At 43.4% G+C, this 144179-nt stretch overlaps 1 long non-coding RNA gene across 1 annotated transcript; it reads right to left on the bottom strand.

Moving 5' to 3' along the window:
• Window positions 1-57912: 57912 nt before the first annotated feature.
• LOC308597901 lies at window positions 57913-129956 on the bottom strand. The gene is made up of 4 exons (XR_014013269.1): window positions 129808-129956; window positions 67110-67879; window positions 64892-65088; window positions 57913-58135 (listed from the first exon to the last, which is right to left on the bottom strand). It is a non-coding gene; the product is annotated as an uncharacterized lncRNA (long non-coding RNA).
• Window positions 129957-144179: the final 14223 nt, after the last annotated feature.

The raw sequence follows: 144179 nt of genomic DNA, 5'->3' as shown, positions 1-144179 counted from the left end.
CAATGTGGTCTGACAGGCTTTTTTCAGAAGAGAGCAGAGTTGGCGAGCCAACCAAAGTTGGTAAATTTGACATACACAAGTGCTGATTTGGGGTGAGTGGGTGCATACTTAAAATATTCACCAGAATTATGAAAATGAACATTCAAAATCACTCCATGATAAATGATGGTTTCATTTACTGCCCATATAATAGAGGCTGTACAGATGTTGATGGATAGCTTATCCAAAGCAAATATCGATCCCATCCCTAATTAAAACTCGAATGCGTAATAGGAGCATTTTAAAACAAACTTCTTTCACATGCAGGGAAATTTACTGCTATCCGGAGGGCTCACACAAGGCTTATAAACCACTTGATTCCCACTTAAGCTCTCAAAATAAGACATAAAACACTGTGCCAAAGTACTGAATTGCTCACATAATGCATACATATTAACAAATTACTAGCAGGATGCACACAAAATGGGATCGGAGGTTGTAAGATGTTGGGCTCATTTGCAAAGTAGCCAGTTCCTAAGAAATTCCAGGCTGGTTTTTTTTACCTTTTTTGGGGGGTGGGGAGAGGGATACAAGAAGGTTAGTCGCTCTCAAGAACATTCAGCCGTTGGTTAGAAAGAGACCAAATCTTTGTATTTCTTGCTCTTTAGATTTTGTAAATATATGCAGAAACACCCTGCTGAGTCAATTTACACAGCCATAACTTACTCATTTTTAAAAGAGCTTTTTTACTGGGCCAACACATTGCCCTTTAAAAAAATAATAATAATAAGCAAGCCTAAAGCTTTTCAAGAAAGCATTAACACCTTTGTCAATCAAGCAAACCAAACATGTATTAAAATATTTCATTTTCTCAAATGAGACCATTGTTTTCATTCTGTGTTGGTGACAAAATATCAGAAAGCAGGACAATCAACTCCTACTATTTTACTTGATCGTTATCAGTTTAAACGTGATGATTATCCGTCACTGACTGCTTGCAATTGCTCCATATGTCAGCTGCCTCTATACTGTCTGCAAGGACAATTTTTTATGTGCAGCATCTCACTGTGGTTAAATTGGGAAATTTCCTCTACGATTGACCATTGCCCTGGACAGTGGGATGAACATATGCGTTTCCATCTGTTTCTGTCTTAATACACCTGAGAGAGCACATTCTAATATATTTTGTCTGGAGCCACTGTGTGAACCTAGGAAGCTGCTTTCCTAGTGAGTCAGAACTTTCATTCAGCTAACTCATCACTGTTTCACGGTAGCTACCAAGCGTTTCAATTTTTTTATTTATACTTTTCAGGTTTATACATTTCACTGATTTTACAATCATTTTGACATTTCAAAACTTGTCTTCCTTCCCCCTCTCTCTGCGGTTCCTTAAATTTATTTTTAATATCTTCTGCATATCCAATTTAACTTAATTCGCTCATTTATTCATCTTCTTTAAATATATACTCTTTTGAAACTGCAGGTTATTACAATAATCCTGCCAATGTTCTTAGATGTTTACAATTTATCTGTAAATATCCAATAAACCATTTCCATTCTTTTACAAAAAGTTTGCTATCTTGATTTCTTATTTCTCCATTAAGTTTCACCATTTTTGCATATTCCATAAGTTTTTGTATCCATTCTTCCTTTGCTGGGAGATTTCTGCTTCTTTCCACTTTGGAGCAAGTAACATTCTTGCCCTTCACGAATTTGTGTGTCAACCTTGCACTAATATTTTCTGTATCGTTCCAATTTTTTAGTATATGTGCTGCCGAAGCGAGCACAGCTGCCTGGCATTTCAGACCCAGGACTCCGCTACATTAGCAAAGAAACAGTGATGTGAAGGCACTATAAACAGGCAACACCATATGGAACCAGAGAGCATGACATTTTAAAATGTGATTTTCCATAGGGATTTTCTTTTCTTTTGTAATAACCATCTAATTTCTTTTGAAATAAAATCTGTGCTGAAGTCTTCTTCTTCTTCTTTGGTGATGACTCGTAGCCAAGTAAGATTGTCATCCATGAACACAGTCTTAATGGTGTGACTGTAAGCGACTGTGGAGGACAATTCTGGATCCACACATCCTTCCACAGTGGGGACATATGTTTCCGGGCGGGAGTTTATCACGGTGAAGGTTTCCCAAATGTGCCTTCCTCTTAGCACGTTTCTCCATTTCATCCTGAGTTTGAGCGTCTTCAAAGCCCATGAAACCTTTGGTAAAGGCTGTTCTCCAATTGGAGTGCTCGCAGGCCAGTGTTTCCCAATTGTCGGTGTTTATACTACATTTTTGGGGATTTGCCTTGAGAGAGTCTTTAGAACTCTTTTGTTGACCACCAGCATTACGCTTTCCATTTTTAAGTTTGGAATAGAGTAGTTGCCCTGGAAGACAATAATCAGGCATCCACACAACATGACCAGTCCTATGAAGTTGATGTTGAAGAATCATTGCTATGACATTGGTGATCTTTGCTTCTTTCAGTACACAGGCATTTGTTTGCCTGTCTTCCCAAGTGATGTGTAAACATTTTCAGAGACACTGTTCATGGAGTCTTTTGAGGAGTTAGAGATGGCGTTTATAAGTGCTCCATGTTTCACAAGCATACAGTAAGGTTGGTAGTACAATAGCTTTGTACACAAGCATTTTGGTTTCCCAGTCCTCAAACCAGGGAATACACTTCAATTGTGTTATGTACTGAGTTGAATAGGATCCAAAAGGCAGCAGTCTGATTGGTCCTAGAACAATAGGATTCTGAATGCAGCAGTCTGATTGGTCCTAGAACAATAGGATTCAGAATGCAGCAGTCTGATTGGTCCTAGAACAATAGGGTCCAGAATGCAGCAGTCTGATTCTGATTCTGATTCACAGGAGCCACCCAATCCAGCTTCAGGTGGAAGTGAATCCGCAACGTGATTGGCCTACAGGTGAATCCCGGAATTAGCCAATCACGTGGGGCCCATTTTGTAACTAATGTATATAAAGCAGACATTCTGGGGGAACTTCCATTCCTCCTCACCACTATGAGCTGAATAAAGAGCATGAAATCCACTCTCGACTCCGAGTATATTTCAAATTGGGAGAGAGCTGCACGTGCAAAGCTTAGTCAACACTGGATTTTGGCATCAGTGTCGGCTCTTGTGCAAATATAACTGCCCAGGTAGTTTTAATTTTAGAGTTTTGAAATAAAATCTGTGCCGAAGTACTAAAGGAAGCTAATATTTAGCCACAAGAGCTATTCCATAAAGAATTAATGTATGCCTGAGCTGCAGATGCGGTGTGGTATCAGTGTTCAGTGCCATAATAAGAGAACAGAAGAGAAGAAAGGGTTGGGACCTCCAGTGACAGACAACAATGGCAATGGCTTCTGGAGTGTCAAGTGTTCAGTGGACTTTCCCAAACATCTCCAGCACAGCAACCATAGGGGACACCTATGCAGGACAATTCATGGTCATTGACTGGGTGGTGGACCTGTCCTGAAATAAAAAAAAAAAATCTGGGACATGGTCTATGAAGAACTAAAGAAAATGCTCAGAGAAACATTTGCTAAAAGACCAGAGGCTTTTCTACTGGGCATTATGACAATAAACATTCCTAAAATAAGCAAAAGTGTATTTCTTTATGCAAAAACTGCGGCTAGAGTATTAATAGCCAAGTATTGGAAAGGAAACCAGATCCCAACTACGGTAGAGTGCAAAAGAAATTTTGTGAATATGTTGAATTAGCCAAAATGACCGAAGCAATAAGAAACCACCTGAGCTCAAGGGTGAAAATTGAATGGGATTGTTTTAAAAATTACATGAGTAAACATGGTTCCCAAATCCCAAACTTGGGTGTACCTGGGGAAAATTTTCACAAAATAAAAGTTAATTGGAGGAGATATCCTATATAAAGAAAAGGTTGAAGGTATACTGGAACACAGTACAAAGAAAAGGAAATTAAGAGAGACAAGATGAAACTGTTAAGAGGTAGAGGGAAATTAAGCATGATAGAGAAATAGATTATTATGAATATGTATAGAAAGAGAAAATAGATTATGTATGTAATTGTAAAGGAAAAAGACGCTGTAAGATCTGTAAATTTTTAAATTGCAATAAAAATTAATAATAATTTTTAAAAATTCATGGTCATTGACTTCAACCCATACCTTGTTATTGTGCTCCAGCTCCTAGCTTTGAGCCCAAACCAGTGATGAGGGAAAACTTACCTCCAGTTGCTCAGAAGCTTGGACCAGATGAGGACAGAGACTTGGAAGTCCCACATGAACAGTCCCAGATTGTGACACCAACAATGAACTTACATAAGCACATTACAAACAAAAAATGTTCCTAATGTCATGAACTGTTCTGAAATAGGACAAGCACATAATGTGGAGTTTGGGAAGATCTTCTAAGAGTACTATTGCATTTCTGATTTGCTCTATGATCTTGGAAAGAATATGAATCTGTGCATTTCTTTTTAACTAGCTGCCAAAGCTGCCTCAGGCAATGTGCTGTCAAAGCTAGATCATATTGTTAAACTGCTACATTCAAGCAGAATTTCTTCAAAAGCAATGAATAGCACAGGTGAGATTTGCACCGTAGTTGTTCATTCTTATTTGATATTCATCATATCACACACTGTGTAGATATGACTTCTGCCTAAGAGAGATAGTGTTTTGAAAGCTTCAGGTTGTATCCACCATTAGTCCTACTCAGAGAAGGCCCACTGAAATATATGTGGCTAACTTAGGCCAATTAAATTCAATGGGTCTACTCTAAATGAACTTTAGTGGGTTACATTTTTTCCTACTTTTTCAGAGCCTAGGCCAGTTTAGATACATTTGATGTTTGACAATATCAGAACTGTAAAATGGTAAAGTACTCCAACTAAGGCAATTCCATAATTTCATTCACAGAGCAAGTTCTCGCAAAATTCATAGACTTTTAAAAATGTGTGCTAGAACTAGCTTATACTTAAAAGCCTTCAGCCATTGTTGATCACTGGATATGGTCATGGATCTTAATGAAGTTGACAATAAAATACGGGGAATTTATTGCACATAAACACATCATCAAGCATGACGTGAATCAATACTTTCAAGACAGCAATATAATATGAATGCTTGAGTATGCTCCCAGCTTAAGTCCTTACACGGTCAAGTTCTTGACATAATGTGACAATAGGACACATGACAGATTAAAAACAAGAGAATTAAGTACACATCAGATTACGCTATCATAACCAGTACATCAGGCAGGACATTCTGAAACGGATCTCAGCTGCCACATTTCGGTATCTTTACCATTACATTGTGAAGTTGCAGAGTTGCGTGTCAAGGTCCCCAATACACCCCCCAAATAAAAACACAAATGACACTTGATTTTAGTTTAAGGTTTTTGGCATAATTTTGGCCACAACTTTATTAAAATACAAAAAATGTGAGTGGTTGCGACTATCTGCCCCTGCCCATTCGCACGTCTGTGAAAGTCAGAAAGGGAAAACATTTTGGGGAGAAAGATGGAGCTGGTTACTATGCCCACACCTCTCCCCAAATGCTCCCAGGAGTTCTTGCGCGGCCCTAGCCCCTTGACAGGGGTTTGGACAAAAGCATGGCGAGCCCCTGGATTCCTTTAATGGAATTCCCTTTCCGCAGCAACCATGGAGGGGCGGGCACAGCCAATCCATGCCCTACCACCAACCAATTAATAAAACCAATGCCTAACCGCAACCTTAAAAGTTGTGACGATTTGCTACGCATGGAGGGGCAGGCACCAGCCAATCAGCCAAATGGACAAAATTCCTACCAGGCCCCTGCCCCAAAAGGAGACAACCCCATGACAGGCATAGCAAGGTCAAGCGAGCAAACCTGAAAATAGGGAGGGTGGGCGGGGGATCCGATCACAAAATGGCAACATATAAATCTCCCCAGCAACAAATAGAGCTCAGTGATAATGGTGGCCAAACTCTTTCCCGCCCAGCAACAGTGGGGTGTCTTGTTAGCCCCCACAGCAACACGTGCTCTCCATGAAGGAGAACACGCTTTGGGACTTATTAGCAAATCTGGCATGTGACACTTAGGCTCAGTTGAGAGTAGAAGGGACCAGCTCATTCTACAAAGCTGTTGTTTTTCTTTAGGTGCTGCTTTATCCTATTAATTTTGCTATGCTTTTCATCTTCTTCACCTAGTTCCATAGGGCAGAGAATGAATGAAGGCACTAATTTTGTCTTTGCCATTTGGAAGATGGTCTGGCCAACGCAGGAGAAGGCCAATGCTCTGCAGGTTCCAGGTTCAATTTCCTGCATCTGCAGGAAAAGATGGGGGGAAAGTAGTGTCTGAAATCTTGGAAGATCCTGGAATGGAAGTTTCCCAACAGCTTTCTAGTGATATGGGTGGTGAGAAAGATACAAGAAACTTTCCTTCCATGAACTTCAGTACGTTGACTTAGGATCCAAGCCAGCATCTTTTGTGAGGAAGCCTGTTGACGTCTATATCATGTACTAGAGGAAGTATGAAGCATAAGTCCTCCTATCTGAGACATCTCCCTCTTCCAAAAAGAAAACATATCAAAATGTGTGGGCGGTTTTTTGTTTTTCAAGGAGGAGTAACTTGAGGTTTACAAGAAATGCATCTGCACAAAGAACCATGGAGGGAAGTCTTGTATTCAACTTTTTCCTTCTATATTACTTCCAAATCTCACCTGTGATGATAACAAGCACAGAGAATTTTAGCCCCCACTACACTACATGTGTTACAGAAAATCCAAGCAATATAAAAGCAGTGTTACTAAAGAAGCCACATTTCAGCTCTAACTATATCACACAGCACTGTGCTCACTATCGTAAATGTTTGATTTTTTTCCTTTTACCTCTAAACCTTAGGATATCTGAATTTACGTTGCATTGTTACATACTCTTCTTTTCATTCTCTGAGCTCAGTGGCAACATCCCATGGCTAAGTGAATTTGACTGCAGGTTTGATCTAGGAAACTTTAGACTCAGAAACCCCATGAAATTCACAAGAGAAGGATAGTGATGGATGAAAGATGTGTATTGTGAATACGTTCTTTTGACATTGATTTTTTTTTTAAAAAAGGTTTGTAGTCCTGTAGTAGTAGCCTGAGGGTTGAAGCATGTTTAATGTGACTAATTTGACTCAAAACACATCACTTTAGAAAATGAACATTTCAGAAGCTGGAAGTGCTACATGTAATAACTTAATACACAACATCTTAGCCTTTGTGTTCAATGTATAAGCTTTGCTAACTTCATGTGCACAGTTCAGGGCCTTCTTTCATTACAGTTCTCAAAAATGTTCAGTGGTCTGAGGTCATTTTAAAACCCTAGTTCTTGTCTTATATGGGCTGCAACATGCAGAAGATGGTCATAAAATAGGTCAAAAATACAGGATAGTTATTTCCCTGTGCAATTCTGCTGCTGTACCCGGCAATGTTGGGGGACTGCAAAAAATCTGGGTTTGGACATGTGGGATTCTGATTTATCAGCAAGCCTTTGTGAGCATTCCAGGCAAGTGCAAAGGGTTGAGGCTTGGCAAGCATTCATTGAAAACCTTTGCAATGTGCCCAGCTCCACCTCTGCTGCCTCCCCCTTTCATCTACCAGCCCTCAGAAGAACATATTATCTTTCTGGAAGCTGAAGAGGACTGGGTAATAAAAGACATAAAGGTAAAGGTAAAGGGACCCCTGACCATTAGGTCCAGTCGCGGCCGACTCTAGGGTTGCGGCGCTCATCTCACTTTATTGGCCGAGGGAGCCGGCGAACAGCTAGTCATGTGCCTAGCATGACCAAGCCGCTTCTGGTGAACCAGAGCAGCGCACAGAAATGCTGTTTACCTTACCGCCAGAGCGGTACCTATTTATCTACTTGTGCTTTGACGTGCTTTCAAACTGCTAGGTTGGCAGGAGCAGGGACAGAGCAACTGGAGCTCACCCTGTCGCGGGGATTCGAATCGCCAACCTTCTGATCAGCAAGTCCTAGGCTCAGTGGTTTAACCCACAACGCCACCCACGTCCCTTAATAAAAGACATACAGTGCACTAAATACTATATAGGGCTGATATCTCATTTGCCTAGCCTTGGATTAGACCTATGTGCAAATATATCCTTTCCCTCCCAGGGCATTCCATCATGCGCACATGGAAGGTAGGTAACCAGGCAGATAGCGTACTCTGCGATGATACCACAGTGGTCTGGGCCAGGATTCTGGACTGGCAAGAGCGAGTGTAAGCTATAGCACCCCGGAGAGTCCCTACCGGTGTAGAATGGCTCTGGCAGTACACTTCTAATCATTCATTATAGTAAGGCACCTATGGGCCCCACGCTTTTCAGGGGTCTCGCGACATCAAATCAAATTACTGTATTTTTCCATGTATAAGACTAGGTTTTTTAACAAAAAAAATAAGTTTAAAATTGGGGCTCATCTTATACACGGGTAGTGCTGTGGGGTGTTTTCTTAATTTGGAGTCACCAAAAATAGGGGGCGTCTTATGCATGGGGGTGTCTTATACACAGGAAAATATGTTAATACTGATTTGATTGAAAGGAAATTACAATCAAGCTTTCTTTTTTTAAATAATATTTTTTATTAATTTTCAACTACATCCAATAATAGCCTCATTATAACAATTCCAAATTATAATACAATTACTAATACCAATCATTCTAATACCGTATTATATAATTTAGGTGGCCCCTCACATGCTAAATTTGATAGTTTGATGATTTTTTTTATTTCAGCGTTCCAAAATCCTATTAATTTCAATTACATTCAGGTCAGAAAAACAATCCCTTATACAACAACTGCAATATTAATACAGTGGTGCCCCGCAAGACGAATGCCTCGCAAGACGAAAAACTCGCTAGACGAAAGGGTTTTTCGGTTTTGCGTTGCTTCGCAAGACGAATTTCCCTATGGGCTTGCTTCGCAAGACGAAAACGTCTTGCGCTTTTTTTTAAAAGCCGCTTGAAGAGGCGCAGTTGCGGCGGACCGTGCTTCGCAAGACGAAAAACATCGCAAGACGAAAAGACTCGCGGAACGAATTCCATGTAGCTTCCATTTGTGTTGACACATTAAATGATTTACAGGAACTACAAGTGAAGCACTCAAACTAGACCCTTGTTCTTCCTGTGTGTGGCAATTATTCTGTCCATGGTTTTTCTTCCTGTCCTTGTAAAATGTTATGTCCATCTTTTCCCGGTTGTTGCTGTTCTCCATCAAGCCTTGGGCGGAGTGCAATCAAGCTTTCTCGGTTCAATGTTATCCCACTAGAGTACACACACAAAGGGGCTCCCGAGGTTTCGACTATCTAGGGGCATCCATAGAGTTCAATACAGCAGTGCTCAGAAACTAACAATGCTTACTGTGGGGAAAGAAGTCGACTTTATTGGAAGCCTGACCATGAAAACCACAGACCCATTCTCTTTCTCTCCCTTGGAATATTGAGTAAAACAGAAGGCACAACATGTTGTTGTTGTGCTCTGTTTCCTCCCCACTTTGTAGGGTGCAGTTTCTAGGGGAAAAGAAAACTTGAATACAATGGGATCACGTCAAGCGCTTAGTTTTAGGCATTGGCTATAGCGAGCTTCAAGGTGCCTGTGTCAGGTGGCAACCACTTATGACTCGCAAATGTGTTTTTCCAGCATAAGATGCTTTCGAGAAGCACAATTGCGGCTGAATGCAAAGGCACACAAATGTTTTAAAGCTCAATGCCCTTTTTGACTTTGAGTTCTCCTTCCCTCGCTCCTCGTGTAGCAATATCCGGCTCAATAAATGTGTGTGTCAATGAACATTACCTGAATTTCGTTATGGTGAAATATTGTTATAATGCACTGCTATGGACTTTTTTTTTTAAAAGGAAATGGATGAAAAGACAAAATCAGTTTCCGCTATCCCATCTGACAATTTTGGCATGATAATATCTGTGCAGCAGCTAGAATCCAAAGGTGAATATGAAATGCTGCTGTGAATATTGGTTCAGATACTGGCCTAGGGAGCAATATGTATCCTGTTGTGATATGCATAATGGCTGGTGTGGTAGGAAAAGTGACAGTCCATTGCCACGCCTTCTCCCCACCTCCCATCCCCATAAACACATCACCACATAAGAACACAAGAAGACCCCTGGTCGAACAGGCAAAACATCTGTTTCAGCTTTCTGGTGTTAAGGTGGCCAACCAGTTGCCTATGGGGAGTCTGCAAGGAGTGCCTGAACGCAACAGTGCTGTCCTCACTGCTGAGAGTAGGTGGGTAATAATAATAATAATAATAATAATAATAATAATAATAATAATAATATTTATACCCCGCCCATCTGGCTGGGTCCCCCCAGCCACTCTGGGCGGCTTCCAACAAAACACTAAAATACAATAACCTATTAAACATTAAAAGCTTCCCTAAACAGGGCTGCCTTTAGATGTCTTCTAAAAGTTTGGTAGTTATTTTTCTCTTTGACATCTGGTGGGAGGGCGTTCCACAGGGCGATCATCACACAGTCCCCTTTGCCACTTATCATCACCTTCAAAACCAGGGGTCAGCAAACATTTTCAGCAGGGGGCCGGTCCACTGTCCCTCAGACCTTGTGGGGGGCCCGTCTATATTTTGGAAAAATAAAATAAAAATGAACAAATTCCTATACCCCACAAATAACCCAGAGATGCATTTTAAATACAGTGGTACCTCAGGTTACAGACGCTTCCGGTTATAGACGCTTCAGGTTACAGACTCCTCTAACCCAGAAATAGTACCTCGGGCTAAGAACTTTGCTTCAGGATGAGAACAGAAATTGCATGGCGGTGGCAGGAGGCCTCATTAGCTAAAGTGGTCCAGGTTCCCAGCTTGATAACACAGTAAGTGTAGGTAATGAAAAAGGAGGATTTATTGCAAAGACAAACGGATAGCTCTAACAAAGCCTCTGGCATCATTACTCAAGATGACCCTTCTGAAGACTGCTTCCAGCGTTGATAGAAGATACTGAACTCATGACCCTTACGTCTCTTGTTTTGCTTCCTGTCTAGCAGCCCTCCCATTTGCCAGCTCTTTGGACTCAGAGGATCAGCTCCCACGTCTTCCTGTTCTGAGAGGCTGTCTCTGAGTTTGTTTGCTCCGTTTTGTGCTTCCTGCGAGCTCTGGCTGAGTTCTAACCTGCTCTCAGCTACTGCCTTATCAGTCTCTCCATCAAGGTCAGGAAGAGCTGAAGTCTTCAGCTGCCAGCTCTCCCCTGTGTAACATCTAAGCCTCTCTGTTCCTGGCTGCTTTCTGCTGTTGGCTGCAAACCTTCGCTTGGAGCTGGCTCATTCCTGACACACTGTTACCCGCACATCCAACATGAAGAAGCGGGGACTCCACACCAGTGGGGTGGTGCTGGTGTGGATTTCTTTCTCTCCAGAGCATTTTGCTCTGGTAAAAACCTACCCTCCTTCTCTATCCATCTCTGTCTCCAGTGTGGTGTAGTGGTTAAGAGCAGTAGTCTCGTAATCTGGCGAACTGGGTTCGCGTCTCCACTCCTCCACATGCAGCTGCTGGGTGACCTTGGGCCAGTCACACTTCTTTGAAGTCTCTCAGCCCCACTCACCTCACAGAGTGTTTGTTGTGGGGGAGGAAGGGAAAGGAGAATGTTAGCCGCTTTGATACTCCTGAAGGGGAGTGAAAGGCGGGATATCAAATCCAAACTCTTCTTCTAAGGCAAAAATAGGAAGAACTTTCAAAGAGAGGAATTTCTGGATAAATATAGGGAAGATGTAATAACATGGCACATGGCATTATTTTTAGTTTAAGAAACTACTTGCAATGCAGAGGATCTTGTGTGATTTGAATTTCGCTCATTAGCTTTCTGTACTTTGAAGGCTCATTTCTCCGGCACATTTCATCCCACCATCTTTAGTGAAGAATGTTAGTACTTTGCTGCTAGCTAAATCTGAACTCACATGCTGGACCTATCACTGAAATCAGATGGATGTTTCTCTTTCATATTATTTGTTTTTTAGGGGGTAAAAGAGGAGTCTTAAGAAGAGGAGGTATTAATTCATGCAATGAAAGTATTCATTCATGCAGCACACAGTTAAACTATGGAACTGGCTCCCAACCTGGATGTCTTTAAAAGGGGATTGTACAAATTCATGGAAGAAGGGGCTATTGAAATTACTAGTCACGGTGGCAATGCTCTGCCTCCCCAGATGGAGGCAGTAATCTTCAACTAAACCAATTATTTCTGAAGGGGTTTTAAAGTTTTTGCCGTATTTATGTTTTGCAGGGGCACTGGAGCCTTCATGTGGTATGAAAGATAAAAAAATAATAGCCAATAGCAGCTTTCCAATGAAGCAGTTTTTAAAGGGCTTTTTGATGTTATGGTTGAGGATGCATAAGAGTGCGCTGGAGGTCTCTTGCGGGATGAAATGAGTAATTAAAAAATACCCTTTTTTTATCTAGCTGAAGCAGTTATTCTCTTTTTTCAGGTGTTCAATTTTAACTTTCTTCTGCATTGCGCAGGAGTCTTTGTGAGCTTCTGTAGAAACACAGCCCAGTATGTTTTGGAAGCTGATCTTTTATTTGTTCTAGATTTATAAAAGTCAAAGAAATGAAAGACTTTTTTCTTGCGCAAAACCCATTATCAGCATTCCGGAATTCTCTTTCTTGTCAGGAGATAAGCAGAAGTTGAGCCGCAACAGAAACACAGAATAACAACAGAGTGGAACTGCAGGAATCTGAGTGTGCCTAGATCTGATTTTCAAACAAATAGCAAAAGATACATATGGGTCCAGATTCCAGATACGACAAGTGTTTTGTTAAATCACAGAGGCCCCTTAGTGCAGCTACTTTGAAACTGAATGAAATGGAGTGGTGTAAATCATGTCTGTTGGATTTTCCAGACCTAATGAGGTTGAAACCCATGGACAGCAATTCCATGGGGTTATGGAGAGAACAGACAGGCTGTTTTCCATCATATGTTGAACATCGAGAAAACAAAAGGAATGAGATACAGGCCTTTCAGAGTGCTAGAAGCAGACAATTTGCTCTGCTCCCGAAGAATGGAGAGCCTTTAAGGCGGAGGTGGCCAATCTCAGGCTCAGGTGGCAGATCAAGAGGGCTTGACTTGCACTCAGTGTTAAGGTCTAGATCAAGCTTCCTCAACCTCGGCCCTCCAGATGTTTTTGGCCTACAACTCCCATGATCCCTAGCTAGCAGGACCAGTGGTGAGGAATGATGGGAATTGTAGTCTCAAAATATCTGGAGGGTTGAGGTTGAGGAAGCCTGGTCTAGATCCACTGTCTTCACAGACTGAACCAATGGCTCTTGTGGAATATTTGCACTCTTCCCATGGTGCAAGTACGCTTAGAATAGTTCTGGTTAACTGGAAAAAGCTCCTGGAAAGGGCAACCAAAGTGGGGTGGAGCAACTCATCTACAAGAAAAGGCTACCACACTCGAGACTTTTTAGTCCCGAGAAATGTCTAGTAAAAACGGACATGAACAAGGTGTAAAAAGTTATTGGAGAAAGCGGGTAGCAGTAAGTTTTTCTGCCACTCTCGTAATGCTAGAATTTAGGGACATCTGATGATGTTGGAAGCTTGAGGACAGACAAAAGAAAGTATTATTTCCTTACTAAACATCTTCCAATATAATAATGCCCACTCACATCATAAAGAGCTCATAACACCATATAACATATAACACCGGTCTTGAAAGACCTACACTGGCTCCCAGTACATTTCTGAGCACAATTCAAAGTGTTGGTGCTGACCTTTAAAGCCCTAAACTGCCTCGGTCCAGTATATCTGAAGGAGCGTCTCCACCTCCATCGTTCTGCCTGGACACTGAGGTCCAGCGCCGAGGGCCTTCTGGGAGTTCCCTCGCTGTGAGAAGCCAAGTTACAGGGAACCAGGCAGAGGGCCTTCTCGGTAGTGGCGCCTGCCCTGTGGAATTCCCTCCCACCAGATGTCAAAGAGAGAAACAACTACCAAACTTTTAGAAGACATCTAAAGGCAGCCCTATTTAGGGAAGCTTTTAATGTTTAATAGACTACTGCATTTTAATATTCTGTTGGAAGCCGCCCAGAGTGGCTGGGGAAACCCAGCCAGATGGGCGGGGTATTAATAATAATAATAATAATAATAATAATAATAATAATAATAATAATAATAATAATTTGAGCTCTCCAACAGAGTTCTGCAGAACATCCTCTGCTGGCTCCAGTCATTCTTTGATCTCTTCAGAGCTACCCCCCAAATGTCAACTATATCAGCCCAAAGCTTTCCTGCATTGTGCCTTCCGCTTTCTACTCTTGAGGATTTTATTGTGTGTGCACGAACTTCTGTTTGATTCCAGAGCAATAAAGTGGAGAGATTCCTGTGTGAAATGGATATACAAGATTATGGTGTGATTTACTATGTAGCAGCAGGCTTTCCTTATCCAAAGCAGCAGGCTCTATCCTGAGTCTACTGTGGTGTGTTTTCAAGGAAAGGGAAAGACGAAAATCACTATGGTAAAGATAAATAAAGCCTGTCTCCGCTCTCCTCCCCTTTGGTCTGCCCCACTGTCAATATTCACATTCCCCGTAGTACATTTTCAGTGCTGTCCAGTTCATTTGTAATGGGCTGCTAACTCTGAGGCCTTGTTTAATTCGCTGTTTAAATGCTCACATTGTTAACAAATTTAACTGCTGATCCTTGTAGCAGAAACAACCAATTAATGTACTCCATCCATGGTATCTATGCATGTCTTATTTACTCTGTGATTTTATCCATTTGTTACTTTTTATGCACAAAGGGAAAGCTGAACCAAATTGTCCATCAATTGTACTTTAAGGACGGGCAATTTAAATTAGGGGACACAATTTGAGTGCGGACAAAACAGTAGGTACCCTGTTGAGCCCTTCATCATATTTTACTACTGGTTGCTTTTTAAACTATTGCTTGACATCCATGCATGGTTTGCATTCCCCGCCTCCCCATTGTTTGCAGTCTCATCTTTTTCCACTTTGTTGGACAAATTTGCCCCAGGGATCTTCCCCAGAGGGAGTCAATTGCTCCGTGAGAAGAATGAGTCTGACACCGAGATCAGGCAAAACCAAATGTTGTTTATTCTCAAGACAGCAACAAGACGGGCAACTCCCCAGCCCATGCTGTAAAGAGGGAGCGCCCCATCCTATTTACATCAAAGGTACTTTATACCCCAAATCAGTCCGAATTTCCTTTCTACATTCTCCTATTGGCTAGGAGACTGCAGTTTACAGACTTCTCGGTCTGCCTGTTTAATATTTTCCCCTTGATATGTATCCCCTCCATTACATACATTCCATGATCATGCTGATTAGCTTTAGCTCCACCAGGGACGGTTTGACTAATATTCGTATCCCTTTTAAGCAAGCACAATACAGTGGTACCTCAGGTTAAGTACTTAATTCGTTCCGGAGCTCCGTTCTTAACCTGAAGCACCACTTTAGCTAATGGGGCCTCCCGCTGCCGCTGCGCCACCGGAGCACGATTTCTATTCTCATCCTGAAGCAAAGTTCTTAACCTGAGGTACTATTTCTGGGTTAGCGGAGTCTGTAACCTGAAGCGTATGTATCCTGAAGCATATGTAACCCGAGGTACCACTGTAGTTTTCTAACTGTTCTCCTACATTTTCCCTTGTGGTTCTGAGTCACCCACAAACCTTCCTAATACAGTGGTACCTTGGGTTAAGAACATAATTTGTTCTGGAGGTCCGTTCTTAACCTGAAACTGTTCTTAAACCTGAGGTACCACTTTAGCTAATGGGCCTCCCGCTGCTGCCGCACCACCGCCGTGTGATTTCTGTTCTCATCCTGAACAAAGTTCTTAACCTGAGGTACTATTTCTGGGTTAGCGGAGTCTATAACCTGAGGCGTCTGTAACCTGAGGTACCACTATAAGGCATTATCTTTTGACTATTCTCAGCGATTTCTTAGCTTGACTTATTACCATGAGTTTCCTCTTTCTTTGCAATGCAAGCAGTTACATCAAGGCTTTTGAACTGCTAGGTTGGCAGGAGCTGGGGCAGAGCAACAGGAGCTCACCCCATCATGGGGATTCGAACCACCGACTTTCTGATCGGCAAGCCCAAGAGGCTCAGTGGTTTAGATTCCCCACCCCACAACCTATCCTGCTACAGTAGGTTGCTCTGTTTATTTCACCCCATGAAATCAAATATTCCCAATGTTTAAGAGTTCCAAAGCAGTCCTCAACTTCTCACATTGGACTGTTAGCTACAGTGCACAAGCCCCGAAGCCAGCTTCCCTTCTCAAAACATCTCTAAAAGGCAACATTTTCAGTGGGCATACAATAGCCCACAAGGAATCTGCATTGTGTTGCAAATTACCCCAGTTCTTTTCATGTCCAGCATTTTGCCAGATGTTCATTGTGCAAGGGTTATAAAAGTTAAATGCCTGTCTGAGAAACAGACTGCAGAGCCTGCCTCAGCTAAATACCAATCTCTCCTATATATACAATATTCTTTGCTTACAGCTAATATAGCCTGCCCTGCTACAGTCATTTCTCGTACCCCACCCTGCCCCAGATTTTTAAAGCATGACAAATAATTTCATTCCTTAGAATATTTTAATGCAGTTCCAGGGGTTTCAACAAAGGGCATTATTATGCTAAGTGTAACTATACTGACCGTTATTCTTTAAATGAATCTGTCTAGGATGTTTAATTTTCCATAAAAACCAACTGGTGCCCCCCCCCAACCTTGACTAAATAATTGTCAACAGATTACTCTTTTCATTGTTGTAAGGTTTCCGAGAGTACTTTAGTTAGCAAAGTTGAGATGAAATATGCCCCTCACTGGGAGGAGGTCACTAGAGGTTTATTGGCGTTGTGTATTATTTGCATGTATTTACAGAAATAAAGATTTATCATGGGTAGACGCAAGTTAAGCACTTCAACAGACAGCCAAAGCCACCTACTTCCACATCAGGTCTCTGTGGTGACAGACAACACCCAAGGCTGCTTTCAGAACACAAAGTCATCTTTCTGTGTCTCTTGTCAGTCCCTCTCCTTTTGTTTTCTTCTTACACAGAGATACCTAGATCATATCATCCTCACCAGGCATGTTGACAGGGCATGAGGAAGTATTTCCTGTAGTGTGGTGGTAAATTTTGAAGCGAAGGAGCTCCCAAAGCCTCACTTCCAAAAATAGTGCTCAAATGCAAGCAGCTGCATTGATCCATTGTTACACACCTCTTCTTCTTCTTTGATGATAACTCATAGCCGAGTAAGATTGTCTTCCATGAACACAGTCTTAACAGTGAGTCCGTAAGTGACTGTGGAGGCCAATTCTGGATCCACACGTCCTTCCACAGTGGGGACATAGGTTTCCGGGCGGGAGTTGATCACGGTGAGGGTTTGCCAAACTTGCCTTCCTCTTAGCAGGTTTTTCCCTTTTGTCCTGAGTTTGAGCATCTTCAAAGTCCATAACACTTTTGGTAAAGGCTGTTCTCCAATTGAAGCACTTGCAGGTCAATGTTTCCCAATTGTCGGTGTTTATGCTACATTTTTTGGGATTTGCCTTGAGAGAGTCTTTACACACACACACACAGAGAGAGAGAGAGATGCTACCCAGGATCAAGCGAAAGCACAGAAACCAATGCCTGGGGCATCCATTTGAAAAAATAAAGTCTTATTAATTATAATATTCAATCACACAGGCTCCTTGGGGATGCAATTGTCACAGATGGATGCTCTGTCAAACTAGATGGCCAGTCTAGTAGCACAGAGAGATGGATGGAGCCAGGAGATGGGGGAAGCTTCCTACTGCTCCTTGGGTGCTGCAGATGTCTCTGTCCCCAAAGTACTTATTCTTTTTCTGCCTCCCATTCAATTCTTGCCCCTTGGTCTTCAGTCCCCTCCAAGACACCAAACCCATAAAAACACTGAATATTGGTAACACGTCAAACATTGTTTAATGTGATGACACATTCAGAAAGTCTTGAAGTTCTTCCTAGAGCATCTACCAAGTTGTTTTGGTACCAAGTTGAAAAAGTATAATCTTCTTTAAGAGATGCAAGGCAAGGCTCATTTAGTAACCAAATCTGTATCTCAAATAACTAAATTGTCTCCAATGGATCCAAACCACCAACATTGTTTAGTGTGCAACCATACAGATTCCATACACTGGCAAACACATTGTATAATTGTCTATCCTAAATTGGCTCATGCCACAGAAAACATTAAGCAGAATAGAAGTTCTCTCTAGTTCATTCCGGTCAATTTGCAGCAAAAAGCTTTCAGAGTCTGCAGACCTTGATCACCACATTTAAGGGAAAAATTGGAAACCTGATGAATAGAAATAGAAGAAAATACTTGGGCAACCAACTGGACAGTGAGTCATTGTGCTCTCAAATGCCTTCTTTCCCACCCGAAGAAAGGAGTTTGATTTTGTACAACTCTTAGATTGGATCAGAAAATAAATATTTATAAGAAGAAAAGTACTTCATTTAAGCCGCATGGCCTAGATGAATTCTTTTCCTCTTATGTTCCTGACAAGTTATATTAGTTTGCTGACAATCTAAATTATGGAACATCTAACATGTGGACAACTATCAAAAGGAGTCTACATTAGAATCATATTAAATATCCGGGACACACAACTTTCTGTGCATGGGAAACCTGACACTTTGCATCAATGTGGAATACCATGCCTTCCTTGCTAGAGAGAAAGGAAAATAAACACCAAATAAACAGCTACGGATTCATTTTAACTCTCTTTATTCAAACACAGAACCAAATGTGTCTTTTGATTTGAAAGCAGATGTGTAACATTTGTTAGAAATAATTCAGAATGAGCAAACAGACCCATTATTAGAATTTAATTTAATATGGAGACCATCCATTGAGCACAGGGAATAGGTAATCTAGCCAATATTAGGCACATTAGAAGAGTGTGAAGTGTGATTATTACCCAAGGCCATTTTGTATCAAAATAAGTAAGTATGTAAACAAACACAACTGTTTAATCACATTTGCTTCATCTTTCATATGCATATGATGTTTTTCACATGTTTTCGATCAGAAACCTGCTTTAATCGAAAAAATACATTTCTGAAGTTCAGTGGGTGTGTGCAATGTTTGATTTATCTTGTAATCTGCAATCAAGGAGAATACTAAGTCAAGTGTAACATGAACTTTGGGAATCCCAGGGTTTGGGTCTGCAAATCACAATTTGCTAAATTTTATACTACAAAGAGGGACGCGGGTGGTGCTGTGGTCTAAACCACTGAGCCTCTTGGGCTTGCTGATCAGAAGGTCAGTGGTTCGAATCCCAGTGACGGGGTGAGCTAGGTCCCACCTCCTGCCTACCTAGCAGTTTGAAAGCACGTCAAAGTGCAAGTAGATAAATAGATACCACACCAGTGGGAAGGTAAAAACAAAAACAAATCCGTGTTTCCGCGTGCTGCTCTGGTTCGCCAGAAGCGGCTTAGTCATGTTGGCCACATGACCCAGAAGCTGTGTGCGGACAAACGTCTGCTCCCTCGGCCTATAGAGCAAGATGAGCGTGCAACCCCAGAGTTGTCCGTGACTGGACCTAACGGTCAGGGGTCCCTTTACCTTTACCTTTATAGTACAGAGAATCTATAAGTTATGCACATTGGAATCAGATGATGTTCATTCTGCACATGTAAGAAATTAACTCACTGCCTTTTGACATCAGACAGTACTGTATTCTCATTGGGAACTTCTAAAAGCATTTTTGTTTGGTCAGTCTGTGCACACATGTGTTTTAATCTACTTTTAGCCTGATGGTTTTAATTATGTTTTGGGGTTTTTTCAGTTTAACATTGTCTATTTATTAATATTAATATTATTAACAATTGTATACTTCCCACAGACCTGCAGGTCTCAGGGCAGTTGACAAGATAAAAGCACAATATATAAAAAAAAACAAAATGCATAAGAAAAACAAAAACAAAAACAACCCAATAATCCCCCCAATACATTTTAAAAGGGCATTGGATGTCAATCAGAAAGTATTCCACAGATGCGGGGGCCACTGCAGAAAAGGCCCGTTCTCTGGACCTCTTGAGGAGGAGGCACACGAAGAAGGACCTCTGAAGATGATCTCAGGGTCTGGATAGGTTCATATGGAAAGAGGCGGTCCTTGAGGCATTGCGGTCCTGAGCCATTTAAGGCTTCATATGTCAAAACCAGCACTTTGCATTGGGCCCATAAATTGGTAGCCAGTGCAATTTGACCAGGATTGGTGTAATATGCTCAAACTGTCCGGTGAGCAACCTGGCCGCAGAATTCCACACTAGCTGAAGTTTCCGAACCGTCTTCAGATGCAGTCCTACGTATAACGTATTGTAATCATCTAACTTCAAGGTTACCAGAGCACAGACAACAGTAGTTTTGCATAGTTCTGCATAGTATCTTAACCAAAATAAAAATAAAAAAATTCTTCCAATAGCACCTTAGAGACCAACTAAGTTTGTTATTGGTATGAGCTTTCGTGTGGATGCACGCTTCTTCATCTTACTTACCCATTCTTATTTGGTAAGGGTTGCAGTCTTATTCTCTCAGTTGCCTAAATCCAGCACAGTCATCCGGGGCGGGACTACCTTTTCCCCCCAGAAGGAAAATGGATCCTCTAACTGCTTTTCAGGGTAAAACACATCATCCATTACCCATAGTAGAAACACAGCTTCTTTTTTCCTTAAGGATGGCACGCATACAAAGAGCAGCAACTGTATGAACAAACCGACCATCATTTTGCAACCTTCAGAATACAGTGGTGCCCCGCAAGACGAATGCCTCGCAAGACGAAAAACTCGCTAGACGAAAGGGTTTTTCGGTTTTTGCGTTGCTTCGCTAGACGAATTTCCCTATGGGCTTGCTTCGCAAGACGAAAACGTCTTGTGCTTTTTTTTTAAAGCCGCTTGAAGAGGCGCAGTTGCGACGGACCGTGCCTTGCAAGACGAAAAACATCGCAAGATGAAAAGACTCGCGGAACGAATTATTTTCGTCTTGCGAGGCACCACTGTATGAGAAGGCCTCTCCTCTTCCCGGAGGGGAGGGGTTGTGAGTGGCAACAGCTTCCCACAGCGGTGGTGTATTTGGCTCCCTGCTTCTGTTTTGCCTCACTGCCGTGACCAAGCTCTTCAGCCGGCCAATAGGGCTGGCTGGTGGGCAGGGTTAGCTGCATTTAAGCAGCTGTGGCAGCGCTCTGTCCCCAGTCTGTCCCTGCTTGCATTGGATCTCCCACCCTCCCTCCCTTTAGGTCAGTTTCCTCTGCGGATTGACCTTGCTATGGACTTCGGTTGGTTGCCTTGGTTGCCCAAGGGACCTGGTAGGGCTTTTTTATCCATTTGGTAGATTGGCACCAGCCTCTTGATTTTTTCACCTACCTCGTAGCAACTCATCACAGCTTTCTGGTATTGGCGCTTAGGCACTGGAATATGTGTACTGTGCTGTATGCCCATCATCTACCCTCCTCTTGTGGGTATTCCGTTAAAGGAATCTGGCGGTGGTGGGTCCTGTCCGATGCCCTGCTGGTGGCTAAGGCCATGGCACAATCCCCAGTGACGTTATGGGGAAGCTTCCAGTTGTATTTGCATCAACAAGCTCCTCCCACTGGTTGTTAACCCTGAAATGACTCCCTGCTGAGAGGGGTGGAGTCATGTATTGCTGTTTTATCCAATGCCTAAGCCAATACTACTCACATGCTGTAACCAATAAAGTTGTGGCCTTATTTTGCCCATTAACCAAAAATAATGTATCTTTGTTTCTTATTATAATCCTATGCGGGTGGCGGGTGCTCGACTCACAACAAGTACTGTGGAGTACTCAGTGGCGTAGCGTGGGTTGTCAGCACCCAGGGCAAGGCAAGTAATTTGCGCCCCCTAACCCGTGGATTTGCGCCCCCTAACCCTAACCCCCAGATGTTGCGCCCGGTGCGGCCGGCCCCCACTGCACCCCCCACGCTACGCCACTGGGAGTACTGTGAAAAAACATTGTGTCCTGTCCCCACACAAGAGAGAGAGAGAGACAGACAGACAGACAGACAGACAGAGAGAGACTGCCTTTTTCTTTTTAACATAATTTTTATTGAATTTTCTGCTTTACAATTTCTGCTTTACAGTTTAGAATATTCATTTAAACAACCTTAAAATATCAATGACTTCCCTTCTTCTCTTTCCATGGTTCATTTTGCATAACATAAATCCCTGTATATTTTACATAAATTAAACCATTCGGGATTCCATTATCACATCCATCAAAACTTACTTACACTGTTGAATGTATCTTAATGCTGCCAACGTTTTTGAGTGTACACAATTCCCCCCCATACATTCAATAAACGTTTTCCAATTTTCTCTAAACGTATGTTCTTCTTGTTCTCTTATTCTATATGTTAGGTCCGCAAGCTGCACATATTCCATCAATTTAAGTTGACATTCTTTAGTTGGGACCTCACTCGTTTCCTATTTTTCAGCTAAAAAAACACGGGCCACAGTAGTACCATACATAAATAACCTTTTTTGACACCTGGGAATTTCTGTCTGAATTATTCCCAACAAAAAGGACTCTGTTTTTTGTTTTTTTAAAGGGCCTTTAAACATTTTTAAAAATTCATTATGAATTATTATTATTACTAATGAGACTATATAATAATTACTAATTATTACTAATGAGACTGCCTTTTTCTAGATGAAAGAGAAAAAGTGAAATCACAGAAATTTTCTCCAAATTTTTCTTTCCCTGAGAAATTTTGGCTCACTTCCAAATTGAGGTTTAGCTATGGCAAGTCCAATGCTTTAGTTTGTAAGACTTTTCCTGCATACCCATGTGTAACCTCAGTTAATTTTCTTGAGCCATTTTAGTACTTCTGTATAGACCTAGTAAAATACTTCATTAATGTTTAGCAGGAAATTAAACACTTCATGAAAGGTCAGATCGCAATTCAATATTTAAAAAAACCTTCTGTGTACATAAAAAACCCTAGATTATAATGTGATAGTTATGCTTCAGTTATTCTTTCTGCTCCCATCAGTGCAGAAAGATTAAAAACTAGAAAATACCAGATGAAGAACTAGCAAAGACCAGAAGGAGTAATATTGGACTTTTATGCCGTTAATAAAGAATCTTCCAACTCTTCAGTAAATTTAATGTTCATAGATTACTAACAGAACTGAGACATTAGATCAGTTGTAGACCACATACCACATAATAAAATACATAACACCGTTACAACTTTCATTCTGTATAATGATAATGCGGGTGGAAAACGTTCATAAATATATATTTTAGATGTCCACGTAATAGGCATCCATAATGCTCAGTACTCTGTTTAGTTTTGGCAATTCAAGGCAAAAATCTATTTTAGAATGCGGCACTAGGCTAATAAGTAAAAGGAGAATATCTTCAGCATTTCTATGCCCAGCCATCTTTATTAAAGCAAAAGCAAGCATAAGTCTCATAGCTTTCATAATGTGCGTATGCCAACCAAGCACATATTAAAGCTGACCCACAATGACATCACCAATATTTCCTGTACTGTTTTCACCATTCTGCTATGCATGGACTGAATAATAAGTGTTTCTAAATGCCTGCAAGATACGCAAGGCATTCATTTAAGCAACTTTTCTGCACACAAGAATCAGGTTTGTCACATTGTGGGGATATTTCCTTCAGGAGGACTCTCTTCACCCTCCTCCCATGTGAGGAGAAGATATGGACCTCTATGAAATTTACGGACTAGATTGTTGAAAGAGAATTACATGAAAATGATGTGTACGTGGTACATTAGACCTGCAAAACTGGCAAAAATGTATAAAACAGAACAAAAGAACTGTTGGAGGTGCAAAGAAAGGAAAGGTACATTTTATCACATGTGGTGGGATTGTAAGATTATTTTTTTAAAAATTGGGAAATGATATACAATGAACTGGTAAAAAATTGTTTAAAATAACATTTGTCAAAAAACCAGAAGCGTTTTTGTTAGGTATTTTTGTTAGGTTGGATAGGAGTTGCCGGGGGGAAAAAACAGACACTATTTACCGTATATATGCTAAAACAGCGGCAAGAATTTTAATAGCTCAAATTTGGAAGACTGGAGAAGTACCATCAAAAGAACAATGGCAGGAAAAGTTGATGAACTATGCAGAGTTAGCAAAGTTAATAGACAAACTGCATGAAAAGGACAATGGTGATTTTGAAAAAGAATGGGAACCCTTTACAGTATACTTCCAGAAACAAACAAAAAACAAAAAATGGACTCGTTGGCAGGATTTAAATAAACATTTACAATTTTATTTACAGAGAACAAGAAGTATAACATAGTATTATATAGAAACAGCAAAAGGTATCATTTGATGTAACAAACCAGAAATGGAAGCCGAGGGAAGTCAACAGGGAGGGGGGAAATTGGAAAATGAATGTTTAGTAAGGATGTTGGATATGTATCATGAGAAAAGAAAATAAATAAAAATTATTATTATTTTGAAAAAGAGAAGAGATGGACCTCACATGGGATAAACCAAGGTGTCTCCTCCTCCTCTGGGCTGCCACCATCAGGCAACACTGCCTCTGACACAGGGGTGGCCCATCTCATTTCGCTGCCTGAGGAACAATGGGAAAGTGCCACCTTGCATGTGTGCTGCTCACCATGACCCACCCCTTTGCGAAAGCCACGCTTATCGGGGTCGCTTGGCTGTGGCTTCTGTGAGATTCCAGCGAGATCTTGGGAGACCCCTGTGAGATTTCATGGAGGCCTCCCTCTGTGAGATTCCACAAGGGCCTTGCAAGATCTCACCGGAATCTACCACAACCACTTCAGTGGGGAAGGAGATAGGATCTGCCCATGTGATGCTCACCTGGTGGAAACTCTGCTCAAATGGCCCTTAAATGTAAAATGTATGATGATCTTTGCCAACAATTTTTAGACCATCTATGTATTCCAACATGGAAACCAGAGACTGAGGTTATACGCTTCTTATTATGGGGAGAGACCAGGAGCTCACCAAGACAGTAGCTAAGTTCCTCTATTTGATGTTTCGTCGCTGAAGTACGCTACAGGATCCTGCCCTTGCTGGAGACCCACAGAGATGAAATAGATTGCTCGCCTCTTCTTCCTTCTGGCAAATGACTGTACTGTTGAAATGGCAACGAGATCACACTGGTCTATTTATTTTGAATGTTTGTAAGTGATACCAATAAAGGTTTGATGATGATGACTTCAGTGGGTGAGGTGTGCCCATGGAGGAGACTCTTGGCATCTGCCATCTGAGACACCTGCCTCAGTTTGCCTCATGGAAGTGCTGGCCCTGATCTGTTATGTCCCCAGACCAGGGATTGTCAGAACCACCCTTTCTCAAATGCTAGCTTCTATAAAAATGGTTGGAGCATAGCATGGAAAAGAAGTTACAGAATGAAATGCTGCTTCACTTCTAAGTAGAGCTGAACCAAAATGGATCCTGCCATTTTCATTTCACTTCAGTTCTGCTTGTGGTATTTGGATTTGTGGCAGAAATGAAAAATTTGCCCGAGAGGAAAACTATCAGGATGGAGGAGTTTGGGGAAGATGGAGAATTAGTTCAGTTCCATCCATGCATATGTTGTCTCTCCCAGACACCATCTTATATTCTTGCTAATGTCTGTGACACAGTGCATTCTCCTCCAATTAATGATTTGGCAAAGCAGCCTTGGAACCTAATTCACAGCCCAGTCAATTGATAAAAAACACTGGCAAATGGAAATGATGTTGGTATGGATATGAGGAGGGATACAAGATTTGTTTGATGGAAGTTGTGCAACTCCTGGAGGAAAGTGATAACATATGATAACTCTGTGGTAAGCTTTCAGGATGGCTTACTCTGTAACTGGATGACTTGTTCCATAACTAGGTTGGCACCATTGACATAACCTCTGGATTTGGACTATGATTTGTTAATTTTTCTCAGGCAGTGTCATAACGTAACTTTCCACAACATAAATCTGTCACTCTTTCATTGCTGATTATTTCAGTCTCCGCTCACCAGCCTGTGGATTGATTTATGGGCAAATCGTCCAAGCCCATTCATATAGGTTTTGTTGCCTTTTATCTCACGTAGCTGGCAACGGCTCCTGCTTTTGTCAATTGCTTGTTATTGTTCCAAAAGAAGGTTAATCGTGATCCGCTCATTTCTCTCTGCAATGACAGAAGCATCCTTGGGAAAGGATCCAAGACTTTCATTTTCTTGGTTCAAGGATCCCTGTTAATTCTTCTCGAGCTCTCAGCAGCTTTCAATACCATCGGCCATGGTATCATTCTGAAACGACTGTCCGAACTAGGGGTGGGTGGCTTAGATGGTTGTTCCCTGAGGGTGTTGCTTGGGGAATGCTTTTCAGCACTGTGGAACCTTCAATATGGGGTTCTGCAGGGCTCTATCAATCTCCTACACTGTTTAACATCTACAGGAAACTGCTGGGTAGGGTTATCCAGAGGTTTGGAGTACATTGTCAGCAGTATGCTGATGACACTCAGCTCGATTTCTCCTTTACATCTGCAGGTGAGGCAATGGAAGTGCTGGACCCGTGCTCAGACTGGATGAGAGCCACCAAACTGAAACTCAATCCAGATACGATGGCGACACTTTTTGTGGGTGGTTCCCAAGACTGGATGGGTGAGAGATTACCTGCTCCTGATGTGGCCCTTCTTTGTGTACCTCCTCCTCGAGAGGTCCGGAGGAGGACAACATGAGAGCATACCATCTCTGCAGTGGCTCCGCATTTGTGGAATGTTCTCCCCAGAGAAGTTCACCTGGCAGCTTCATTATACACCTTTAGGCACCAGGCAAAAACTTTTGTGAACTACCCTGAGACGTCTGGGAATTATTTATTTATTTATTTATTTATTTATTTATTTATTTATTTATTTCCCGCCCATCTGGCTGGGCTTCCCCAGCCACTCTGGGCAGCTTCCAACAAAATATTAAAATACAGTAAAATACAGTATAGCATGGTATATAAATTTAATAAAGAAGAAGAAGGAGGAGGAGGAGGAGGAGAAGTTTTTACTCTGGCAATGTATGACCTTGTTGATACTGCCCACATTTTCAAATTATCCACAGAATAATTTTAATTCCCAATGCTCTTTTGGTATTTCTGTTCCTCATGCTGAATGTATTGTCCTTAACAACAAGAATGCAAAAGAGATTTGGATGTGAGGAAAGAAAAGACATTTCAGTGCTGCAGTGCCTCAGTGCACAAGCAAGAAATATAAAAAGCAAATGGCATTTTGCAGAGAGGGATTTGAAGACGTAGAGCAGGTCTAAGAATGGGAGAGCAGAATGGAAGTGCAGGGGTGCCTTCCAGCCTCTATCTTAAAGATGAAGGAAATATGTATGTCAATAAATTAATTATGTGGTCAAAAATGGAATATATGGCCCATTAACTTTGTCGTAATAAAGCAGTCTCACAGAATCCAGGAAAACCCCAGAGAGATTTGTGGGTTGCAGCCATAGCAGTGCTGAGATTCATAAATATGAAACACAGCACCAACTGCTTGAGGACAGATCTGTCAGTGGCTACCAGCCAAACATGAAAGCACCATATCCAGCGGCCGTGCGGAATGCAAACAACATGGGCTGCCCACCTTGATTTTGCCCTGCTCTTGATCATAATGAAATTATGAATGTGAATAATGAATAATGAAGACATGATAGTGGGTCAAGATGGAGCTTTTTCTTGACTCAACAAAGCATGTTCTTATATTTTCAGTTGCCTATCTGTGGAAATTAAGGATTGTATAACCTTTATCAGTCCTAAAACCCTTTAATATCAATATACTGTGTTTGATGGCAAGCTAATGTCCCATCAGTTCCCCAGGAGCCAACTCTGACCCTGTTCAGAAATTATCATTAGACATATTACATGACATGTGGTTGGTATGTAACTCTTTGGATCATTACACACACCATTTCCCCTCTTTAATGAGGACAAATCTCCCCATCACGATACATATTCTGGATTATAATCCTGTGAAATCATCTCCTGTCTCTTCTGGAAAAGGTGCAGTATATCTCTGAATGAGCTACTGACTGGTAATGCAAATCCCTTTCTGAGACATAATCGAATAACAAATCATTTACAAAAGATAACATCACTAAATTAACATTTCACGTTCTAATGAGCCATCTCCGAGTGATGGATTCTAGTTCTCACAAGATGTTCAAACACAAGCAGTGCCCTGTACAACATCTCATCTCATCTCATGGTTAAAATATTAAATAAAAGTGAAGAGCAAGCTGGGCCACAGATAAATCCCAGGTGGGTCTTTCTGAGGGTACACGGAGCACTGTAATGTCCTTTTGATATGTGTGCTCGGAATAAGTGGTGCCTTACAAGCCCATATGAATCTGAAGTGTAAGACGTGACTGGGTCAGAGATTGTGGGAAGGTTGCAGACTCTTCTTATTTCATGCCACGATGCTCAGTCATCCCTATAATACATGGTTGACTTCACATTTGGAGCTTCCCTGTCATTCATCAAACCTGCTCAAGTGGTGCTCACTTGCAGTTTATAATGGAAGCAGAGTCCCTTGAGTGAATTACAGCTCTGTGTTTGCTTGGAGGCTGTATATCATCACACGGAGCTGATGTGGAAGTACTTTTTACATGAGAGGGGAAAAGACACTCACATTTTTACTCTGGGTGATCTCAGGCTTTTTCCCCTTTAAAGTGGGCTCTAGAGTGAGAAAAAGAATTTGGATGTGTTCCATCCCATCATGCGTCAATTTATTTATTTTAAAGAAACATACCTTATGAAGTGGGGGCATGCTTTTCCTTCTTCTCCAGTGGGGCCTGTCCACCAGTGGGACAGGTTTTCTTTTCCCCTGTACTTCCTACAGGTGCCTCAGATCTGTTCCATAGGGTCAGGGGTCCCTCCAAAGAAGATTTTGAGGGGGGTCTTCAGGACAGAGAGGACCACTCACACAGCAGCTGTCAGGCATAGAGAATCCTCTCCACCCCTGTAGCGTCAGAGGCAAGAAAAAGAAGCAGTTCAGTTTATAATCTTTTTGTTCAGGCATCTGGTTACAAGACAAAGAATCCATGTCTCCACACAAAAAGAGACATTGGCTACTTTATTTATTTTCCATTTAATAATATATATTCACATCATTATTATCCACTTTACCTCCCTGGCTCTTTAGAGCCTATCGACTTCCTTCCCTCCTGCCTCATGGCTTTCAAAATTAACCTTTATATCATTGTGTTTTGTACGTTTTCCAATTCCAATTACACTCATTACAAAATAGCTCAAAATTTAAATAAATATAGAAAGGTAGAAAACTTGGGAAACACCCTGGAAAAGACCCTGATGTTGGGAAAGATTGAGGGCACAAGGAGAAGGGGAAGACAGAGGACGAGATGGTTGGACAGTGTTCTCGAAGCTACCAACATGAGTTTGACCAAACTGTGGGAGGCAGTGGAAGACAGGAGTGCCTGGCGTGCTCTGGTCCATGGGCTCACGAAGACTCAGACACAACTAAATGACTAAACAACAAAGAAAACTTCTCATTACAAGTCTTCTGGTAACCCTGCTAGTGATGATAATTGCTTACAATAATCTTTCAAATATTGTATAAATTTACTCCAGTCCTTTTGGAATACTTGATCATGCTTGTTTCGGATTTTTCCTGTCAGCTTCGCCAATTCTGCAAAGTCCATCATCATCTGCCACTCTTCTTTTGTTGGTACTTCTTGTTGTTTCTGAGACATTGGCTACTCTGAGCCTCTCCCCTTCCATCCACAACAACATCCTGAAAGTTTATGGGAAGTCCCAGGAGTCTTACTCCTTCCCATCCTTTGTTCTTGAATGCATAGGGACCTACGAGCCCTTGGTGAAGGATGATCTTCCAGACTCCCCAGCGAGGTCTCTGCTGGCTGCTCTTTAACTCCTCCCTCCTTCTCTTCCACTATCTCATACTAAGCATTTCTTCACGTAGCTGTGAAGCAGCCCTGTCTCCTTCTCCTTCTGAAACTGCTGGAGACAGGGAGGGGGGTATAACTTCCCACTCCTCTTCTTTTTCCGAGAGGAGCTGAGCAGACTGAGGGGACTCTTCCCAGCTCTCCTGTCCAGGCCATTCCCTGACATCAGCCTATCCCCATCATGTCCTGAAGAGAATGCTCCTTAACAGCAGTACAGTGGAACCTTGGGTTACAGATGCTTCAGGTTACAGACTCCGCTAACCCAGAAATAGTACCTCAGGTTAAGAACTTTGCTTCAGGATGAGAACAGAAATCATGCTCCGGCGGCGCAGCAGCAGCAGGAGGCCCCATTAGCTAAAGTGGTGCTTCAGGTTAAGAATGGACCTCCAGAACGAATTAAGTTCCTAACCCGAGGTACCACTGTACCTAGTGAAACAATTCAGAATGCTGGTGTTGACCTATGAAGCTTATTTCTTATTTCGCCAAACCTTTATTAGGCATTACAAGTATACACCATCATAAAACATCCATATATAAAATTTTAAAATATATGCAAATAAACAGCCATGCAAAATATGTAACAATGAGGATTTTCATTGGAGTTTCTTTCCACTAAATAATTCCATTCACTAAAAGATACTATTGACAAAAACTCACCCACGCTTGCAGCTACTTCCAGGTTAATGTCAGACAGATAGCAATATTACAAACCCTCTAAGTGTCCCTGTTTTCCAGGGACGTCCCTGATTTTAAAAAGTTGTCCCAGTTTCTGGTTTGATCATGGAGTATCCCACTTTTCCTTAGGATGTTCCTATTTTCATTGGAGAAATGTTGGAGGGTATGGAGTTATCCGACCTCCGAGCCGTTTGAAGGCGATCCTGTATAGGGAAGGTTTTCAAAAAAAATGTTTTATTATGTTTTAAAATATGTTAGAAGCCACCCAGAGTGGACAAACCAATAAGATGTGTGGGGTATAAATAGTAAAATTATCATTATGGAATGGGATGACCCTATTTTCACTGGAAGGTATTCTCTTACTGCTACTAGAGACACTGTTTAGAGACACATTTTGCCCAATGCCCTTCCAAGAATCTAACCTGATTAATAGTGGAAAGCTAAATTTTCGTCTAACTCAATAAAGGTAAAGGGACCCCTGACCATTAGGTCCAGTTCTGGATGACTCTGGGGTTGCAGCGCTCATCTCGCTTTACTGGCCAAGGGAGCCGGCGTACAGCTTCCGGGTCATGTGGCCAGCATGACTAAGCCGCTTCTGGCGAACCAGAGCAGTGCACGGAAACGCCATTTACCTTCCCGTCAGAGCGGTACCTATTTATCTACTTGCACTTTGATGTGCTTTCGAACTGCTAGGTTGGCAGGAACTGGGACTGAGCAACGGGAGCTCACCCTGTTATGGGGATTCAAATTGCTGACCTTCTAATCGGCAAGCCCTAGGCTCTGTGGTTTAGACCATGGCACCACCCACGTCCCACTCAGTAGTAGCTGCATAAAGGCCCTTCTTTGCATAAAGCATCTTTAGGATGGGGTAGGAGGGGCGTTTATTTTTGAACTGCTAGCTCTGTTTCTCAGCATGTCACAACACTGGTGTGTTTTGTAACATCTGATGACATTACCAAATGGGAATAAATGCATGCATTTTGTCTTAGCCCCTTAAGTGCCTTGAATATGTCTTAATGACATGACGCTTGTATTGGCCTTAGAGGGGGAAGTATCATCATTGTAACATTTACTTTAGCAGGTTCACACTTTAAAGCATGGCCCTTGGTCATGCTATGGTACTTAGAAAATGATAGGAAGTCACAGAAATACCATTCCTTCTCTTTCTGCAAATACTTGCATGCTACTATGGGTAGCAAAAGCACCCCAGGCATAATTGTTTGCTGCTATGACCTATAAAGCCTTACACAGCTGAGGACCTCAAAACCATAAGGATTGCCACTCCCCATATGTACCAACCCAGACTCTGTGCTTGTCTTCTGAAGCCCGTTTCTATGTTCCCGTGGGGGGATAAGTAAGGAAAAGACAGAGTTGGGGACCGGAAGCGATCACTTCTTTATAAAGCAGGAACAGTGGTGGTCAAGAGCATAGGTGTTGGCTCCCTGGGACCCTGGGTGCCCGAGCACCCGCAAAATTGCCCATGAAGGGGCTGGGTGCCCACAAATTTTGCCACCAGGGCTATGCACACTGCATGGCATCCACAGCCCCAGGTACCCACAGTCTCAGGGCCAAGCTGGCACTCCTGGGCAAGAGAGAGGGATTTGGCATGGGGAGGAGAGAACATGGGGTGCCATAGAAAAGGAAAACAGAGTGGGTTACACTACCATGAAATTGCTCCCCGCCATTATCCTTCCACAACAATTCTCCCCTCACCCAACTGTTCACATCAACACTTTTTCATGAGTATTACGTTCATTTCAGTTTGCGTACACTGAATTTTTCATAGGAATGGTTACGCAGGCATGTCCAAAGTCCATTTCAAGGGCCTAATCCAGCCTGCCAGTCGGTTCAACCCAGCCCCTGTGGCAGTTTATGGGGGGGGGGTTAAAATCCTATAAAAAAACCCCTCATCTTCAATCCCGACAACTCCAATCCCAAAAGAAGCTCAACAACTATGGGGTAAAATCATAAATAAAGCTCACAATCAACAACACAATCAACAACTCTGGTTGACCCCCATGGCCCTTCATTTCATCAAATCTGGCCCTCCTTGAAAAAATTTGGACACCACTGGAAGGACTCTAAGCAGCGTAAAGCTGGTTTGAGAAACAAGGCATCAAACATCAGTAAACATAAGCATTGTTTACAGCTTAAAAACCCAGAAACACAGGGAGTGCACAGAAAATGGGAGTGTTCACACTGACAATTTGTGCTTCCACCTGCTGGCTCCGACTCCAGTCACTACTGGCTTGCAGATGTTGACTTGAAAAAAATGGGGCCCTGAAAGAAAAGAAGATTCCCCACTCTTGCTTTAGAGTAACCTGTCTTCACAACGTAAAATGTAATTAGAATATCTTAATGATACACTACCAGTATGTGGGTGCCTAATGATCAATTCGGTCACAGATAGTTACATTTTCTTCATTAAAATTAAAGGGAAAACCAATCAAATTAGAAGCGCCCTCATAAAAGTGGCAATCAAGGCATTGTCCTTAGAATCCTTCAGCAAACTTTCTCTTCTTTCTGTTTCCCCTAGACAACAGCAATAAACATAATCACGGAGTCTAATCAGAATTCATCATTAGGTCTCAACTCGGAAAGCCAGAAATCAATAAACTTATTGCCGTGTTTTGCCAGAAACATATCGCAAAGGGTAGAAAGCCTTTAATATCTCAGAGGTAGTTATGCAGCTCTTTTTATAGGTTGTGAAATGTGAATTAGATCTATAAACATTTATGCTATTTTCACAAGTGGCTCTCAAATTGGTTTTTGCATTTCCCGCATCTGTAAATCGAATGAAAAAACACACTACATTGACTAGAAGAATGTGTGTTCCATTTAAACATGGCTTCCTTCTGTTTTGTAGGCCACATCAGTAACATTCACACTCGATATTATAGTTCTCCACAATGAAACACACACCACAGCTTATTCTGTTGGCTACAACAGAATTCTTCTTTCAGATCAAACTTCAGCAGTGGGAAGATTTTTCAGGTTCTAAGGAAGGCCTCTGCAGGCATATGTGTGCCATAGGATTCACATTGGAGACCCCTGAATAGAGTGAGATTTCCAGATCCCCACCTCCTCTTTTCCAAGATATTCTTGTTGGCATCTATCAGCCTCGAGAGACAATGAGGAAGTGAATCTTTGGGGTGAAGTCAGACTGTTGGAAGGTTTCAGCATCTTCTGTGGCTGTAGAGACCAATATGGGGGAGAGATGTTTGGTTGCAGCTGGGGCAGATGAAAGCATCTGGTTGTGCTGCTGCAGATGCACTATTGCGTTTCTTCTCTCTGTGCTCCTCCCAGCAGTAATTTTTCCTCTGATCACTGCGATGGATACACAACCTGACAGCCTTCATGTCAAATCTGCAGACATTTGCAGTGTGTTCAACACTCAAGCCTGGTAGTCCTTCATCTGGATATTTATTAGTCATGGGCATCATATTCTCCTACACCCTTTTGGCATGGGGTGCGGGTGGCACTGTGGTCTAAACCACTGAGCCTCTTGGGCTTGCCGATCAGAAGGTTGAAGGTTCGAATCCCCACAATGGGGTGAGCTCCCGTTGCTCTGTCCCAGCTCCTGCCAACCTAGCAGTTGGAAAGCACGCCAGTGCAAGTAGATAAATAGGTACCACTGTGTCGGGAAGGGAAACAGCGTTTCCGTGCACTCTGGTTTCTGTCATGGTGTCCCATTGTGCCAGAAGCTACTGTTAGGTCCATCATGAGACGTCCCCCAGCTTCTAATCACAGATCGCAGCAGCCTTCAAGCAAGCAAACGTGCCTTATTATCACTCCTTAGCATCCCACTGCCAGAGGATTGCCCCCTTCCATTCACCAGTTTGCCTCCTCCACGTGGAAGAAACCTGGGCAGTACTGAATGTCACATCCATTGCCAGGTGTGTACTGCTGGAAATAGAAAAGGGCTTTCCTCTTGGCCTGCCTTTATATCCACTCATTTGCCAAGTGCTTTTGTGACATCACAAGAAACCCACAGCCAGTGGCAACAGCTGGGGAGGCATCATCTTCATTGCTTTGAGCCTCACAATGGCAGGTGGACCTATCAGTGATTGTATGCTTGTTCATTCAGGAAGCAGGTGGCGCTGTGGTCTAAACCACTGAGCCTCTTGGGCTTGCCAATCAGAAGGTCGGCGGTTTGAATCTGTGTGATGGAGTGAGCTCCCGTTGCTCTCTCCCAGCTCCTGCCAACCTAGCAGTTTGAAAGCACACCAGTGCAAGTAGATAAATAGGTACCGCTGCAGTGGGAAGGTAAATGGCGTTTCCCTGCGCTCTGGTTTCTGTCACTGTGTTCCATTGTGCGGTTAGTCACCCTGGCCACATGGAAAGCTGTTTGTGAGCAAACACCGGCTCCCTCCGCCTGAAAGCGAGATGAGCATCATCTGCTCCCTTAGCAGGCAAAAACACTCAAGGAGGGTGGAAAGCAGAGGTGGGGAGCCTTCTGATGGCCATATAGAGAGGTCTGGCCGACCCCTGGGAGACCCCCAGGACTGAGATTTCCCACCTGTTTTCTAAGTTCATAGACCCCCCACCCTACCCAGGCACCTCCCAGTTAGGTTTGGTTTCCCCTGTGAGATTGAGTCTTCCTTTTAAGAGTCTAAAGCTGCAATTCTGCATTGCCTTTACCTAGAAAGAAGCCCCCTTGAACTCGATGGTGCTCACCTTTGATTAGACATTGGATAGGATTATGTTGCAAAAGAGTTAAACTTTCAAAACTGGAGATGAATAAAAGCCACATTATGAAACACAGCAAGTTCCTCGTTGAATCCTCTACCTAATTTTCCTATTTCATTCAGAAACCACACCTGTCAAAGCCAATCATTCCAAAGCTGGCAGGCTGCAAGAAGCTACGCTGGTTCCTAACAATCACCTATCAGCCGCCTAGAAGTGGATGGTCGATTAATTTTCATGGATTGGTATCTTGTGACAGGAGCATATAAATTTCTCTTACAATTGCTCTTGGATTAAGTGGGAAGGGAAGTCCATTCCATTTATTAAATAAATATGTTGCCTCCCCCCCCCCCAACGAGGCACAATAATTGAACAGGAGTGTAACAAATCCTCAAATTTCCTCTTCAAACCATGGTTCCTCCTAATGTAGCGGTAATAGGAAAATACACCACAAGAATTTTTTTCCCCCTTTCCCTTTTTCTTTTACACATGACCAACATGTTGTATATCTGGTCGGAACGAATAATCTGTGGGTTAACTCTTAAATTAGCCATGCTAACATACTGTATTTTTCGCTCCATAGGACACAATTTTCCCCTCTTAAAAACTAAGGGGGAAAGTCTGTGCGTCCTATGGAGCGAATGCAGGGGGGAGGCAGGCAGGAAAAGCCCCCAAGAGCTTCACACAAGCTTCGTGCGGCTCTCGCGGCCTTTTCCTCAGGAGGGAGAAGGGACTGACGCGGCCAGTCAGTCCCTTCTCCCTCCTTGTAGAAAAGCCCGCAGGAGACACGCGCTCCTTAAAGGGTACACGGCTCCTGTGGGCTTTTGCAGGAGGTGGGGGAATTGCCGGGAGAGGCTGCACAAGGCTAAAGAAGCCAAGGCAGCGAGCGTGATCCATTCCGCTCGCTGCCTTGGCTTCTTCTTTAGCCTTGTGCAGCCTTTCCAGCTGGGGGAGTCTGCGCAAGGCTAAAGAAGCCAAGGCAGTGAGTGCCTTGGATCCCGCTCGCTGTCTTGGCTTCTTTGCTCTTTGGGGCTAGGGGGAAAACCCGGGCTTCCCCGCAGCCCCGAGAAGCTCTGGGAGAAGTGGACAGGCTGCATGCAGGCTTTCCGCTGCTCTTTGGGGCTGGGGGGGGATAATATTTTTTTTCTTGATTTCCCTCTCTAAAAACTAGGTGCGTCCTGTGGTCCAGTGCGTCCTATGGGGTGAAAAATAAGGTATGTAATTAAATGTTAACCCACAGATTATTTGTGCCAACCAGATGTACAAACATGCATAACTTTCCTCAAGTGAGTCACAGGGTTGGTATCATGACATATCACCCAAGTCCAAAATGATTATTTGGTACAATTAATCCTAATAATAATAATAATAATTTATTATTTATACCCTGCCCATCTGGCTGGCCCATCCACAGGTTGTATCCATACCATACATTTAAAGCACTCTTACATCACGTAGCTTCTCCCCCCAAAATTCTGGGAACTGTAGTTGGTTAAGGATGCTGAGAGTTTTTAGGGAACTCTTCGCCGATTCCTTTGATTCCTAGTAGTTTTCAAGACTACATTTCCCAAGATAATTTGGGGTAAGCCATGACAGCTAAAATGATATGAGCAGACTCTTGATATATGCGACCTGCTCTTTGTATAGTCCTCCTGTTGTGAAAAGACATTGGATCCTCATATTTGGGGGTTTTTTTACAGACTACTGACCCCTCCAGAGAGAAAGAGGGAGAGGGCAGACTAGCTCAATTCAGGTGAATCACTCATGTGTTCTGTCACATCAATATGTCTCTGATATTGCACACTGTTGAGTTTCACAGCTCCAGCCATCTGTTTGTATGACCCGTCCACACACTGTTAGATCACATGATAGATCACTGATAGATCACATGATGGGGTCACCGGGGCACCCCACTCCAAGTGGCACATAGTCAAAGACGTCTGACTCAGTGTTACGCAAGGAAAAACCTATCCTATGATGTGGTGGTGGCAATTTTCTACACATCTCAAATACTGGCCTATTCAGCTCTAGGTTGGACAATACATATTTCATCTAAGTACCCGGTAAATAACGTGTTTGTACAGTAATGATGAAAGTACTCGGACTGCTGGTTGAAAGAGTCGTAAAATTTAAAATATTCAGATAGCACATATTCAGATGAATGATTTATAGAAATGTAGACTTATGAATGTCAATTTTAGAAAGAGACGTCCGCTCATCCTTTCAGGTGCATTGCCGTTGCAGGACAGCAGAGGCCCCGATCCTCAGAGCCCGAGTCGGAGAGGGCCTATCAGATGCCGGATCCTAGCCTGCATCCCAGATTGACCAATGGGGGTGCAGGACAAGACAGGGGCTGGGCTGTGGGGCAGAGCCAATGGAGCAGGAAGTCTTCCCTCAGGTCCTTCTCCCAGGGAAGTTTGCCTGGCGCCTTCATTATACACCTTTAGGTGCTGGGCAAAGACTTTCCTTTTTAACCAGGCTTTGGTTGATCTGATTGACATCCTATGCCCTTTTAAAATGTGGCTGCCAGTCAGTGCAAACAATACTGAACTAAGTTAACCAGTGGAGCTGTTGCCAGCCAGTGTTGGCAATGCTGAATTCAGGTTGATCTTGAGAGCTGCTGCCCGTCAGTGTAGATGATAATGAACTAGGTTAATCAATGGAGCTTCTGCCAGTTGGTGTTGGTAATACGTAAGAATTGCTGCCAGTCAGTGTAGACGATCTTGGGTGCCCTACTCGGCATAGTTCATAGCTTCTCTGAGTTATTCAAGCCCCTTCACCACGATGGCAGAAAGTGAGGAGGAATTAAAGAACCTTCTATTGAGGGTGAAAGAGGAGAGCGCAAAATATGGTCTGAAGCTCAACATCAAAGAAACGAAGATCATGGCCACTGGTCCCATCACCTCCTGGCAGATAGAAGGGGAAGAAATGGAGGCAGTGAGAGATTTTACTTTTTTGGGCTCCATGATCACTGCAGATGGTGACAGCAGCCACGAAATTAAAGGACACCTGCTTCTTGGGAGAAAAGCAATGACAAACCTAGACAGCATCTTAAATAGCAGAGACATCACCTTGCCAACAAAGGTCCACATAGTTAAAGCTATGGTTTTCCCAGTAGTAATGTATGGAAGTGAGAGCTGGACCATAAAGAAGGCTGATCGCCGAAGAATTGATGCTTTTGAATTATGGTGCTGGAGGAGACTCTTGAGAGTCCCATGGACTGCAAGAAGATCAGACCTATCCATTCTGAAGGAAATCAGCCCTGAGTGCTCACTGGAAGGACAGGGCCTGAAGCTGAGGCTCCAATACTTTGGCCACCTCATGAGAAGAGAAGACTCCCTGGAAAAGACCCTGATGTTGGGAAAGATGGAGGGCACAAGGAGAAGGGGACGACAGAGGACGAGATGGTTGGACGGTGTTCTCGAAGCTACCAGCATGAGTTTGACCAAACTGCGGAAGGCAGTGGAAGACAGGAGTGCCTGGCGTGCTCTGGTCCATGGGGTCACGGAGAGTCAGACACGACTAAACAACAACAAGAAGAAGTGTAGACAATACTGAACTGGTTTAACCAGTGGAGCTGCTGTCAGTCGGTGTTGCCAATAAACAACTAAGCTGAGCGGTATAGCTGCTGCCAGTCTGGCGGATAATAGTGAGCTGGGTTTATGTGCTGAGCTGCTGCCAGTCAGTGTAGGCTTTATAAAGCTATCATCCTGTTTGTACCATCTGGTGGCAAGGCTTTGACATTGCTGTATGGTTTTTGTTCTCTTGGGGTTAGTAGGGCCCTCTGTGAGTTTTCTTACTTCTCAATTTGTAAAGTACTGTATTTCTACTGGATGAGTTATTTATAAAAACACAGACCTCTGAACGTCAGTTTTAGAAAGAGGAATTGGAGTGGGTTGTCACATGACTTTAGGCTTTGCAGAAGCCTTCAAGGTTGCTATTGGACCATTTAGTTCCCCCTTATGTTCTTACTCAGCAAAAAAATAAATCATTTTGGAAAGGTGATCTAAGACAAGGGCAAGGCCAAAAGTAAGTTACAGGTACACCCAGTTCTGACAAGTATGTGTTTGAAATCATTTTCGATTTTTTAAAAAATAAATAAATAACACACACACACACACACACACACAATTTGCGTCAGTCATGTCCTGAATTTCAGTTTTATTTTGAGATAACCTATTTTCCTAGCCAGGTGATAAGAAGGTCATATACCTGCAAATCCAATTACCTTGAAAGATGACCTACTTCTCAACAATAGATTCACCTGCTAATTAACTTCCCAAAAAACCTCCATTGCTCATCACATATACTATTAATAAATTTGCAAGGAAACTGTGTCTCCACTTTTGACAGCAGTATCAATGGCAATATATTACCTTTGCCTTTCACTTTCATCTAGCCATGTTGGCTCAAACGAAGGTTTTGTGAAATGTCTGCCACTCAGAATCACCAGATTTTTCAAAACTGGTGTTAATCTGAAAGTACAAAATCAGAAGACATTCCTAAAAGCTAGAGCCTTACTTGTTGTTGTTGTTTTTTTAAAAAAAGATTTTTATTAAAGTTTCAAAGATTTTATAAAAACAAGACAAAACAATAATACAAACAAAAAACAAACAAAAACAAGTATAGTTTCAATCCCCTATTTTCTTGTAACTTACTTCCCCGACTTCCTCATACCTCCCCTTTCTGTATTCCAATTTCCAATTATTAATTCAGCAAATCCTCTCCCTTATTTTCCATTTAAATTTTTAACCTTTCTTTTCCTTTTACTTAATCATTACAGCTAGAAACCACATAATTTCTAAACCAACGTCATTCTAACATTCGATAATTTTGCAATGTTTCCTTAAATTTCTTCCAATCTTCTTCCGCTGTCTCTCTTCCTTGGTCTCGGATTCTGCCAGTCATTTCTGCCAGTCCCATATAGTCTATCACCTTCATCTGCCATTCTTCCAAGGTGGGTAGTTCTTGTAACTTCCAATACTTTGCGATGAGTATTCTTGCTGCTGTTGTAGCATACATAAAGAATGTTCTGTCCTTCTTTGACACCAATTGGCTGACCATACCCAAGAGAAAGGCCTCCGGTTTCTTCAGGAAGGTATATTTAAGTACCTTTTTTCAGTTCGTTATATATCATTTCCCAGAAAGCCATAATCTTTGGGCATGTCCACCAAAGGTGAAAGAATGTACCTTCAGTCTCTTTACATTTCCAACATTTATTATCAGACAAGTGATAAATTTTTGCAAGCTTGACTGGGGTCATGTACCACCTATAAATCATTTTCATAATATTTTCCTTTAAGGCATTACATGCCGTAAATTTCATACCGGTGGTCCACAACTGTTCCCAGTCAGCGAACATAATATTATGACCAATATCTTGTGCCCACTTGCTAGGGCCTTACTTGTGACTGAGTAGACACCATCAGGAAGAGGCTGCCAGTTTCCAAAAAATATTGCAATGCTAATTTTTCTATTGTGAAGTACGTCTTGTAATATTCCACATGACGTTCTGATTTTAAAGCTGGACAGAATGAGTTCCCTAAAAAGACACAAGTCCTAAAATACATCTTCTTTCCTTCCTTCCTTCCTTCCTTCCTTCCTTCCTTCCTTCCTTCCAGAAAGAAATCATAATAAGATGAAGGACACATTCGTTCATTCCTGTGTTATTATTTTTTCATTACAACTTTGGTTGAGGGGTGTCTCTGGTCAATGAGGTGTGGCAGGGTTTTCTCAAGAGCCAGTGTGGTGTAGTGGTTAAGAGTGGTAGACTCGTAATCTGGGGAACCGGGTTTGCGTCTCCGCTCCTCCACATGCAGCTGCTGGGTGACCTTGGGCTAGTCACACTTCTCTGAAGTCTCTCAGCCCCATTTACCTCACAGAGTGTTTGTTGTGGGGGAGGAAGGGAAAGGAGAATGTTAGCTTCTTTGAGACTCCTTCGGGTAGTGATAAAGCAGGATATCAAATCCAAACTACTACTACTACTACTACTACTACTACTACTACTACTACTACTACTACTCTTCTTCTTCTTCTTCTTCTTCTTCTTCTTCTTCTTCTTCTTCTTCTTCTTCTTCTTCTTCAAGACCCCAGTTGGTTCATGGCTTTTGGTAGCAGAGGAATGAGACAACCAGCAAGGGTGAATGGGTGGGTGGTTTTTATTTTCTGAATGATCTGAAGAGTTTAGTGGTAACTCTTAGCTGGTAAAAAGGGCAAAAGCTTGTAATCTGAATACCTCATGCCTGAGGCTAGTGACTCACCTTTATATTGGTCGTATTAGCCAACTTTGCACTGATGTGCCAATTTAATAATGTGGTCTGTTTAGTACCCAGACTTCGTATTGTTCCTTCCTTTGTCCATACAAAAACTGTACGGTACTACTTTTTGCTGATAAGTTTCGGGGTGGAGTGGGGAGAGAGATACTATCAAAATACTCTACTAAGAACTGAAGAGTTTTAAGAGAAAGAAGCAACTACAGCTTATGGAACTAGTAACATCAGGAAAATAATTTTATCTTCCATCTTTTATAGATTTGGTCTGGGCAGAGGTGGAGATTTACCTTATCTGCTACTGTCAGACAATTACCATAGAACCCGTACAGATAAGATTTGCTGCTCCAGTTTGCGTGCAAAACTCTTTCGTTCAGCCTGTGCTCTTTTTCTTTGCTCTCTTATTAATATGGGTCATCAAAGGGGAAAGAAAAATAAAGTAGTTTGTCCTAAATCGTGCTGCAGGAAAGGGATATAACTCCTTATGCTGCCATCAGCTGGACACCGTCACTTCATATATCCAGTGTCTACCGTTTTCAAGCTTCGTTCGGTGATATTATAGACATTCATAAATTACTTCTCAGCTCACTAGGATAGGTTTCTAGGTGGGGGGAAAAATGACCCTTCATTTTACATAGGAATGGCTCGGTTTTTAAAGTATGGAAAATGATTGATAGAAGTCTTTCTTCCAGTTGCAGAAAATAGTTTGCAGTAGTCAGAAGGAATCTAGGGATTATTCAGCATGGAAAACCCTTTTGAAACATCAGTCTTACATGCCCATCGTGTATAAAATCTCTTCAAAAAGCCATTCTTATCCTTTTGACTATACATCAAGTATTCTCAGCAAGTCTAGACTTTTGAAGGGTTTAGTCTAGAAAATGTATTTACTTCTTTTTTCCACAAACCGTATTCAACGTTTCTATCATGAAACACCCTCAAGCAGTGGTAGTATCAGAAAATTTTATATATATATATATATATATATATATATATATATATATATATATATAGGCACAGAGGGGGAAGTTCATTTTAGGGTCATATCTGAGCTTGTCTCAGATATTTGACTTTTGCAAGATATTTGACTTCTGAAAGAAAAATAGTGATATAGTTCACATTAGCATTTCATTTTAAACATATTGTTACAGCATTAGTCTGAACCTGCATGTGAGTCCAGCACTCGCATGTATTCAGATGCACACACCAACAAGAGGTGAGGGATCTTTTCCTACAGTTATAACATCCATCTGTTTGTGAATATGCGTTTGCCTCTATTACTACCGAAATAAAACTCCAGACACCCGGTACTTAATTCTAGACTGGCGATCCTAAGGACATCTTAAATGCCAGACAGGCAACCCAGTAATTTTAAAGAGGCATACAAATAGCTTTACATTAAGATTCTGAAGAGACACGATAACAAAGAAAGCTTGGTTTATTATATGACATGAAAATGACAGAATACATATGTGCCATTTCAGACAGTAAAATTGCAATTTAAGTAGGCAGCAAATACTTCCATACATGCGCACCTTGATCTAAAGAGTGGAAGAATCCCCACCTACTCTCAAAAGCCTACAGAAGTGAGCCGGGCAATTTTGCCAGCAGCATTCACACTAATAGAAGTTAATGTAAGTTGTGGAGGTGAGAAAATACCTGTCCTTAAGCGCGTGTGTGTTTGTTCCTTTTGAGCAAAGAATTAAGGTCCTCCGCTGGGGCTAGGAAAGCAAAAATGACTGTTTTGAATGTGGGCTATTTTCTTGGTCAAGGTATAGAGAGGAGCCTTGAGAGGAGTAGCTAGTTTTACAGTGCTTTTGAATTCATCCCATAATTTCCTGTCCTCTTCTCACCTCTCCCATCTTGCAAATGAAGTGTTTGAATGAAAATCACCCTAGTCGTCTGTTACTGAACTGGCAATCTTTTGTCTGCTTTTGTCTGCCTTACCATTCTATCGATGGTCTCCATTCAGGAGTAAGCACAGTACTTGGCAACTTGATTTACATGTGTTAAACTTTACAAGGTGAGAGGGACTCAGGAGATGCCTGAATGCCTTTCAGAACATGGGGCTCAGATCAGGCTCGTACCAAGGTCAAGCAATAATAATAATAATAATAATAATAATAATAATAATAATAATAATAATAATATATTATTTATACCTTACCCATCTGGCTGGGTTTCCCCAGCCACTCTGGGTGGCTTCCACCAAAGTATTAAAATACAGTGGTTTGCTATTAAACATTAAAAGTTCCCTAAACAGGGCTGCCTTCAGATATCTTCAAAAAGTCTGGTAGTTGTTCTTCTCTTTAACATCTGGTGGTAGGACGTTCCACAGGGCAGGTGCCACTACTGAGAAGGCCCTCTGTCTGGTTCCCTGTAACTTGGCTTCTCGCAGTGAGCGAACCACCAGAAGGCCCTCAGCGCTGTACCTCAGTGTCTGGGCAGAACGATGGGGGTGGAGACGCTCCTTTATGTATACTGGCAAGGTTCATAACGGGGGAACGCTCGTCAAATTTAAGTTATGTCAGTCTTTAGACTTATGCTGTGATCTACAGAGATGAAACAGACAATAAGTTCAGATTGGAACCCATACCTGTTCACAATAAAAAAGGTAAAGGTAAAGGACCCCTGGGTGGTTAAGTCCAGTCAAAGGCGACTATGGGGTTCCGGTGCTCATCTCACTTTCAGGCTGAGGGAGGAGGCGTTTGTCCACAGAAAGCTTTCTGGGTCATGTAGCCAGCATGACTAAACCTCTTCTGGCCCAACGGGACACCGTGACTGAACCCAGAGTGCACGAAAAGATCGTTTACCTTCCTGGCACAGTGGTACCTATTTATCTACCTGCACTGGCATGCTTTCGAACTGCTAGGTTGGCAGGAGCTGGGACAGAGCAACGGGAGCTCACTCCGTTACGGGGATTCGAGCTGCCAGCCTTCTGATCAGCAAGCCCAAGAGGATCAGTGGTTTAGACCATAGCGCCACCTGTGTCCCAAGCAATGGGAGCTCACCCCATCACTGGGATTCGAACCGCCAACCTTCTGATCGGCAAGCCCAAGAGGCTCAGTAGTTTAGACCACAGCACCACCTTCACAATACTGGGCACAAGTCAATGTCATGCTCTGAAAGAAATTGCCTACATGATCTGCTGTTGCTACCAGGGAAGGAGAGGTGGAATGGCATGGCAGTGGGGAAATTAGTGCCATGGAAACTTCTTTGTCATCTCAACTCTCTTCCTCCCAGTAAACAGCAGCAACTCAGCTGTCAGGAGGTCAGGTGAGCATCACCATGCTGTCCAGATTGGTTTAAAGACGAATGTCTTACCGCTTTCCTCTCCCACAGTCTGTGTGCATATTTGTAGAAAAGTAAGATATTGGTTGGAGAAATCTGTAAGTCTCTAGTTGAAACAATGGTCTCTAGTCTCTAGTACTCTTTCCTCATACAAGAAAACTTTCAAGTCAAAGCCTACGTCTGAGACTTACCGTCTCCCCTAAGGTGGGAGCCCAATTCTTTGTTTTATACAGAGGAACTGCTTAGCATTGGAACTGTGATGCATTCTGGAAACAGACTCAGCTCTTAAAAGACTCTTAGAATTACTTCCTCTTCAGTTGTGTGGGCAATTTCTTTTAGAAAAGTCCCACTTAAATCGTGTCTGAAATTCCGTATACAATGCTTGCCATCTCCCCTTATTAAATGTCTGCCTATATGAGCTATAAAATGTTTCCTCTTGAAATCTTCTAGCCCTCTTGAAGTTTTATCTCTTATGCACTCCCCCCGCCCACTTTAATTCTAAGAACATTTAGGAGGCCTCAAAGTATCTCACAAGGATAATTGGAGAGTATTAGTATCAAAGCCAGTTCCTCCCCACCCACCCCGGTGAAAGTTGATTTATAAAGCTGGGCGCAGGCTCCCTCCCACCCACAGTGATGCTGTGATAAAAGGCAGAAGGGATTTTACATTTAGACAGTCCTTTAAACTTGGGATACAGAGAATATACTTATTTTGGAAGAAGGGGTGTAACAATGAGATGGAGGAAATGGTATTTCTGATAAACAATGCAAGGACAGCAAGAGCACAATCCAGACCCTGTGTTGGGCTCCCTCCCATACAGATGCTTCATTGGCCATACTGATAGTCGTTCTGTACTTAGAGACCTGCAACCCCCCCCCCCCAAAAAAAAAAAACCAGAGGAGGGAAGGGAGAGGAGAGAGGAACAGAGGAGAGTCTTCCTTCCTTCCTTCCTTCCTTCCTTCCTTCCTTCCTTCCTTCCTTCCTTCCTTCCTTCCTTCCTTTGCCGAGCCTTGCTTTTCAAGGATCCCAAAGCAGGTCACATCAATAAATAATGGGCTACACCATCAGGCCTATGAATTAAAATGACAAGATACACAAGGGTGGGGGGGTGGAAAGGCAAGGCAGAGGAGATTAGTTACTCGAGGTCAGAACAAAATGGCCAGCTTATAAGTGACCATTGACATCCAATTCAGGTTGGATTGATTTTCCCTTGCTGGTTTTCTTGCTTAAATAGCAATTGGTGGTGCTTGTTCCTTTGGCCAGAGTGCCCCTTTTCTTGCTTCTGCAGTCCTTGGGTAACCATCACTTGGAGATTTCTTTCATACAAGGGGGTGGGAAGAACCTTACAGTTGCTCTTTTTCTGGCCAATGGATGGAGCCAGGTTGGTCTCTCTCTTGTCTTGATGCTATTCCAGGGAGGTTGAAGGCGTAGCCATTGGTCCCCAAGCTAATGACAAGAGCCAGAATGTGAACATTAAAATTTATCACATATTGAGACACATCTAGCTCAGAATTTCCTGCATTGCCTACAGTAGTTCTCCAGGATTTCAGGCCAGGGGTTTGCCCAGTCCCAGGGCAACTGGTCCTTCAAGACTAGCCTCACAGAAGGAACTCCACTTTGACATAGAGCTGTGACTGGGAAATGTATGACTGAGACCAGGTCTGAATTCAGCAGGATAGGATGCAACTGCTTTAATCCAGGCCGTCTAATAATCTAGGATTCCTCCTCCCTAACTGAAATGCATTTGCTCATATTGATCGCTTTTTGCCTGGGCTCCTTCCTTTCCTCCCAACCATTTGTTGTGTCATCTGCTGTTGAAATTTCGATTACAAGTCGTCAGGGGAGACAAGAGCCCGTCCATCTATTCTTCTGTAAAGCAGCGCACATCCCAATGGTGCCATAGCCATAAATAATTAAAGAAGTGAATTCCTACTATATCTGATCAATTTTTATTACGAGATCTCTTCTGAAAATCATTGTATTCAGAACGGCCTTTGAAATAGTAAGGGGAAATGTAAATGACTATTTGTGATGATGAAAGAAAGAGCAAACATGCCAGTGAAATGGCTGCTTTAAGCATTCGTTTTAGTAACAAATGAATGGAGTGGGGGGGTGGGTTGGGGGGGAGAAAAATCAATTTTAGAAGATTGGCCAATAACTCTTTGAGGAGAGTATGATCTCTGTGGTTCTAAGGATTGTCTTAATGCACTAAGATCGGTGCGTTAGAAACAAACACTTCAAGATTATGAGAAAAGCATGATTAGCACTTCAGTGTGGCTGAAAGTAGAGTTCATAGAAACCATGTCTGCAGCTTCTGCTTCTTTCTCTGGGTCTGCTGCTGTAGTTCAAAGGAAGCCCAAACCTCATAATTGTAGCTCAGAAAGACAAATGTCCTTCCATTTTCAAGAGACTGAAAAGTGGATGCGAAAGGTTACAAAGCAATAATAACTTTTAATGGTGACAGAATACTCAAAGGAGAGCCATTAAGAAAACAGCATGAAAGAGAAGGAAATAAATTCTGACTGAATTACTTGACTTCGGCGCTTGCAAGTTATAACACGGTTGAAATTTAAATGGGGTTGTGTCACATCTCTAAAACTAAAAAGAAATGAGGCTGAATGGTTTATAGGAGTGATCTGTGGGATTAAAAGCTTGGGAACATCTATGTTAACTCGTCAGATATGGGGACAGCCACATTTGGTTTGTCTCATTTCCAGTTGGATGTGGGGTCTGATTTAGCATCCAAAGGGGCCTGTGGGTGAGGCTAGCTGAATCTCCCCCAGTTTCCACAAACATTTTCTCCCATTCCATTACCTTAAGCACATTTCTCTCAAACAGAAGGCTCATAGTGTCAGAGCTGAACTGGTGGCGGAAGACAAGATCTTTGGGTGACTCAAGGTGGATTCCTAAGGCAGGGGAGGAGGGAAGTTAATTTGTCCCTTGGACATTAAAACTGATCTGCTGCCTCTGCTGTGTCACTGCCGGAGCTTGACCTCAGCTTTTTGGACTTTAGGGTTGGAAGGATCTCCAGTGACAGAGACTGAACAAAAGCCTTAGCTCTAGGCTGTGAGGGGAAATGTCTCCTGAAGGTGATTTCATTTGCATGAGGTCAAGCCGACTGCAGGAACTCTCTGCTTATGTCAGCGTTTCATATAATTTCTATTCATAAATATTAGCAACAGCTGTAAAAACCTTGATAGATTATGATTTTAAAAGGCAAACCCACTTATTTATATTCGTTCTTCATTGCACATTCAAGGGATGTTAACAGTTCGCTTGAAGAAGAAAAGGATAATGGGGTATGTTTCAAAGGCTATTTCATATAAGAACTGAAGACTCGTGGCCAGAACCCATTTTCACAGCCATCTTCAATGTATCGGTCGCTTCTCGGTCTGATTACAAGCCCACTTGAATGCAATTTCCATGTGCAGATTTTTACAAATTGCAGATTAATGCTGGAACAGGATGGAGCTTATTAACAAATGAATGGGAAAGTGACACACACCAGACTGCTTTATGCCCACTCTTGAATTTCAACACTCTTCTGCCAGCCATTTGCAGGAATATGCTAAGGGCATCCCTCCATTTGGGGTGGAGAGGCTAAGAGATTATGGCTTTTGTAAGAGCAGCTACTGATTACATGGAAGAAATGAAGACCTGAACAGAAAATGTTAGGGTCTGCAGCTCAGTTTCTCAGCCATGAAGACAAGGATGGGGAGCTTAAGGATCTTTAGATGTTGCTGGACTCCATCTCCCATCAGCCCCAGCCAAGAGGGATGAATAAGAGAATTGTAGAGTTGGAAGGAACCTTGAGGATCATCTAATTCAACCCATGAAATGTAGGAATATGGAGCTGTCTCATATGGGGACCGAACCTGCAACCTTGGCATTATCAACACCACACTCTAACCAACTAAGCTATCCAGAAATGCCTTGAGGATCACAAGTCCCCCACCATGACACTAAGGTATATTGGCTCTCAAATGAGCACACACTTGCAGTGCATAACGAGTGTGGTTCTGGAGACTTGCGGTCATCACAAACAGAGGCTCCTGTGCTAGAGGTTGTCATGAAAGTGGGCTTTCATTTGTTATCTAGACCTCAATTGCCTTTGCCCTTCACTTGTCATCTGCATCAGTGCAAATCCTCTGACAGTATCTCCTCCCGATGACAAGGTGAGCTTTTTATATCCACACCAAAGTTAATTTGTTCTGTTGTAAATGCTCACATATTTACTATGGATGTGGCAGCGCATAAAGGGTCACTTTGTCTATGTACTTCAAATATATTCCCAGATCTAGGGCAGGTCTACCTCTACCTACCATAATTATAATGTGTTATGTTACTTGTTTCCATTGATATTTTTACTTTCATAAACTGAAAATCCATTTAGCTAACTGCCCCAATTTTTATACTTGGCAGCTTATTGCAAATACTGAGGACCTTACTGGGACAAACCTTTTATTATGTATCTTATCTGGCCTTGCTCTTTCAGGTGTTGCCCTTGAATGGGAAACTGGCCAGATAGGTTTGAGAAGCATCTTGCCCTCATTCTGAATTTGGCACTGCCAGTTATTTGTAAAGTATAACAAACTTCTCAGTTTCCCCTTCTCAGAGGCTAGAACAGCCAGCTTTGAGGGCTCTCTTTTACTAGATCAGAACTGTATTTAATTTCTCCTTTGGTCTATCTAAAATGGCCACTCCCTTTTACAGAAGGCCATATTATGTTTCCTAACTAGGCCAGGTTTCCAACAGGGGATGTAAGCACACAGGAAGTTACATTATACAGATTTTGATTATTGGATCATAGAATCATAAAATTGTATCTAGTCCAACCTCCTGGAACCTCAGCTAAAGCTTCCATGACAGATGGCCACCCAACCTCAGCTTAAAAACCTCCAAAGAAGGAGATTCCACAACCTTCCCAAGGGAGACTGTTTCACTGTCAAACAGCTCTTACTGTCAGAAAGTTGACATTTAGTTGGAATCTCATTTCTTGTAACTTAAAGTCATTGGTTTGAGTCCTACCCTTCAGAGCTGGAGAGAATGAGTTTGCTCCACCTTCCATGTGACAGCCTTTGAGATATTTGAAGATGGCTATCATATCTCCTCTCAGTCTCCTCTTTTCCAGGCTAAACACACTCAGCTCCTTCAACCGTTCCTCATAAGGCTTGGTTTCCAGACCCTTGATCATCTTGGTTGCCCTCTTCTGCATCCTCTAAATTGTGGTGCCCATCTAGCTCAATGTTGTCCATACAATAATGGACAATATTGTACAGTGGTACCTCTGGTTAAGTAATTAATTCGTTCCGGAGGTCTGTTCTTAACCTGAAACTGTTCTTAACCTGAGCACCACTTTAGCTAATGGGGCCTCCTGCTGCTGCCGCGCCACTGGAGCACAATTTCTGTTCTCATCCTGAAGCAAAGTTCTTAACCCGAGGTACTATTTCTGGGTTAGCAGAGCCTATACCCTGAAGCGTATGTAATCTGAAGTGCATGTAATCCGAGGTACTGAGGCAAGGAAGAAGGGCTACCCCTATGCTATTCATATAATCAGTTATCAGTAATCAATATATTCAATATATATTCATATATGCTTACACAAATCAAGGATTACAGTACTTTATAATCCATTTTGAATCAAAGGGAAGCTGTGCTTTAGCTAACTGCAAACTGCTTGGAACAGCAAAGTTAGGAGCCGGCCTTTCCCCTACAAACATCCGTGTACCCTGGACAAGGGGAAGACGTGAATCAGAGATTCTGGTACAAATTCCCCTCAGATACAGGCTAAATTAATCCCCAGAACAGGAAGAGCAAAACCACAAAAACTCCAAAACTCCTGTCCTGTCATAACTGGGGGAAAGGTTAGACTAAGCGTCACTGGGAGCATCGGAAAGCAGAACTAGAACCCTGTGCTTGACCAGTGCTTGACCAGGAGCTGGTAGCGTGACAACAGCTTGCTGATTGGCTGATTCTTGCTGACAATATTGTGAGTCCCTCATGGTTGTCTCATGATCTATGATTTGCTGTGATTTGCTCAGGTATAAAGACCTCTGGATTTCTGTCAATCGGGGTCCCAGTTCCTTTTGGAAGCAATTCCAAACTGGGTCCTTATTGCCTGGCAATAAACTTCACCTTCTTATTCTCCATTGCTGAGTCTGTTTGATCCTTATTTTGCACTTAGCCAGAACCACTAACTTTCACGTGCTTCAGTACCACTGTGCTGTAATATTTTCCACAGTATTGTACAGCAGTTCTACAGGGGACATTCCCAGCCCTACCTAGAGATGTGTTGCAGTTAGAGGGATTCACGTCCTATTGCCACTGTCATATAAAACTTCATCGGTAAGCAAACTGCATTTGCACTTGTATGGGTGCAACTGGAAATATTTATGTAAACCTCACACCATGCATTAAAATGTTGTCAGTTTCTCAAATATCATAATTAAATTAATTGAGGATTTGTAAAAAGGGGGGGGGGGCAGAAATGCTGCTGTTGCTAAAGCATAAAACATCTGCAGTCACTATCCCATTGCATGTTATACACCATCAGTGTGTGGACTGTGGGAATACATTCATTCTTAGGTTACAGTATTTCTAGTGCCTTAATAGTTTCACAGTCTTCCATACTAGGACCAAACCACATGGATACAATGACAATGGGAAAAGAAAAGAAAGGAAAAAAGGCACAAGTTTAGTGACGAATATGAAATTTGTGATTTTATTCTAAGAGTACATTACAGTGAAAACTGGAGTGTTAGCTTTAATGCAATCACATTGTAAAGCCACCGGCAATCATCTGTTCATAAAAAGAAATTAAGACTTCTTAAAGGAAGAGGAAGAAGCATGTTTAGTTTGCAATTTTTCTGGAAGTTTGTAGTGAATTGGGAAGTTAGGTACAACTCTTTTTCTGTCAACCCCTGTTCCCTGCCCCTGAATGCCAAATACAATAGTCTTCTTCAGAAGACCCAGGACTTCTGAGCTTCACTTGCAATGTGATGCCAGCATCACTCCAATACCATGGAGCTTCCCCTTCTGTTTATGAACTGTGCAGATGGGTGAAAGTGCAGCAGCCAGCAGAAAGCCCCCAAATGGGATGTAGGAAGGGGAAGAGTCTTAGGTAGCCTGGGATCTTTTGGATCCTGAGCCAGCCTCACAGCCATCCTGTGATGGCATCAATCCCAAACCAGGTTTGATCACTGCACCAGCTCCAGGGTGGCACAACCATCTGCCCACCCACCAACTTTCATCCCGGTCACCATGTTCAGCATGGCTAGGAATGTGGGTGGCACTGTGGTCTAAACCACTGAGCCTCTTGGGCTTGCCGATCAGGAGGTTGGCGGTTCAAATTCCCACAACAGGGTGAGCTCCTGTTGCTCTCTCCCCACTTCTGCCAACCTAGAAGTTCAAAAGCATACCAATGCAAGTAGATAAATAGGTACCTCTGCAGTGGGAAGGGAAACTGTGTTTTCATGCGCTCTGATTTCCGTCACAGTGTCCCATTGTGCCAGAAGCTACTGTTAGGTCCATCATGAGACGTCTACCAGCTTCTAATCACAGATACCAGCAGCCTTCAAGCAAGCAAACGTGCCTTATTATCGCTCCTTAGCATCCCACTGCCAGAGGATTGCCTCCTTCCATTCACCAGTTTGCCTCCTCCAAGTGGAAGAAACATGGGCAGTGCTGAATGTCACATCCATTGCCAGGTGTGTCCTGCTGGAAATAAAAAAGGGCTTTCCCCTTGGCCTGCCTTTATATCCACTCAGTTGCCAAGTGCTTTTGTGACATCACAAGAAACCCACAGCCAATGGCAACAGCTGGGGAGGCTTCATCTTCATTGCTTTGAGCCTCACAATGGCGGGTGGGCCTATCAGTGACTGTGTGCCTTTTTATTCAGGAAGCAGGTTACACTGTGGTCTAAACCACTGAACCTCTTGGGCTTGCCGATCAGCAATTTGAATCCCCTGACAAGGTGAGCTCCCGTTGCTCTGTCCCAGCTCCTGCCAACCTAGCAGTTCGAAAGCACTCCAGTGCAAGTAGATTAATAGGTACCACTGCAGCGGGAAGGTAAATGGCATTTCTATGTGCTCTGCCTTATGTCACGGTGTTCCATTGTGCCAGAAGCAATTTAGTCCTGCTGTCCACATGACCGGAAAGCTGTCTGTGGACAATTGCCGGCTCCCTCGGCCTAAAAGCAAGATGAGTGCTTCAACCCCGTAGTCGCCTTTGACTGGACTTAACCGTCCAGGGTCCTTTACCTTTTTTTAAACCTAGATAGGGTGGTCAAACCTTGCTTTGTTAAACTCTGTTTTAGTTAGACCTAAGAGTTCCTTCAATCTCTGACTAGTACATGGTAATATATTACATCCCCCAATGGACTATATCAACGGAAGGAAAAAGTTAAAATCACTGGAGAGCTGTGACTCCCATGAAAAACAGCAGTCCCATATCTTTTACTTTCCTCTTCCCCTGCTAATGTTTCATAAGTAAAAAATGCAATATGCAATGTAGTTCCACAAGCAGCTGGTAGGGAAATAGAGTGTGTGACGGGTGTGACAGCACTTTTTCCTCTCACGCTGTTGGGCCTGCTCTCACTTAGATAAATTGCCCCCACCTCACTGAACAACCCTTTACCTGAAGGTTTCTTTTCCTTTCCTCTTAAAATTCTAGCCCAGAGTGTCTTGCGAGCGACCTTTGTGAGGGGATATTTAGCAAGTTGTAGTCTCAGGTTTTCTTTAAATAAACAATAAAGATTTATTTAAGGCAAGATAGTATATAACACAAATGGATTAAACTTAGGTTACTTCAGGCATACAGTATGATTACACTTTAATTCGTCCTCGGTTGTTTTTGCATTATAGGTTTGGTTCCTTTACACGGTGATACTTTCTTTCAGTTATCTTCCCCTTTAACAATCTTGCTCCTGAGGTACCTTAAGCAATAGACCCAAGGGCTCTCCACACACCCCTCCCTTCACTGGCTTTGGGAGTTTCTTCTTTTCCTTCGAAGATCTCCCCTCCAGACTAGATTAGAGTCCCAAGTAGGCTGTTCCTTTCCAGCTCCTCCTGGCTCAATCTCTGCCTCCCAGTAAAATTTCCGGTCTATTCCTCCTACAGGACACCACACTCTGTCCTTCATAATACACTCAGAGTGGAAGCTTTTTCTTCTTCTTCCCAGAACCAGCTCTTTCTCGCTTTCACTCTATCTACCTCAACCTGTCTCCCTACCTATCTCCAACCTCTATTCCAACCCATTTCAACCAACCCTCTCAACCAACCTCACTCTAACTTTGCTTTCTCTCAGATCCTCTCCTTTTAAACTCTCCCTCCTGGAACCACAGCCAATCAGAGGCTGCCGTTCATTAACCATTTGCTGGCAGGGAAAGAAGGAACTTATTTTTGTTTTTTGATCCAACCGATCCAGCAAAACCAACTTAGGAACATTAGGAAGAACTTCCTGACAGTAAGAGCTGTTCGACAGTGGAATTTGTTGCCAAGGAGTGTGGTGGAGTCTCCTTCTTTGGAGGTCTTTAAGCAGAGGCTTGACGACCATATGTCAGGAGTGCTCTGATGGTGTTTCCTGCTTGGCAGGGGGTTGGACTCGATGGCCCTTGTGGTCTCTTCCAACTCTATGATTCTATGATTCTATGATTCTAACTTTTCGTCACAGAGGGCAGGCAGAGAAACTTGAATTACAATGTCATCACTTCGGGGATTGCAGAAAAAGATATGGGTATGCTACTGAAAAGAGTAACCCCACAGATATTGATACAGATACATATGCATCTCCCTGTGGAGACCAGGACGACATAAGAACAAAGGTTAGCAGCAAACATACAGCCTTCTGTGTGCAAGTGTTCAGGTGAATGAATGTGACACTTTCCCCTTTACATTTTTTGTTTGAATTGGTTTTTCCCCCCAGGAACTTTCACTGTCCCCATCATTATTATTTATTTAGAATCCAATGCATGCCCACATTTATTTTTTTTATTTTTTTGCCCAAGAGGAAAATGTGGATAGATTCATTGATTAGCTTTTCAGGCTTCATAACCGTATTTGGTATAATGTGCTATTAAAAATTCCATGGGAGTTTTCCAAAAGGCTTTCCTGTAAACTCTATTTTGAGTAACAGAGTCATTTAAATTTAAATTAAATAACCTGTTGCTTCTTATCCCCCCGTCCCCTCTGCCATTAGAAGCTGGTAAGAATGAAAATGAATATCCCCAAATTACTGTAACTGTTCTAGTGGAACAGGCAGGGCATTGTAAGAAGCCCATCCCTGTCGCTTTTATTTAAAGCTCTGCTTCTTGCTCATTATAGTTATGGTTTTCATTTTGCAGTTTGAGGGAAACCCAGACCTCAAATGGCTCTCAGGGAAACATTTGTAGGATTTCTCTTTATTTCCCCACCCTCTCTAAGCACTTTTGTCTTCCGTGGAATTTTGAGGAATCCTTTAGAATTTTTTTTAAGGTCAGTGAATGTACTACATACTGAAACTTCATAAGCTCAGGTAGGTAGCCGTGTTGGTCTGACGCAGTCAAAATAAATTAAAAAATTGTCCAGTAGCACCTTAGAGACCAACTAAGTTTGTTCTGGGTATAAGCTTTCACATGCATGCACACTTCTTCAGATACACTGAAACAGAAGTCACCAGACCCTTATATATAGCGGGAGGGTGGGGTGGGGTTTTTATCAGAAGGACAGCAGGAGATTTTTTTATTTATTTCATAAGCTCAAACAGTCATGTGTAGCAGGTCATAGCAGCTTAATCAATGGAGCCTTCCCAAGCTTTCCATCAAGGGAGAAATCCTATGCCCAAGAAGCTGGCGTATGTTAAGTCAGCACAAAGTTACACCAGATCCAAACCTCATAAAGCAATAGGGCTAGGGGCAGAGCAAGGGGGCGGGTCGCCCTGGGTGTCATCACCGAGGGGGATGACATTTAGCGCACTGCCCGCCCACAACTCCCGCCTGCCCCAAGTCGTCGGGGAAAGGGGGGAGATGTGCCGCTTTACCAGTGCCCTTCCCCCCTTCCCCCTTCGTTTTGACAGCCCTGCTTTCCCGGGCTGAAGGAAGAGGCAGGCAGGCAGGCAGGGAGATGGCGGGAAGGAGGCTGGCAAGTAAACAAGCAGAGGGTGGAGGGAAGGAGAGAAGCAAAAGCTCCCTCAAGTCAGGACCCAAACCCTGTAACCCCCCAAAAAACTCAACAACTTTGGCCGACCGTCCTCTTAAAAAAGCTCAACAATGACAATGTGTAGATCACAGTCAGTATTTTTATACTGTGAGTAGATCACAGTCTCTTGGGAGTCCAACTAGATTTCAGTGTATTGGGGGGGGGTGACAAGAAATTTTCCGCACCGGATACCACCTGACCTTCCTACGCCACTGAATAGGGCTGCTGCTGTTCTGCTTAAGCCTGGCAGGGAGAAAACAAGGTTTAAGCACATAAGCACTTGCCCCTCCTGCGGGTTTCATCAACTGAAGGAATGGGTTTCTGTGTAGTAAGTTTAAAAACTGACTCAACCTCCCCCCCTTTTGTTCTTTCAAAAGAGAGCACTTTTAAATGCGTAAAACTTGAACTGTTGAGCAAAACCATAATAAGGACACAACTGCATAAACAGTTCTGTCCTTTATCAGGACTGGCAAGGGATGGCCTTGGCTCCCCAGGGGAACAACGAAAACACATCAGAACTTTATCTTATGTGCTGACCACAAAATACGCACAATACCAATGTCCGGGGAAAACGCCAAAAGCGTGTTCCCGGAGATAATGACGTCTTCCCAGATAAGAGTAGGAAGGAAGATCCTTTTATGGTCAGAAGTACAGGAAGGAAGACCCTTTTATGGTTGAGAGTACCAGAGCAGGAACATATGTGATGTCAACCTGCGTACATAGGCTGACGTGGTTGGGCTCCTAGGGGAGGAGTGAGAGGGTGCCTGGAGGATATATAAACTGCATGAAACCTGTCATTTCTTTGGACTTGCTGTGGACTTGATCACGCAAGTGTCTTCTGCTATCCGGAGAGCAGAATAAACTCTTTCTTTGAATCAACCTCAGGTGTCATTTGACTTCCTTCCTCCTGTCCCGGAGCAATGCAGACCCAATCGGTGAATTCCAATAAGGCTACACAACTGATATTCAAAAGCATTATGGAGTCATGGAGGCAGGGCATAGCCATCATCGTTGGTAGACATTGATTGCCTTATCTTGCATGATTTTTTCCAGTTCTCTTTTAAAGCTGTCAGAGGTGCATCGGGAAGAGGCCACAGGGCCCAGCAAGGCCCTCTGCCACTGTGGGTAAGCCTGCCGAGGCCTTCCACTGCCATGGGTAGGCCCAATGGGGCCAGCCCTTCAAGAATGGGGGGCTCAGCCTCATCACTGCATACTGGCGAGGGGTGGGGAGCTGAGTTGCCCTCAGCCCCATAGAGTTGGCGCCTATGAAAGCCATCCAAAATGGCAGCCATCACCACCTCCGTTGGAATTGTGTTTCGTAGTCTCACTATGGACTACATGAAGAAGCACTTTTCGAAATCTGTCCTGAATCTTCCAACATTCAGTTTGGAAGAGGACGCCTTCACCCCAGTATGGCTCCCCTTTATCACATACACAGAACAACACGACAACAACAAAAACCCACCAACACAAAATATGCTCTCTCGGTAAAAGCGATTAACATGAATTGGGACCTTCCATTGCAATCCTGTGCATGGTTACTCAGATGCAAGCCCTCCTGAGTTAAATTGGATTTATCAATATGTTACTGCCTTGTGGTAGCAATTTCCCCACTAATAGTTCTAAATTAAATCAACAATCATATACTTGTTACTTTTACTGCTACATTATTCACATGGAGCAAATCACTTCCCTTGGTCTGTAAGCATTGTTATAAGCTCTAATAATCTTCACATTATGTTGGTATCTTTTTATGAACTGACTAGATCAGAACTACCATCTGTCATTCTCTGCAAGTGGCTGAAAATGACAAGAGTACTATTTTCGATTAAATTGCAAGTAATTGTGTGACTGCAACTGTCAGAGAATTATCATCCCTTTTTGGATATATATATTTTATTACTATTATGATTATGCGCCCTTAACAACCTCCCTTGTCTAGGTACACGATGTTCTTTCTTTGTGCCTACTGGAAACAGCAGAGATACCATCATGGTACATAGATAAGTAAGAATTCCATCTTTGGTATTTTCGCCTTCTGCTTTGTCATTTTTATGACTAACCCTTAAGGCACTGCAGTTATCCCTGCTTCACCTTTCAGGTAATACATATGCATGTCTTGATCCATTCAAAATAAGTGCTCCTCCTAAAATAATAAGACAAGAGAAATAATAGCTAAAATTGGCAACTGCAAAAGCAATAGATCATGGTAGTCTTTTGATTAGCACTCAGCGAGCTCCTCCTGAGTTGTGGGAGGCAGTAGCTTCTACATTTCCTGAGCCAAATTATGAGTCTGAGTCTTGTGGGATCTGATACCTTCCGCATCTCCTTCCCATCAAATCGTCCCCGTAGCAGCTCATAACATATCAAATCAACAGCAACAGTTCAAAAAACATGGTAGAAACAATTAGAAATAACCATAAGTAAAAACAAAAAAATAAAAATCTATATGCAACATTATATAGTAAAGGTAAAGGGACCCCTGACCATTAGGTCCAGTCGTGACCAACTCTGGGGTTGCAGCACTCATCTCACTTTATTGGCCGAGGGAGCTGACGTACAGCTTCCGGGTCATGTGGCCAGCATGACTAAGCCGCTTCTGGCGAACCAGAGCAGTGCACGGAAATGGCGTTTACCTTCCCGCCGGAGCGGTACCTTTTTATCTACTTGCACTTTGATGTGCTTTCGAACTACTAGGTTGGCAGGAGCGTGCAATGGGAGCTTACCCCGTTGTGGGGATTCGAACCGCCAACCTTCTGATTGGCAACTCATAGGCTCTGTGGTTTAACCCACAGCGCCACCCGCATCCTGCAACATTATATAAAACAATACAAATGCCTTAAACTAATTCAACAGCTTAAACTAAACAATACTCCATAGAACAATACAAAAAACTTGATGCTGTGGTCTAAACTACTGAGTCTCTTGGGTTTGCCAATCAGATGTTTGGCGGTTCAAATCCCCATGACGGGATGAGCTCCGGTTGCTCTGTTCCAGCTCCTGCCAATCAAGCAGTTCGAAAATACGCCAGTGCAAGTAGATAAATAAGTACCACTGCAGCGGGAAGGTAAACAGTGTTTCTGTGCACTCTGGTTTCTGTCACGGTGTTCCATTGCACCAGAAGCAGTTTAGTCATGCTGGCCACATGACCCAGAAAGCTGTGTGTGGACAAACGCCAGCTCCCTCAACTTGAAAGCGAGCCTACTGAAACTGATACAGGAACAAATAGAAGAAGACGCCTTCACCCCAGTATGGCTCCCCTTTATCTTTTTTTTTTAAAAAAAATATTTATTAATTTTCCAACCGTTTAAACACAAAAAAACAAAAAACCCCATAAAACTAACAAAACAAGACACAAACCATTTAAAACACAAAACAATTTCAATATCTTATCTTTCATTCCCTTATTTCCACGACCTCCTCACACCTCCCTTTTTGTATTCCACTTCTGTTAATTGTTTCAGCAATTCCTTTCCATCTTCCTCTGTTTTCTATCCTATAATTATCTTAACATATTCTAACCTTATTTTTCCCTTTAATACTCTATTAATCTATTTATACTTGATTCCTTATAACATTTCTACTAAAGCCATATAACTTCATTCCAACATTTTTCTAACATTCATTATTTTTACAATATTTCTATAAATAGTCTTAAACTTCTCCCTGGTCTCGGATTTCTGCCAGTCGTTTCTGCCCCTTTTTCACATACACAGCCCAACAAGACAACAAGAACCCACCGACATCATCCAAATACATTTGGCTTTCTAAGCCTTCCTCCCATCATAATTGCAAGGAAACCGCACTGCATCCGTCCACAGACAACCAACCACACACTGCCCTCCCAATCCCTCTCATTACCAAGGTCCTGTAACAAGCGAATAAAAAGAAAACCTATCCAGTTGATGCTGTCACAACCTGCCCCCAAACAAAGTAGAAGAGTTTATATTATTTGCCACCACCCTTTTTCTCTTCCCAATCTTATACTGCATATAAGATACATACAACACCAATGTCTCGCAACAAATATAAATGATCTGTAGAAAACTCAACCTGAAAAAGAGACAATGTGTGTACTCTACAAAAAAAAACCTTAAGTTTTTTTTTAAAAAAATGCACCCATATCCAACACTTTGGATCCAATGGAATCACACTTCTGTACCAATCAGTTTCCGTCTTCATCTCCCCATCTTTCTTCCTTTCGTGAAATAAGACACAATTTCTACGATTAATTTCCTTTCTCTTTGTGTCCTATCAATTTAAATGATGGGACTATAAGCAGAGCCTTAACTTTTCCCCTCTATGTGCCCCTCTTACATCTCCTTTAGTTGTAAAATACATAATAAAAAGTCTAGTTTAAAACATAGAGGTCATTATGAGATGGGTAGAAGCGTAGTTTCAAGTACACATTGCTGGATCTGCCATAAATTAAGGGCTCATCGGAACTTCCTTGTGTGCCACATTTCTAGAAACAGTTTCATGCTTTAAAGCTCTGTGTCAGAGTGCTGCTATTATTATTTTTTACCTCCAGCACTTTCCCCATGAAAACCCACTGGAAACAATTTTGCAGAAAACTCGAAATGCTGTTTGTTCCAATTCAGCACCAAGAGAGTGTTTTCCTGAGGAAGGCTGTGGGAAGCACTTGCACACAGACTGGTTAGGGCTCAGGTGTTTTTTTCGGCCTTGCTATGGACCTTAGGTTGGTCGCCCTGGTTGGCTGGGGGGCCTGGTAGGAGTTTTTCCATTTGGCACTAGGCTAATTGGTTTTTTCGCCTACCTCGTAGCAATCGTCACAACTTTTTTGTGGTATTGGTGGGTAGGTTAGGCATTGGAATAATGTGTTGCGCTGTGTGGAAGTGCTAGGTGTGGCCATCGCCTATGCCTTCAATTTTTTAGGGGTATTCCGTTAAAGGAATCTGGGGGTCGTGTATTCCGTCCGATGCCTGCTTGGCGGGAGGCCTTGGCACGACCCTCGGTGACAGCAGGGGTGAGCCTATAGTCGGATTAGCATCGACAGGCTCCACCTACTGGTGAAGAACCCACTTGTTTCGATCCAATGCCTAAGCCAATACCTTTTCAAATGCTGTAACCAATAAAGTTGTGGCCTTTCTCTAGCCCATTAACCTTATATCACGTGTCCTTGTGTCTTCATTTCACTTCACCGGGGTCGGGTCCTCGAACCACAAATTAAGGGCTCATCGGAACTTCCTTGTGTGCCACATTTCTAGAAACAGTTTCATGCTTTAAAGCTCTGTGTCAGAGTGCTGCTATTATTATTTTTTACCTCCAGCACTTTCCCCATGAAAACCCACTGGAAACAATTCTGCAGAAAACTCGAAATGCTGTTTGTTCCAATTCGGCACCAAGAGAGTGTTTTCCTGAGGAAGGCTGTGGGAAGTACTTGCACACAGACTGGTAAAGACTGGGGCATGGGTGACGCTGTGGTCCAAACCACTGAGCCTCTTGGGCTTGCCGATCAGAAGGTCGGTGGTTTGAATCCCCATGATGGGGTGAGCTCCCGTTTCTCTGTCCCAGCTCCTGCCAAACTAGCAGTTCAAAAGCACACCAGTGTGAGTAGGTAAATAGGTACCACTGTAGTGGGAAGGAAAACAGCATTTCCAGGTGTTCTGGCACTCGTCATGGTGTCCAATTGTGCCAGAAGCAATTTAGTCCTGCTGCCTGTCTGTGGACAAAGCTGTCTGTGGACAAACGCCAGCTCCCTCAATGATCTGATCTGACTTTGCATATGTTTAAATTTGTTCTAACTTTCTCTGAAAGACTTCATTAATGTGTTGAAATGCTGACATTAGGTTCCGGAGCTATGAGGGAAGAAAAAATGTTTCAATTAATTGTTGAAAGTCATCAGCAAGGATCAAAATTTAAGATGTTTGTGGTGGTGGGTTTTTGTGTTGTTGTTTTTTAAAAATGAACATTAAAAATTGTGAAATGTTGCCAGGTTTTAAATGTGCATAAAACTTATTTTCAACTGTAACTCCGCACAGATTTATTTGGGAGTGGTTCCTATGGGTCAATAGCGCTTACTTCAAAATAATTGTGTTTAGACTGATAATTTGAATTTTGTGTTTTGACAATAGCATCTCTTGGTGGTTAGACTTCTTATATGTGACTGTTACATTTAAAGTACGTATCCTTAAGTTTTTGTTGCCATTTCTTAAACTACAAATGAATTTTCAAGACTGCTTTCAGCCACCTACTGTTGCTCTACAGATGGAATACATTCTCAAGAAGTATAAGTGGGTATCTGCTCAGACGTGTGTGGGTTGATAGCACAGTTCTCTGTCTTCTCTCTCTTTCCTTTCAGTCTTTAAACTTCTCTAGTTGAATAAGATTCATTCACTTTGGCCTTTTGCCTTGGCAATTAAACATCTTATTCAGAAAGTATCTTCATGCCACAATAATTGCAACTATTGCTAGACTGAAGTATTTGACCCAGAAATTTCTGTAAATTAGATTAATTTTCAGGGGAATGCGTGAAAGTTAAGGATTTTCGTCCTTTTAAATATGAGATTTCTGAGTCTCTTTCCCTCTTTCTCACTCACTTGTACAAAAAGATAGAAGCCTTTGACACTGTTTCAAGCTGCTCTCAGCAGCACATCTATATCCTTGGAAAAGAATAGCCCATGAGAACAATGCTATATTGTGATTCATTCCTGCAGGGGGCAAGAAAGAGGATTGGTCAATCCCAACTAGGTGACTTTCTTGTATATAGGTATGTGTTTGGTGTTGCCCATGTGAATGCAGGCCTTTAAATGTTACCATAGTGTCATAGGGTGATTCCACAGAGAAGCTTGCAATGTTTCCCATTCATACCTATTCACCCAAATTGCAGGGGAGGGATATGGAAGATGTGAAAACCTTCCACTGGCCCCGTGCTTGTTCTCAAGCATTAACAAATCCCGCCTCTTCTTTTTGCATTTACCATATTTTTCGCCCCATAGGACGCACCGGCCCATAGGACGCATCAAGTTTTTTGGGGGGGAAATAAAGAAAAAAAATTTATTTCCCCCCCAGGCGCTTGTGGGGCAGGCAGCGGGGAGAAGCGCTCTTCTCCCCGCCGCCCGCCTTGCGATCAGGTCCGGGGACAGCAAGGAGACGCAGTGCGTCTCCCTGCTGTCCCCGGAGTGGTGGGGCAGGCAGCAGGGAGAAGCGCTCTTCTCCCCCCGCCCGCCTTGTGATCAGGTCCGGGGACAGCAAGGAGACGCAGCACGTCTCCCTGCTGTCCCAGGAGTGGTGGGGCAGGCAGCGGGGAGAAGCGCTCTTCTCCCCCCGCCCGCCTTGTGATCAGGTCCGGGGACAGCAAGGAGACGCAGCACGTCTCCCTGCTGTCCCAGGAGTGGTGGGGCAGGCAGCGGGGAGAAGCGCTCTTCTCCCCGCCGTCAGCCCCGCCGTCAGCCTCCAAACCACTTCGGGAGACAGCGGGATGGCGGCGTTCCGCCTCCCTCTGCCCCCCGACCTTGTGGGGCTGGCGCTGGGGCTCTCCTGAAGCCTGGAGAGCAAGAGGGGTCGGTGCGCACCAACCCCTCTCGCTCTCCAGGCTTCAGTGAAAGCCTGCATTCGCCCCATAAGACGCACCCACATTTCCCCTTCATTTTTGGAGGGGGAAAAGTGCGTCTTATAGGGCGAAAAATACGGTAGTCCTTTTCTTCACACCAGGTGCAAAGTCATGGCTTAGCTAGTGAAGAAGACTGAGATGGAAAAGGCAGCAAGAGGTCAGAATGGACACGCTTCAAAAAAAAAATATCAATGAAAAGGGACTTGAGATCAGAGCTGGAAACACAAGCTTCACCTCTCTCCACCGCTTGACTAGTAAACACAAGCTACACATTACAGCTGCAATTCTGTTTGAATCCAATTGACTTCAATGGTATTTAGGCAGTCTGTGTGCAAGATTGAAGCCTATATATAATATACTGTGGTTTTTAAAAAGAGAGAAAAAGGGGGTGGAGGAATCATTCAGCAAGCATGCTAAAATTCCACGCAACGCACTTTGGAGCCAATCTTTACTGTCTCAAATCCTTGGCAGCATAAACAGAGAGAATTTCCAATTAAAATAATAGAAGCCTTAGAATAAATGGTTTCCTACAGGGGATGCTGTAGTAGATTTGATTCTCGAAGCTGTTTTGTTTGATGGCAGCTGGAGCCAATTTGTGTCCACATTGAGCAGTTCATATTTGCCACCAGTAAAATGCTAAGTCTGTAAAGTATCTTAAAGAGAAAAGCAGTCTGTGCTATGATGGAAACTTAAGAGAGGGAAAGAGAGGGGTAAATATCACTAAAGACAAATGTGGAACAGGTAATCACCAATTCTGGGACTATAATTGCCCACTTGGTTTAAATTAGATTTTCTGCACTCACTCAATCAACACACGGCCCAGTGCCCTGCAGTTTACATGGCAAGGCTCTTATCTGCATTGCAGTTTCTTCTTAAAAATTGTACATCAGCAAAGATTTCAGCTTTGCTAAACAGTTGCCTGTTCTCTTGTGCCAAAGCCCCCAAGCCTAGCAGCAAAGATTTCAGCCAGTTTGTAAGTATAGAATATGCATTGTTAGATGGACTCTTCAAGCTGTAGATAGGCTATTCATTTGGGTCAATTCATTTGAAGATTTGTTTGTAAACCTTCAAAGCCTTTAGTTATTCACTAAAAGGTTCATATACAAGCTGTTAACATGAGATTTAGGGAAGGTAGAAAGATAACCAATAATCTGTCAATGCACTTAATTCAGCCAGGAAGGTGATCTATTATATCCTGGTGCACTAAATTCCACTAGGGTTGCCCAGGCTGATCTTAAGGGTAATTTTTCCTAGGGAGTGTGTGTGTTTTTTAACCGTCTCCAAATTCACTGGCAATAAAATCATTACATGACAAAAATGGATACTTACTTTGTTCGCAAAAAGCTTCCAGGCAGAGCAATCCCACCAGGAATGTGTGTGGCGGGGTGGGCGGGGGCAGAGAATCCAAGTCTTACAAAGCCTTCCAGACAGGCAGCAGGATGGTTAAGTGGGGAGAAAATTCATTCTCTCCTTCTTTCCCTTTCTGAGATTTTCTTTTTCGTTTTACAATTTTCATTACATGGTTTCTAAGAAGAGGGAGAATGTGTATGCCAGAATAAGAATAATATAATTTATTACTTATACCCTGCCCACTCTGTGCGGCTGCCAACAGAATATTAAAAACACAATAAAACATCAAACATTAAAAACTTCCCTAAGCAGGGTTGCCTTCAGATGTCTTCTAAAAGTCAGATAGTTGTTTATTTCCTTGACATCTGATGGGAGGGCATTCCACCACGACTGAGAAGGCCCTCTGCCTGGTTCCCTGTAACCTCACTTCTCACAGTGAGGGAACCACCAGAAGGCTCTCAGAGCTGGACCTCAGTGTCCAGGCTGAATGATGGGGGGTGGAGACATTCCTTTAGGTCTCCATCTCCTGGTTCAGGGTGTGTTGAGGAAATAGGAAGGCTGTAGATCCTTCTGACTCAAGTGATCCCCTGATCTGTCACTACTAACCAATAATACAGCTCTGACATTAGTAAAGCAGGGGTTGATGAGGTTTCCACAACAGCTGGCAGAGGCCTTGTGAGACCTCCCTATCAGAGGACAGCCCACATCTAATGGCCTCTGGTTCCATCTCCCAGGGACCATGCCATGTCAAAATCAATGGATTTTGATGACTGGTTCTGCTAGTTCAGGGGTGGCCAACTTCCAAGAGACTGATCTACTCACAGACTTAAGGACTGGCAGAGTGATCTACCCCGGGGATTCAGGTCAGAATCGTTGAGCTTTTTTAGGAAGGAAATCCCTATTTTGGCAGGTTCAGGTCAAAGTTTTTGAGCTTCTTTTAAGGGAGCCTACGATCTACCTGTTGTACGTGCCTGTGCTACAGCAAAGGTAAGGGAATGCAAATTAGGTTATGTTCTATTTTGAGCAATGGGTTTGGCAGCAGCAGCAAGACTTCAGCAGCAGCAAGGCTTCTCCATGCAGAGCTCTGGCATGCAACTCCATAAGACTTGAGCTCAAATGTTGTTTCAGCAGCAGTCATCCTGGAACTGAGCTTTATATAGGTGCTGCACCTAGTTCCACTAGTTCCATGAGAGGACAGTCTTCAGTTAAAGGGAAACAGCATACATTAGCAATCATTGACTCTGAATGAGCAGGAAAGATTGCGATTGCCCAAGGTCTTCTGAGCTGGAGTCTTTGGGTCAGAAAGGTCCTGGCAAAATGGGCGCCTTTGGGGCAAGTGCTTCTGGTTCAGTATCTGCATCTGAGGGATATTCTCTTTCCCAATCTCAATTCCCAGCCTCATCCTCTGAGGAAGGGGAGTCTGACCACAGGTTCAAGACAGACTTTTTCTTGGAATAGGAAAGAAAGTCAATGCAATGGTGAAAGTGCCTTGATCCACAGGATGGTCAGGGTACTAGATTGTGCAAGTTAATATCCAGATACAGAGGTCTGATGACTTAGAGGTTATCCCTAAAACAGTAGCAGCAAGGGAGAGAGGAACTATGTGGCTTTAAGGACAAGGCTAAGGACACACAAACACACACACAAAGAGAGAGAGAGAGGTGTTTTTTTAAAAAAAAGACTAAAAGGGAAACTTTTTATTTATCTGTTTATTTATTTAAAATATGTAGAGGTTTCCTTTAGAAAACCCATTCAAGACGCCTTACATCATGGGTAGGCAAACTAAGGCCTGGGGGCCGGATCCAGCCCAATCGCCTTCTAAACCCGGCCCGCAGACGGTCCAGGAATCAGCCTGTTTTTACATGAATAGAATGCATCCTTTTTAAAATGCATCTCTCTGGGTTATTTGTGGGGCCTGCCTGGTGTTTTTACATGAGTAGAATGTGTGCTTTTATTTAAAATGCATCTCTGGGTTATTTGTGGGACATAGGAATTCGTTCTCCCCCCCCCCTTCCAAAATATAGTCTGGCCCCCCACAAGTTTTGAGGGACAGTGAACCGCCCCCCTGCTGAAAAAGTTTGCTGACCCCTGCCTTACATGATAGAATCAGATAAAAATGTACTGCAATAAGGAAAAGAAGCACTGCTGATTCTCTTCCATCTGTTTGCTGCTCCAAAGGATTGCAAATAAAGCCCACCTGTCTGTGAATATGTCTGCCTGTTGTCCATTGGCTGATCTATGGTAGACCCATTTTGAAAAGATTGCAGAGTTCCGCCCTCTGACATAGCATTCAGAAATGAGCAGTTGACATTCTCCAGCTGGCTGCAACTTACATTTTGGAAGCTGTTAGGTGCATTAACAATAACGTCAAGGTCAGTGCCGTCGACCAAATCTTTATGGTAATACTACAATCTATTTGGGGTTTCTGCAGTATACCATGTCATTAATTAACTTCAAAATAATAGTTCAAATGGACAGGCCCCAAAGATCTGCAAGAATCAGCAGCCCCACACTTTACATTGAAAATATACTGGTGTGTAAAGAACAAACATTCTGCATATGACTTGAAACATCCATGTATGTATATACAGTATGTCTGAGACCTCTGGTCCGTTTGTAGTTTCAGATGCATGTACATTGATGTTTACAGATGCTTCTGTGATGTGGACAGGATGCAGCAATTGGGCTTGCCAGGTAATGAATGGAGTTTCCTTCTGATGAGGATAACAAGACCCCAGCTAATAACCCTTTTGCCAAAGAAACCCCTGACCTCAACAGTAGCCCAGTTCACAGAATTGCTTGTACGACAAGAGGCAACAGGCTCTGTATCCTGCTGTTTGTGCATTATTTTGTGGGCAAGTCTGCAACATACCTTTTAAGGTAAAGGTAAAGGACCCCTGGATGGTTAAGTCCAGTCAAAGGCAACTATGGGGTTGTGGTGCTCACCTCGCTTTCAGACTGAGGGAGCTGGCGTTTTTCCACAAACAGCTTTCTGGGTTATGTGGCCACATGACTAAACCGCTTCTGGTGCAACGGAACACCGTGATGGAAACCAGAGCACATGGAAACACCATTTACCTTCCTGCCATAGCAGTACCTATTTATCTACTTGCTCTGGCATGCTTTCAAACTGCTAGGTTGTCAGGAGCTGGGACCGAGCAACGGGAGCTCACCCCATTGTGCGGATTTGAACCGTCAACCTTCTGATAGGCAAGCCCAAGAGGCTCAGTGGTTTAGGTCACAGCGCCACCCGCATCCCCACTTTACACCTTTATATGTACACAGAGATCATCACAGTTGAAAAGGCTGGTTTCCCAATTTCATGGAAAGCTGCCTATGTGCGTTTGCGCAATGGAGACATGAACCTGCTCCCACCCATTGTTCTACAAACCAAGGCTGAATCAGGTTGTGTGCGTCATTTTCTGATGGGAACTGCAATAGAAAAGCTTGAGTTCTTATACCAAGCAACAAGTGTGAGCAAACTGTTAAAATCCTGCCTTAACACATTGGATGCAACATGCCGCCCACATGGCATTGCCACAGCTCCTTTTGTCAGTACATTTTGTTATTTTAATATCAGTATGAGGAAAAATATATGTTGACAGTAGGCTTCTATGATCCTTTTCTCTTTTTGTTACTGAACCCCTTTTCTGTGGAGTTTAATTATAATCTGTCACTGGAATTTGTCACAGCTGTCTTCGCTCCAGATCCACAAATCAAATGAGGTGTTTGTTTCAAAGCCATGGGGGGGAGAGAGAGAGAGAGAGAGAGAGAGAGAGAGAGAAAGAAAAGTGTTTCTTCAATGTGGCCAATTCCTGATTGTGTGTGTGGTTTCTCCTTAATATTTTTAGATCAGAAAACAATAAGCAATATCATATGGAAGAAAGAGAAACACACACACACACGCCTACAACTGCTTTGTGCTTCTATTGCACCATTCAAAACATCTAACACAATGAGTTTCAAACAGGGTTAGCATTCTATACTTCTGATTCCTATTTCAGGTCTGGCGGACAATGTTTTTAAGATGAAAGCTCAAAGTTGGGTGGAATTCAGTGGCATTTGTTAGTTGGAAACATCTAATTAGAACGTAAGAGAATGCCCAGAAATTCTTCAAAGCCAGTTGATTTTTCAGTGCACGTAACAATGTAACATGGTTCGTCTTTCCATTCATTCTAACCACAGGATCTTTAGCAACTGGGCACGTTGTTCAGCAGTGAGCAGCCTGATCTAGTATTTTAATGAAGTTTCCTCAGGACAGAAATACAATTTGTGTGATTATTTCTTTAGTTCTTAAAACCTCACTTGCAGTTCCACTCCTAAGGTTGCGTCCCATCTGCTGATAGAAGACTTCTATCAACAGCAGGAGAGGGAGGAAGGTTTCTCCCTCCTCCCCGTAGTCCCATTCCCCGCAAAATCTCCTTTCATTGTTGGGGCACCCCCTGGCCCAAATTAAGATATTCACCAATCACTAAAATCACCACAAATTACCACCATCACCTGCTCCACTGATTCCTTCTATCGGCAGAGAGAAACCCCTGGATGCAAGACAAAGTATTGCTGCAAGGAAATACTTTGGCAAGTACTACCTTTCCTGTGATGGTAGCAGCCTGGCCACTGAATTCTGCACTACAGTGGTGCCCCGCAAGACGAACGCCTCGCAAGACGGAAAACCCGCTAGACGAAAGGGTTTTCCGTTTTGGAGGCGCTTCGCAAAACGAATTTCCCTATGGGCTTCCTTCGCAAGACGAAAGCCCATAGGGAAATCTCCGGGACAGCGGGGAAGCGCAGCGCTTCTTCCCCACTGTCCTCGGACCTCCTCCGAAGGCTGGCGGTGGGGCGGAAAGCCCTTCTCCCCGCGCCAGCCTTTGGAAGGCTCCTCCGAAGGCTGGCAGTGGGGCGGAAAGCCCTTCTCCCCGCGCCAGCCTTCGGAAGGCTCCTCCGAAGGCTGGCGGTGGGGCGGAAAGCCCTTCTCCCCGCGCCAGCCTTCGGAAGGCTCCTCCGAAGGCTGGCGGTGGGGCGGAAAGCCCTTCTCCCCGCGCCAGCCTTCGGAAGGCTCCTCCGAAGGCTGACGGTGGGGCGGAAAGCCCTTCTCCCCACGCCAGCCTTCGGATGGCTGTCCTGAAGACTTGCGGTGGGAGGAGGGTTTTCCTTCCCACCGCCAACATTCAGAATGCTGTTCTGAATGTTGGCGGTGGGGAGGAAAAACCCTCCTCCCACCGCAAGCCCCGGGAACAGAGGAGAAGCGCTGCGCCCCTTCCCCTCTGTTCCCGTACCTGTCCTGAAGGCTTGCGGTGGGGAGAAAAGCCCTTCTCCGCACCGCCAGCCTGGCAAGTGGTTTCCATAGGAACGCATTAATTGATTTTCAATGCATTCCTATGGGAAACCGTGCTTCGCAAGACGAAAAACTCGCAAGAAGAAAAAACTTGCGGAACGAATTAATTTCGTCTTGCGAGGCACCACTGTATTTGCAGTTTGTAGACTGCAAAGCAGCCTGATGTATCATGCACTGCAGTAGTCCAACTTAGATGTTCCCGGACCATAAACAACAGAAGATAGACTTTCCCTGTCCTGGACAGGGCTGCTGCTGAACCACCAGCGAGAGCTGATGGAAGACACTCCATGCCACCAAGGTCACCTGAGCCTTGAATGACAGTAGTAGTCCCAGAAGTACCTCCAAGCTGAGTCCCTGCTCCTTTAGAGGAAGCGCAACCCATCCAATTTGCAACAGTTTCATACTAAATACCTGATTAAAAGAACAGCTGTATGTGTTCACATTTGATTACTAAACAGAAAGAGAATGACTTAGGAGGCCCTTTTGAAGGACAGGAGTAAAAAAAGCTAAAGGACCCCTGGATGGTTAAGTCCAGTCAAAAGTGACTATGGGGTTGCAGCACTCATTTCGCTTCCCAGGCCAATGGAGCCAGTGTTTGTCCACAGACATATTTCCAGGTCATGCAGCCAGCATGACTAAACCATTTATGGTGCAACGTGATGGAAACCAGAGCATGTAAACAGAGTGGTACCTATTTATCTACTTGCACCAGTGTGCTTTCAAACTGCTAGGTTGGCTACACGTGTCCTTGAAGGACAGAACCAGCCCTGAAACTCAGGTACTGCCAGGGCAAAGTGAGACACCTCTGGTCTAGATGGAAAATGGCAAGATCTCTCCTCTGGCATGGTGGCGCTTTCACTGCTAGGTAATCTCAAGAACTCTCTGCCTCACCTTAGATCTTAATAAAACAACAAATGCAAATGGAAACAGCCCGGGGAAGCAAATGTAACTGTAGTGCTGTTCTAGCAAGCTGCCTCAGCTTCTGTAGGCTGAAAGCTAGCCTTAGCTGGACAGCAGTAGATCAAGTTGGAGTTGTGCTCACAATCATGTGATTATAACTGGGGAACCTCTCCTAAGCAAGAAGAGATAACGTGGCTTTGATCTGTTTTATGCAAGCGCCTCATTCTTAATTCTTGCACAGTCTGTGGCTTTGTGGAGTGCATCTCTCAAGAGACCCATCAGTCACTGAAAAGTACGGTATTTATTCTGAAAGAAGGAAAGATCTTCAAGGTCTCCAGCAATAGACCATTGAATTAAAGTTTCTACCTCTGCTACAATAATAGTGACCTGTGAGTCTCATTGACCACTGTTCTTCAACACCCTCCTAAGCCACTGAGCCCTTGGGCTTGCCGATCCCATTGTGCCAGAAGCTACTATTAGGTCCATCATGAGAGGTCCACCAGCTTCCAATCACAGATACCAGCAGCCTTCAAGCAAGCAAACTTGCCTTATTATCACTCCCTAGCATCCCACTGCCAGAGGATTGCCTCCTTCCATTCACCACTTTGCCTCCTCCAAGTGGAAGAAACCTGGACAGTGCTGAATGTCACATCAACCCTCAATGTGGCTGGGCCAAAAAAAAAGACTAGCCACCCCTGCTCTAGACCCATGGGCATAAATAAAAAATTGAAATTTGAAAAATAAGCTAGTAATGTTCCAAAAAACAAACAAACCCAACAAACACCCTCTCTTACTGGGAGCCATAGAACCTGAACAATGGGTCTAGCAAGCTACAAGCTACTTATTGCCATCACCTCTGTGGAATTTATCATATACATGGCAAAGGTAAAGGGATGCAGATGGTGCTGTGGTCTAAACCACTGAGCCTCTTGGGCTTGCCAATTGGAAGGTTGGCAGTTCAAATCTGCGCGATGGGGTGAGCTCCCGTCACTCTGTCCCAGCTCCTGCCAACCCAGCAGTTCAAAAGCACATCAGTGCAAGTAGATAGATACCTCTGCAACGGAAAGGGAAACTGTGTTCCCATGCGCTCTGGTTTCTGTCATGGTGTTCCATTGTGCCAGAAGCTTCTCTCAGGTCCATCATGAGACGTCTGCCAGCTTCTAACCAGAGATACCAGCAGCCTTCAAGCAAACAAACTTGCCTTATTATTGCTCCCTAGCATCCCACTGCCAGAGGATTGCCTCCTTCCATTCACCAATTTGCCTCCTCCAAGTGGAAGAAACCTGGGCAGTGCTGAATGTCACATCCATTGCCAGGTGTGTCCTGCTGGAAATAATAAAGCGCTTTCCCCTTGGCCTGCCTTTATATCCACTCAGTTGCCAAGTGCTTTTGTGACATCACAAGAAACCCACAGCCAACGGCAACAGCTGGGGAGGCATCATCTTCATTGCTTTGAGCCTCACAATGTCAGGTGGACCTATCAGTGATTGTGTGCTTGTTTATTTGGGATGCGGGTAGCGCTGTGGTCTAAACCACTGAGCCTGTTGGGCTTGCCGATCAGGAGGTTGGCGGTTTCAATCCCCGTGACATGGTGAACTCCCATTGCTGTGTTCTAGCTTCTGCCAATCTAGCAGTTCGAAGGCATGCCAGTGCAAGTAGATAAATAGGTAACACTGCAGCAGGAAGGTAAATGGCGTTTCTGTGCACTCTGGCACTTGTCACAGTGGCCCATTGTGCCAGAAGTGGTTCAGTCATACTGGCCACATGACCCGGAAAGCTGTTTGTGGACAAACGATGGCTTCCTTGGCCTGAAAGTGAGATGAGCACCGCAACCCCATAGTTGCCTTTGAGTGGACTGTCCAGGGGTCCTTTACCTTTACTCCCTCCCAAGGACCTTAATTGCGTCCCCAGTTTTCAAGGGGCTCTGGGAAGGGCATGCAATCTGTTTCATGTTCTGATACTCAACAGTGCTAAAGCTAATGTAGTCATCGGCTATATTGCTCTTGACTTCTCTTGTTTTCTTTCCTAACACCCATGATCATGCCTGTTTATTTGGTTCAAATGTTTTTCCTGTATTTTTATTTATTCATTAAACTATTTCCTGTGGTTTCTTCAAGCCCTGAGCCTACTTCTCCTTTAAATGACGTAGCAAGACCAATGTCCAGCCTGCATACTTTTCTTATGGGGAAGATACTCAAATGGGATTTGATCACGCTAGGTATGTAAGAACTCTATTATAGAGTTCACCTGTCTCCAAAAAGAAAATGCATATTTTAAATAATTATCTTGAATGAGTTTTTAGTGGAGAGAGGGTGTCTTTCTTATCCCTCTGATTGTAAAAATTCATCATTCATATATCAATGGGGAAATAATTTTATCTATAATGATGCGACAATGATCACACAAGAGGCCTCTAATGAATCCTCCAGTTAATTATTGCTGAATTGATATAAATGTGTGACCTAATCAGTATTGTATTTCTGCTATTCAAACAGTAGAAATACACCTTTATTGAGTCAAAACAGTGGGAGTTCTTTGATATAATGTAGCCCAACTTATCCTGTATATCAGAACCCAGGCTGCCAACTAAGTAGAAGGGATGTCAGAGAATTCTCATAGAAATGGAAATAGGGGCAGAAATCACTGATATTAGTGTATGCTCAGAACAGAAATCAATCTAGCAAATACAGTCAGTATCCACGGCGGTTTTCAGTCTGCAAATGATACAACAATTGATCGCGTTCGCCCCATTTGCATTGCAATTCTTTTGCATTCAAAAAAATGTTCGTTCCAGTGAAATGAATGGTGTGAGATAACATAATAATCACACAATTAATTACATAATTGTGAAAAATTCCACAGGCAGCAAGGTGAATAACTTTTTAACATTATCTACTTGTGTTTTTATCTTTTATTCTGTGAACTGCCTTGAGATTGTAGGTGGGAGGTGTATAATTTTAATAAATAAAAATAAAATAAATTATACTAAAAAATAAAATACTTGTAAGTTGCTGAACTGCAGTGGAATGGAAACAGCACTGCATGTAACAAACATGGGTCTGAACAGAAATTGTCACATTCTTACTAGCTGGCTATGCAAGGCAGTGAGTGGGGGGAGTCCCAATTGTCTAACTTATTTCTCTCTTCCAAATTTCTGATGCAGTTATTTCTCTATTTTCATTTCACTCTGTCCATGGTGAACTTAAGCAGTTATCATCAATGGAACTGGGACTAAAACAAGACTTCCCCCTTTCTCCCATCTCACCTATGTGCCTCCTCCAATCTGCTCCAGAGCCTAATTTCATCTCATTTCAATCTTGCTGGTATTCAATCATAGGTCTGTTGCACTCCATTTTGTGCAGGTTCTTTGGAAAAAAGTCCACCTTTAATGCACATTATGTTTTTACTTTTAACATAACATGCATTCTTTAAAGTACAACTGAATGAACTTTTCAGGCAAGTCATACATCAAATATGCACTTCATGTGCATCTTGTAATTAAAAAATACACGTGTTTTTGGTGCGTAGCAAAATCCAAATATGTTCACCATCCAGTTCCGATCAGCAAGTAAGTTTGGAATTGTCAGAGCAGATCAGTCTGCTGAGAAAAGTGGACCAAACAAATTCCCCCCTTATCCTACTGGATTGTTGGGGAACCCTCTGGGACAGATTTGTTGGAGAGGGGGCAGAGAGAAAGAGGGAGTCCTATTGCACGAACAGATTTCCAACCATGCAATGTTAGAATGAGCTTTAAAGAGCAGTTCAGAAACAATGTACTTATGAAGCAACAGTCCTCCTGATTTGACATTTAAAGTATTCCAGAATACATGGAGAGTTCTGGCAGGCCCAGCCAGAACGCATCTGTGTTGGCAGTGGCCATACAAAATAATGGAAAGACTTGCTTGCAGAATAGAACCAACTGGGTCAGTTTCACTGGTTCTTCATGCTACTTTTTAAATATACGTGTAAAAGATTCTTGAGGACGGTTTCATACGCAGCTATATATCTTTCAAACTTATTCATTTGGAAATGGCTCTCTTTCTCACATTATAACCCTGTTTCAGAATGCCATACATTTTATGTCCGACATTTGGATTTCACTCAGACTGCCCTTTATGAGGAATCATAGTCTCTCTCGCCCTCTTTCTGTTCTTTATACTTCAGTTTATTGCTGGGCTGTTGGAGACAGATCCAATCCTCAAAGTGCTGCATTGAATACAAGGTCAGTTAAAGCAAATGAGCTTTGCGCACCAATGGATGTATCTGAGAGATTCACTCACAGCCAAAGATGATAAAACTCCTGAACAAGGATGAGGAAAGTTGTCCTTCTCTTTTATTTCTGACTGATTTTACATTGTTTGGGATGTAAGGCCCTATAACATGAAGCCTATATCACGTGACCTTCATCACTTTTATTTTCTACACAATTCTCCCTTTCACATCTAAAATACTTCCCCCACCATTTTTTTTAACTACAGATGTGCACCTATAACTTTGGGCAAATAGGTAGAAAATCAAGGGAAAGAACAATGAGATCAGTGCTTTTTTCAGGGGGTACTCAGCACAGGCACCTCTTTTTGTCGTTGTTAAAAATTGTGGCACTTACTGCAACAACTTCAGGGTGAGTACCGGCACCTATTTTTTTAGAAGCCCCCCCACTGAATTAGATCATTTATAGCACTTGCACAATAGTTTCATATAAAACCAGTAACATAAGAAGTACAGTGGTACCTCGGTTTTCAAACAGCTTAGTTCACGAACAACTTGGAACCTGAACACTGCAAAGTAAAGTAGGTTTTTGAATTTTTTTGGGAAGCTGAACATACTCCGTTTTGCGTCCCCCTGTGTTTCCTGTTCTGCTGCTAATTTGCATCCCCCGCCCCCTGTTGTAATTCAAGCCTTCTGTTTCTGATTGCAGTGTTCTAAGGTGATATTTGGAGCTTATATTTGGTGCTTTTGTTTTTGCGATTTATTTTGCGATTTTTGTTTTGAGGCTTTTTCAGTTAATTTGTTTTTGTGACTATGTGGATCCCAGTTCAGCTACTGATTGATTGATTGATTGTATGACTGCGGAAATGGATAAAAGCCCCCCATGCAAACAATGACTATCATCAGTGCAGGTAAGGAAAAAAATTAATTTTAATTTTTATCATCTACAATACTGTTTTATTTCTTTTATAGTATAGTACATTGATTATTGCTTTCATTTTATGGATCAATGGTCTCATTAGATAGCAAAATTCACATTAAATTGCTGTTTTAGGGGTTGTTTTTAAAAATCTGGAACGGATTGATTTGTTTTGTGTTACTTTCTATGGGAAAGCATGCCTTGGTTTTGGAATGCTTTGGTTTTGGAACAGACTTCTAGAACAGATTAAGTTTGAGAACCAAGGTATGTATGTGAAAGGATGTGAAGCTTAAATTCAATTGACTGAAGGCTGAGACTCCTATGAATGCTTACTAGGAAGCCCCATTGTATTCACTGAGAGTCACTTCAAAGTGAACAACCTTAGGATGGCAGTGCATGGAAAGCACTCATTAAAGGATGCTGCAAATCTCTTTTAGCCATTTCAGGTGGAATAAAGGGGGGAAACTAATTTTAACTCAGAATTCTCACTGCCCGAAATGAGTCTACATCCATCCATCTATGCATAAATTGTTGTTTAGTCGTTTAGTCGTGTCCGACTCTTCGTGAGCCCATGGACCAGAGCACGCCAGGCACTCCTGTCTTCCACTGCCTCCCGCAATTTGGTCAGACTCATGTTGGTAGCTTCGAGAACACTGTCCAACCATCTCGTCCTCTGTCGTCCCCTTCTCCTTGTGCCCTCCATCTTTCCCAACATCAGGGTCTTTTCCAGGGAGTCTTCTCTTCTCATGAGGTGGCCAAAGTATTGGAGCCTCAGCTTCAGGATCTGTCCTTCCAGTGAGCACTCAGGGCTGATTTCCTTAAGAATGGATAGGTTTGATCTTCTTGCAGTCCATGGGACTCTCAAGAGTCTCCTCCAGCACCATAATTCAAAAGCATCAATTCATAAATAGGGAATTCAATACATAAATAGGGAATTCTTTAAATGTCTGGTTTCCCCCCCTCCATAATTCCCTGATGCCAACCTTGGAGGAGATTAAAAACAACACACTTTGTGCAGTGAGAAGATTTCCTGCTTGGCAGGGGGTTGGACTCGATGGCCCTTGTGGTCTCTTCCAACTCTATGATTTTATGATTCTATGATTTCCAGTGGCCTCCAATCCACCATAATGTTCTGAAATTGCACTACTTCTAGAACCTCATGAAGAAAACAAAATAGTGGCTGGCATGCAAAAAATGAAGCTTTCCTTTAGTGACAACAAAAGAAGACTTCTCTTTTTAAGTGCCAGGTGTTGCTCCAATCTTTAAGCCACCTGTCTGGTTGCAGCAGGAGAAGCACCGAAGCTGATTCAAGCAGCGCTTTTAAGGCAGCTCCCAGCCCCGTTTCAGCTGAAACAGGACCATGGAGGCTTCCTTAAAGCACTTTTCAAAAGCATTTTTTAAAGCACCCCCCTTCATAAAGGAGAAGGAGGTCAGGTGCTTCAAACAACACTTTAAGACAGACCCCATAGTCCCATTTTCAGTCTTAAAGCGCTTCTCCAAAGGGCTGCTTCCCCTGTGAGAGGATGCTGATCAGAGCTTAAATTCATAGAATCATAGAATCATAGAGTTGGAAGAGACCACAAGGGCCATCAAGTCCAACCCCCTGCCAAGCAGGAAACACCATCAGAGCACTCCTGACATATGGTTGTCAAGCCTCTGCTTAAAGACGTCCAAAGAAGGAGACTCCACCACACTCCTTGGCAGCAAATTCCACTGTCAAACAGCTCTTACTGTCAGGAGGTTCTTCCTAATGTTTAGGTGGAATCTTCTTTCTTGTTGTTTGGATCCATTGCTCCGTGTCCGCTTCTCTGGAGCAGCAGAAAACAACCTTTCTCCCTCCTCTATGTGACATCCTTTTATATATTTGAACATGGCTATCATATCACCCCTTAGCCTCCTCTTCTCCAGGCTAAACATGCCCAGCTCCCTTAGCCGTTCCTCATAAGGCATCGTTTCCAGGCCTTTGACCATTTTGGTTGCCCTCCTCTGGACACGTTCCAGTTTGTCAGTGTCCTTTTTGAACTGTGGTGCCCAGAACTGGACACAGTACTGCAGGTGAGGTCTGACCAGAGCAGAATACAGTGGCACTATTACTTCCCTTGATCTAGATGCTATATTCCTATTGATGCAGCCCAGAATTGCATTGGCTTTTTTAGCTGCCGCGTCACACTGTTGGCTCATGTCAAGTTTGTGGTCAACCAAGACTCCTAGATCCTTTTCACATGTACTGCTCTCAAGCCAGGTGTCCCCCATCTTGTATTTGTGACACCTGGCTTGAGAGCAGTACATGTAATTCTACTGCCTTGGATGTGCAATCTTGCCCCATGCTGGGAACAGGACATACAGCCAATGCAGGATTAAACCTTGTGCTCCTGTCGTCAGCTGACCTCACCAGTAATGTGAAGTGAAGGACAGATTAGTGGTTTGGGGGAAATGGCTTCACGGGCCAAGATTGGTCTGTAGATTTGTTATTTACTGAGTTAAATAGGATCCAAAAGGCAGCAGTCTGATTGGTCCTAGAACAATAGGGTCTAGAATGCAGCAGTCTGATTGGTCCACAGGAGCTACCCAATCCAGCTCCAGATGGAAGTGAATCTGCAACCTGATTGGCCTACAGGTGAATTCCGGAATCAGCCAATCACGTGGGGCCCATTGTGTAAATAATGTATATAAAGCAGACATTTGGGGGGAACTTCCATTCTTCCTCACCACTATGAGCTGAATAAAAAGCATGAAATCCACTCTCGACTCTGAGTATATTTGAAGATTGGAGTTTCCCCACCCCTATATTAAACCATAGTTAAATGCAAACCATGGTTCAGTGTGAACCAGCAGTATTCCAGTGCAGTAAGACATGGAACTTACTGTATTTTTTAATAGGTAACAGCTTGAGTGACATTTTAGGTAGGCAGGTGAACTTAAAAATAGTAATAATGAAATACAAATAAATAACTGGAACTGTGATTGTCAGATTGGCCAGTGATGTTGATGTAAAAATTTGAGGTTTGGCATTTGCTACCCAACTCCCCATGGGACTCTGAGTCCTCTAAGTCCATGATCAGTCAGAGAAGAATGGGTGGAGGCAGGATCCAGCGGAAAGCAAGGCAGATATTTATTTTTCTGTTGCATATCAGTTTCCTCCTCTCCTTCCAAGGAAGGAGAGACCAAAAGTGTGTAGGAACGTTTAAAGACTTTTGACATTGCCCAACCCTCTTAGCCAAAGACCACCCCAAAATCATCATACATACATCATAGGAGATGGTCTACAGCAGAAATCCTGTCTGCCAGGACACCTGAGAATGGTCACTGATTGCATTACCTGGGCAGCCCTGGCCATTCTTTTGTTATGGCTAATACTTTAGTTCCTGAAGCCAGGTCACAGGCTCACCCTATTTATACACCGATACGCCCTTAAGACAGGATTTGTAACCGAAAAGACAATGGGAAGGCTTTCCCCATTTGCCTCCCTTACTGCAGATGAATATTTGAGGTCATTGGGAGAATCAAAATGGCTTCAGGATTGCTCTCCTGTACTATTTCAGACACATGGTTTATATATTTAGATATGTGTGCATTTATGAATATGTATTCTATATCAGAGACCTTAGACTTCTTATAACAATGTCTCAAAGATCCTGGAGCCTAGAACCTGAGGCAGTTTTCTGTTCTCTTTCTTTGATTTGTGTGGGCAAAGGCAACTTGGGAAGGAGTTTTCTTGGAGGTGATAGGGCACAGAGGGACTAAATAGCCTATTATATTCCACTGCGTTTGAGCTTTCAGACAGGACATCTTCTGCTCCAGCGGCTAGCGTGTGTCGAGCAGCGAATGTCAACACACAGATACATCTGCTTGCAGGCACGCATAATTTCTATAGATGGATAAGAGATGTGGATCGTGCGATAGCTCAAAAGCAGAGAGTGGTTTATATATAGGAACTGGGTGGGTAAAGAATAATACGGTGAGAGATAATTTGTTTTTCTGCACTTTTGCTAGGAAGAAGATGGCAACCTTTCTCTGACAGATAATTTGCACAGGTCACTATCCTGCGCTTGGTTATGCACAGTTAATTCCCTTTGAAAGTGATGGGGTTTAAACGAGCTTAGCTATATATTGCTATGCATTAAAAATAATACTTTTTCGTCCCTGCGTAGGATGTTTCTCTGCGTTTTGCAGCAAAGGTCGCTGTCGTCAAGCAGAGAATATACACATTTGCTCCTACAGATTTGCAAGTGCACGATTAGCACATCAGTGGAAATTACGCTGACACATGAGCTGTGCCTCATATTTAATATGCTTGCCTTCATTTTAGATTGTATTTGGTTGCTAAGGTGGTGAGCGTTCCCTAAATATCCAAAAAAGATGAAGAGACCTGTGGGGGGGGGGGGGAGAGAGAGAACCCTACATTTGATCTAATACTTAAAAGTAATTTATAAAATACCACTACAGTTAAACTAGTTAAATGTTTCATTTCACACAATTTTTTAAAAGCTCTGAATAGCCACTTACGGAACTAATTGGTGCCTTTAATATGCTGAAAATAAGAGAATGGAAATAAAGCTCATTTCAGATAGCCAGTCTTTCTCCAACCCGCCCCCGACACCCGGCCAATGTTTGCAATTTTAAGGATAATCATTTCATTATGAAACACCCAAGCAAATTGCATTGACTGGGCAGTATAACACCAGGCACTGATAAAGTGTCTCTTCATACCCCTATGCCACAGAACCTAAGGCCAACTTTCATGTTTAAATAACTCACATTCAAAAATGCCCATGTCAGAGAAACTATAGTTTTGTGGGCATGGTTTGAGATAAATGGCTCTTTCCCGTGAAATTGCTTACAGTGTAAGAAGAACTTCACTATCTCTTTTTAAAGGCTATAATATGTTTTATTGAATTTATTCCTCTTATACCCCGTCCTTTCCTCCAAAGGAGCCCAGAGTGGCAATATGCATATAATAATAATAATAATAATAATAATAATAATAATAATAATAATAATAATAATAATAATTTATTATTTATACCCCGCCCATCTGGCTGGGCCTCCCCAGCCACTCTGGGCGGCTTCCATAAAAACCAAAAATACAATAAAATATCACACGTTAAAAACTTCCCTGAACAGGGCTGCCTTAAGATGTCTCCTGAATGTCAGGTAGTTGTTTATCGCTTTGACATCTGCTGGAAGGGCGTTCCACAGGGCGGGCGCCACTACCGAGAAGGCCCTCTGCCTGGTTCCCTGTAGCTTTGCTTCTTGCAATGAGGGAACCGCCAGAAGGCCCTCGGCGCTGGACCTCAGCGTCCGGGCAGAATGATGGGGGTGGAGACGCTCCTTCAGGTATACTGGACCGAGGCCGTTTAGGGCTTTAAAGGTCAGCACCAACACTTTGAATTGTGCTCGGAAACGTACTGGGAGCCATGCTTTAGCATCAGAACAGGAGTGTAGACGTCACACAAATATAAAAATTAAATAGGGCCACACTGAGCTAGATTACTTGGGGAATATCCATAGCTCCAGGGAAAAGTCACAGCTTTAGGGAAAGGCTGTAGTTCAGAACTATAACCTTTGGATCAGGTTAGCCAGATTGATTCGTATGCTGTCAGCAGATTCTTGTTGTTGTCTTGTTGGGCTAAAGGTAAAGGTAAAGGGACACCATTAGGTCCAGTTGTGACCGACTCTGGGGTTGCGGTGCTCATCTCGCTTTATTGGCTGAGGGAGCTGGTGTACAGCTTCCGGGTCATGTGGCCAGCATGACTAAGCCGCTTCTGGCGAACCAGAGCAGCACACGGAAACGCCATTTACCTTCCTGCTGGAGCGGTACCTATATATCTGCTTGCACTTTGACGTGCTTTCAAACTGCTAGGTTGGCAGGAGCAGGCACTGAGCAACGAGAGCTCACACTGTCGCAGGGATTCGAACCGCCGACCTTCTGATCGGCAAGTCCTAGGCTCTGTGGTTTAACCCACAGCGCCACCCACGTCCCTTCTTGTTGGGCTATGTATGTAATAAAGGGAAACCATACCAGCGTGAAGGCATCTTCTATTGTCCCCATGTCAGTTTCAGTTTATTGGTTAGTTTTTAAAAAAAAATAAGGCTGTTTCCCATACTATTCGATGCCATTGGTCCATGTTCACTCCTGACAGGTCTCTCCAGTGTCTGGCTATGATGCTTCTGGCTGCTGAGGGTAGGTGGGTTATTAGCTCTTTATGATGTGATTGGGCATTATTATCATAGAAGATGATGATGATAATAATAATAATAATAATTTATTACTTATACCCCGCCCATCTGGCTGGACCTCTCCAGCCACTCTGGGTGGCTTCCAACAGGAGATTAAAAATACATTAAAACATCAGTCATTAAAAAACTTCCCTAAAGATGTTTAGCAGGGCCAGTTCTGAGGAGACTTCTAATACTTGCTTAGTTATTTTGCATATTTCTTGTATGATTGATGTACAGAAGAGTTGGATCCAAAACACACACACACACACACACACACACACACACACACACACACACCACTCTCACACACAAAAACAAATCTCACTACAGCCAACCAAAGATAACCAACCACACCCTAGGCCACCCCAACCACTCTCACCACCAAGGAAATACAACAAGAGAATAGTAAGAGAACCCACACAAGTGATGCTGACACAAAACCCCACACATACACAGCGGCGGAGCAAGCCAATCATGTGCCTGGGGTGGCGTGTGTGTCCTTCCCTGGGCAGGCCATCTCCTTACAGTGGTCTTAGATAAATTATAATTTTTTCCCATTCTTCGTTGAAGTTTTGGTCTTCTTGGTTCCTGAGCCTTCCGGTCAGTTTTGTCACTTCAGCATAGTCCAACAGCTTGGTTTGCCATTCCTCTCTGGTAGGGACTTTTTCTTCTTTCCTTCTCTGGGCTAGTAGCATCCGCATTGCTGTTGTCATACATGAAAAGTCTTTTCTGTTCCTTTGGAATGTCGGTACCTACAATTCCTAATAAAAGGCTTCTGGGTTTGTTTGTTTTTGAAAAAGTTATTTTAAACATTTTTTCCAATTCATTACACTGTATTTTTCACTCCATAAAACACACCTGACCACAAGACGCACCTAGTTTTTAGAGGGGGGAAACAAGAAAAAAAATATTCTGAATGAAACAGTGGATGTATGATTTTTTGGGTGCAGGCTGTAGCCATGGACATGCTATGTGAGCTGATGGTGAATCTGGGGTGACCCAATGCAAAAATTCTGAGGATCCATGGGCTTTTACCTCCCTCTTCCCAGGCAGTCTCCTTTATCTCTAGAGTCCCTTATCTCCCTCCCAATCCCTTGCCAATCAGCTACTCAGCGGCTTTGTTTCAACACCACCTTCCGTCTTTTTTGCCTTAGTGTCTTTTCCCTAGCTGGAGCAGGTTTTTTTTCTCCTCCTTTTCTTCTAATTTTTCTCCGCATTGCTTTAATCTTCCTGTCTCCTCTCCTTGCAAGTTCGCTGTCTTTACCTCCTAGAGTCCCTTTTCTCCCCTCCCGATCACTTGCTGATCAGCTGATCAGCGGCTTTGTTTCAACACCCCCTTCCCTCTTTCTAAAACAAAACAAAACAAAACCTGCTTTTTACCCCTGGGCAATTCGGCTCCAGGGACCACACATTCACTCCATAAGACACACAGACATTTCCCCTTACTTTTTAGAAGGAAAAAAGTGCCTCTTATGGAGTGAAAAATACGGTGTGTGTGTGTGTGTGTGTGTGTGTGTGTGTGTGTGTATGTCAGTGTAGCCAGCGCTGAGCTAGGTAGACCAAGGTAAAGGTAAAGGTAAAGGTAAAGGTAAAGGGACCCCTGACCTTTAGGTCCAGTTGTGACCAACTCTGGGGTTGCGGCACTCATCTCGCTTTACTGGCCGAGGGAGCCGGCTTACAGCTTCCGGGTCATGTGGCCAGCATGACCAAGCCGCTTCTGGCGAACCAGGCCTGCACATGGAAACGCCGTTTACCTTCCCGCCAGAGCGGTACCTATTTATCTACTTGCACTTTGATGTGCTTTTGAACTGCTAGGTTGGCAGGAGCAGGGACCGAGAAACGGGAGCTCATCCTGCCACGGGGATTTGAACCGCCGACCTTCTGATCGGCAAGTCCTAGGCTCTGTGGTTTAACCCACAGCGCCACCCGCGTCCCTAGGTAGACCAATGTCTGACTCAATTCAAGGCAACTTCATACATTCCAAGCTGTAGAGGTATCTTGATGGTATTTCTCCACCCTGACACAATTGGTTTCTGCCAGCAAACCCCTTCATGTTACAGACATTAGAATGAGGGCACTGAGATTGTGGATTCCCTGCTGCCAGCCAACGACCCAAAGCTACTTTAGCTGTGTTGACATAGGACTGGGTTGCCAATCTGCTGTGCACTTTCGAGAGAGAGAGATTAGTCCCACCATTTCCTTTCTTTCCCCGAGACAAAGGACAAACATTGTACCAAGCCCTTGAACACAGATGCTCTTAAAAAGTTTTTCCACAGTGTATCAACCTTCTCTATACCAAAAGTTCAGGACAGACTCAGAAAACAAAAGTTAATTACTTAGTCCGAAAGAACCCCACCAGAGAATGCTCCCAATTCAACTGTTATCCAAATTCTACATCTGCTCAGAAACCAATGCTCATCTAATTACAAAATATTTAGTTCTATTTGAAGTTGGATATCCAAGTTTAAAATCTGATAAGCTTTCAAATCTCATTTGCAGTCCTGGGAAATGGAATTAGTTGTTACAGTACTGAATACATTATTACTATGTTGTAGCTATGCATATAAAATAGAATGTGTCCCTCTGTACGTCGCTGTCAGGTGCTCATTTTGAGCTGGAAGCTTGTGGTGGCAAAGTAGCAATACTACTTACAACAGTAAGATGTAAGGTGTGCCAACAGCAAGTTAGAATAAAATAAACAGAATAAAATAAACTCTGCAAGGTTGTCGGCACTTTGCATTTGCTCGCATAGTTTGATTTTGAACTGTGCAGCCAGAAAGGTCCACCTGACATCATTGTGATGTTAGCTGGTTTGACATGTGGGCAGCCTAACAAATTTGGCCCGTGGGGTGAGTGGGAGATAATGTTGTGGCTTGCTGGACAGATCCACTTCCCCACTCCTGGTGTGGACAATACTTAGCTAGCATTGATGGATGTCATAGGCTTTTTTTTTTTTTGTAAAGACATCCACACCTAATACAGTGGTACCTCGGGTTAAGAAATTAATTCGTACTGGAGGTCCGTTCTTAACCTGAAACTGTTCTTAACCTGAGGTACCACTTTAGCTAATGGGGCCTCCCGCTGCCGCCACGCGATTTCTGTTCTCATCCTGAGGTAAAGTTCTTAACCCTAGGTACTACTTCTGGGTTAGCAGAGTCTGTAACCTGAAGCGTCTGTAAGCCGAGGTACCACTGTACACCATTCTGAGCTCCTTGGGAGAATGGGTTACATATTAAACAAATGTAATAAATAGATAAAAAGAACCAAGAGGCATGAGATGAACACGTGGAGCGATGTTGAATTACCTCAAAGTCACAACAATTGTCAGAAGAGAAGCTTTCCTGTATCAGCAGAAAACTAAAATCTATTAACTATAGAAACGCTGAAACATTTGCAATTATATCTGCTCACGAAAGCCACTTTAAATCACTCCATCTAACTCACAGAATTGAGTAATAAACCATTTGTGCGGATTCTCCACACAGTTGGGACAATTTGGGGACACAAGCCCTTCCTTTAGGGTTTGCAAGCGTGGAGGAAAGTGTTGTTTTATTTCGTTCAGGGAAAATGCTGTTAGACAAGTATTAACAGGCGCAGTGGCTGAAAAGTGGGTAGGTTTGCTGACTGCTGCCCCAGGAATTGTACCTGCTGCTTTACGGCAATAAGGAAATGCAATACAAGTATAAGAAAAGGCTTTGCAACAAGTGCAATAAATAAATAACTTCAAAATTAAAGATCGGCAACATTCTCAGAAAGACACCTAAGTCTACCAACCATATATGGCATACAGTGGTACCTCGTGTTAAGAACTTAATTCATTCTGGAGGTCCGTATATGGATGTTGGGGTTAGAGTCAGAGATAAGGTGCAGTGTTTGCCTTGCACGCAGAAGGCCCCAGGTTCAATTCTAGGTAGGAACAAGCTTACCTCATGACTAGTAGGAGCAACTAGGAGGCTCCACGGTGTTATTAGTCTACTTCTTCTAGACCAGTGGTTGGGTTTTTGGGGGGGGGGGCTGGGAGCCCCAGGATATTCCAAGGAGGCCACAGGCACAATTATATGATTATAAAAATCATAAATAAAATTCATGTTCTGTTTACAAACAAAATAGCTACCTTTCTACTGGTAGAATGGAGGCGCATATGAAGGAAACAAGGTTGGAAGGGGGCCACAGTTGGAAAAAGATTGAGAAACACTGTTCTAGACCATTCTAAGCTCCATGGCACACAGTTAAGTGGCAGATGAAGGTTTTCCTTGCATGGCACTGGTGCATTCTACTTCTTCTCTGGTGATCACTCATAGCCGAGTAACATTGTCTTCCATAAACACAGTCTTAACGGCGTGACTGTAAACGACTGTGGAGGCCAATTCTGGATCCACACATCCTTCCACAGTGGAGACATAGGTTTCCCAGAGGGAGTTGATCATGGTGAGGGTTTGCCAAGCATGCCTTCCTCTTAGCACATTTCTCCCTTTCGTCCTGAGTTTGAGTGTCTCCAAAGCCCACGACACCTTTGGTAAAGGCTGTTCTCCAACTGGAGCGCTCGCAGACCAGTGTTTCCCAGTTGTCAGTCTTTATAGTACATTTTTAAAGATTTGCCTTGAGAGAGTCTTTAAACCGCTTTTGTTGACCACCAGCATTACACTTTACATTTTTAAGTTCAGAATAAAGTAGTTGCTTTGGAAGACGATAATCAGGCATCCGCACAACATGACCAGTCCTATGAAGTTGATGTTGAAAAATCATTGCTTCAATAGTGGTGATCTTTGCTTCTTCCAGTACACTGGTATTTGTTCACCTGTCTTCCCAAGTGCTGCTGGATTCACCACTGGCTTGATTCTGTATATGGCAGCTTCCTATGCCAGGAAGTACCAGCATGAGTTGTGTCTGCTGTGAGTAGCTATGCCAAGTGTCTGTCACAGTTTAAAAGGGTCTCAGAGAAAACTTCTTGCCACCTTGCTTAAGGCACGGCAACCCAGTTCCTGCCCACCCTCAATGAAAACTGCAAAATTTCCAATAGGACTATGCAGAGATGGCAGGATTAACTGGGAAAATCAGAAACCAGGAGGATCAAAACTTCAATAAAGATTGGGACAAATTTATATTATATTTGAAAGACCACTGTAAACACTTGAACTCTTTAGCAGGTTTTAAATAACTCTTGCAATGATACATAGATCTTGGATACAGTGGAGGACAGTAAATTGGATGGACTTACAATATGCAGTTTAAAAGTCACTTAAAGAACCCATGGAGGGGAGGAATGGTTTTCTGTTTCTGTTTCTGTTTTGTTTGTTTACTATGGATGAATATGAATGTGAACAAATTTGTAAAACCAAATAAAAAATATTTTTTTAAAAAAAACAAACTGCAATATTTTGCCCACTTCCCCCATATGAGTGGAATTGACCTCTTCTTCTTTCACTGAGGAAGAATGCTCCCCACAAAATGGGAAGGGAAAATTGGTTCCACTCTACTGGAAATACAGACATTGTCATCATAGAGGAAAAGTTATGGGTGTCTTTTTATTTATAAGATTAACGATTCCCCCAAGATGACTTTTTAGAAGTGTGTGTGTTTTAAGAACAGCACACCACTGAACTCATTGATGCATGCATCTGGAAATAATAGCACAGTTGTAGCTCATGTTATGTAAGTAATTAGGGTTATTCCAAAGGGGGTCTTCTTGTTTGTTACCATTATCACACATTTTATTTTGTGGTGAAAATTAACTTCAAAATTATATGCAATTAACTTGTGTCATAAACATCAAGTTACCTGCTATTGTACAGCATGGTGGGTCAATAAAGATCAATATACATTGCTGTGTATGCAGTAGGGCATTTTCAGCAACTCAAATTAAAAATATGGGAAGCTCGAATGAAGCTCTCCTAAAATCCTAGATGAAAATAGTTATTGCAACTCATCATCTTTGCAATCTCTTTTCTGATTCCAAAAAAAGGTGTTACTTGGCTTCAGATTTTAGCAGCTACTTTAGATAACATTGCCAAAATTCTAATTCCCAGGTGCATTCCCGTCCTTGAGTAATGCTGACTGGATGAGGATAGGATTGCTACTAAATCCCTTGTGCTGCATAATGTAGCTATGTTACAATAGTGAAAGACCAGAGTCCCTTTGGGAGTCAATTGATTACACAAATACTATTTCAAGTGTTGGAGGTGACAAAATACAAATGCATAAAATACATTCATGTGTGTGAGACACGAATATACTAGCCTACAGAGGAAGAGACACTTGTCATGGGTAATACCGTATTTTGCCTGCTCGTTGTCTCATAAGAGTTTGGATTTTCTTTCTTAGGAGAAGATAACCTGGTATTTCAAAGGTCTCACAAGAGGATTACAGGAGCTGAGATGTCAAAGTATCTACCTATGTTATATGCTTAGACAAATGGAAGAGGGTGTATCACCATCTGTTTGTGCTCAAAGTAACTCACAACATTTCAAATAAGTATTTATTTATTTATTTATTGCATTTATATCTCTCGTTTCCTCTAAAGAAAGCCCAAAGTGAGTTGCATGATTCCTCCCAATTTTATTCTCACAACTACCCTGTGAGACTGTGACTGAGTGGCCCAAAGTCACCCAGTGAGATTCATAGCTGAGCTAGGATTTTGAACCCTGGTTTCCCAGGTCCTAATCCATCACTGTAACCAATAAATATCCCATGCTGGCTCTTAGTATAACCATTCAGGAGCATTAGAAACAATAATAAATCACAGTATCAATGAATACCAAAAATATACATCAGTCAGTAATAATAATAATAATAATAATCATAATTTATACCTTGCCCTCCCCAGCCAAGACCAGGCTCAGGGTGGCTAAAACCAGGTAAAAACAATTGATTAAAATACAACTTAAAAACAAGATTAAGTACAACATTAAAACATTAAAGTGCAGCCTCATTGCAGTAGAAACTCAAATCAAAAACTTTTGGGGGGTGAAAACGTCAAATCTTCACCAAGGCCAACTATCCAGACTGGTCCTACATGGGCCAGAAAAAAACCAGGGAAGTCGCCAAATATGAGTTCCGAGGGGGAGGGGATCAAGTTGATTCCAAGCCAAAGGCCAGGCGGAACAACTCTGTCTTACAGATCCTGCGGAAAGGAATCAGATCCCGCAGGGCCCTGTTCTCATGAGACAGAGCGTTCCACCAGGCCGGAGCCAGTGTTGAAAAGGCCCTGGCTCTGGTTGAGGCTAATCTGACTTCCTTAGGGCCTGGGACCTCTAGGGTGTTGCTATTTATGGACCTTAAGGTCCTCCGTGGGGCATACCGTGAGAGGCGGTCCCATAAGTACGAGGGTCCTAGGCCATACAATATTGGGTAATAAATAAACAATAAACTATTCAAATAAGCTAACCTACTTTAACAGCTTAAACTAAACACCATTGCATAAAACAATGCAAATAAGCTAGGTTAATTAAAGGACTGAAACTAAACAGAAGAAAAAAGAAGGCAAAAAGTAGGATTGGCATATGAACATTTGGTCTGAGACTCAATCTTCAACACCCAAGGACCTTGCCCCACGTACCACCTGGGGTAATTCAGTTGCTCTTACTTTGATGGACTTTATACCCACCATTATTGTGGGTTTTCACAACACATGGCGGTCCTTCCAAACTCTCCCACCAGAGAACATATATACACCCAAGCTGGGAGCCATTAAGCAAGGCTTTAGGGTGTAGACGCCTCACTCTTCTGGGGTCCTGGCTCCCACCAAAGACCAAATCCAAAAGGAAATAAATAAACTTTTATTATAGTAGTCTAATGGTATGCACTCAGGGGCTAGGATAGAGGAGAACCTAGTCTAGGTGTTCATTCAAGGCAAAGGAGCAGCAACAATGAATGTAGTCTGAGAAGACATTGCAAACCAATTATCTTATTGAGGAGTAATCATTATAGAAATGATGTAGTCATTGATATTTAAATATAAAATACTAATAATATTTATGAGCAAAGCCTGGCAGTTCATCCCCATGGTTCTGATTAGCATTTCCTTTTATGAGTCATTTTGGTATTTGGCAAAGTAATTGACAATAGTATGTTGACACCGTTATTTGGGGAAAATATAGAGTCAGTTATAATGAACATGAAGTCAATTTACAGAGCCTTTGTTTTTACTGCACCACATGCCTGCTTTAATTGAGCAGCTTGTATACTTCACCAATGACAATTGAAGTTTTTAAATGATATACATGACACTAATAATCTTGCTGAAAGTATTTACTTGTGATATTTCAAGTTCTGAATAATGAGTTTCTATATAACAGATGTTTGGGAAAGGATATGTTAGACTATTGTGCAGGTCAAGACCTGCATGTCAATTTAGCGAGAACACCGTTCTAATATGGTTCATTTTAACAGCTGGAAGGACTTTAAAATAAATTGCCACAAGACTATTCAGATGCACTTGCATGCTCGTTCGGTAACGAACATTACATCTATTAAGGTTTATTTCCAAGACAGTTACTGCATTGCCAAGAATGCTCTGAAATAAGTAAGTGACTTCACAAATAGGTAAATATTATATGGCTGCTAAAAGGGCTCACTTGCAGAAAACACCCCTCTGAATCCATGGTAAGGCTGCTAGGGCCAAATTAGATGCAATATTGAACTTGCTATATTGCATGCTGACAGACACATAGTAAATAGTCACTGAGTAGGACTGGGACAAGGGCAGCAGGAGAGGAGGGAACTTAAGCCTCGATCTCCCAGTTGTGATCCTGGCAAAAATCACCTTCTGCACTCCAGCTGGTCCCATCACCTCCTGGCAAATAAAAGGGGAAGAAATGGAGGCAGTGAGAGATCTTACTTTCTTGGGCTCCATGATCACTGCAGATGGTGACAGCAGCCACGGAATTAAAAGACGCCTGCTTCTTGGGAGAAAAGCAATGACAAACCTAGACAGCATCTTAAAAAGCAGAGACATCACCTTGCCGACAAAGGTCCATATAGTTACAGCTATGGTTTTCCCAGTAGTGATGTATGGAAGTGAGAGCTGGACCATAAGGAAAGCTGATCACCGAAGAATTGATGCTTTTGAATTATGGTGCTGGAGGAGACTCTCAAGAGTCCCATGGACTGCAAGAAGATCAGACCTATCCATTCTGAAGGAAATCAGCCCTGAGTGCTCACTGGAAGGACAGATCCTGAAGCTGAGGCTCCAATACTTTGGCCACCTCATGAGAAGAGAAGACTCCCTGGAAAAGACCCTGATGTTGGGAAAGATGGAGAGCACAAGGAGAAGAGGACGACAGAGGAGCACTCCAGCTATTTGGATCCTAACCTGTCACATGTACCCATTAATTAGCCATGGAGAGCACTGAGATTTCACGGTCCTTTACCAGAACTACTTTCACAAACCTAGACCTGCTTGTGTTTTGTTACCCCACTCTCTAATTATCTCACAACCTCTGAAATGGGTGGCTGGAATTTTCTTGGCCTCTGCCTGTCAGGTTTTTGAAGCTCCTTACTGGGTTCCCATCCCAGCACCTCCAAACTCCAGGTGAACCCAGAAAAAGCTCTTGCTGTGTGATAAATGTAACTTGACTTAGCATGGGATCCTAACTCATCATGCTAGTGGAAACTAGAGCAGGGATTCCCGTCAGTGCAACAGGAATTTCCCTCTCTCCTCCTCTATATCTGCTCTGGAGGGTTGGGAGAACTCCCAAGACAGATTTAGGAAGGTGCACAGAGGGAAGAGATGGGGAAATCCTTGTCTTGGTGGAACCTTAACCTTTGTGCTAGGTTGAATATAAGCCGTGGCTCTGAATGTGAAAGCATAGACTAAAGGTTTAACAATGGCAATATGCCCCCCCTTACCTTTGCAGTGAAACACATTTTATCACATGTGAACAAAACCCTTTTATTCATAGACTAAACAGCAGGAAGACTTGAGAATATGTTAACTGTCAGTCACTTCAGTTTCTTTCATGCTCCCATCAAAGGGCCCACATGTTTTAAACTCAAAGTATTTGGAGAATCCAATGGCTCTGTGAATTAATCCTCCAAATTTCATGGACTCTGATCATGTGGATTTGAAAAGTATTTAATGCCTTAATTCCGATTATATTTATGTCACAGCTCTCAGTGTCTTGCCTCAATTGTCCCTTAGAAACTGATTTGGAGGTGTTAAACTAATTAATATGAAAATGCAAATCTAATTAATGCTAACCAACAATGCAAATTTAAATCTTAGTTCCAAAACCAATTTACATTAAAGATTAGTCCATTCCGAACCAGTTCTTTTGGCCCTCTGGCTTTTCTTTAAATGTAACCAAGAAACTGCACAGTCTTTTAAAGTGACTGAACAGGTTTTGTAGTGACAGGACATCAAAAATATGTTGGACCCACTCACCTTAGAAGAGAAGGTCATTATGCTTCCATTTCTTGGCCTGCTTTGTGAAATATGTAGATAAATCACCATGACTCAGAGGCATATAAAAATACTACAGGTCCAAGAGGTCAAGCCAAGAATATTAAAGCAATTGAATGTGTGGCACAAGAGGAATGAATTTCAAGGCACAGTCACTGCCACTAGTAATATAACCCCATCCTTCTTGGCAAGTATGGCAGGGAAATTATTTCTGCTAATAAAAAATGCCTACTGTGATGTGTGCATTGGATTTAAATGTTTTGTGTCTTTTTGACTGACCTGGCAAATGCACATTAAAGCTCTACAATTTTCCTGTCGTGTTCTGCAAAATTATCTTAAACTGTTTCCATCCATTTTCATGAATAAAATAATTCAGTGTCCTCTCCACTTATCTAGAGAAATCTGCCAGTATTTAGTTAAAGGCTCTAATCTGACTAAAAGAGAAATATTTTCCTCACAAGTCCCCCTCAGTTAATGAAGATGCCAAGGCTGCACATTGTTCTTAAAAGTATGGGTGGGGAGGGGAAAGGATAAGATGAATAGTTCAGTTGGTAGAGCATGAGACTCTTAATGTCAGGGTCAAGGGTTCAAGCCTTGTGTTGGGTGAAAGATTCCAGCATTGCAGGTGGTTGGACTAGATGATTCTCATGGTTGCTTCCAACTCTATGATTCTATGACATCCATGACATCTATGAATGCTCCCATTCCCCATTCCTTCCCCTCTGCTTTCCTCTTTTGTCAACATTCTCTATACAGGAATAGATAATGGGGGGACAAGGGTGGTGCCGTCGTCTAAACCACTGAGCCTCTTGGACTTGCTGATCAGAAGGTCAGTGTTTCAAATCCCTGTAATGGTGTGAGCTCCCGTTGCTCTGTCCCAGCTCCTGCCAACCTAGAAGTTGGAAAGCACACCAGTGCAAGTAGATAAATAGGTACTGCTGTGGCAGGAAGGTAAATGGTATTTCTGTGTGCTCTGGTTTCCATCACAGTGTTCTGTTGTGCCAGAAGCTACTGTTAGGTCCATCATGAGAAGTCCACCAGCTTCTAATCACAGATACCAGCAGCATTCAAGCAAGAAAACTTGCCTTATTATTGCTCCCTACAATCCCACTGCCAGAGGATTGCCTCCTTCCATTCTCCAGTTTGCCTCCTGCAAGTGAAAGAAACCCGGGCAGTGCTGAATGTCACATCCATTGCCAGGTGTGTCCTGCTGGAAATAGAAAAGGGCTTTCCCCTTGGCCTGCCTTTATATCCACTCAGTTGCCAAGTGCTTTTGTGACATCACAAGAAATCCACAGCCAATGGCAACAGCTGGGGAGGCATCATCTTCATTGCTTTGCACCTCACAATGGCAGGTGGACCTATCAGTGATTGTATGCTTGTTTATTCAGGCAGCAGGTGGCGCTGTCGTCTAAACCACTAAGCCTCTTGGGCTTGCCAATCAGAAGGTCGGTGGTTTGAATCCCTACAACAGGGTGAGCTCCCGTTGCTCTATCCCAGCTCCTGCCAACCTTGCAATTTGAAAGCACACCAGTGCAAGTAGATAAATGGGTATTGTTACAGCAGGAAGATAAATGGCTTTCCCGTGCGCTCTGGTTTCCGTCACAGTGTCCCGTTGCACCAGAAGCGGTTTAGTCATGCTGTCCACATGACCCGGAAAACTGTCTGTGGACAAACACTGGCTCCCTCGGCCTGAAAGCGAGGTGAGTGTCACAACCCCATAGTCACCTTTGACTGGACTTAACCGTCCAGGGGTCCTTTACCTTTATACAGGAATACTTTGGGATAGGGAAAGCACAGTATTTCAAAATAAATTCACATGAACTTTGGATAAAAGGTCTTATTGATCAGTCAGGTTCATCCAACAGATATTGTACCTAATCGGGGTGTGCATCAGCTCTGTGGGTGCCCAAAATAATTTATTCATGTATTTGATTAATACCCCACTTTTCCTCCAAGGAGCTCCATGTGGCGTACATGGTTCTACCGCATCTCATTTAATCCCCACAATAACCTCGTGGGGCAGGTTAGTCTGAGAGACAGGTCTTGGCCCAAGGTTATCCAATGAGCTTCAGGGCTGAGTGTGAACTTGAGCCCTGATCTCCCAAGTCCCAGTTCAAACACTCTAACCACTGTGCCACAGGTTGATTTGGAGCATGAGCTCACATTCCTGAATTGGAACATGCTACCAAGAAGACATTTCAAATTGGATGAGGAAGTCCCCAACCTTCTCAATGGCCCTGTTGCCTTGGTTTTTTTCCAGTAAGTTAAACGCACCTCATCCCTGCCCCTTTTATCAGAACCAAACTGAAGCTAACTGGGGAGCCACCAAGAGCCCACAAGGGGAGGGCTGGGACAGTGAGGAATGAGGACCTTTTGTTTTATAGGTAGGTCTAAGAATCACAATACATTATTTTCCAATTGCACTTTAATCACAGTGATTTGGGGGAGGGTGGTTGAAATAAGCAAATATATCACTCATGATAGGGTCATACTTCTCAGAGTTTCAGATGTGAGAACAGGGCATGAATGCCGATATTAAACTATTGGGATGGACTGCATCTTTCTCAATATTTTCCTTAAGAAACATCTTAAAGCCACCTCTCTCTCTCTCTCTCTCTCTCTCTCTCTCTCTCTCTCTCTCTCTGTCTTTCATGAATGGTGTTTCCATGAAAAAAAAATGGTAGGAAGAAAAAACGGATTTTTCCATATTTGTAAGTCTTCACCTACTCTTGAAGGGGCTCCCTTGGCCTGCAAGTTTTATCAACTTATGTGAAAATGAAATAAAGTTTGTTGATTGCTTGTTATAGTCAAGGGGAACAAAACAGAGCTTCAGATTTAAATGATCAGATTTAGACTTAAATAATGAATTTCCACTGTTCCCTGGGAAGAGAGATTGTTAAACAACACTGGGAATTTTAGGACTGTGTGGGGAAAAGGGGTTCATAACTCTCAGCACCCTTACCAAATAATATTCCCAAGTAATAGTCATGGGGGGAATCATGACTGCTTAAAGTGATACGTTACTACTTTAAACAAATACTGCGGAAGGAGCCTAAATTTATCGGGCTCCTTAGTATCTAGGGTGGTACTTGGTGGTGCTGAGGGTACCAGAAAGAAAGACATATCTTTCTGGATTAAGATTCAGCCTAGAGCAGAACTTCGGAAGAAACATTGCTCACTTTGTAATAATGCTTTGTGTGAGCATTCTGAGCTGGACAAGTTCATATTCTGAAATAAATCATTTTGAACTTTGTTACCACCTCTACTAATGAGCAGTTACTCTCCTTTTGGCTCATTCTAGCAATGAGCCAAATGCATTATAATTAGCCAATGCTAGCAATTAGTCGTTAATCACATTTGTTGAAACCTTCTATTAGGACTAAGGCTGTGCTATTCGCATTGCTGTACATTCCCATGAAATGCCACCTCAAGCCTCCATATTCAACACTGAGAAAGCTGTTATGCTTAATTGTAGTATATGTGCTTTTTGACCACTGTGCTGTGAAATATGCAAATTAATGAAAACTAAAGAATTGCTGAGCTTGGAAACAAAATAACACACCTAATCATCTTTAGATACTTCTGAATGGCTTCCGCGGTACTTGCAGCTTGCTTTATACCTCTCAGGAAGGTTAAAAGTTTAAACTTAAACATTTTATACCTTCCAAATTGCCAAAACAACTGCACAGCTGGGTTAAATTACGGTCACATTAATTGATTTGTAATGATAGTAATAGAAAATACACCATTAGTCTATTTAACTTCTGTGCTTTAGAGAGTAAAGAGAGAAGCTGGTTTTATTCCTACTTCGGAAGGGACAATTTACCATCTCTATATGGGCACATAAGTAGTTTAATGCTTTTCCGGAGTTCTTTAGTATCTTCAGTAAGCATAAAAGGATGGCTTGAAATCCTTCTCCACTGTATCATTTTTGGAGAGCGAATAATAAAAAAGAGAGCTGGCCTTAGATTTGTAGGCATTCTGGTGTTTAAATTATCTGTCTTCATTGAAAAGCATGAGGTCTGAAAAGAAAGTGAAAAATAAAAATTCAATAAAAATGTTTTGTAAGAGACACTGAAAAATACCGCTGAAGTCCTCTGCCCTCTAATCTTCACCAGTGTGTGTGTGTGTGTGTGTGTGTGTGTGTGTGCACGCATTTGTTTCCAATTTCTCTGACGAGAGAGAGAGAAATCTGAGAAGTTTCACTGTACAGTGGGAAAAAAATTCAAAATGAAGTTCAGAATGTTAATAAAAGTCATATCTACACTTGGGCACAAGGGTGCATTTTTACATCGGGAAGAGTTTAATGGGATTTTGAAGGAGAGTTTTTAATATATATCTATATCTAAAGAGAGATAAAATGTTGATGGGAAGATGGGAAAGGAACATTGCTTTATTTCCGGCATGAAGGTCTGCATTTGGGGCACTTAGGGTGAAGGACGTAAGGTACCCCCTAAAACAGGATCCTGATTGCAGTTCTCAAGCTGCAAACTCTGTTGATCCTAAAGGATACATGCAAGAGAACTCTCTCTTTCTCTTTCTCCCTGTGTGTGTGTGTGTGTGTGTTTGGAGAATGTCCCCACTGTTATTTCCACATCAAACCATCCTGTACTTTTGGGTGTGCTGTGATGGATTTATAGGTGTGTACACTATGCTTAGTGGGATGTGGGTGGCGCTGTGGGTTAAACCACAGAGCCTAGGACTTGCTGATCATAAGGCCGGCGGTTTGAATCCCCGCAACGGGGTGAGCTCCCGTTGCTTGGTCCCTGCTCCTGCCAACCTAGCAGTTCAAAAGCACATCAAAGTGCAAGTAGATAAATAGGTACCGCTCTGGCGGGAAGGTAAACGGCATATCCGTGTGCTGCTCTGGTTCGCCAGAAGCGGATTAGTCATGCTGGCCACATGATCCGGAAGCTGTACGCCAGCTCCCTCAGCAAATAAAGCGAGATGAGCGCCGCAACCCCAGAGTCGGTCACGACTGGACCTAATGGTCAGGGGTCCCTTTACCTTTACCTTTACCTTTACCTTTACACTATGCTCAAGGGATGCGGGTGGCACTGTGTTCTAAACCACTGAGCCTCTTGGGCTTGCTGATCGGAAGGTTGGCGGTTCGTATCCCCACAACGGGGTGAGCTCCCGTTGCTCAGTCCCAGCTCCTGCCAACCTAGCAGTTCGAAAGCACGCCAAAAAGTGCAAGTAGATAAATAGGTACCGCTCTGGCGGGAAGGTAAATGGTGTTTCTGTGTGCTGCTCTGGTTTTGCCAGAAGTGGCTTAGTCCTGCTGGCCACATGACCCGGAAAAACTGTCTGTGGACAAATGTCAGCTCCCTCGGCCTGTAAAGCGAGATGAGCGCCGCAACCCCAGAGTCGTTCGTGACTGGACTTAACGGTCAGGGGTCCTTTACCTTTACCTTTTTACACTATGTTCAGAGTTAGAGCTCTCTGTGTCTGAGGGTCCCCCAATTTATTGCTAGACATGTTTACCAGAGAGGATATCTTTGAAACATGGCTACAAATAAAGAATTGCCATTGTTGAATTCTAGGATTTTAGTGTGTTGTGTTTGCACTCTTCATTTCTCCTAGTCCCCAAAGTCAGTGGAGCATGGCCCATTAGGGCTGGGCTCACCAACTTGGTGCCCATGTTAGACCTTCATTGGCACCCCAAATAGAGCCATCAGACTCTGTGCTTCCTTTATTTTTATTTTTTAAAGTAAATATCTAGTCCTTCTGGAAAGAAACTTATGAACTGTTATGTGCAAATTTTAGGCAATTTCTCCTAAATGTGCCAGCCTTGCTGCTCCTGCCTGCCACTGAGTACAGCACAGCTTGGTCCATCCCCAACCATCCTATGGCCACCTCCCATGACCTTTCCATGGTACTTTAACTAGGTAGCAGTAATGTAACCACCTTAGCATGACAAAGGTAGTGCTAGGTCTTTCTATCCATGGTTGGATTTACTAGTTTACAAAATACATGCATTATGCAGAAGAGTTGGATTTTGGGACATTCCCACCACCTCCCCTTTGTGGGTCCTATTATTAATCATTTCCTCCTGCATCCTTTTTTTAATACATGTTTTTTTATTAAAGATTTATTGGTTTACAAAAGGATGTGCAATGCCTCTTCTTTCAAGTTACATTTTCTACAGATCAGTTTCATTTGTTGAGACGTTAGTGTTACATTAGGAAGAAAAAGGGGAAAGGTGAGTGTGGTGGCCTGGGACTCGGGCTCAGACTCGGAGGAGTCTCAGTCTGTACCAGATCCTCTGCCTCAGGTGGCATCTGAACTGAGTCTGGGGCCTGATCCTGAAGAGTCCCAGTCTGCACAGGTTCCCCTGCAACAAGCACCAGCTGAGCCGAGTCAGGGGCCTGAGCCTGCCCTGGCTCCAGATGCGGGAATTACCTCATTGCCCTCTGCTGAGCAATCACGTGCAACTGCTCCTCTACCAGTTTGGTCAGGAGAGGCTGAGGCGGCCTCTGGGTCTAGTAACCCACCGACATCTCCCGAGCTGCAGAGACTCAGGTCTGAGAGGAGGAGAGACCTGAGTACTTGCAGGAGGAGTGCTCACCTTCGGGCGAGACAGGGAGGTGAGTCACCGGGGGATCAGAACCAGCCATTACCCTGTCAGAGATAAAAGGCTGCCGGACCACGCCCCAGGTTGCGGGAGCAACATTGCTGCTTGCTGGAACCTGCCTGTTACCCTGTGCCTGGCCGAGCTTCCTGCCTTGGCCCTGTTGGGCTGACTCCTTGTGGAATCCTTGGATTTGGGACCGGACCCGGACTGCGTTGCTCGGGTTAACCCCCAGACCCAGCACAGTGAGTGGGGTTGGGGTTGGGTGGTGCTGTTTCTATTTTACTTAATATATGTGTGTGGGGGGGGGGGTTGTGTCAGCGTTGCTTGTGCAGGTACTCTTTACTCTTCACTTGTGTTCCTTTGGTGGTGAGAGAGGTTGGGGTTGGTCTAGGGTGTGGTTGTTTGTTACTGGCTGTGGTGAGTGGGGTGGGTGTTTTTGAATCAGGTTAGCCATATTGATTTGTATGCTGTTGGTGGATTCTTGCCGTTGTCTTGTTGGATTGTGTATGAGATAAAGGGGAGGCATACTGGGGTGAAGGAATCTTCTTCCATTTGTCCCTGTGTCAGTTTCAGTTTATTAGTTTTTCTAATAAGGCTGTTTCCCATACTATTTGGTACCATTGGTCCATGCTTACTCCTGACAGGTCTCTCCAGTGTCTGACAATGATGTTTCTGGTTGCTGAGAGTAGGTGGGTTATGAGCTCTTTGTGATGTGAGTGGGCATTATTAACTTGGAAGATGTTTAGTAGGGCCAGTTTTGTGGTGACTTCTAATACTCGCTTAGTTCTAGATACAGTTAGGTAGCCGTGTTGGTCTGCTGCAGCTGAAACAAAATTATAAAATTCCTTCCAGTAGCACCTTAGAGACCAACTAAATTTGTTATTGATATTAGTTTTCATGTGCATGCACACTTCTTCAGATACACTAAAACAGAAGTCAACAGACCCTTATATATAGTGAGAGCATGGGGATGGGTATTACTCAAACGGGTGGTGGGAATGGCTGATAGGTGTGGTAAACCAGTTGACGACTGTTAACGACTGCAATTAGTCTTACAGGAAAAAGCAAAGGATGAGATGGCCAAAAATAGCTTTTTCATGTATAATGAGATAAGAATCCAATGTCTCTATTCAGACCAGGTCTCTCCATGGTTTTAAGTTTGGTAATAAGTTGTAACTTCTCTTTTCAGTCTATTTCTGAAATTCTTTTGTAATAACTTAGTTATTTTGCATATTTCTCGTATGGTTGTTGTCCAGACTAGTTGGATTTTGGGGCATTCCCACCACATGTGGAGGTGCACCCTCTCCAGCATTTTGGTGAGGCTCCTGGGTGTATCAGCACTCGTTTCCATGGTGTTTGTTAGGTACCATCTGTGAGTTTCAGAGTGAGTTCTTTTCTTTTCGCCAATACGGATTCAAAGGGAAGTTTAGCCCACATTCTAGCCCATCGGGTGGGGTTAATCTCATAGCCTATGTCATCTTGCCATGGTTTTTTTATTAGGTCGAGGGGGTTTGTGGGATTTTGGAGCAGTATTTTGTATATTCCCCTTCAGAAAACCTCCTCTTAAATAGCCACAGTTAAAGACGTATCCTTAATTGCCTGCATAGGCCTGGTGGAATAGGAAAGCTTTCAGCAGGCATTAAATGGTTGGCCCTCCTCAATGTTCATCCGGGAGCAATGCCCAGGTGCAACACTGTTGTGTCTGGGCTTTATGCAGTTGTGCAAGCCAGGAATGCATCAGCATCTCCTTCTCCTGCCACAGTGGGGTAGTAGCCCCCAGCCCATGACGGCAGCAGCAACAGAAGGAGGCAGAGAAACAGTTTCTATCCAAATGTGATTGTGGTTTTAAACACAGTGTAAGGAGTCCCTATGGGAGTATACAGTGGTGCCTCGCAAGACGAAAAGAATTCGTTCTGTGATTCTCTTCGTCTAGCGGTTTTTTCGTCTTGCAAAGCAAGCCCATTGAAGGATTAGCGGATTAGCGCTATTAGCGGCTTTTAGCGGCTTTTAGTGGCTTATCTGCTGATCGGATCAGCTGATAAGCGGCTTAGCGGCTTAGAAAAAGGGGGGGGGAACCAGCAGGAACTGGCAAGACATTGTCGTCTTGCGAATCAAGCCCATAGGAAATTCGTTTTGCAGAAAACTCTTTCGTCTAGCAAGTTTTCCGTCTTGCGAGGCATTCGTCTTGCGGGGCACCACTGTATTGGGTATCAGAGTTTTTAGGGGGCTAACCAGGTTGGGATAGCTGGGATAGCAGGCTTGTTGTTTTTGAATGTCTGACATAGATTTTTTTCAATTTCGTTGTTCTGCATGGGACAATGACAATAAAGATTATCATATTGTATCGAGCAGCCGCTAACCAAAGAAGACAAGCTGCTGTGTGATGCCCAGACATATGGGTATCACTTTGATGTCCAGGCATCATGCGCAACATCATGACGTTGCACATTACATCAGCCCTGCCTCCGCCCCCAATATTTTTCCAGAAGGGCGCACCTGACCACAGCTTTTGATTCCAACAAAAATCAACTATGGCTTTCTCTGTCTGGCTTCCCAGCTTGCAAATTTTATTCCAGCTTCTAGCTTCTGGCTCATATCACTGCAACCCTCCACTTGGGCCTTTTGTCTTTCTAATTACCAGTCAGTTCAGGGAGGGGGCCACCCATTCACCATCTACACAGATCCACTATAGCATGGCTTATTGTTTAACACTTGCTGGATCCAGGGGTCAGATCAGTCTCAGCATACAGTCTACTCCCCTTACCCACTACCCAAAAATCTCCTAACAATATTTTTAAACAGTTATTCTGGACCCTGTCTGCCCCAACCATCCATCCAGTTAGCTTAATAGATCTTTTATTTTTATTTTTTCGTATGTATTCCTCTTTCTTACACCCCCCCCCCGGATTTCCCTCAGCTCCCCTCTATGGTTTCTTTACACATATTGTTTTCTGCATGTTATAAAATTGTACATATCACCTTATCTATCATGTACTTATCTAATAAATTTGTGGATGTTTATTCAAAACCTGCCAAGGAGTCCAAATCATTTTGCTATCTTTTTAGATAATCTGTAAAAAGTTCCTATTCTTCCTTGAACTCACGGTTCTCCTTGTCCCACAGTTTATATGTCAATTTGGCCAATTCCGCATAGCTCATCAACGCTTAATAGATTTACCTTTACCTTTATGCTGGCAATTACAATACATAGATCGGGGACAGGCAACCTAGAGCCCTAGATAAAAGCATCAAATATAATGGTGTGCCTGGGATGTGGAATGTATAGCATGGGAGGGGGGAAGATTCTTAATAAAATAACTTGAGAAATGAAAGAATTGGGTAGAAATTAATAGGATGAAATCCCATTGAGATAAATCAAAGGAAGGAAATGTGACTTAGTAGCGGGATGAAATGAGTGAGAATTAGCTGAAATCCATCTGCGCCAGGAAGAAGCGGAAATCACTGAAATTAGATACGGTGCGATTCCTCTTTGTACGTCAAAGAATGCCAAGAGCAATGGCTTCAACACAGGGGCAACCCCTTCACTGAAACGAAGCTTCATCAAATGAAGCTCTTTTCCTGCCAGGAATAGGCAAAAGAAGCTCTGGACTGCAATCCCCATCAAACAATGATGAGAACTGTAAACTAGAACATCTAGGGCTTTTACACTTGCAAGATTGAATGTATTGCCCTCAGCTGTACTTGACGGACGATTCCAACAGATTCCGCACGAAAAACACTTATGTCCCTGTGGACATGGCAGTCCCGAATTGGTGGGTCATGCCCTTCTGGCTTGCACTCTTTATAAAGACGAATGAGATTATCACCCCTCTTTTATTGTCCATTCCGGGCCACCCAGCCACTGCCACAGTGTCCTTTCTCTTGGCAGATGAAGATGAGCAGGTGACAGCAAAGGTTGCAAGGTTTCTAGCTGGGGCAATCGGAATAAGATCCACCATTTGACTATTGACCCGAAACCCCGAAATGTATTTTATATATGGACTTTTTATTTCTATTCTTTGTATATTGTATTGTTGTTTTGTTGCTATGGCTGATGGCTGATGCCAATAAAGATTATTTCATTCATTCACCTAGGGCTCTAGGTTGCCTGTCCCTGATCTATGTATTGTAATTGCCAGCATAAAGGTAAAGGTAAAGGGGCCCCTGACCATTAGGCCCAATCGTGGCAGACTCTGGGGTTGCGGCGCTCATCTCGCTTTACTGGCCGAAGGAGCCGGCGTACAGCTTCCAGTTCATGTGGCCAGCATGACAAAGCCGCTTCTGGCGAACCAGAGCAGTGCACGGAAACGCCATTTACCTTCCCGCCGGAGCGGTGCCTATTTATCTACTTGCACTTTGACGTGCTTTCGAACTGCTAGGTTGGCAGGAGCAGGGACCGAGCAACGGGAGCTGACCCCATCACGGGGATTTGAACCACTGACCTTCTGATCAGCAAGTCCTAGGCTCTGTGGTTTAACCCACAGCACCACCTGTGTCCCTAATTGCCAGCATACGCTAGCTGATTATGACGTTGGCACTGCTAGTCCAGGCTAGGAGACCCAGGAGTCCTAAGGGACACTAAAAAAAAAAGGCTGCAAACCTGCTGGACCTGTTAGCTCCCTTCCCTGATACAAGTGGGGAGCACTGGGGAAAAGGCCCGTTCTCATGTTTCCATCACAAAAGAGGCCCTCAGTGGATGAACTCCGGGTCCAGGTTGCTTCATATGGGGAGAGGTGTCCTTGAGGTACTGCAGTCCTGAGTCGTTCGAGGCTTTATAGGTCAGAACTCCTGGTATGCCCCGCAGAGGACCTTAAGGTCCACAAATGACAACACTTTGGAGGTCCCAAATCGCAAGGTGGTTAGATTGGACTCAACTAGGGCCAGGGCCTTTTCAGTAGTGACTCCGACTTGGTGGAACGCTCTGTCACAAGAGACTAGGGCCCTGCGGGACTTGACATCTTTCTGCAGGGCCTGCAAGACAGAGCTGTTCTGCCTGGCCTTTGGATTGGATTCAGTCTGACCCTTATGCTCCCTCCCCTTATAGTTTTGATCTATGGGCTGCTATTAAAATGAGGCTGCATCTTAAATTGTATTTTAACCGGTATTTTAAATTCTCCCTCCCATTATGTTTTTATTGTAATTTTACTGGTGTTAGCCGCCCTGAGCCTGGCTCTGGCCGGGGAGGGTGGGGTATAAATAAATTTTATTATTATTATTATTATTATTATTATTATTATTATTATTATTATTATTATTATCAGCAGCAGCACTTTGAATTGGGCCCAGAAACTATTATGTCTTTTGTGTTTTTCCTCTTGTACTTTTATGTTATGAACATAAAAGGGATGTACAGGGCAGTATGACATGTGCGTATGAAGGGCAGTATACAAATTTAATAAATGAGTTAATTAACAAACAGTTAAAATTATTAAAACCATTTAGTAGTAGTGTCCTCCCTGCCTCTGCTTTGTAGCTGATGCTGCAGCCAGGAGATGTAGATCGGATGCAGATGTCCCAAGACTACTGATGCTCTCGGTGGCATGGGCTGGCTTGCCTAATGGTGAGAGGCTCAGCAGGTGCTAGGCTAACAGAAGGGAGGAAGTAGCTGTAGGTGGTGATAAGTCTCTCCTATGACCCTATCTCACCCCTGTTTGCCTCCTTGCCACAAATATTAGCCTCTTGTTTCCTGGACAAGCCACCTTGGGCTGCTCGGAGAATCTGTCTCCTTTGCACAAAAATGATTCTGTTAGGTTACACTTTGTTCTGTATGTGTGTGTTGCTGTGATCTAAAAGAGGGAAAGCAACGATAAAAAATATTAAAGTTATGATTTATGAGGACAAAGAGATCCTAGAAACAGCAACACAGCAAGGAGAAAAGGAAGAATGGTTGGAAGAGAGCACCCATAAATGTTTAGGAGTTAATAGCTACGTAAGGGAAAAGCAGAAGAGGATGTGGAAAGAAGGACACAAAAGGAAGGCTTGTCTAGAAAAAACAAGATGTTTACAATAAGATTGTTACAACGGCAAAGTGTACATCTCAGCAAGGCTTACAAAGAACCATAGAGGGGGATTCTATTGAAGAATGCTCTAAACAGCTGATGACAGGCTTCTGATGACATCCTGTTTTGAAAATCTTCCTCAGCTGATAACACCTGAAAAGTGTTTCAAGGCGCTATTGCCATTTTCACAACTGGGTGGACTTCAGGAATGTCTACCTCTCCAGAGAAATTACTCAATTCCAAGAAAATAATGCCAATGGAAGAGTCCAAAATAATGAGCTGGTGGTTTCTCCCACAGCCCTCCCATACCCTCCAATAAAGGTAAAGGTATCCCTGCCCGTACGGGCCAGTCGTGACCGACTCTGAGGTTGCGCGCCCATCTCGCTTAAGAGGCCGGGGGCCAGCGCTGTCCGAGGACACTTCCGGGTCACGTGGCCAGCATGACGAAGCTGCTCTGGCGAGCCAGCACCAGCGCAGCACACAGAAACGCCGTTTACCTTCCCGCTATAAAGCGGTACCTATTTATCTACTTGCACTTCTGGGTGCTTTTGAACTGCTAGGTGGGCAGGAGCTGGGACCGAAAGACGGGAGCTCACCCCGCCGCGGGGATTCGAACCGCCGACCATACGATCAGCAAGTCCTAGGCGCTGAGGTTTTACCCACAGCGCCACCTGTGTCCCTGCTACCAATATGCTCCAATATGTTGAGTCCAAAAACCGGGACTTGGGTCTTCCTGTCCAGGCTCCCATGCGAGTCACATGGCCTGCACAAGATCATGGAGGCCCAAAGAGGCGCTTTTCCATGCTCTCATGGGGACAGATGGATGGTCAAGGTGTCTTGTTTTTTCTGGGGTACTTGTGGGGTATGCCCTCCATATTTTGGGGGCTCAGCTTCTGTAGCAGAACTTCTTAAGACTCCCCATACAGCTTGGAATCCAGGGAGATACGGGCTCTAGATCCAGGGAGATATGGGTTCTAGATCCAGGGAGATATGGGTTCTAGATCCAGGGAGATATGGGTTCTAGATCACACAGGGAACCTATACAAGCTCAGCCTTGAGGGGGCTGTGGGAAATATAATGGTATTCCAAGGGAACAAGTGGGAACAGGGAGTGCAACACCACTTTTCCCCTCATGTGATCTAGCAGACAGCCATATACACATGAAAATGATAACGGAAATAGTAATAGTAGAGATTTATACCTCTGCTCCTTAACCTTTAAATAATAAATTATTCCTCATATCCACTTCTCATGTGATGGTGATGAGCATGGGTGCCAACTTGAATAAAATATTTGGGGGGCAGAAAAGCCCCACCTCACATAGTCGATCACAAGATACAGCACCCATCCACCATTAGCCTTAAAAAGCCCTTAATGGCCTCAGCCCCGTATACCTGAAGAAGCGTCTCCACCCCCATCGTTCTGCCCAGACACTGAGGTCCATCTCCGAGGGCCTTCTGGCGGTTCCCTCACTACAAGAAGTGAAGTTACAGGGAACCAAGCAGAGGGCCTTCTTGGTGGTGGCGCCCTGTGGTACGCCCTCCCTTCAGATGTCAAGGAGATAAACAACTTCCAGACTTCTAGAAGACATCTGAAGGCAACCCTGCTTAGGGAAGTTTTTAATGTTTGATGTTTTATTATATTTTTATTCTGTTGTGAGCCGCCTAGAGTAGCTGAGGAGGCCCAGCCAGATGGGCAGGGTATAAATAATAAATTTGTTGTTGTTGTTTGAATGGCAATGTCCATCAACTTGGGAAGCAGCTCAAATATTTTATCGGGTTATGGTGAGAGATCGTGGCCCCTAGGAGTTGGCTCCTATGGCTTAGAATGATCATCTGAAAAGGGCTTTGTGGGTTGAACATTTGATTGACAAAAGACTCCACAGATTATTGTTCAACTGTATATAAACTAATATGGGGCCTTCAAAACTGTATATTTTGAGGAAACTTCCCTAAAGCAGAACACTTCCAACTCATTGTTTGGGGGATGGCTTTGAAATAGCTGCCCGTATAGGAACTGAACTTCTTAAAACTGAAGTCTAGGCCCATGATATATTCCATATTGAACCTCAATAAGAGTACAAAACACATGCAACCAAGAGGTGAACTGCACAATAGCAAGAACGTCTGTTACCCTCATAGAAATAATACTTGGAGGTCACACTATTGTAAAATCCCCTGAACGCACTGGGTAGGAGAATAAAGAGATATATGCTGCTCATTCCTCGCTGCAGATTTCTTGCTCTGGTGAAAGAAAAAAGTAAACTACACAGAAACACAACCCTGACAATGTAAGGTGTTGAAGCTACAAATAACTTCTACCCTTTAATACGCAGCTATTGTGTGATTTCAGTTGACACTGGGATCATAGTCTATCCTCACAGAGTAAAGGGAGAAGAGAAAAAGAATGGGGTTCAGAAGAAATCGGGTCTTTTTACAAGACCTGTTGCTATTGGTATTATTAGGCCTGGTTTCCAATGTAAGCATGAAGCTTAACATATTTATCGGTTCAATAAAAAAGACTTGGTGGTGTAAAGGCAATGGTGGATATCTGATTAGCTTGGAAGGATAGGGCAAGACAGAGCGAGGATTTTACAAGTATTTTTGGAGGACCATCGGTGGCACACAGGGAGGAAAATGGTGAGGAGCTGTGAGCTGTAGGGGTTTGATGAAGTCCAGTGATGTTATTGGTGTCTGGGGTGGGGGCACAGTGGAGCTAGTGAATGAAATTTCATGGGTGGCGCTGTGGGTTAAACCATAAAGCCTAGGACTTGCCGATCAGAAGGTCGGCGGTTCGAATCCCCACGACGGGGTGAGCTCCCATTGCTCGGTCCCTGCTCCTGCCAACCTAGCAGTTCGAAAGCACATCAAAGTGCAAGTAGATAAATAGGTACCGCTCCGGCGGGAAGGTAAACAGCATTTCTGTGCGCTGCTCTGGTTCGCCAGAAGCAGCTTAGTCATGCTGGCCACATGACCTGGAAGCTGTACGCCGGCTCCCGTGGCCAATAAAGCGAGATGAGCGCCGCAGCCCTAGAGTCGGTCACGACTGGACCTAATGGTCAGGGGTCCCTTTACCTTTTATGGAGAGGAAGAAATTTGTTGGGGGTTTTGCATTTTAATGTGAACCTACCTAATTTGTAGAGCTGTCCATGGTGAGGGGCCCCAGGCCTGCTTGGCTGACCTGCGGAGCTCATGCAGCTGACATGTGTGGGGTCCTTAAGTCGGTTCAGGGCACCCTGCACCATCTGCTCAGCCTCCCTCGTGGCGCACTGCAAGAGGGCAAGCTGCTTGTCCAGGAGCTGCTCCTGGAGGGCCTGTGTGTTGCTCTCCTGAGGGCAGAGGAAGAGAGGCTAGACCTCCGCTCTTGGCCTACTCATGAAAAAGTGGAAGAAGAGCTTGGCGTGGTCCTCCATGAACCCCCACCACACAAAGAGCCTCTTGGGCTGTTCCTGGCTAATCACCAGCATCCCACCTCCAGCCCACCTCTTACCCTTTCCTCCAGGCAGCTCCGCAGCTCCTCCACCACTTTGCCACTGTCCTCCTTCTCTCTTTGCAGGGTGGCCTTCAGCTTCTGCACTTCAGCCTGCAAATCAGTCAGCTGCTGGTCACGCTGGGCCACAGTCTCATTGAGGGTGGCTGTCTCCAGTTGTAAGCTAGCCAGCTGACTGCTGTGCACTGCCTCGGCCTAGCCAGCAAGCAAAGGTAAAGGTAAAGGGACCCCTGACCATTAGGTCCAGTCGTGGCCGACTCTGGGGTTGCGGCGCTCATCTCACTTTACTGGCCGAGGGAGCCGGCGTACAGCTTCCGGGTCATGTGGCCAGCAGGACAAAGCCAGAAGGGGCAGGGGCAGAGCAACAGGAGCTCACCCTGTTGTGGGGATTCGAACCGCTGACCTTCTGATTGGCAAATCCTAGGCTCTGTGGTTTAACCCACAGCGCCACCTGCGTCCCTTGCGCGAGCAAGTAGACCAAAATAAATAATTAAATAAAATAAAAATGAGAGGTGCCCCCCCAATGGCATGATCCAGTGCTTCAGGATTCTCCTGAATCTGAGCTAGGTTGACGCAGTACCCCACCTTACCTGGATCCAGACCATGAACCAAATACAGGGTCTTGCACAGTACTTAATCAGGATACAAAACCTGGGTTGAACATGCAGTTGGGGTGGGGATGGAGAAGATGACACAGGCAGGCTGCCTGGGTCTACAGTGGTACCTCGGTTTAAGAACAGTCCTGTTTACAAACAATTTGGTTTACGAACTCCACAAAACCGGAAGTAGTGTCCCGGTTTGCGAACTCTACCTTGGTCTAAGAACAGAAGCCAAATGGTGGAAGGGCACCAGCGATGGGAGACCTCATTAGGGAAAGCGTGCCTTGGTTTAAGAATGGTTTCAGTTTAAGAATGGACTTACGGAACGGATTAAGTTCATAAACCGAGGTACCACTGTATTTGTTCTTCTTCCTCTCCACCAACTGGATTCCTGCCCCCAATTGACAGCCCTGGATTGCTCCCAATGAACCGGATCTAACCCACCCCACCTGGATTCTGGGTTGACCCAAATGCAGTTTGCAACGCAGTTACCCAACCAAAAACAATATACAAGAACGCTATATTAGGGAAAGTTTACATTAAAATGTATATTGCAGTGAAAATAATATGAAAAATGCATTATATTAAGGGAAATGGCTTCCAAAATGGTGCATGTTAGGCAAAATCATGTAGATAAATGGGTGTATTAGGACTGCCGCCCCCCCCCCAAAAAAAAACACCACAAACTGAAATGTGGCAAACTGAACTTTAGGGGTTTTTTATTGAATGAAGTCAAAATTTAGATATGTCCATCCTTAATAAAAAGTTAAATGGTTAAGAGCTATTCACTGGCCCCTTAGAGTATTACTATTTTTTTCCAAATGAAAATATCTGCTGATGGGCAGTCAGTTATGCAGAATGTTTGAACTTAACAAACCTGAATCTTTAATAATATGAGAATTATTATGACTACATTTTTAATTTATGTTTATAATACCAATGTACATTATGGTGGTGATGAGGGTTAAGTAATCCGACTCGGCTCCAGTAGCATCTCATTTCAAATAAATATGTAGGAACCCAAAAGAACTTCTCACTGTAACTTTGTGCTAATTTGAAAGAAGAATAGGTTCTTTGCTACGTTGTAGCCACATGCATAGTAAACAGACATGCTGCACAAAGCACTTTCAGCTCTGAATGGCAAAGGTTCATCTGCAATGCCGAGATCATAGAATCATAGAATCCTAGAGTTGGAAGAGACCACAAGGGCCATCAAGTCCAACCCCCTGCCAAGCAGGAAACACCATCAGAGCACTCCTGACATATGGTTGTCAAGCCTCTGCTTAAAGACCTCCAAAGAAGGAGACTCCACCACACTCCTTGGCAGCAAATTCCACTGATGCAGGTGTTCTGTTCTGGTGAACAACCAAACCTCCTAATTACCAACATTAAGATGGATTAGGTCTTGCCATCTGAAGTGAGACCGAGCAGTGCAAATGTAATGATGAAAGCAAGTACTTCTTAATGGTATGAAGCACAAGCCTTTCAGGCAAACTTAAGCAAGAGGTGTGTCACAGGTGCAAAATCGTGCTGTTTTGCGGAGGAACCACCCACTTTAAAGCTGGTACTTTCCTGATGATTTGAACGAAGCTTTGAATGAAGCCAAAATGAAATAAGAACCATATTGGCTTTGCCTAAATTTAAACTCCATTGCTCTACTACCCTTAGTATACTATGAGAGCTCTTAGACTAAAATTGTCAACCAAAAGCTTTACTTTTCTGGTTATCACCAAAACTGGGCTTCAGCAAATTGTTGTTGTTGTTTAGTCGTTTAGTCGTGTCCGACTCTTTGTGACCCCATGGACCAGAGCACACCAGGCACTCCTGTCTTCCACTGCCTCCCGCAGTTTGGTCAAACTCATGTTGGTAGCTTCGATAACACTGTCCAACCATCTCGTCCTCTGTCGTCCCCTTCTCCTTGTGCCCTCCATCTTTCCCAACATCAGGGTCTTTTCCAGGGAGTCTTCTCTTCTCATGAGGTGACCAAAGTATTGGAGCCTCAGCTTCATGATCTGTCCTTCCAGTGAGCACTCAGGGCTGATTTCCTAAAGAATGGATAGGTTTGATCTTCTTGCAGCCCATGGGACTCTCAAGAGTCTCCTCCAGCACCATAATTCAAAAGCATCAAGTCTTCAACAATCAGCCTTCTTTATGGTCCAGCTCTCACTTCCATACACCACTACTTCAGTAAATAAAATAATTTAATTAGACAGCCCCTATATGATATCGAGCAACAGAATAATTCAACCACGATTAAGAAACTTTGTCCATGGTGAATATTTTCCACCTAATCATTCTGACACTTTGGCACCCTATTGGCAAAATGTGCTTTCATTTTCACAATATTGAATATACTGCCTTTGGCTGTACTTGAGGGCCAATTTCAAAAAATTCTACTGGAAAAAAATTATGTCCATGTGGAGATGGCAGTATGGAGTCAGTGGCTCATGTGCTTCTGGCTTGCACTGTTTATAAAGATTTGAGGAGTGCAGTTCTTACCCCTCTACTACTGTCCATGCCAGGTCACTCAACGATTGCTACTGTGTCCTTTCTTTTAGCAGATCAAAGTGATTGGGTGACAGCAAAAACTGCAATGTTTTTAGCCGGGGCAGTTAGAATAAGATCTGTTATTTGATTATTGATGTAAATCTCCAAAATGTATTTGACATAGTTGAGTTTTTACCTCTGTCTTCAGTACATTTTATTTTATTGCTATGGCTAGTGGCTGATGCAAATAGAGATTCTTCTTCTGTTGCAATAAAAACCATGCAATGTTGTAAGCAGATAAATAGGCATCGCTCTGACAGGAAGGTGAACGGCGTTTCCGTGCACTGCTCTGTTTAACCAGAAGCGGCTTAGCCATGCTGGCCACATGACCTCCGTCTCCCTCGGCCAATAGAGCGAGATGAGCACCGCAACCCCAGAGTCGTCCACGACTGGACCTAATGGTTAGGGGTCCCTTTACCTTTAATGTTGTGGGTAGACCTAGGTTTGCAGAGTCTTGTATGTATTACCACCTCCTGCCATTTTGTAGTTGTGTTTGCTCTACTTTTCTCAGGCATTAGTCACCCATCTGAAGGTTAGTGTGTGGAGGAAAGGAGGAGGATGTGTCTTATCCCTGACCACCACTCTGATCAGCCTCCAGACACCCATGCCTTGGCAGAGGTATGAAGGGGCACCTGTGTCCTTAACCCCTGGCTTACCTCGCAGCAAGGAAGTGTGCCAGGTCCAAACTCCAAAGTGCACAGTCCAAACATCAGGAAATAGGCTCAGTCCATTAGTAAAAATTCAGCATTGGAGATGTCAGATATTTTTCCATTCACAAACAGGCTCACATTAGACATATACCACGATCAATTTGTGTACAGTCAAACCTCGGAACTCAAACATAATCCGTTCTGGAAGACTATTCGACTTCCAAAATGTTCGACTCAAGCGGAAGCCGTGTTGGATGTTCAAGTTCCAAGGAACATTTGAAAACCCAAACACTTACTTTTGGGTTTTCGGCGTTTGGGAACTGAAACATTCGGCAATGGAACTGTTCAATTTTTGAGGTTTGACTGTATTATCTTCTTGGCTTTCATGAAGACTTAGCTGTTTGATGGCAGTTTTTACATATTCAAAAATTCTCACCTGTTGATAGAAAAATCTTGCATCAGACACTATGGAATTGTGAAATTATGGTCTTCAAAATTAAGAGAGTTGAAAATATGGATTTTTAATTCTTTATTCATGCAGAGGGTTGTTTTTTGTTTTTTGTTTTACCCAATGCTAAAATTGCGTGTCAAATTCATTCCTGTAACCTCGAGGACTAGAGACTTACACATCAGATGCATCTTCCATATGTAAAGAAGTTCCTCAGAGCCATGTGTAGCTCAGTAGCTGTACTGACTGCTCTACTAACTTAAGCCTTTTCCATGGGCAATTGCATAGTTCACTGTGCAGTTATTAGCACTCAGAATAGCCCCAGAATCATATACAGTGGTACCTCTGGTTACATACTTAATTCGTTCTGGAGGTCCATTCTTAACCTGAAACTGTTCTTAACCTGAAGCACCACTTCAGCTAATGGGGCTTCCCACTGCTGCTGCGCCGCCACCATGTGGTTTCTGTTCTCATCCTGAAGCAAAGTTCTTAACCCGAGGTACTATTTCTGGGTTAGCGGAGTCTGTAACCTGAAGCATATGTAACCTGAGGTACCACTGTATAGACAGATGGATATATTGCTGACATGAACATCCTAAAAGTGGAAGGGGAGGGGAGAAAGTTGAAGTGCTAAAAACAACAAGGAAGAGGAAATGTTGCTCTCCTAATGGTGCCAAAATGCCTTTCAGTTTAGAAAGATACTTTCAGGAGAAGAGCTGAATCTGCAGATCCAGAACATGAGTTAAGTGAGACAGAAATTAATGACAATGTCATGAGTTTGGGAAACAATGCTGGCTGTGGCCAAATAAGCAAGCCATAAGACACGGTGATATCTGTCACAGAGAATTTACTAGAAGCAAACAATACCAGTGTTAGGATAATTGAATATTTCTCAGCAACTTGTTGTCATCCTTTGTTGACTATGTCTGAGGAGCAATTCCTGTCAAGTCCTTCTTTTCTTTCTGCCTTATATAAATACAATGCAACGCTACTCTTTTCCTGGATATCCCCCTGTATTTTAGCAATGACTGCCACAGTCTCAAGAAGTTGTAGCTGTGGTATAAGGGATTTTATCAAGAATTGATTGTATTTGGTTTGAGCAATAGTCTGGAGGCAGAATTAAAGGGAATCAGACCCTGAAGTACAGCACGTGGGAAGCCATACAAAATTTATAATTGGCTAAGTAATTGACTTGTATCTCAATTGGTATTGTTATTTGGTATTAATATAATTTGACGCAGTACCACTGTACTGTTAAAACCGAAAGGGGTCAAACCATTGTAAGAGGTGCTGAAATTTTGGGAAGCTGGATAGTTACAATGGAATGGTCTTGGGGGTGGGATGTACATTTTATCCATGTTTATTTATTATTTGTCAAAATAATAAATATTTTTTTTAAAAAAATAAATAACTTGCACTGTCCCTCCAAAGACAGTTAAAAATAAACTTATAAACATTGGCCAGGATATGAAGAACAAATGCAACCAAGTGGGCTTTGGGAGTTGGATTAACTGAAAAACAGCCCCACCCATGCATGACAAACAATGAACAATTTGCAATGAAACTGATGAACAATTTGCACTATGCCACTGAGGCAGGTGCCCCATCACTAGGAGAGCGAGGAAAAGCGTGTTCTACTTCATGGAGAGCACGTGTTGCGGTGGGGGCCACTAGGAAACTCCAAAGTTGGGGGCGGGCTAATTGATCGTTGGCCACTGATGCGATTGGGGCTTCCCTTGTTTTTGGGAAGAAGTTCAAGTTGCCATTTGTTGATTAACAGCCAGAAATGCTAAAACTCCTTGCACGAGGCTAGGGCTTCCTCTTTTCGCCTGTGCATCGGATTGCCCGTCCCCCCCTCCCAAGAATTAGGGTTGTTCGCTTTGACCTTGCTATGCCTGTCATGGGGTTGTCTGCTCTTGGGGCAGGGGCCCAGTAGGAATTTTGTCCATCTGGCTGATTGGCTGGGGCTATTTGGTTTTTGCCTACTGCGTAGCAAATCGTCACAATTTGTAAGGTTGCGGTTAGGCATTGGTTTATGGTTTGGTTGGTTGAGGGGCATGGATTGGCTGTGCCTGCCCCTCTAATGCTGCTGCTGCAAGGGATTCCATTAAAGGAATCGGGGGCTAACTATTGCTTGTCCACTCTGACAAGGGGGCTCGGGCCATTGCAAGAGCTCCTGGTTGCATTTGGGGAGGGCTGAGGGCAGGTTCCCTGCTCCGTCGCTACCCCCCAAGTGTATTCCCCTATTCTGACTTTCGCATTGTACGGAATGTCAGTCTGTCCCCCATGGTGGGGGCAGATAGTCGCAACCAATGTCTAAGCAACCATTCACATTTTTGTATTTTAATAAAGTTGTGGCCAAAATTATGCCGAAAACCTTAAACAAAAAATTCCGTGTGATGTGTGAGTTATTTGGGGTGGCCCTGGGGACCTCGACATGCAACTTCTACTGCCCCAGTTCGTTCTCTGATCTTCAGTCACCCCTTTGGATTCCAGTTCTCTGTGTAAAAATTTCCATCAGGATAAGCATGAAAAGACCCCACTCAATTCTGCCCAGAGAAAAGCCTTCTACCCCATTTGGAATGTTTCCAAGCTTTTTATGTATCATGCCAGGAAGACGTTTGTCCCAGACACAACACATCTCTAAATGCTTTTGCTCTCTGAAACTGTTGCTGTCAGGACAATACTTCCAGCAGGCTACAGATATCATGGTTGGGGCAGAGCAAAGGTGGCAAATGTAACGGTAATTGTGTGTTAAATTCCTTTAGGACAACCTTGAGCCTTTGGATAGGCAAAGGTCTGGCCTGGTCCTCTTCTGATAGTGCCTGGCTCTCTCAAAGGCATGCCTTCCCTATTCTTGGCTGCCTTTGGACAGCTTTGAAAAGCCACTCTGGGGCTTCCCTGGCCACGCAAAAGCATTCTGCAGGCAGCCAGAGATTGGAGAAGGCTTGAAACACTTCCTCATCCCTGGCTGCCTTTGACATTTTCTCATGGCCAGCAGCTTCCGCTGCTGAGGTAAGCTGTGACAATCTGGAGATTGGGGGTTTGAATTCTCATAATACCAGGCTGAAAATGCTTGCAGTAGTCAAGAGAAGTCCTGGCAGAGTTTTTCCTGCCTGTATGAAGCTAGTTGGACATAGGGCCTGGAGAGAATATTATACTCTGTTTTGCATTCTAATTCAAGCTGGAGAAGAACTGGGGATGTTGCAATAGTCATCTCTTTTCTTAGGAAAGCATTCTGAACTAGGGCTTGGCAAATTTGTCGATTCAGGTTTCTGATTCTTCCAGTCTTACATTCAGTTCTTAATATCTTCCATCAGTTCATGATTTATAAAAGGCCTCATGAAAATCCATCGGCAGTGTTGCCCATTATACACATGTTTGCAAAGCAGTTTTCCATGATATAGTGCATGTTGGATGCTGTTTTCACAAACACATGCGGTTCCCCCCAGTATATACACCTTTGCACTTGTTGCTCAGCTAGAAAACTGCACTGCAAAATTTGTAGAAGTGTGAAGTATAGAAGTTGTCCAGAAGGACAACTGTTTCAATTTTTGTATTATTTCAGAACGTGTGAATTAGGTTGATTCACAATGAATTTGGCAGAATACCAATGAATCAAGCCCTCTCCCCATCCCATTCTGAATCCCTGAAGCTCATATCCAGACCCAGGGCTAAGGACTTTTAGAAACATCTCTACCCAATAGGTAGTCAGGTTGTGTGTGCCCTATTCTTAATAAATGTTCAGCTAACTCCCTAATCCCAACAGGAATCTTCTATAGAGTTTGTGTGAACTTTACCGTTGTAATAAACGTCTGCGGCAGACTGGCATGCAGCCTTCCAGTGACTAATTGTATGAAATAATACTCACACAATGCTTTGAAACAGAACTATTGTTCCAGGTATCTTCCATATCCAAACTTCTTCTCTTTTTTTTGGTAATGTGTAGGAGAAAAACATTAGCAACACTGGGAATAAAATTGTGGTGTCATTTCCCCACATAAATTAGCTGCACAGTTAAAACCTGAATCCATTAAGTCAAACTAGTTAAATTACTGGTACAATATATCACATAATTATTGAATTAAAACTAGGAGTAATTATGCTAATAGGCAGGCATCATGTCATAGACAGTGAAGTATCATTTTCCGGACAAAAAAACACTTTTCTGAAGTATTATGGGCAGGTATTGTACTGGCGTTTTCAATTCAAGTGCTTTATTCAGTTCATGTTAATTGTTTCCAGTGATTATAAAGTATCCGTACAGAGACAAGGGAATCTTTTCTGCAGCTTCTCTAAACCTAGACCTTCCTGCCAGTAACTTCAGTTGGGAAGAAAGAAGGAATGTGGGGAAACGCACAAAGCCCGTGTTTTCCACCACCTAAGAGAACGTGCGGGCAATGGCAGAGAAAGGGAGGTGCGGTGGTGGTGGGCCACCACAGGTGTATGTTAGAATTCCTGCTCCATGATTTGCAGTCATGGGATTGTTGTCTATCACATGACGGTATATGTTTTGACTCCACAGAGTGGGAAGTGACAGAGACAGGATGTTTGTGTTACTGTGTTCCATGAAGTGGGACTATTGTCCTTTGTTCTTTTTGCTGTCTGATGCCAGAGAGAGAGGGAGCCACTTTGCAGTGCTCCGTGTGTGTTTATATGTAAATAAAGTAGATTAGCCAAAGTGCTGAGTTCTGTCACGTGAACTGCAAAGACTCTACGGATCGCTAAGTGTGGCGATGTCTGTTGGCATCGGCCACTGTGATGTTCAGGCTGAAGAAAGCTTTTGAAGCTCCCGAACGATCGACCAGGAGGGAGGGAACATGCCAGTTGGGCATGTGTCTCTGCTTGAGTCCTACTCGAGTGTAGGATGAGCTTCTGACAGTGTCATCCCTGAGGGGGTACCAAAATGGCACACTGTGCTGAGTGGCACTTGGCCTGCAGTGCGCCCAAGCCATACATCTCTCCTGAGGGTGACGCAGTGGCTCCGGGCCCCGCACTGCCCAAAATGGAAGCGTGGGGCTTGCGTCCGCCACATGGACTCTGTGGGCAGTTCCCCATGTCACCGCCCTGCGTGGATCACCGCGTTCCCCCCACCATAGGCAAATTGGCGAGCCGCCCCTGTGTGTGGATCGCCCTGTCCCCACCACTCCGGGTGCCAGAGCGGCTAGCCACGCCCCTGAGTGCGGGGGAAGAATCGTAGGGAACATTTAGGACAGGGGACCTGGCCCACCACATTCCTTTTGCTGTGTTGTGCCCCACTACACCCCTAGAAATTCACTTGGCCCTGCTCACCTACTGGGGGGGGGGGAATGCACAAAAGGGTTTTGCTGTGTGCGTAGCTGGGTCCAGCATCAAAGTGTTTGCCAGACCCTCCCTGCCTGGAAAAAAAAAAAAAAACCCTGTGGTTTTTGGTGATCAGGTGAAGAAATCCTAAAATTACACAGATGCACAGAGCTCCACAGAGGGGGATGTTAGGCCAAGCAGAATTGTCCCTTATGTGGAGCCAGTTGTACATGCATAAAATCATCTGTATTTGAGTTCATCCCCTTTATGTAGCCGCTAAATGTTGAAGGTTCTTTCAGTTCATGAACCACCCTGTTCATCTCTGTATCTTTTGATTCCTTTGTCTTCACCCACTTTTTAGGCTGTAACTGCCAAATTTAGAGGGATTCTGGGAGCTACAGAAGAAAGGACAGAAATCCCCTACTAGTAATTGGATAACCCCTTCTGGATACCTGGATCTAAACTTGTGCATGTGTGATTTTTACCAGGTATTACTGGATTATAAGCAACTGTACATTTTCAGCTTGCATTTTCAGGAGCCCTCTAACATTTTGAACTATTTTTATTTCATGCGTCGTATTTCTTGCCATAATTTTTTGGCCCAGAAAAAGCTATATTTAGTGTAAAAAAGAAGAGAGGGGGAAAGTTGAAATGACTGCCGCTTTTTAATGACTTCACATGCCTTTTTTGTTTTGTTTTTTATGGAAAAAGACACAGTGATAAGACTTTTTTCTGATTTACTCATTTGCTAAACTGTCAGGAAATTAATTATCTAAAAATCAAATGTGTGGTAACAAATATATTCTGGGAAATTACTCCCGTTCAAATCATATGACAGAGAAAAAGCGAATATGTGTTTAATACTTTTTGTAATATAAAAAGCTCAATTTCCGCTGGAAAGCTGACCTTCATTTTCACCCTTTATTAGTTCACTGATGAGTAGGTCATTTGAAGGCAAGGCCAAATGTTCTCCTTTGGTTTATCTGCCTGCAGTGTTGACAAATTCCAATTCACTGTAATGCTGTCTGACATTGTGCTGGTATAGTGGCAGATAGTTTTACCACATCCTTAGCACTTAATTTGCTAGTGTTGCAAGTCTTAAAATGGACCTCATAATATGCACTTATATAAGGCATTTTTCATGCCTTTTTCAACACCTTTTTCTTAAGGTACTGTCTCAGAATGCAGTCCTTGGGCCTAGATGGCACATTGAGAATGCAAATTCTGAGTGGATAATCCCGCTGCTGTGTGTATTTGCACTTGCATAGATGTACATGCCTCACAAAGTATAATACTGCAACTCCTAGGACTCAGCTACATGAGTAAAAAAACAGCGATTTGAATGCGCTTTAAACATGCAACACCAGAGAGCAGGAAAATTTAAAACGTGATTATCTGTAGAGATTTTTTCCCCCTTTTGTTATAACGATCACATTTCTGACTCATTTATAGCGTGCGCGCCCCATGTCTGGATCCACCCATAATGACTGCTCCCGTAGACTTCATATAGCACTGGGGACAAAATAGTGCCACAAAATAGTACCCCGAGGAACCCCATAGCAGAGATGCCAGGGAGTCAAAGTATACTACTCTGAGGCTATTTTCAGGGCTAGACAATGCAGATAGAGATGTTGGTTAGTTACAAAGACCTGTAGGGACATATGATGGAGCGAATTTGCTTGCTGGTCAGGCGCAGGCACAGAAATAGTCAGGAATGTCAATGTCATTGGGTTTCCCCATGCAGAGAAAAGGGACAAGAAAAGGTGGATTTGGGTGTGCTGGTTATTTTTAGGCGCATTTGTCCTGCATCTGCAATAGTTAAGTGTGAGTCAGCAAGCGTGTGAGAGTCAGTGGCGGAGGAAGGGGGTGTGGTGGGTGCGGTCCACCCTGAGTGTCATCCCTGAGGGGGGGTGGCATCTCTGCGCCTCCCCTGGGATTCTCACCGCTCACCACGGGCAGCTAGCCCTGCCCCCAGGTGCATAGCTTGGCTTCTGGTGAAAGTGACTCAGAACAATCTAAGTGCAGTTGTTTGAAGCAAGTTTGCTCATGGCCACTGCCATTGGCTAGAGCCTAATCTGTACTGGAACCCTGCAAAAAGACGGTATGCTACAACAGTATGTAACTGCTAAGCTATGGAACTGTATTATATTGTCAGTAAAGGAACTGGTTCCCAACAGGGGTCAATTTGATTTTTAAGGGGGGCAATTCGATAATTAGTCAGACCAAGGTAATGGCCTTTTAGGCTTCCTCCACATGAATAGGAGTTCACTTTGTGAATAATAAGAATTACATGTCATGGGCGGTGGGGGCATCAGGTTTTTAGAGATGCTTAGGTGGGGCATAGCCAAACAAAGGTTGGGAACCACTGCTCCTGCCCTTCACAAGACTGAATGTATTGCCCTTGGGTGTATTTGAGGGGCAATTCCAACAGATTCCACATGAAAAACGCTTATGTCCCTGTGGAGATGGCAGTCCCGAATCGGTGGTGCATGCCCTCCTGGCTTGCACTCTTTATAAAAACCTGAGGAATGAGATTATCACTGTTATGTACTGAAGTTCTCACCCTGGGCCAGCAGGGGGATACTGTAGATAGTTATGCAAATGAAGGATTGAAAGTGATGTTCAGTGATTGGATAGTTTTAGAAAGTTGCTACAGTAACGTTGTACTGGAGCGCTATATAATCAGGCTGACTGAGCCCTTCAGCTCAGTTCTGTTCTGGCCTCTGAATAAACAAGAGCTGTTTGAAGAATCGCTGTGTCGTCTGATATGTTCACCCACAACTTAACAATCACTCCTTTTTTATTGTCCATTCCGGGACGCCCAACCACTGCCACAGTGTCCTTTCTCTTAGCAGATGAAGATGAGCAGGTGACAGCAACGGTGGCAAGGTTTTTAGCTGGGGCAATCGGAATAAGGTCCACTATTTGACTATTGATTCAAAAGCCTAAAATGTATTTTATATAATGGACTTTTTATTTCTATTCTTTGTATATTGTATTGTTTTATTGCTATGACCAAAGGCTGAACCAAATAAAGATTCATTCATTCATTCATTCATTCATTCATTCATTCATTCATTCATTCACTGCTCTACCCCAATCGCCTGGTTTTTTTTCTGTTCCATTGGCGCATTCTGCTGGTGTGTTGAATGGGCACTCTGCAGATGCCCCAACAAGGAAAATCTATGTATTTCCCCCTCCACTTGAAAAAATCAACTGAACAGTAATTCAGTTTATTCTGCATTTAGATCTGAACCTGATGTGCAAAAGAAGCCGGGATGGAAGACTTGACCTCTTCCCTGGCTCAAATCTGGGTGTCACAATGTTCAGCCTGCATTTTAAACAAACAGAGCAAGTCGTGGGGAGCTGTGTTTACGGACCCAAACATATGAAGCATGGTGACATCATTCATTAGAGCTATTGATTTAGTACTGAACAGTGTTTAATATTTACATCTTTATTTCTTGGCTTAATGCTCACTATATTAAGAGATGATCTTAACATTATCCAAGCCAAAATCGTAGAGCAAGATCACCAGTGATTTAATATCAGTGATGCCATAACTGGTGTTTTTGGTATTTTTTTTAATTTAAAAATCATTATTACCATTCTGATATATCTCACCAAAATTATAAGCAACTATAATTATAATTATAAGGCAGGGGGTTGGACTCGATGGCCCTTGTGGTCTCTTCCAACTCTATGATTCTATGATTCCACTCTTTTTAATGCATGGGATATTTAAGGTTTCAAAGTGAACCAATTGCGCTTGAAATCTTGATTTCGCCTCTCCTGTATTTTAGGTTCTTTTCTAAACTAGCGCACTGCAGGTAATGGAACAGCTTAACGTTGCATTTTCTCTTTTGACAGTCTAGGCTAGAGTTTTTGTTTCAAGGACTCTATAATCATTTCCCATATAATTATGCACTCGTGCCAGATGTTTAAGCATGTTTAGAGCTGGGAGTTGTTTGTTTCAAATAGCGTGTTCTGTATGCGTGTCGACTTACCTGCCCCTTATGAAGAAGAAACAAACCTGGCTGCGACACAATTGTAGCATATGGCCATAACTAAAGCATTGTGGCTTATTTAGCTTTAAACTAATTTCCTTTATTCTTTAAGAGCTTGAAAGCTTCGTCCCCAAGCCTGCAGCTGTCAGTCGTCAAGGAGCAATTCATGCAGATGCATTCCTCTTTATGTGATTCTTTCCAAGGAAGCCTTTTCAGAAACACATAGGCTTAATGTGTCCCCAGTTATATCAGAACACATGAAATCTTAATGTGCATGACCCCACCTTTTGTGGCATCCTCCCGTTCAAGGATAGGGATGCGGGTGGCGCTGTGGTCTAAACCACAGAGCCTAGGACTTGCCGATCAGAAGGTCAGCAGTTCGAATCCCGCGACGGGGTGAGCTCCCGTTGCTCAGTCCCTGCTCCTGCCAACCTAGCAGTTCGAAAGCACGTCAAAGTCCAAATAGATAAATAGGTACCGCTCCGACGGGAAGGTAAACGGCGTTTCTGTGTGCTGCTCTGGTTCGCCAGAAGCGGCTTAGTCATGCTGGCCACATGACCCGGAAGCTGTACGCTGGCTCCCTCGGCCAATAAAGCGAGATGAGTGCCGCAACCCCAGAGTCGGTCACGACTGGACCTAATGGTCAGGGGTCTCTTTACCTTTACCTTACCCGTTCAAGGATAGGCAACCTATGGCCCGGGGGCCTGATGCGGCCCAATCGCCTTCTCAATCCGGCCTATGGGCAGTCTGGGAATCATCTCTGGGTTATTTATGGGGCATAAGAAATCATTCATCCCCCCCAAAAAAAATATATAGTCCAGCCCCCCACAAGGTCTGAGGGACAGTGGACCGGCCCTCTGCTGAAAAAGTTTGCTGACCCCTGAGTTAGCTGGATGAAAGCTCTGACTCACTAGGAAAGCAGCTTCCTAGGTTCACACAGTGGCTTCAGACAAAATATATTAGAATGTGCTCTCTCAGGTGTATTAAGACAGAAACAGATGGAAACGCATATGTTCATCCCACTGTCCAGGGCAATGGTCAATCCAGGAGGAAATTCCCCAATTTAACCACAGTGAGATGCTGCACATAAAAATTTGTCGTTGCAGACAGTATAGAGGCAGCTGACATATGGAGCAATTGCAAGCAGTCAGTGACGGATAATCACCACGTGTAAACTGGTAACTATCAAGTAAAATAGTAGGAGTTGATTGTCCTGTTTTCTGATATTTTGTCACCAACAGAGAATGAAAACCATTGTCTCGTTTGAGAAAATGAAATATTTTAAGACATGTTTGGTTTGCTCGATTACAAAGGTGTTAATGCTTTCTTCCCCCCAAAAAAATATAGTCCAGCCCTCCACATGGTCTGAGGGACAGTGGACCGGCCCATGGCTGAAAAAGGTTGCTGACCCCTGCTCCAGTTCATCATGTGATCCTTGACTGACTATATGAGTAATCCAGAAAGCATTGCCCTCATATGAAATGGGTCTTGTCAGGGGTGGAGGAAGGGGTGTGTGGTGGGAGTGGGCCACCCTGGGTGTCACCCAGTGGGGCACTCACTGCGGGTCCTGCAGCATGTCCGAGCCATGCGTCTCTCCTGCCCCAAATGGTCCTCTGTAGGGCAGCTGAGTCGGAGGAGGCAGGCAGATTCCTTGGAAGCCCCACTGAATACATGCAGCTTCACACAGAGTCAATTAGGGTTTAGCCGACAGCCAAGACAATGTAAAGGAGTGTAATCTGCCTGGTGATACAGAGGCATGGAGACAGCTCCATGACTGATCAAGCTCTCTCATGGGAATAATGATTGATGGCCTACTAACTGAAATGTGTTAGTTGAGGTAGTGTTGAGTGTAGGAGTTGGAGGTTGAGAGTTGTGAGTTGTGTAAGAGAAAGCTAGTCAAAGATCCATGTTCTGTTCCGTTCCTGTAAATAGTCCACTGTATATAATAAACACCTTTAAGTACATGTTACTGGTTCCTGCTTCGTCCATCCTTCCTGCAGCCGATTGCCAATGGCTTTCGTGAACTCTGCATATACTTTGCTAAGGTCTGGCTAAGGTCCTGCAACAAGTCAGAAAGTTGCGAAACACCAATACGTCCTGCCCTGGCTGGTCCCACCCCGCAGGCAGCTGGCCCCGGCCCTGGGCGCAGGGCACACGCACCACCCCAGGACATGCCTGGGGGGCACACACAGCCCCCGGAATGAGATAAACCTCTCCAGATGTCTTCCTTATGAAGCGCAGTTTGGGACATCCATAAATCTTCAGTCCTGGAATGCTTCCAGCGACACATATCAGAAGAGTATGTGCACGCTCACTCAGCAGAGTTTAGTAGAAATGAAGTGGAGCGTCGGTGTGTGCATTCTAAGTACCGTATTTTTTGCTCTATAGGACGCACCTGACCATAGGACACACCTTGTTTTAGAAGGGGGAGAACAGGGAAAAAAATTATCCCCCTCTCTGCGAAGCGCCCCTTCAGCGAAGCGGCAGGAGAAACGGAGCCCCTTCCATTTCTCCTCCCGCTTTGCTGAAGGGGTGCTGCGCAGAGAGGGAAAACTGTGCAGCGCCTCTCCAGTGAAGCAAAGCCTGGAGAGCAAGAGGGATCGGTGTGCACTCGGGAGCGCTCCCTCTGCGCTTCGGAGGCTTCGCATTGCTATCGCTGAAGACAAGGAGCCTGCATTCGCTCCATAAGACGCTCACACATTTCCCCTTAATTTTTGGAGGGGAAAAAGTGCGTCCTATAGAGCAAAAAATACGGTATTTATTAATCAATACCTACAGCACAAAGCAATCATGGCGTCTCCCTTCGTCTCAGAGAGAGAGAGAGAGAGAGAGAGAGAGAAGTACAGCAGTGCAATAGAGCAGAAGAGATAAGACTAGCTTCCGTTCTCAGACTTTTCAAGTCTAGAAAGTAAACACAGACATGTGATGTAACAAGCACACATCCAGCAACGGAGGAGTGAAATCCTAACACAGGCGCTCGGTCAGCTTGCTCTGCCACTGGGTCTTGTTTACCACCCGATTGCATTCATGTAGTGAATGCAATGTTGTCATAATATCATATGCACTGTGCGTAGTGTTATTTAATCCATGATCAGTAAAAACTGATCCATGATCTAATCCATGATCAGTAAAAACCCACCAGTGAAACAACAACAGATAACGAATGCAAATAATAGCTAAGAGAATTGGGGCAGGGGGTGGGAGGGAACAAACTCTCTGTTAAGCTTTTCTCAACTAATTTCAGCCCTCTCAATGCAGTGCTGGTGATCCAAAACAGCAGAATATTTTGCACAGCCTTGCACTTGGGAAACCAGAAGCTATTTCTATGGTTGAAGCCATTGGGGTCGGGGGGGGGGCAGGGGCTAACTTAGCTGCAATCGGGGAAAATGGTTGTTTGCATAATTTATGCTAAGTCTTCCTTTATGTAACTATGTATATGCATACATAGTTATATGTATGCATATATGCATACCCTCCATCATTTCTCCAATGGAAATAAGAATGTCCTATTTAATGATGAGGATGATGAGATCCTGCACATCTTACTGGGTTGCCCCAGCCACTCTGAGTGGCTTCCAAAATATATATAAACATTTTTTTAAAAATCTTAAACATTTTTTTTAAAAAAACTTCCCTATGCAGGGCTGCCTTCTAATGTCTTCTAAATGTTGTATAGTTACTTATCTTCTTGGCTCAGGGGTCGCATAAGTCCATACCCTCCACATTTCCCTGATGAAAATAGGGACGTCCTAAGGAAAAGCGGGACATTCCGGGATCAAATCAAATCAGAAACCGGGATTGTCCCTGGGAAATGGGGACGCTTGGAGGGTCTGTGCATATGAAAGTATGGATGAATTTGTCTGTGCAAATTGGTCTGAAATGCAAACTAAGCATGTGATGAGAAATTCACTGATGACTTAGGCGAGGACACACAGAGGCAAAATCAGTGGTCTGCTTGTACTGGACAGCGCCTGCCTTTATTTCTGCTGCTTCTCCTTTTTTCATTTGAGAAGCAGCAATCACATTTGCAAGAAACACGTCCTGCGGTGAACAACTGCCCCATTCTTATTTTCTATAGATACCTCCAATTCAAGTTAATTAGCAACAGCAACTTTAAGGAACTTTCGGAATGAGCATTGACCAATGGTGCTTGAGTCATTAAACCTTAGACTTAATGTTTGTTGGCAACACTATCGATATTTTTAAAAGCAAATCCAGTCCAGTGTTGTTGACTTCAAAATTTAACATTTGGACATTGCCTTGCTCGCTATATATAGCCTCCCCTCTTTTGAAGAAGATTTAAGACTGCTCCAATTTCCCTTTCCCCTTCACTCTCTTTAAAAGAAATCATTGTCCTGTAGACAATATTGTAGAGATACATTCTTTAAGTTGGTGGCAAACAAAAGGTTACTTCATGAAGTAGATGAAAGCAAGCAACACCAATTTGTGGCGATGTGAGCGTAATTCAAGAATGGCAGTCGACAGAATGTAGCCAGGCACCATCAATATGCTCTAAGGAGTTGTGTAAATGTCTGTAAACACAAAAGGCTGCCTTCAGCCTATTTTTCTTCTCCTTTATGCATTTAAACAGGAACAGATTCTTGGGCGTTCAGGTCAATTCGTTGCCAGAGGAAAAATCATTTAAATGGAGCCAGATTGATTGGTTAGGATAATCACACTTGAACTGTGATGGTCTCTAACTCCACGCAATATGAGAAGCTGCAAACTAAACGCTCAGGGTGAGCTACTTCCAAGAATTAACTTTTGTAGCATTAGTTTTCTTTGGTGTCAGAACTCCAGAACCATTTTACTGGCAAGACCACATTTCCTTCAAAGGATGGTCATATGCTGTCATGCTAAGGAATGAGCTAAGGACTGCTCTCTGCTGCATGAGTCTTTTTTCTATGTCGCACTGCCATCTGACAGGTGGTAGGTAATATCCAGATGGATAAAGGACCTCTTTCATTGCAGCATCAGGACTTTGGAAGCTGTCTGCAAGGAGCTGCACCTGTGTACTAAGTCTGTTTTCTTTTGGAAGCCCAGCACTTGTTGTTCTGATTTTAGTGCTGTTTCATTCTGTAGGGCTGTTGTCTCTTTCTTTAAATGGTTCTAAATTGTTTCGTTGATTTTTGTGTTTTAATTAAGGTGGCATCTACACCTGTATAAAAAACACTGTGGAAATGCTTTGTAAAAGTATGTTTTGAAAAATGACATTGAATTTGGCATAGCTCACTGTTGCCATCTAGTGTCACATTTTAATATTGCACTTTGCAACACATTTAAAACGTTCTATTTGTAACTGTGTAGCTGAGTCCTAATCCTCTCTGGCATGGGTAGGCAAGCTAAGGCCCAGGGGCCACATCTGGCCCAGTCACCTTCTAAATCTGGCCCATGGACAGTCTGGGAATCAGCGTGTTTTTACATGAGTAGAATGTGTCCTTTTGTTTAAAATGCATCTCTGGGTTATTTGCGGGGCGTAGGAATTCATTCTTTTCTTTTTCCTTTCAAATATAGTCCAGCCCCCCACAAGGCCTGAGGGACAGTGGACCAGCCCCCTGTTGAAAAGGTTTGCCGACCCCTGCACTCTGGGAAGGGTGTAAAGGCTGGAAAACGTGGGGCAAAGATAATAACTAAATAAATCTCAGAAATGCTCATTCTCAGGATCTTCTAGTTTAAAAATAGGCTGAAGAATGAAGCGTGTAGAAGCTCCAGCTTGGTGTTCCCTGAGCCAGCCTGGCAAAAGTTCCAGGTGATTTCTGAAACTTGAACTGGGTGACATTTTGTCTTGTTTGTTTCCTTCTTCTTTGCTGCATTGTCTTCAGGCTATTTAGCTCCACCTGCCTGCTGTTTGTCTCTATGCAATCTCTAATACGTATGGAACTGCATGAAGGAACCACTGTGTAAACTTGGTTGAACACCAAAAAAACCCCAAAAACCCCTCAGTCTTTCCATGGAGATGCTGTAAGAGATCTTTGTGACATGCATGCCTAGCTTGCATGCACGCAACAGCTTTGTGCTTTCCAGCAGGCTTCATCTTTGCATGCTGAGGTAACACTCTGAATTCCTCTTGATTTTAATGAATTAGGCTTCATTCTTTGGCTGTGATCCTCAAGATGGCATTGCATCTGTATATTTTGTTCCCTTTGTTTACCTCCTTCAATCTTTTCCAACCAAGGTTATGAATCAAAGATTATTCAGATCAGGGGAACTGGGAATTGTTTGGAGAAGAGAAAAATGGCAAAGGTAGGGACATGGCCCTTCACACCCAGAATTTTATTTCACCCCTTTATGGCCTGGTACTACAGTCGTACCTCGGGTTACAAACACCTCGGGTTACAAACACTTCAGGTTACAGACTCTGCTAACCCAGAAGTAGTACCTCAGGTTAAGAACTTTACCTCAGGATGAGAACAGAAACCGTGCGCCAGTGGTGCGGCGGCAGTGGAATACCCCATTAGCTAAAGTGGTACCTCAGGTTAAGAACGGTTTCAGGTTAAGAATGGACCTCCGGAATGAATTAAGTTCATAACCAGAGGTACCACTGTATTAGATACTGTGGTGACAAAAATATGGGAGCAAACCCAATAATTTTTGACCAGTTCAGTGCCACAAATGAGCTGGTATTGTTATGCAGGATATTGTGACAGTTTGACAGCTGTTGCATGGCAACAGCCATCAGCCAGTGTTACAGCAGAAATAGGGCAGGACTAATGATGGACTTCCTTACACACTGCCCTTAAGGTCTTTGGATAGCTAGCTATGTCAGCACAATCCTATAACTGAGAAATAGTGTAGAAACAAGCGTGATTGAAATGTGAGTGTAATTGCATCAGAGGGACCAGTCTCATATAAGAAGCAATTATAGATAAGTTTGCACAGTGGTTTTCAAATTCCCTTTACTAGTCTTGGGGTATGGTCTGAAGGCTGATGAGGTCACAAACTTGAAGCTAAGTCTGGGTCTGTTAGTGTCTGGATGGGTGACAGCTTGGGATCTATCTTGGGTTCCAGGATAGAAGAAATGTGAGGTTAAATGTAAGAATATATACCACCCCCCCCCCCAAAAAAAAACACACCCATACCACTCTTTCTACATTAGCATCTCTGCCAAGGAACGTCTATCACATTCGTACCCAGAGGATGCACTGAACTCTGGAATATATATTAAAGGCACATGCTCAGTTGATATGACCAGACTAAAGGTAAAAGGTAGGTAAAGGACCCCTGGATGGTTAAGTCCAGTCAAAGGTGGCTATGGGGTTGCGCTGCTCTTCTCGCTTTTAGGCTGAGGAAGTTGGTGTTTGTCCACAGATACCTTTCCGGGTCATGTGGCCAGCATGACTAAACTGCTACTGGCACAAAGGGACAACGCGACGAGTGCCAGAGCGCACAGAAACACTGTTTACCTTCCCACCACAGCGGTACCTATTTATCTTCTTGCACTGACGTGCTTCCGAACTGCTAGGTGGGCAGGAGCTGGGACAGAGCAACGGGAGCTCAACTTGTCAAGGGGATTCAAACTGCTTCTGATTGGCAAGCCCAAGAGGCTCAGTGGTTTAGACCACAGTGCCACCTACATCCCGAGTAAACAAGCACACAATCACTGATAGGTTCACTTGCCATTGTGAGGCTCAAAGCAATGAAGACAATGCCTCCCCAGCTGTTGCCATTGGCTGTGGGTTTCTTGTGATGTCACAAAAGCATTTGGCAACTGAGTGGATATAAAGGCAGGCCAAGGGGAAAGCCCTTTTTTATTTCTAACAGGACGCACCTGGCAATGGATGTGACATTCAGCACTGCCCAGTTTTCTTCCACTTGGAGGAGGCAAAATGGTGAATGGAAGGAGACAATCCTCTGGCAGTGGGATGCTAGGGAGTAATAATAAGGCAAGTTTTCTTGCTTGAAGGCTGCTGGTATCCATGGTTGGAAGCTGGCGGACATCTCACGATGGACCTAACAGTAGCTGGCAGGTGTTGGTGGGTGAAAGCCAGTGGCTTTTGGATTCAGAAACTGGTGGATGCTACAAGGCTAAAGCAGACTGATATTTGTGGAAGTTCACCTTTGGAAGCCAGTCAACAGAAGCCAGTGGGTATTTGTGGATTGAAGCCAGGATAGATGTCATCTTTTTTGTATATGTTTGTGAGAGTAAATGGGAGATTTCAAATGTGGTTGAGTCAGAATGTTGTTTGCATGTTCACGAATGTGATATGTGAAAGAATAGATGAAATCCATGGGAGTTTCATAGAATCAGAGAATTGAGTTTGGGAGGGACAATGAGGGTCATTTAGCCCAACCCCTTACAATGCAGGAATCTTTTGCCCAATGTGGGGCTCAAACCCACGAGCCTGAAATTAAGAGTCTCATATATTTTGTATTGTCATGTTGTATTGTCATGTTGTGAACTGCCCTGTGATCTTTGGAGTCCAGTCAAAGGCAACTATGGGGTTGTGGTGATCACCTTGCTTTCAGGCTGAGGGAGCTGGCAAGCCTCTTGGGCTCGCTGATCGGAAGACCGGTGCTTCAAATCCCAGTGCAAGTAGATAAATAGGTACCACTATTTATCTACTTGCACTGGGAAGTAGGTAAACAGCGGGAAGGTAAACAGCTTTTCTGTGTGCTCTGGCTTCTGTCATGGTCCTCCATGTGCCAGAAGCAGTTTTGTCATACTGGCTACATGACCCAGAAAGCTGTCTGTGGACAAACGCCGGCTCCCTTGGCCCGAAAGTGAGATGAGCTCTGCAACCCCATAGTCACCTTTGACTGGACTTATTCATCCGGGGTCCTTTACCTTTACCTTTTACCTTCAGGGTTCTAGCCATGTCACCTGCAAGAGACTCCATCTGTCCCAGCCTCTTTTCCAACTGACGTTCAATATTCCTTGGCTACTGAATATGTTGAGTCCTAATTGGGCTGTTTTGGGGGCTGCCAGTTATGCCCTTAAGTTGCTTTTCTTTAAGAGTACCGGTACTCCTACAAACCTCAAAGTACCGTATTTTTTGCTCTATAAGACTCACTTTTTCCCTCCTAAAAAGTAAGGGGAAATGTGTGTGCGTCTTATGGAGCGAATGCAGGCTGCGCAGCTATCCCAGAAGCCAGAACAGCAAGAGGGATTGCTGCTTTCACTGCACATCAATCCCTCTTGCTGTTCTGGATTCTGAGATTCAGAATATTTTTTTTCTTGTTTTCCTCCTCCAAAAACTTGTGGTCTGGTGCGTCTTATAGAGCAAAAAATACGGTATTCCTCAAACCTACAAAACCCTACTAGGGTTTCCTTTAGGTCCATCCTTGTTGCCCCTATGTCTAATTTCTAGAAGGACTCCTATCTCCCATGCAGATCGAAATCCAAACAAGTTTGAGAAATTCATTGCTTTAATGAAGTGGGTCATTAATTGCTCTCATTAAATAAGTGGATTCTTCCCTGAGTGCATTTTAGGATTCCAAAGGGAAGGTTGCCATCCTACAATTACTTAAAGGGTTGTAGCTTGGCCATTAAGCTTTTATGCAATCAAAGTAAGGCTCTAAAGTGACATATCGATTATGTTTTCCCCTTTAATGTTGTTGGGATGTTGTTGTTGTTTTTAAAATCCATTTTGTGAGATTAATGCTTCTTTGACAGAGCATCCCAAGCATGGATGGGAATGATTCTTTTCTGAGCAATGCCAAAGCCTTATCCATACCAAACACTATAAAATTCCAGCCAACAGTGTATAAGTCAGTGGTGTCCAAACTTTTTTCAAAGAGGGCCAGATTTGATGAAGTGAAGGGCCATGAGGGCCGACCAAAGGGCCAGCCAAAGTTGTTAAACTTTTTTTTTAGGATTGAAGTTGTTGAGGTTTTTTTAGGATTTTACCCCAGGAAATAAACTATAAACTGCCAAAGGGGCCGGATCAAACCTACCGGCAGGCCAGATTAGGCCTCCAAAACGGACTTTGAACATAAAAAAATTCCTTCCAGTAGCACCTTAAAGACAAACTAAGTTAGTTCTTGGTATGAGCTTTCGTGTGCATGCACACTTCTGTGTATCTGAAGAAGTGTGCATGCACACGAAAGCTCATACCAAGAACTAACTTAGTTGGTCTTTAAGGTGCTACTGGAAGGAATTTTTTTATTTTGACTATGGCAGACCAACACGGCTACCTATCTACTACTGGGACTTTGAACATGCCTGGTATAAGTAGCTCAGTACATCATAAAGGGGAAACTGGGCACCTCAGCATAAGAATTCATATCTTTAGTCGGCAATAATTTCCTCAAATCCTTGTTTTTTAAGTAAGGCTAGACTTTCACCTACTTTTTTTTACAATGTCCTCATAAAAAGTTGACATTTAAGGATGAAAGATGTGGGGATTTATGAAGGACTTAATTTATCATCGCACACATATGAAGTCACCTTAACCAAGTCAAACCATTGGTCCATTTAGACCCGTATTATCTGCTCGGATTGACAATGGCTCTCTAAGACTGGAAGCGGTCTTCCCCACCATTGCTTCTTGTGATCCTTTGACGAGAAATGCCTGCAATGAGCTACAGACATTTTGCTTGCAAATCATGTGGATCTTCTGCATGCAGACCAATCCTGAGATTTCTACATAAGGCAACATAACAACAATGAAAACAAAAATGAAAACAACAGCAACAACAATTAATGTGTGCTTCCATGGAGCTACAACCTCATCCCACTTGGGACTGTCAACCTCTGCTTCTATTCTTACATCTGAGAAGCAATTGCTCATGTATCTTGCCCATGAGTTCATGATGAGTCCTGGATTATAGTTGCAGAGTACATCAACTGCAAGTACACAGATGAAAGAGCACATCTGAAGCAAGGGTTCGGAAATGTATGTGATGTTAAGAGTTCCCTTGCAATGCAAAGCTCGATTTGGCAACAGGGCGAGCACAGAAGGGACAGAGTAGGATAGAGTGGAACAGGAAAAGGAAAGCATAGACGTGGAACAATCCTCAATTCCTCACCTAATGCATATTTATGGGATTTGGCTCTTTGTAATGCTCTGAGCAAAAAACTTTATTTTTCACTATGTTACAGGCTATCAAAAGTGAGGGGGGGGATAGAATGGGGTCAATGAAATTTTTTTTCCATTGAGCTCTGGAATGATCAGTCATAGTGAGGGACAAAGCAGTCTTAAATACCAAGAACTTTTTCACAACATTCTGAGAAGTGTGAAATAAGTCTGATGTGCGTGTTAGAGACCTAAAGAACATTGTGCATAAGAATTCACCAAAACATCCCTAAGTAATCACTGGCTCAAATCCTTCTTTTTCTTTATTAAAAACATGGGCATTCATTTTCATTTTATTTTTTTGCAGCAGTACCCTGTGAATTTACTGAAACCAGAAGGTTATTTGTCATCCAGGATGGTGGGGAATTTTGATTCAGTTCACATTCTTAACCAATATGCAGTTGCTGAAATAAGAGGCAAACTGAAACACAGTCATCTTTCAACATTCATACTTTTCCAAATTTTGCAATGCAGTTCTACGGCCAAGTAATGTGTGCAGAAATGCACATATCTGGGTACAATGTGCATATAAATATTAGTGAATTTAACATAGAGAAATGCAAAAAACGTGTCTATTAGGAGAAATAGGGAAATACTGATGAATTTTCATAATGACTGTGAAGACCTGAGTTTAAAATTGGGAAAAGTACCAAACTGAGATAAACAGATATTTCTATCTTCACCCATCCCTATTTGCCATATAAACTACCCAGGGTAGTATATAGCTATATATTTTCAGATTGATCCACACTAGATTTCCCACCACTTTTGATGTTAGGATTACCAAATACGGAGGATGGAGGGGGGGGGGTCTGATTTAATATCTATTTGTGTTGCCCTGTAACCTTTTCATTGACCTTCAATGGTGTAAAGTAGCCAGGCCCTTAATTTTATGTTTTCGGCGAAAGCTGCACAAAAAATGACAGGTTATTTAGCTTGAAGAATGTCTTTTTCCCCCAAGCCCTGGCAATCTTTCAAATGCTACTGAGGCATCAAATGCTATCATTCATTCTCTGTTATGATCCATGACTGACAGAGTCCTCAACATATAAAGCGTTAAGTTCAATCATGAATGGTTGTCCCATTGATGTACAGTTGTCACAGTGGAAGTTTGATGTGTGTGTACGAGACGGGAGGGGGGTGAAAAGCTCACTCTCATGGTGAATTTAGCAGATAGGCAATTTTCAACTGGAATAAATATGTAGCTGGAAAGAAGAATATTTTGGTACTCTTTGAACCACCATGCTCAATGGTGTTAATTCTGAGAGGCCCAGGAGCCAAATGTCCATTTGAGGGGGCCCTCCCTTCTCATTGCATAATGTATCAATATTTTCCCCTCAGATATAAACCTCAGCTTTAACTATGGGTATTGTAACACTCCATTCCAATCTCCAAGTGGTGTAAGAATCTAGGGGTACCAGGCATGCTTATCAGGATCAGTGTTTCTGTCAGGAACAAGTCTGCCCAAAATAGAGAAGTACAGCATGCAGTCAGCAACAGAGAGGCTTGCAATTCTCTCAGACACCTGGAAGCAGTCGGCTGTCAACTCCCCTCCTTCTTGACAATGAAAGGAATGCAGACAAGCCATTATTCAGAGGGCAGGCTAGGGAAAAGCCAACACTATCGAGAAGGACAGGCAGGCTCGGAAGACAAGAGGGGGGGAGCATTTCCTCACCAGAAGAGGAAGCAGCTAATCCCATGAGCCCCAGCAATAGACAAGTGGGGAAGGTATTAGACAGAAAACAAACCCACAAATATAAGGGTCATAGGTTCAGGATGTTCTGCAGAAGTAGGAATCACTCTTCAGAAGGGTCAACTGAATCGTAAGACACGGATGCTCGGCTAGAGTGTCAGAGGCTAATTGTCTGCTTTGCAATAAATCTTCCAGCTAATTACAACTTGTGTGCTGTGTTATCAAAATGGCAGCCTGGGCTCCTGACAGTTTCTTTTTGGAACAGTGAGGCACAGTGGAGTCTGTGGTGTCTTTGGGATATGGTTCGTATCAGGCAGCAGAGGATCCAACCCATGTGGCAGGTTGCCAGGAATGTATAAGACAAGGAAAAGTCCTCACCAACTGCTTTTTATTCAATATTCACTGAGAGAGGCTTGGAAAGGCAGCTTCTTGGAATAATGGTGTTGCCCTGAGTGAGTCTCCACCCCCTTCTTCTCTCATGTATCACAGCTACGGGTGCTGAAAAATGCCCTCTGCCTTTGAGCCCCCCGCTCTCCTACTTTCAATGCTTGCCGGGTTCTGGAAAAGAGGGGTCTGGAATGCTTTCTAAAGACATAGTGTCCATCAGCTGTCCCATCTCTGGTGCTGCTTCTTCCTCCTCTCCCATTATTTCCCAGCTTTCCCCCTCATCTGCCTCTGAGCTGTGATCTCCCTCAAACCCCTGTTGTAATTCTGAACTGTCGTCTTCTTCTCTGGAAGGGGTCAGGCTCTCTGCCCAGTCCCTGACAGTTTATTTACACATATATACAACCTGAACCTAGGGATGTGGGTGGCGCTGTGGGTTGAACCACAGAGCCTAGGACTTGCCGATCAGAAGGTCGGCAGTTCGAATCCCCACGACAGGGTGAGCTCCCATTGCTTGGTCCCTTCTCCTGCCAACCTAGCAGTTCAAAAGCACATCAAAGTGCAAGTAGATAAATAGGTACTGCTCTGGTGGGAAGGTAAACGGCGTTTCTGTGCGCTGCTCTGGTTCGCTAGAAGCAGCTTAGTCATGCTGGCCACATGATCCAGAAGCTGTACGCTGGCTCCCTCGGCCAATAAAGCGAGATGAGCGCTGCAACCCCAGAGTCAGTCACGACTGGACCTAATGGTCAGGGGTTCCCTTTATCTTACAGCCTGAACCTAGACAAGAGTGGAGAGCATTCCCATCTCAAGAGGGTTCTGTTCCACTCACTGCTGCAGCCTTGGATTCCAAGAGATGACTGACCCTATCTGCAGCATACAACAGACTGGCTGCCTCGTGCTCTGCTTCCACCTTCCAGCATTCAAAAGGGACACTTTTTCCTGTTCACTTACCTCATCGCCCACTGAAACTCTGACCGTTTGTCTCTGCTAACTATCACTCTCTCCAGGGAGGGGTTTTCCCATTTTCTGTCTGGCCCAGAAAGTCTCTGTTCATAGCTTTCTTAATGAGTTAATGACTGGCCATCATTAGCCTTTGTTTTTCCAATGACTCCCATCCAGGTAGCTCTGCCAAACTGGCCTGGCTGGTTAGCATAAACCTGTTCAGTTTCTGTTTCAGTTTCTGTTAATTGGTTCTCGTGGGAAACTTGCAGATTCTAGCTTCACCAATTAACTCCAGCTGGTGTCAATTTACTCTTGGCAGAAAGCCCAGGTCTGCTTGACCTAGAAACTACTCACTCTGATTGGTTAACGAGCAGCACTCAACTCTGTTATCTAGGGATTGCTAGCACAGTTTGATGTGAGGTGTGTTAGGAGTTAGAAGTGCTGTGTATGGTTTTGAGAGAGAGAAAGAGAGGGTTTATTTTGCTTTTATTTGTATGCAGAAACTCTGCTGGTTTTATTTTTCCTTTTTTAATAAATCCTGTAAATAGTTATTCTGAGTCTAGCTGACTAGTCATTACTGCCGCAACTAGCTTCTTCGCTGTGCAGGAAAACTCTGCTACGTTTGGGCTAAAGCCAATAGGGCTATGCCTGACACTCCAAAGTTCCATGAGGTTATGGGCATTGTGCTGCCAGCCTGAGTTGCGGTGGTGTCAGCATCAACGGCGTTGGTTCCAGTAGTTCCAGAAGTTGTTGTTCCTGTTGGTGCAGCAGATGCATCCTGGCTGGTTCCTGACCGTGGTGAGCTGGTGACGCAGCGGACGCAAGGACAACAGTTGCAGCGTGTGAGTGCTGGGTGCTGTGGTTCCTGTTCTCTCTCTCGGTGGTCGTGAGTAGCTGGTTCCGGGTTCCAGGGACATCGCTCTCAAGATGGCCTCACAACCAGTTCAGATGGCTTTTGAGCGTCTGAATGACTCCAATTACTTGCTGTGGTCGGAACGCATGCAGGCAGTGCTGCAGAGGGATCGTCTCTGGCAAGTGGTGAGTAAGTTTCCTACGAAGCCTGATGATGAAGACCTCGATAAAGACCAAAGAGCAAGGGCCACAATTGTCTTGGGGCTGGAAGATTCCCAGTTGCCGTATGCGAGGGGAATCAAGACAGCTAGAGGTGTGTGGCAAGCACTTAAAGAACTCCATGTGCGTGAGACAGTGGTTTCCAAGCTGTTCATTCGCAAGGCATTGTACAAGGCAGTGTTACAGCCTGGGGTTACAATGCAGGAACACCTACACAGTTTACAGTTAAAGTTTTCTGCGCTACAGGAAAGAGACTGTGCGTTAGACCAGCAGGAGAAGGTGGCTATTATTTTGAGTTCTCTCCCGGAAAGCTGGGATAATTTAGTTTTGTCTCTAGAAGGCATGCAGGAGCGTGATTTATCAGTCAGTTACGTTACTGGGCGTTTGATTGAAGAATGGCAGAAGAGGCAAGAAAGGTTGGTGGCTGCAGAGGCTTCTACAGGAGGGCGGTTTGGAAGGAGTTCTCATGCCGTGCCAGAGGTGGAGCAAAAGCAGCGTACCGGTGAGGAGTCAGCGTTTGCTGTTAGGCGTTGTTTCCGATGTGGGTCTTCAGCGCATCTAAAACAACAATGTCCGGAGTTGGTCAAGTCTCAGTTGCCGGTGCAGGAGCAGAGACGAGATCAGCAGCAGCAGCAGCAGCAGCAGCGTAAAAGGAAATTCTTCAAACGAAAACAGTCGGCTCAGCTGGTGACCGGCGAGGTCAAGATTGCTGATGAGAAACAAGCGGTCTGGGTGGTCGATTCGGGAGCGTCTCGCCACATCGTGAATTCAGATGAATTGTTTGTTTCCAAGAACTCAGCACAGCGCAGCCAGGTGGCTCTAGCAGACGGAAGTACTTCCGAAGTGATTTCGGGGGGTGCAGTTTTTGTTCCTTGTCTGCGTGAATGTCTGCAAAATGTACTTTGTGTGCCGTCATTAAGGAGCAATCTGATGTCTGTAGATTGTTTGCTAAAAGCTGGGTTTAAAGTGCATTTTGAAGGAGACAGTTGCATCATTAAGAAGGCTGGTGAGATTTTAGGCACTGCTAAGTCAGAGGGAGGCTTGTTTTGGCTTAAAGCAGGATCTCAAGTTGCAGCAGTAGTCAGTAAATCTCAGCCTGCAGTGAATAACAAAGCTATACATGACAACTGTGTGCACTTATTGCATAGGAAAATGGGGCATGCTTGCTGGAAAAGTGTACTAAAAATGTCTGAATTGGCTGATGGGGGTAATTTAAAGAGTTGTAACAAGTACCTTGATTGTAATGTGTGTAAAAAGGTTAAAACCCACAGAGTCTCTTACCCCAGAAGTGACAGAGTTAGTGAGTCACCGCTACAGCTGGTTCACATGGACGTAATTGGTCCATTTGCTGTAAGCAGGGGTGGATCGCGCTTTTCACTAACAATTGTGGATGACGCCACGCGTTATTCTTGGGTTTTTCCCATGAAGAATAAGGGTGACGTGTTCACTAAGTTTAAAGGCTGGGTGGCATCTGTGGAAAGATTTCTGTCTGTTAAACTCAAAAGGATTCAGACGGACAGAGGTGGCGAATTTATGTCAAATGCCTTTAAAGATTGGTTACAAAAGCGTGGCATTGGGCATAGAAAAACGAACGTTTTTTCCCCAGAGGAGAATGGCGTTGCAGAGCGGAAAAACAGATCTTTACAGGATATGATGTTTGCCATGCTTGATGATGCTGATTTGCCCATGTCTTATTGGGGGGAGAGCATGCTCACCGCGTGTTATCTCCAAAATAGGCTCTTTCATCAAACAATAGGTACAACCCCGTACTTTAAATTGTTTCAGAAAAAACCTAAAATTGATCATTTGCATGTGTTTGGATCAAAAGCCTGGGTATTAATTCCGAAACAAATGAGAAAGAAGGGAGATCCTAAGACCAAACAGCTAGTGTTTGTGGGTTACCAGGAGCTGGGAAAAGGTTTCCGTTTTGCTGAAGGGACAAATGGCATTGTGATCTCCAGGAATGCCAGTTTTTGTGAACATAGTGGCTGGGAGAGACTACATGCCAATACTGAGGTTTGGTTTGAACCTTCCCAGGAGCTTCTTGACTCTGAAAGTAGACACAGAGAATCAGAGTCTGAGGGGGAGGAAAGTTCAGATAAGAGCTCTCAAGAAAGTGGAAGACCAGTTGCTAAGCAACAAAAGAGAGGTCGTAGTTCTGAGGAGGAAAGTGGGTCAGAAGAAAAATTTTCTCCCAGAAGATCTAAAAGACAAAACAAAGGAGTGCCTCCAGTGCGTTTTTCCCCAGATACTGCAAATGTGTTTAGTGTAAGTGCAGAACCCAAGAGTTTTCAGGAGGTGTTAAAGTTACCAAAAGAGGAGGCAGAGCGCTGGAAACAGGCAATGGAGGAAGAGATGTCCTCTCTGAATGAGCACAAGGTTTTTACACCAGTAGCAGCGCCTGAGGGGGCAAAGATTGTAGGCTGCAGGTGGGTGTACAAACTTAAACCTCTGGTGACAGGAGAGTACAAATACAAAGCTCGTTTAGTGGCTCAAGGATACTCTCAGAGGCCTGGAAAAGATTATGACGAAACTTTTTCCCCTACTGCTAAGGGGGACAGTGTAAGGCTGATTCTAACGCTTGGAGCAAAGAGAAAACTCCTGTTAAACCATTTTGACATTCAGACTGCATATTTACATGCACCAATATCAGAAGACCTGTATCTAGCCGAACCGCCTGGTTATGAGACAGGTTCCAATAGAGTGTTGAAATTAAACAAAGCTCTATATGGTCTCAAACAGGCTGCAAGATCTTGGAACAGATGTTTCCATGAGGCCTTAGTGTCATTTGGTTTCAAGCAGAGTACAGCTGACAATTGTGTTTATGTACGTGGTACAGGCAGTGACCAAGAGTTTTGTCTGATTTATGTAGATGATGTATTGTATGCCTGTAAAACAGATAAACAAACTAAAAGGTTTGCCAAGCAATTGTCCAGTAAGTTCAAAGTGAAGGACTTAGGCCCGGTTAGGACATATCTAGGGTTGGAAGTGTGCTGGGCCCAAGATGGCAGCTGCCTAATTAGTCAGCAGAACAAAGTTAAGCAACTACTGACTACATACAGGATGCAGGATTGCAAAGGGGCAGCGGTGCCTATGGATCCAGGTTTCATAAAAACACTTCATACAGATGAGAGTCCTGAATTTGAACACCCTGATGTATATCACTCTGTAATTGGAAGTTTATTGTATATAGCACAGTGGTCCAGACCTGATATTAGCTATGCAGTAGGCATATTAAGTAGATTGGTCTCAAAACCCACACTAAATGCCTGGAAAGGGGTAAAACAAGTTCTGAGATATCTCAAACAGACAATTGGCTATATGTTACAATTAAATTCTTCAGAGGATGAAATGTTGAGTTGCTACTGTGATAGTGACTGGGGAAATTTGCCAGATAGAAAATCTGTCACAGGACTAGTCATAATGGTCGGTGGAGCTTTAATCAGCTGGCGGTCACGCAAGCAAGACGTTGTAAGTGTGTCATCAACAGAATCAGAGTATGCTGCATTGAGTGAATTGTGCAACGAGGTGATTTATTTCAAGCATTTGTTAACAGATTTAAATGTGAATTGTGGAGAACCAGTACAAGTTTACATTGATAATCAGGCTTGTATAACCTTAAGTAAAACAGAGGGTTTCAAATCGCGTTCCAAACATATCTCTGTAAAATACCAAAATGTACGTTGCTGTGTACAAGACAATGTAATCACCTGTACTTATGTGTCAAGTGAAGAAAATGTAGCAGATGTGTTAACTAAACCATTGGCAAAGATAAAGAACAAGCGAATGTGCAAGGGTTTAGGTTTGCTGGAAAAATGATCTCCTACATAGGTGTATTTGGTGTTAATTGTTCAGCAGAATCTGTGAGGGGGTGTTCAGTTTCTGTTTCAGTTTCTGTTAATTGGTTCTCGTGGGAAACTTGCAGATTCTAGCTTCACCAATTAACTCCAGCTGGTGTCAATTTACTCTTGGCAGAAAGCCCAGGTCTGCTTGACCTAGAAACTACTCACTCTGATTGGTTAACGAGCAGCACTCAACTCTGTTATCTAGGGATTGCTAGCACAGTTTGATGTGAGGTGTGTTAGGAGTTAGAAGTGCTGTGTATGGTTTTGAGAGAGAGAAAGAGAGGGTTTATTTTGCTTTTATTTGTATGCAGAAACTCTGCTGGTTTTATTTTTCCTTTTTTAATAAATCCTGTAAATAGTTATTCTGAGTCTAGCTGACTAGTCATTACTGCCGCAACTAGCTTCTTCGCTGTGCAGGAAAACTCTGCTACATTTGGGCTAAAGCCAATAGGGCTATGCCTGACACTCCAAAGTTCCATGAAAACCAAATCCAGGGGTTTCTGCGTTTGGCTCACTTTAATAAAACCTTCATTAATTCTGACTTTTACTAATTCCAGGATATATGGGTGACTTGCACCCACAGACTCTGGCCCCTGAAACTTATAACAATATAATCATTTCTCAACGCATCTATATTTGACATCAGGAACACAAGTGTGTATGCACATGAAAGCTCATACCAATAACAAACGTACTTGGTCTCTAAGGCGCTACTGGAAGGATTTAATTTTTATTTTGTTTCGACAGGAGGTTTAGATTTTTGTCTCTAAAACTGAAAGAATAAATATCTCCATATTGCATCCACTTGCAATGTACAGCATTCCTTCAGTCCTTCCCCCCCCCCCCCGTTTTGTCCACTAATATAAAAATCATATATATATATGAATTAGTCACTCTTCGTTGAGAATGCAAAATCCAAAGTGGGCTAACTTCTTGTTATTATTATTTAAAATCAACAACACGTGCAATAACAACTATGAGAGGTTTTGCTTTTAATTTCAGAAGGGAACACTGAGTACCACAAATAGGTTTGGAGAGAGATGAAAAGGGTTATTCTGACATTGTGTGGGTTTTTGTTATAATCCCTGCAAATACCCATTTTTCATTCCAAATATTCACCCCTAAGCTATATCTGGAAGTGAGGGAAGAGGATGTTTAAATCTGCAAATTGTAATTGTCAGGACTGAAATAAAATAATAATAATAATAATAATAATAATAATAATAATAATAATAATAATAATAATAATAATAATATTAATTTATTTGTCCCCCGCCCATCTGGCTGGGTTTCCCCAGGCACTCTGGGCAGCTTCCATAGAAACCAAAAATACAGTAAAATATCACAGATTAAAAACTTCCCTGAACAGGGCTGCCTTAAGATGTCTTCTAAATGTCAGGTAGTTATTTATCGCTTTGACATCTGATGGGAGGGCGTTCCACAGGGCGGGCGCCACTACCGAGAAGGCCCTCTGCCTGGTTCCCTGTAGCTTTGTTTCTCGCAATGAGGGAACTGCCAGAAGGCCCTCGGCGCTGGACCTCAGCCTCCGGGCAGAACGATGGGGGTGGGGATGCTCCTTCAGGTATACTGGGCCGAGGCCGTTTAGGGCTTTAAAGGTCAACACCAGCACTTTGAATTGTGCTCGGAATTAACCCTCTTATTGCCAACCATAAATTCTTGTGGTGCATAAGTCCTACCTAAGATTGCATTATTCCTTCAGTTCAGAGTTTGCCAAACAATTCAGCTTTCAAAACTTAATTTTGCTATGCAATATTATGTACACTTTCATGGGAATATGCCCCTTCTGAGTAAATAAGAGTAGGATTGCAGTGTTAGTCTGTGGTTTTTGCCTCATGTCACTTAATCAATGATCAATAAAATTACATAGCATATTTTATTTTAATCTTGAGTCTTTGGAAGCCAAGCTGAGTTTGGGAGACGCTGGGTACAAACTTTTCAATTAAACAACATATCGGATCTTCAACTGCATGCACCGATTAAACAACATTGGGAAATGGAATCCTGATGCAATCCTGCAACCACATCAATATTTTGTGTGTGTGCAAGGTCTGCAATCAATTTGCAATATTGCTTCTATAAAATGTAAGGGTGGGAGACACGCAAACTGAAAACTGAAGTCTGGAGAACAAAAGTAGAGTAATGGCAGCTTTCTAATATATCGGGGTCACTCTGCAAACAAGTAATTCGGTACCAATAAATCTAGGGAAGAAATTCATAAACCGCCCAAATTGTGTGAAGCGATGGGCTGGAATTCCTTATAAGAGTGTATGTGCTTGATTAAATAACAGCAGTCTCGAACCCTTATTCTGCTGTGTTTGAGTGAAGTGTCCAAGACTATGTGCACTTAACTTTGTCAGAAAACCATCAGCCATGTGGGCCAGATGTTCAGTGTGTCGAGGAAGGGCCAGGGAGACTGAATCTGGCCTACTCCTCCTCCAAAACAGGCAATTGGCAATATCCTCAATTTTGTGATTGAACTATATATGCATGACCACAGCAGCTGATCAGGGGAAGAACTGTGGATGCAACATCTCTTATTCCTTCCAGTAGCACCTTAAAGACCAACTAAGTTAGTTCTTGGTATGAGCTTTCGTGTGCATGCACACGAAAGCTCATACCAAGAACTAACTTAGTTGGTCTTTAAGGTGCTACTGGAAGGAATTTTTTTATTTTGACTATGGCAGACCAACACGGCTACCTATCTACTACTGGA

Source organism: Podarcis bocagei (genome assembly GCF_964188305.1).
Source record: "Podarcis bocagei genome assembly, chromosome: 11".
In the NCBI taxonomy this organism is placed as follows: domain Eukaryota; kingdom Metazoa; phylum Chordata; class Lepidosauria; order Squamata; family Lacertidae; genus Podarcis; species Podarcis bocagei.
This window is presented reverse-complemented; position numbering and strand designations above follow the sequence as displayed.